Raw genomic sequence first — 144,179 nt, 5'->3', positions numbered from 1 at the left:
AGGCAAAGAAAATCTAGCCCAGATCTCACTGAAGGGCATTGTGTATGACTGACAGGTAGAGGCAGCTCTCTAATCTTAAACCAAATACCTCTTAAGTGAAAATGGTGGCAAATGGAATTGCAAGGCGCCAAAAGAAAAGTTGTTCCTGACTGAAATATCCACAGACAGATGTTCTGAACACAATATATAAACTTAATTCTAAAATGAAATACCATAATTGTTGAGTAATAGTTGTAAATTAAACATTACATTGTGTTTAATTTACATGGAATTTTATCTTTTAACTAAATACATTAATTGATCACTGTTAGTTTTCAATTCATTTTTATATCATCCATCCGTCATTCTGGTTTAAGCCAAAATTATTATCCAAATTGTCCATCACAGTTCACAGACTGAGCTTCTGGTCCTTCTGGTTCTTTGATCTACTACACTGTACCTACCATAGTTGTTTATGTGTGTACATTACCTGTAAAATGATAGCTCCTATCAGACATTTGAAACTGTTCTTTTCAGCCTGTATGATTGCCTGACTGCTCTTGATTCTTACACCATCAGACTTTGCTGTAGAAATGTCTCTACATTGTGGCCAAATTGTCACAGGGATAGTCAGTGGTTTCTATGACATGAATTTATAGATATAAAATGTTATCTGCAACTTTCTCTAATGGTCTTAGTAATATTTGTTCTGAATCAGTGTATCGTATGACATGGTTAGGCTATGTTTGAGTCACATAGTTGTGGGCTGCTTTAATTTAGTAAATTCAACAATACAATCAAGCTATTTTCAACAATATGCTGCTCTGGATTACTCATCTAAACTGTTATTGGCCTATTGCATTTACCAACGCACAGTGGACAGGCAACAGTTTACATTACTCTGTTAAACAGATCAGACCCAGGTTGCATCCAGTGGCATTTATAAACATGCCTACAGCCTCGAATGTTGGTTTTATGGAAAACAGAGCAAGATAACTTTCCTGCTTCAGCTTCCAAACCGTGGTCGGGAAGCACAAGGGAGACTTTGTTTACTTCACTTGGGTGTTGAGGAGCTGCAGCATTTATTCATGGACAAAGTGTACACTTACCTCTGAACACATCCACCATCTCTCTCTCTCCCTCGCTGGACCACACACTTGCGATGCTCACACTACACACCATGCTATGCTTATAATGTATTCATCAAACTGTGTCAGCACCCTACAAACATAGGATCATGCAGCACCAATAACTGCAAATGTATTGAGGAAGTGGATCAGATGATTGATGGGGGAGGCAAAGACGTCATCAGCAGAAACAGTGTCATGCCTATTCATTTGAAAGATCAAATGGGGAAACATGAACACTCTAAAGGTGCTTGCACATGACCAGCATTAAAAATCTCTTGATGCCTGCTGTGCCATTGTTTTCCAATGGAAGCTGGCATTAACGCTGACGTTGGGGTACTTTTCGACTTCAACTTCACCGGTGCTTTGACGCGACGCTGAAAGTTCAAATTTGTTGAACTTTGACCCCGTTTGACGCTGACCTTTCCATGTAGAGCCAATGATTTTACAGTAGAAAGCAGGCAGGGTGCGGGGGCGGAGACGGGGCGCGGAAAAATTTAAAGATCCGACTGCAAAATGGAGGAGAGATCAGCGTTGGGTCAAGCCGACGGCGAGCGCTGCGGCATCAGCAAATCGGCAATCATGCGCAAGCCCCTTAATGATATAAACTTGATGATATAACTTTATAACTCAGCAACTTCATCATTCAGCAATTTCATCACTCAGTCAGTAACAGACTTTTGTCTTTATAGGGCAGACCATGCCTTGCTGCAGTCCATCCAAAATATAGTTGTATTTTCATCCAACGTATCCTCATAGAATGGTTTGTATGAAATCCTTCGAAAATGCACACACAACAGTTTATATGATACCCTACGAATTAGTGCCCCTCAAATGACGTTACATCTTTAACATAAAGTTAGGTAATAAGGTCAAGTTACAGAGGTTAGGTTTAGGAAAAGAGACATGGTGAGGACGTACCTTAAAATGACATAAAAGTTCAACACCCATCTCCTACGGAAGGTCCCGGGGGAAAGTTCTGTGTTTTGTGACCAATCCAACATCCCAACCTGCCTTCTACTGCTTGGGACCACTTCCTTGTTTGCTGCCGTCAGCACATTCTTCACATGATGGCAATCTTCCAAAATACTTCTGTAAAATGCGTGCAAAATGTACGAAGTTGGGTGCGCTACTTTTCGTAAGAAAATGTAGAAACAGTTTGTGATAACCTATTGGTAATGACAACATTTTACTCACCAACTCACAGTAGAGTTTTAGAGGACGTGAAAACATCACTTAGAAGTCATGGGGGTAGTTTCAGCAATATGCCTACATGCAGATTGCAATATAATCTCCCACTGCATTAGTGACAGGTAAAAAATAGGTTTGTAAAACAAATTTGAATGTCTACAATTTCATTTTTTTCTCCCATGTGATTTTTTTGGGAGCACAGTTTCTTAAAGGAAAAACAGATATTAAATGTGTCTGTTACATCTGGCAGCACTTACAAACATAATGGACTGACTCTCATGTAAGACCTTAATGCTGCTTCTCAACCCACTGACTGTAAGATGTTACTGTCAGCAGTTACAGCAAAGCTAAATCTGCCCCTTTAATTAACCCCTTCAGAGAACATATATAAGACTATTGAACTCTAATACCGTTTATTAGAAACACAACATCCAATGCAAGAACACTGTGATCTCCATCTGGCTGTATATTAACCACAGGCGTACATGCCCACACATGGACATAGTATATACAGAGGTAAACACACATATGAACATACATACTCACAGACTCAAACGCGGACCCCAACCTGACAGAGAAGTACATTATGTATAATTACAGTCAGCCATATGGCCATGGGGACTGCTGGCCAGGCCGACAGGGTTCAGCTCTGAGGAGACACACACACACACACACACACACACACACACACACACGGTGGTGAATAAACATTCAATAATGTTGCTGTGGATTCATTCTCTCATTCATTGATACATATTCCTGCGTGCAGCCACAGGGCCTCCCAGTTAAATCCGGCGCACAGGCCAGTATGGCTGGATAATATGGCCTTTGTTAATGACGATCAGAAAATTGTGCCTCTTTACAGCAGGAGGTAAACAGGATTCTGATTAACATCTGCTGGGAATTACTCATTGATTTTGTCTCCTGTTTTTGTGGTGATTACAATGTTGCTGGAAACAATCAATCTGTCCTGCACTGACGTAAAGAGTCAGACAGATTTGTGTCCCACATGTGAAATCCAAAAAACTGCAGAGCACAGGATTTAGTGAAGATACATGATTCTTATAAGAGCACACATTGTTCTAAGGAAATTAACTTTTTCAAGTAGAAATTATTGTTTAGTCAGAGCTAATCTGTATGTAAAGGAACATGCAAGTGTTTTGCATGTTAACGCATGCTGCAGAATATCAGATTTTTTCTTATTTTTACGGCAGTTATTGGTTTCCATTTATTTGCTGTATATCATTCATTAAATGAACGCTTTAAACTGAGTTCTGTATTTCATCGTATCACGTCTGCATTATTTTTTACCCATATTGTTGCATATTACTGCAGTTTACTGTATTTCTATATCAATGTGACATTACTTCATTGTATCACCTCAAAAAAATTACTCAACTTTAACAAAAATCTGTAGAGACATGATGTTAATTGTTATTGAATCTGTCTTTTGATTTCATATTGCTCTGCTTATAGAAATAACAAGACTAACAAAAACGGTTTTGGGGAGCTTGATTTTGTTTTGGTCAAGAATTGAATGAAGTGTGTTTTATGATGAGTTAACAAGGCAATTAAGCTAACGTTAGTCCTAGTTCAGTGAAAGAGAGTTGGTTTTCTTGGTAGTTGGTATCTTATGTTGTAATGTAAATCCAGCAATCCTTCAATCCTCTCTAATAGCAAAGCGCAGGAGATAGTTCACAAAAGACACCTCTCTGTGCTCCTTACTACTACTGTTTGGTCGCTACTTTAGAACCTCACCTTGGTGACTTCAAGACTTGCCGCAACTTGGTTTAATTATATGAGAGTTTATACGAATGTAAGCCCACTACAACAGTTGTTATAGCAACAGTACACATAAAAATGGCCACCGCTCTGACCATCCTGCCATTTTGATTTAAGTGGAAATGTCCGTTCTTGTGAGACCTTCACGCTGCAGGTCGTTGACACCTCAGAAGTTGTGTTTGTTCTGTAATACTAGATAGAAATGTAAAAAAGAGAAGAAAAAAAACAAGAAAGACAAAACAAAAAGCTGTCGCTCTGTGTGGACACATGTAAACTCTCAGAAGTTCAGCAGCAGCAAACAAACAAAGTGGGAAACACATTAATGACTACAGAATGTGCAAAAACAGAAAAGCCAGGATGTGATTATTGGAAAGAATGAGATTCTTCAACTATGTAACATAATGAAAAGGAAATATTCATATTAGGCGAAAACAAACTATTGAAAAGCTGCTCATTAAACCTCATAAATAAATGCAAATCATCTTAATTAGTTCGAGGACCTTGGGTGCCTCTGAGCTTCTTCTGCTCCTCTCTCTTTTCTCTCGCTTGCTTGTTTTTTCCCTGTTGTTTGTTTTCTTGCCGTTATTGTTGTTGTTTTTGAAGTCCTTTTCCATTCCCCTCTCTATCTCCTCCTCCTCCTCTCCATCGCTGCCATTCGCCTCTCTCCTCTCCTCTCTCCTCCCCTCTGGTTTTGGTCGTTGCACTTGTGTCTCGTGGTTCTTTCATCGCAGCGTAGTCGACCTGGCCTAACCCTCTGTGGATGCCCAATGCAGAGGAGGGTGACTGGGAGGTTTGGGCGGAGCGGATGGGTGGGGGTGGGAGGTTTGGGGTTCTGGTGCCACTTTTTGGCATCTCAGTCAGATGTGAGCTAGAGCCAAGCTTTCTCAGTGAAGTCAGGAGTGCTCAAAAAATGAAAAAATAAAAATCACTCAGAGGATTTCTTGTGATGCATCTGAGTAATCATTTGAAAGTATAGCATCAAAAGACCCTCAACAAGAAACTTTATCAGTTTAGACAAAATGCACAGGAAAACATTGACTTGTTCATGTTTTTTAATGTTTGTAAAATGTTCTTTGATTGCTTATAAATGTGCAGAAACTTTATATTGTATCCGTCAGGCTGTCTGTAGAGATGTGGTTGTCCACAGTTTTGTTAAGTGCCGCAGAGCAGACTGGGCCTGGGGGCTTCGTTAGGCACAACTATACTGTGACACATGCTGCTGTGCGAGGGAGATGTAGATTGGATGCCTGTGTTGTCACTTGGTCTACCTGCTGTTATTAGTTTAGGGACACCTAATTGGTCTCTGGTCTATCTGTGGTATCTTTATGGACCTCTAATGGGGCCTTTTGCTTAGAGAGGAGGATGAGAGGAACAGATAATTGGTCCTGAGGTGCTACACAGGCTCAGGTCTGCTGCTAAGCTCAATTTGCAATTTACCAGGAGATCTCACACCTATTCACTTTAACAAGGTGTTGTAAATCATGGTGCTCTGTGCTCAGCGGGGAAAACACTGCTCATAGGAATAGATGCAAAGTACAGTAGATTTGTTGTTTTCATTCATTGTTAAATGACTATGTGTTGCCAGCTTGGTGTGCTGTTTATCTGGCTGGCATTGGAAACATATTAGTCTCTGGTGCTACTAACAATGGACTCCTCAAGTTGTGAGCACAGGGCTTTAGACCTGAGAATGAACAACTGCTCAACAGCACCTGAGTGCAAAAAGAAACAGCCCAGTATCCCGAGGTAAGAGTGTTTCGTACCACCTGATTTATGCCCAATACCAACGCTGCAGAAAGTAGAGATGGAAATTGTGAATGACTTTGTTGATTTGAATAGTATTGTTCAAAGATTTGTAGTACTTTGTGACTTTTTTTCCCCAAGCTGTTTGATTGCATCACCAACTGCACTTCAGTATAAAGAGGTGAAGTGTCCCCCCTTTTGGTGGACCACCATGGGACCATGTTTCAGAAAAATTATGTAGTTAATGGCGGGAGACTTCCGGATCTTGCTTGTTCTTTTTGCTTCACTGGATAAAACAAATCAGGTAAGATAGGTAAGCGATGAGAGATGTAGTTTACTGAGAGGTTTCACACAAAACTGAACGGTACAACAACAAACCTATGACAAACTGCAACTTTCTTATCTTGCACAATTATCTTTTAAATTGACAAATATCATATGTGTAATTCATGGCACAATTCAAACTGAATAAAAAAAATGTTTGTCTCTTGCCATTGACTACCGTACATATTTTTTTCCAAAATAAGGTCCCATGGGTGACACCAGAAGAGGAGGTACATCACCTCTCTATGTAATGTACAGCAGTAACTGAACACATCACTGTTCTTGACTCTGTAATTTTTTGTCTGACTCCAGGAGTAGTTTGCCCTTTACGTAGCAAGAAGGCGTGGGTAGTGTGTATAGGCGTGTCCGACCTTCATGCAGGAGATCATGTCTTGTTACAGACCTGCAATTAATGTTGTCTTTATATTCAGTGACAAAAGGCCTGTTTGCACAGGCTTAGTATTACCTGGGGACCTCTTGTAATTTGTAATAATAGCAGAGGTCGTCTGCAATCTTGATCCCTTGCCAGTCCGCCATGTCCGTCATTCAAGTAAAAATTCCTCTGCTAATTGCCTACCATGTTTCGGCAAACACAGAGGTCATGTAATAATACTGGTCCCGTGCGAATCTGCATCTCTGTGATTTGGGGTTGAATTATTATTGTTATGCAGAGACTTGACATCATATAACTGGGATAGTGTCAGTAAATTCAAGTAAAACAACAGGCTTTGCTTTTCCCCAACAGATGTGGGTGGATAACGTCCCATGCGAGTATAGCCTTAGCGGCCGTAGTAATTATAACGTGAGCAAGGGAGTTGTTCAGGTGATGTTATTATAAAGTGACAAAGGCTTTGGAGCTTCCCTTTTCCAAACGCCCATGAACAGTTTTTATTTTTCTAAAGTATGACCACAATCGTTCCATAGCCTTAACGAAAACATAATTTCAATCTAAACCATGGTGTTTCCCTAACCTTAATCTCTCCCTAACCCTGACTACGTTGTTTTTGACATCAAACCTAACCATAGCTTTGTCATATCAATGAATGGATGTATTTTCAACTGTGATTTGTAACTGTTGTAGAACGCACAAACAAATTATATCATGCTGCCAGTAGGGGTGTCAGATCACATGTGGTTTTGGAGGGCATCACAAACAACTATTTTACCCTTTGATTTTGAAGGTTTATGATAGGGAGGGAGAATTTTACGAGCGCTTGCATTAGATGCAAACAAATTCAAAAATGGAAAGTAATCCTGGATTTTGCAGGATCATCCGATATCAACATTCTTGTCTAGCGGCAGGGTCGCATTAATAATTTACATTTTAAAGGAATCCCAAACATAGTAGGTGGACTGATAGGGTGGAGAGAGGAGTGCTATGGGATCTGCGGAAGTCAGTGTGTTATGCAACATAATCATAGGGTGTGACCCCTGGTGTCACTTACACCGACCTACATACTGCATACAGGCCAGTGACACACATATACACGCACTGACACAGAGAAGGTACAGGTGTAAAACACACATGACCAGTGCTGCACATAGTGCCCTTCAGGTATGTAAAATCACAGCTAATATATCAACAAATAAAAAAGCTTCAAAACTGAATAGTTGATCATTATGATAAATTCAATCACCTAGTAAATTAGTGGCTGGTCACAGATCAGCTGCACCAACTTCCTTTGAGCCGTTATGATTATTTCAATGTTACAAAACACCCAGCGGAGGTCTAATTAGATTAAATGACCAATAAGTCACACTTATTAAGAGTGCTCCTCAACCACACTCCTCATAGACAGACTTCTTTCCCTCCATTGGCACCAAGTGCTTGTGATTTCTCATGTTGTTATTCCCGCTACTATAAATTATTCAATATTTGTTTGAATAAATGAACATGAAAAATAATCTCCAATGGCTACAGAAGGCAATAGTTAATTGGAATTAAAGAAAAAAGTTTGAGCCTTCTTTTTAGTTGTTGTTTTGCTTCTTTCTTTTGCACTCTTGCCTTTTATACTTTCTTGCATTGTACCATTGGACTTTTTTCTTCTTTCATGTCAGTTCATTACATTTAATTTATTAATGTCCAATATTTAATGTGCCAAAAATGTCAGATTCAAACAGATGAAAAATGGGGCATTTTCTCCTGGTACGAGGGATGCACAAGCTGTTTGCTGCTTCTTGTTGTGACTCTGGGGGCTGAACGAGGGATGGGAGGGGAAGAAACAGAGAGAGAGACAGAGGGAGGGGAAGAGAGCGAGAAAGAGTGAACTCTTCAGTCAGACCTGAAGTTTATCTTTAACCAAGCTTCGAGCTCCCAAACCACAATGCTGCTTGGTGCCAAAAGGCACAACTTTACAGAAACTAACCTCAAAACGGGGCTGGAGTCGGCGGGAGGAAGACAGCTTTACAGAAACAAACAAACAAACCTCGCAACCTTACTGTAACTCCAAAAAAGAGCAACTTTCTGTGGACTAAACTTAGTGCTGCTCTGAAGTACAAATCAACTCGACTTCAACTTTTGTATCGCAGTGAAATCTATATTTGATAGATAAAGTGATGTCTTATGCGGCTGTGGTTTAAATATGAAATGCTTTCTTCTATAGCAGGAAAGCAATACAAGATTCAAGCACACACACATACACAGAGTGCAGCCATGCCGCTATTGATCTACAAGCAGTTTGTCCTTGATGTCTGTCCCACTGTCACTGTGATCAATGTCTCATTGACTCACAGAGAGGAGAGTCAGCTGACGGACACACAAACACCAACACACACGCACACACACCTCTGTGATGAGTAAGATGTGTGAGTGCGACTGTCATCACCTTCTCTGCGCTGTTCTTACCTCAGAGAGGAAACAGACACAGATGCTTTTTCCTTCCTGTTTTGGATTTAATCTTGTTTTGAATGCTGTAGTTCAAACAGGATGCTGAAAATCTTATATGAGTTGATTTCTGCCACAAATTTGATGCTGATAAATGTCTCAGACGGGGATCACAACATAGAAAGTGAATTGTTTCGGCCGTGTTATATATTTATAGATGATAGAGTGACTGCAGGATGACACATAAAACTGAAATCCTCAGAATTCATCCGAAGAAAAGACGTCCATGCGTGTGTGGTCAAGGACTGATAATCATTTGTGACTTTTAATATGGACATCGGACACAACACACACACACAAATTTTGTGTTGCTATGGCAACCCAAGGCTAGCACACAATGTTCAAGAGGCGGTTTCTCGAACCATTTGCCAATTTGGTTAATTATGTCTTTGTGCCGGTGAATAGGCCTTGACTCCCCCTCTCTCTTCCCCACCGCCCCCCGCGCCTGTCCCAGCTCTGGCCTAAGCGCAGCCAGCTGATGCACACGCACAAACACACACACACACACACACATATTGTTTGGGGGGGCTGGGTCCAGGAAACTGGGAGTGAGCGGATGGAGGTAGGAACATAGAACAGCAGCTCTAATGAGCCACTGGCTGTCAGGAACGGTTAGGCTGCTGCGCATAGAGAGGCGGGTCCAGCGGAGGGGCGGGGGTCCCCACACACAAACACACACACATACAGAGTGATAAAGAGTGAGCTGGTCAAGCATGAGCCTCCAACTCTCATCATGGCTTGTCTGTTCAGTCGCTCTCACGGTTTTAAAGTTTTTCTCAGTTGTGTCTTCACACTTCCTGTTGCCTTCAGACATTTACTTGTTCATGTGTCAGTCTTTTCCTGGTGCTGTCTCTCGACCCTCACTGTCTGTTAGTTCCTGCGCTGGCTCAATGATTATTAATTTTGTGTTTAAAAAAAATGCTTTTCAACAAGATGCAAAACTCCTGTCAGACCAAATCCTTACATTCAGATGCATTTTCTATCACACAACATGAGTCACACAACCTGCGTCACACAACACTGACATGATGCTCATGAACCACAGAGCATGCATGTAATTGATGCAGTCAAAGTGTGTGTGGCATGTGTTGTGAACGTGTATCCTTTAGTTCCAGTCAGCGAGTCCTGCTGTCCACTACATATGTTTGCTATGTTTCTCTGCCTCCATTACATGAATGTGCAAACCAGCTCTCATACAATGACAACCATCTGTCAATACACACACGCACGCACTCCCTGAAATGCTGTGAGCTCCGCCTCCTAACAATATTCCAAGCTGTCTATAAATTCAGCAGAAAAATCAATGGAGTTCTGACAGAGACAAAAGGCCTGAAAGGAGGAGCAGCTGAACTTTTTTTTCTGTTTGTTTCCACACTTTCTTCTCCGGCAGATGTCACACTAAAAGTTGATGAGCTTCTCGTCCCACACGTCTGTCGAGATGAGATAGCTGGAGTGCCGGCTGAGGTTAAAGCGATGTGAAACCGCACCTGAGACTTGAGGACTCCACTGTCGATTTCATTCAGCGGCTCCTTCGTGTTGTCGTGCTGTGTGAGATTACGCTTTGATTTTGGAGTCTTGACAGTTCAAAAGCCCAGGCACACGACTGGGTAGTGACTTCCGCTGAGTCCTCATAGAAAACTCAGTTCACTGGTGTACTTCACTGTACTGTGGTTAATGTGTCTGATCGTAAATGAGTACTGCAGCTAGTGGAGGATGTTTGCCCACAGCAGGACAGACATCAGAGCAGACTTGCTCCTCACTGAAATAAAGGCACAGATGTTATCAATTATCAAGGGCCTTGAAGACATTTTATGCTCATCACCCCTTCCCTTTGTTTAATTACAATCCTGTCCAGTCTGCAGTCACTGTCTTGTAAAGAAATAACTCAACATTTTGGGAAATACTGAGAGTGCTGAGAGTTAGATGATTAGACTGATAGCACTCTTATATCCTTGCACTATGATGGTGTTGACAGCAGACAATTAGCTTAGCTTAGCATAAAGACTGGAAGTTGGGGTAAACAGTTAGCCTGGCTCTGACCAATGGTAACAAGCACCTCAAGAAGAGCTGAGTAATACAATATATCATGTCTGTTTAATCAATAAACCAAAGTAAAAATGATAACTATACAGGAGTTTATATGTGGGACTATTTCTTGAGTTGGTGCAGTAACCTCCTAGAGAAATGACCAAGATATAGTCTAGCATTCTACTTCTATTTTCTGCCTGTCTGGAGCTTTGATGGTGCCTATAGGTGGACTTTAGTACCTATAAAAAGAGCAAGACCAACAGTTTCGTGTGGTTTCCAGTTTTTTTATACAAAGATAAGATAACCAGCTGCTGAGGACATCTCTATATGTATTGTACATACATGAGAGATGAAACAATCTTCTCATCTAACTCTTGGCAAGAAAGTGACAACAGGGCCGTCCACAGATCGATGATAGTATGATAACAATGTGAGCATGCACACTGATGAAGGGCAATGTTCTGTAAACAGTGGTGCTAAGCATGTATTGCATGCTCCAGTTGTGTCGGCAACTTAGGAAAATGGATACTGTCAGTATTTCTATCATTTATTAAATCACTCTAAAAGTGATCCCAGCGATATTGTTCACCACTGTTGTTGTTATAGTTGTGGTGTGTTAGAATTATTTTTAAAGATATATATATATATATATTTATATATATTAGTATGGACTATCCTTGAGTGTATATTTGTAAAAGAGATGGAGCTATGTGAGATTGCTGTTCATTGACTACAATTCAGCGTATAACTCCCTCCAGGATTGTCACAAAGCTCAAGGAGCTGGGATTAAACACCTCACTGTGCAGGTGGATCCTAGACTTCCTGACAGGCAGACTCCAGGTGGTGAGAGTGGGCGGACACACCTCTTCCCTTCTCATCCTTTACACTGTAGCACCCCAGGGCTGCGTTTTGAGTCCCCTGCTGTACTCCCTGTATACCGACAACCAAACAGCCACCTTTGACTCCATCATCACGTTTGCTGACGACACACATGTGGTGGGCCTAATTACAGGTAACGATGAAAAAGCCCACCTGACAGAAGAAGAGGACTTGACTCACTGGTGTCAGGACAACAACCTAATGCTGAATGTCAGGAAGACTAAGAAGATGAAGCAGCAAAGGAACTTCATAACATCAACGGGTCCTTGTTTGGACACCTTCAAGTACCTTGGTGTCTACATCCCAGAGAGCCTTACCTGGGTGCTGCATACTGACTCAGTAATGAAAAAAGCAAGGCAGAGACTGCTTTACCTGAGACGACTGCGGGAATTCTGAAGTATCCCCTCAAATACTGAGAAATATCCACTCCAGCACCACCAACAGTGTGCTGATGGGGAACATCGCTGCCTGTTACGGTAACAGCAACGAACAGGATCGCAAGACCCTACAAAGAGTGGTTCATTCAGCTGAACATATAAAGGCACTGCTCTACCCTACCCAAAGGATGTTTACCCCAGACACTGCAAAATTAAGGGCCAGAAGAATCATTAAAGATCCCAGCCATCTGGATAATTACCTTTTCTCAATGTTAAGGTCAGACAGAAGGTACCAGTTACACCAAGCCAACACTGAGAAGCTCAGAAAGAGCTTCTACTCTCAGGTCACAAGGATCCTAATTGAAGACACTGCAGAAGCCTGACCAATCATACACATGTATTTATTATTACAGCCTTTTTTTTTAATGCACAAACTGAAGGAACTGACGGCTTTATATTTCATTCATTGGAATTGTATCTTATATGATTTCATGTGACAAATAAACTGACTTAAACAATTGGTATATTTGCCTGCCTGTATCTCTGTGCCTTTTACTGTCATTTTCTTGTACACGACCCTCAGCATCTTTGTCTGTTTCTCTTTTTCTGCCTGTCTGTGTTTGTTCCAGTGACATGATTCAATGATGAATGTGTCAAGATTTATTTTTTCTCTCTGTTTCCCTTCTTTTTCAATTTTTGTTTGGCAGCAGCGGAGGCTGTCAGTTTGGTAAATAGATCACCCTTTTGCTGGAGATTCAAGCCATTGCTTAAGTGCCTTTGAGCAATGCTGTACCATAGCACTGTAGCTGACCCTGACCTTTGACCTTACCTGTAAGAATAATTTCTCCATAGAAATCAAAGCTTGGGGTGGACTTGTTTTTCTGATGGTGTGTGTAGGAGGAAGAGGAACAGAAGGAGCATCACAGGCAACAATGTCCAGTGATATAACAGAAATGAGATGTGATAATAATAATAATGGACTGATGATGACGCGGGCTGATAATGACACCCCTGGGAGACGAAGAAACAGCCTCACATCAGCATAGTTTTCAAATCCTCTCTGTCACCGGGTTTGGTTTGTGAACGTGATGCACATCTAGACTGACACACTGAATAATAAAAAGAGAGAAGACGGAAAGGGAGAGGAGAGTGAGCAACAGTGGTACAGGAGGAGACGGGTAAACAGGGATTCAGACAAAGATGGAGGGATGGAGGAAGTTGATGGTAGAGGAGAGGGCTGTCACCAAGACTCTGTTAATGATGTACAGATGGCCTGTGAGTCTCCCCTCCCCACACCAGTAATCTAATGAGGAGACGTGGATTACCGTTAACTCAGATTAATTTTTAACATGGTGGAGGAGACGGTGATGACAGCCATGATTATTATCATTACCATAATCATTCCCACTTTGTCTGCCACTCTGTGTGTGAGTGTGTGTGTGTGTGTGTTCATGTATGTGTATGCGCGTGCGTGCATCACGTGGTGTTGAAAATACTGTACACACGCTTGCGAGAGGTTTTTATGAACCTTGTTCATTTGCATGGAGTCTAGACATGACATCACGTCATCATCCTTTTGTTTTTCATAAACAATATGTATTGACCCTCAGTCAGGCCAGGGCAACATCACTACATGTAAGACCACCAGAAAACACAACAAAACATAAAAGGCCTTTTGTCTTAGAATGAGCGAATGAGGAGGGGAAGCCGGGATCAGGGAAATGTATTCCCACCTCCTCGTCTCTCAAAAGGGTGTAAAGTGGAGTTTCATGAAGTTAAGAATGCATGGATAATGGGAGGAGAGGAAGGAGGGGAGGAAACGGAAGGAATGAGAAGAGCTGAATGTGGGGAAATAAATAAAAAAAGTGAGCTGAAGGTTTCAAGGGAGATATTTCAGGTTGGAATAGTACTGATGAAGATGTGTTCATATGATTTTTCTTTTAATTTACACTTCAGATTGTACATTCAGGTATGTTGTAAAAACAAAAAACAATGCAGAGGCAGTATTAAGTCTAATTCTTTATCTGATACCTGTTGGCAGGTCAGACAGCGTATTACAACAGCAAATTATGTGCGAGGGGAAAAAATGTAAGTGTGGGGGTTGGGAAAAGTTTGCGTGTGCTTTGTGAATCTGTGTGTGTGTGTGTGTGTGTGTGTGTGTGTGTGTGTGTGCAGTCGGGGGTTAGGCAGAGTCAGACAGTGTCTAATCCTCACATCCCTCTCTCTTACAACAACAATAACGTGGGATGAGACAAGATAAAACAATCTCAGTCATTGTTGCCTCAGACAATGAATTAAACTGTTGTTTGTTGTTTTAATACGAGCCTAGATCACACTGAGCATGCTCAGTAAGCATTAATACCACACTAAGACATACTACCATTTACTGGAAATAAGATTATACAATGCCATACTGACTTATTTACCGTAACATGCTTTAAAACCTTAGTAGAGGCTAACTGCTAGGTCATGTTGAACTACCATCTGTTTCCACAAGAATATCTGATGTTAACAAGAGATCATGGTCCCAAATAATATGTTTATGATTTTAATTTATTCATTTTTGAATGTCCAAATTTGTACAAAATGTCCAGAACCCAGCATTTCTTGTCAGGAGCACACCTTTTGCCCTGTCTCCATCTCCAGGCATAGGCACTTTATCATTGACACATTTAAGTATTGTTAAACATCGTTAGTGTTACAGAGATGTCACCATTCTACACACACTCATGGGCACACACATTCATGATCATACACTGCGTCCACTGCCTGCTGATTCGGGGTCTCTGACGCAGGGATGTGGATGAAGGCATTGGGTGGCGAGAGGCAGAGCTGTCACTTTGCCTGTCTGTCTGTCTTTGCTGAGGCGAGTGTGTGTGTGTGTGTGTGAGGGGTTTCTCTTAATAAGCAGGTCCCTAAAAGCGCGCCGATTACCCCAATTAAACAGTGTTCCCATCACCGTCTCTGGGTCCCGGGGCCCCGGGAGCCTGTTAGCCTGTCTGAAGGAGTTGACAATAGGCCGGCCTGACACACCCAATCAACTACACACTACACACACTAACATCCTCACACATACACATTACAGCAGTATATATATATACACCCTGGAGGAGATCTTCACCATTAAAATATTCCTTACAAACTTACAATTCATACTAAAATCTTCTTATAACACCAGGAGAGACATCTGCTCTCTTAATATTCTCACTTTCCACATTGGAAACATAAAAATTGGAAATTACAAATTGGTCTTAGCTCATTTGTTAATAGTGATACTTGAACTTATGGTGGGTTGCAGGACTGACAGTGATAGAAAAATTACAAAATGTCTTTCATACTCACAGACACATAAAAATGGTAAAATTTCGCCTTAAGCATGCAGCTGACGCTCTTGTTGTGAGAGATATAAATTTATTTAAACAAACATCTATAATCTTCTGTATTAAAGACTCAGCCTAGCAAACATTTTTAAAATGCACAGTAAATGGCAAAGTTTAATGTCTATAAGAATCTGCATAAAATTTTAAGAATGCAATACAGAATTAAAAAAAAATCATATTAAGATAACTCAGAAAACGATTTGCAGTAACTATGCATGTAGCTGCTGCAGACGACACTGACTCTCTGTGTGTGTTGTTAACAGAGCTTCTCTGTTCTTTGTTGTGGTAGACGAACTGGCTGAGTGTGCATGTTTGTGCATGTGAGTTTCACTGGCTGGCTAATCGCCGCTGCTCTGCACTACACCCATACAGCAGTTACTGGGGATAACCGCAAACAACACAGACGGCACCGTCACAAAAGTATAACACTCAACCCCAGTTCCACCGCAGGGTAACACCTTTAACTCTGTCAAGACTATTGCTGTTGTTAGAATTGTTTGTGCTGTTTTTACGGTTAGCTGCTAGCTGCTAGCTGCTAGCTTAGCCATCTCCATGTTGAAAGCCATGTGCAGACAATCCTGGCTCAGACTCTGAATAGTTGATATGCTCTGGATGTTGTGTAGAGCTCCTTTAATGCACTTTTTGAGTGCATTAAAGGAGCTCTTGGAGGTGCAGTTTCACTGAGTGGAAATGCAAAAAAAAAACCCTGCAAAAAAGTTGAAATAATGCAAAAAACGTCTGGCTGAGCAAAAGCTCATGCATTGATAAAAGCACAACGGGAACAGCCTTAGTGAATAAATCATAAGATTGATTAAGAAATTTATTTGCACACTCTTCCTCTGCAGTGGTTTTAATGGGATCCAACTGAAGCATTTGCACAAAAAACTGTTTTTCTGAATACTGTATGTCCAGCTCCTAATTGACATAGATTTCCATCGTCTTTTGCTAATTTTCTGGACATTCTGTTAAAATTTGTACTACATTTGTATGTAAACCTGACTCTTATGTCTGAGTTACATCACAGCTGTCACCTGAACATAGTCCGTCCACAACAAACTGCATCACAACTAATGCTGGCCGTCAGATGAAAATCTGAAACGAAAACTACGAAGTTTATCTGACACTTCTGTTGGCAAGACTTGCAGATATTTTGACTGCATGCCTTACTGTTTGACTTCCTCTCTCTCCTTCCTCCTCACACAGATGCACACACATACTGCTCTCTTTCACACACGCAGACAGCAGTGGTGTCATCTCCGAGTGCTGTGGTCCCATGCTGTCGTCTGGCTGTCACAACCCCAGTGTTGGGCCTGCTGTTTGGAAGAAAAGCCTGCATTGGGCAGATCCTATTTAGACAGATTAAAAAATCCATGTCCAGCTGTCTACATCAGTCAACGAACTGCCTCTGTGATGGTTCCACCAGATACACCACTGCTCTACTGTATCGCTGCCTCTCTCTTTCTCTCTATCCCACATCCATCTCTTTTTATCTGGATGCCTTATCTTCTCTGTCTCTCTGTCTCCACTCTGCTTATTCTCCCGCTCGTCTTTATTTTTGCTGCCATTTCCCTGTAAGACTATGATTTAGTGCTTGAAGCATGGGAGCTGCTGTCACAGGGGTTTTAGCAGTTGAATTAGATTAAGCAGAGCACAACAAATGCTGGTGGGGATGAGTTGGCTTTTCTCGGCAGCGTGGCGCTGTAAGCCTTTTTCCCCCTCAAAGACTGTGGAGATACACCAGTGGTGTGGCTTTCAAGGTACAGGGTGAGATAGAGGGGCTAAACTGTTTCCCTTTTGTCTCACAGATGACACATCAACACTTACATGGAATGGTAATACAAGATTAGTTTACCCGTGAAGCAACAGGAAAATAGGATGTGTAGGACCATGTTGTACATATCACTGAGGTGATTTCAATGCAACAAAACAATATTTACAGTACAGCTTTGCACCAAAATTAAGATGGAAACACTTTGAGGTACTGAGAGGAAGTATAGATTCAGCTTTTCATTATTTTAAACACTGCATGAAAACCTTATTGGATTGGACATGGCGGCTCAGCTGTGTTTGTGCGTAGTTGTGCACGTGTATTCACATGCGTGTGCTTGTAGAGCTCTAAGCACTGAAGCATGCATGAATTCATATCTGTAATGTAGTGTGTGTGCATTTTGAATGTGATTGTTGTGTGTGTGTGTGTGTGTGTGTATGAGAGAGCGATACGGGAAGGGAGAGAGAGAGAGAGAGGAAGGGAGAGGCACAGAGACCCCCATTAGTCGCTCTGGCCCGAGGCTGAATCCCTGATGATGTCAAACAGTGTAGTAATGGTACTGTGTTTCCCCCTCTGTCCTTTGGTCCTTTCATTCTCTCCTCCCTTCCTCCACAAATCTCCACCCTTCCTCTCCTCTTTGCTCCATCACCTCGTCGCTTCATGTTTTCTCCACATCAACACACCCATCATATATACATTCATTCTGGAAAGTGGCAGGTAGTTGGACATCATGATATATACAGTGAAACCACACAGGCTGTGATGTATTCTAAAAGGTTTTTTTTTTTTTTAAAGGAAATGGAATCATCTTCTTGTCCTTGTTTTAAAAAGTGCCTCAATGCTTTGGTTTCCTGTGCTTATTTAGAGAAGATTAGGTACTCTTTATGTGAACTGTGCAAGTTACTGTTTCTAAAGTTCACTCTGTGGACACCCACAAACCGTGTATGTGTCTTGTCAATTTAAGCCTGAATGGAATATTTAGTAGAGTCGGCGATTCTGAGGGAATGATTGTTGTTGCTTGAACTCACCACCCAAACAAATGCAAAGAAACTAGTTAGCTATGTTAGCATCTTTAGCGTGAAGGTCCAAACACATTGGGTTGATTCCAGTGCTCATAAATAGCACATAACTACCTTTTCGCAGTGGGCTGCGTTTCCACCGAAAACTTTCTGTATTGTACCTTTAGAACCAAAAGTAACTCCCATGGACTAATACCTAGATCTCTTTAGTGTTTTTCAAAACATTAAAGGAGTTTCCATAGGAAAATGCAATCATATGCCTGTTAGCATGTGAAGCCAGCTTAACATAAAGATCAAATAAATTGCTTTGGAATACATTTAAATTTTCGGAAAAAGTGCAATGCAATCTTTATGCAAAAAGCACTCTGGTATCAGTATCAGTATCAGTATCGACAGATATCCAAATTCGGACATTGGAGTTGGATTGGAACTGAAAAAAAAAAATGGATCGTATATCTCTAGTATGAACACCAGATATATTTTTTTTTCAGTGCGAAAACAGAAAATAAGGAGATATTTGCTGAATATGACAAAAAGTTTTAATTCAAACTAAATTCTACACTCAACTTTGTCTCTGTTTTTAGTATCAAATTTCACAGGTGTTTACAGGACACTTACTCGAAAACTATCAGGAAATTACCCTTGAAATAAAACAAAAGTTAATGCTCTTCTAAACACAATGTTGTAAACCACTAGAAATGGAAACTGATACCAACAGCTGGGTGTCTGTACACTGTAGCACGATACCACAAACATTTGTAAGTGATACCAGCATGACAAATTTGACATTTCCCATTTATTCAGAGCCTCGATTTCATACCACAGATATTCTGATATGGGATTAAGAGAAATTTGAGTCTTTCTTGTGTGACTGCACTCTAAGAAACAATACATTTTGTTCTCAGGCAAACTTTGCCAAAGAATGATTTCCCTGAGAGATACTGTAAATAATAGAGGCCTGGAATATGATAGGATTGAGTCTGCCAACAACAACAATTCCTCATGCGCAGTTTTTTTCACCTGTTATGAATATGGATGGATGGATGGATGGACGGACGGACGGACCGACGGATGGATGGACAGATGACCTATAAAAGCTCCTTCATCAGGAGGCATGGAGCCAGCCAGTTAGATAGACAGCCATATAGAGCTGGAACCCTTTAAACACCATCACAACGCGCTGTTAACTCCTCCGTCAACAACTAGTCCCGACGGGTTGTCCGCGTGTGAGGGCAGCGAGATGGAGGAATGGATCGGAAGGCGTCAGAAAATAGATGACAGAAAATGAAAGAGAAGAAGTGGGGTGTGTGCACAAGAATGAGGCTTCTCCTGTCTTGGCCCTAATGGTCCAAATGAGGCTGGGGGAGCGGACGTGTGTGTGTGTGTGTGTGGGGCTGAGACTGAAGGAGAGAGAGTGGGGATGCGGGAGGGTTGGGCTGAAGGGGTCTGAGCCTGGAGACTGAGGCAGACCAGAGTTAAGTGACTCAGGCTCAACACCATATGAGCTGGCAGCTTGTCACATCCCAGCCCGTCACTAAGGGACTGGATAGCAGAGCCTGTTTCCCCACAGAGCAGCTCCCATCACTTCAAATGCAAACACGTGGTTTAGATCATTTTATTGTTTTACAGAAACGTGAATAAAGGTGTGTTCACAGCTGCATTTAAAATATTTCTGTCAAGCTGGTGAAATTTGACATGTGAATTTCCGCCTTTTATAACTAACAAGTCATCTTGACTGCATTGACCTTGAGGGGACGGAGCTGGAGAGTCAAGAAAGGAATTTGCTACAGTAGCTTACCAGCTGTGTCTCACCATCAACTTTTTTTTACTGCTCCACAAAAAAAAGTGTTTTTAAGACAGTTATGAGAGGGGAGTCAATAGTATATCCTTTAAACAACTGATCAAACTAATGTCCTGTAGCCAACCAAGCTAACGACCTTGATAACTGACAATTAGCAAGCTAGCAAACTCAGAGAGCTTTTTTTTCTCTCTTCACAAAATCTTTATTAAAATAAGGGCAAAATGCTAGAGGAGGAGTTTTCTCTTCATCCAAACTATAAAAGAGTCAAGCTAACACTTTTTTTTCTAGGAGTTTTTCATCTTTTTAAGATTATTATTACAAGCATAACCCTACATGATACTGTAGTTGCAGTTTATTTTAATTCCCATTTCTCGAGACTTTTCGATTTAACCCAAGACAATGAATGAGGACAGACATTAAAGGCATACCTTGCCCATTTTCAACCAGCTTTGTATCATAACAATGTGGGTAATATGTGTAAATGATCTATGGTTAACTCCCCTCCTTGCCAGCAACCAGATTTCTCTGCTCATTTCTCAGCTCAAATCAGATTTTTGTTGGCTCTATGACTGTTGTTCAAACTACAGATTTTACTTTTTTATGGTAAGTGCGGTGCAGGGCGTTGTGGTAGTTGTAGGTTTTCTACCTCTTGAGCAAAAGCGAATGCCACAGCCCTTTTTCTCTATTTTCTCCAGTCATATGGCACCAATTTCAAAAATATTTGCATCTTTCTACTGCATAGAGAGTCCAGTTTTATGAAAATACATTTTTTCTAGCAGTGAAATACTTATTTAAGATGAAAACATTGACTAACAACATTATCTCCAACTGTCAAACCCAAAATTTGATTAAAAAAAACCCCTCTTTTCCACAAAGTAACCTGTCTTTTTTGACACCACCATTTGCCTACAACTGATTTCTCAGTTATCCGCCACTTGAAAGTTGCATACACTGCAGTATGAGATGTGATCACAGTTACTTTAACCAGCTTGATCTTCATGTGATACTGGATTTTCTTTTTATATGCAAATACAACTGGTATACAGTCATACAGCCAAATGACACACTCACACAAATGAAATATAGGAATTGAGAACCATAGTAATGATCTTAAATAAACCCTGCAAGGACGCGAACACCCGGAAAATGACCTCACATTTCTATTCTTAACACACACAGAGCTATTTACTTTGTGCCGTCCCAAAACTATGTCACGGTGATAAAAGCTCATAGATCATGTGTCTGTAAGCATGTGTACGTTTACTGTACTTTATGTGAAATCTGTTTATGCTGCCATCTTCTTTGTGTCTCATTGGAATATTCATGCCAATTAAAAGCCTGTACCTAAAAATAGACAACTATGATTATGTTGGCAGGGAGCAGGGATCCTGTATGAAAATTAGTCGTGTATTATTAATGAAATGAGTACAGAACATACAATTTATTCTTAAGTTATTCAGCGGGGTCGGGCTTGTAGTTATTGCTCAGAGGCTGTTAAGGTGAACTCGTGGCATCTCAGTGGAAACTAATTGAAAATTCTACTCAGGCTCTCATCAAAATGGAAAATGGCTGTTTCTAAATTAAGTGGAGGGGATTAGGTGCATGATTTTTTAAATTAACTGTATTCAAATACTGGTAATTCCCAAAAAGAAAATTCTCAAAAACACGATTATCACACACACCCTGAAATAACAGAGCAGGATAAATGGTCATGTGCTGGATTTATTTTGCAGATTCAGTGTGTGTGTGTGTGTGTGTGTGTGTGTGTGTGTGTGTGTGTGTGTGTGTGTGTGTGTGCCACAATTGTTTCAAATGTTGTGACACACAAGACAGACAAATACTGTTTCAGTTAATATTTGACAGTATATTTTTAGGAGCTTTTCTGACACAAAACACATCTAACTCGAGATAAAGCAAATGTGTAATGTTCCTCAGTTCCCTCTCCGCTCTCCTTCTATTTTTTAGATCCTTAAATCTCCACAAAGGCTGATTGAATACATCTCACTGCGTGTTCCCACAGTGGTGATCAGATCCACACACAGGTGTGTGTTGTAATCAGGTGAAGATATCTGCCTGCCCGCAATGGAAGAAAATACACAAGCACTTCTCTCTTCTTGGGCTAGAGTTACAGCACGGACGTTGTGTCTTGGCTAACAGCAAACTGAACCTTCACTGCTCCTCTGTCTGTCCTGCATTGACGCTGCGGGCTCCTCTACTTCCTCCATAGATCTGCTCTATTCCTCTTTGAGCCTTCACTGCTGTGAGGGGCACATGCAAAAGATCATGAGATACACAGATATGACCATTATTATTCTTTACGTTTACAGTTTATGTGACCCAGCAGCTACACTTGTGAAGTACACACTTTAATGAACACTGTTGTTTCCCCTTCTGGACTTGAACCATTTACTGAAAGCCATGTGTGCAAAACAAAATAAAAGAGTGACTGTTTTATTTTGTTTTGCACACATGGCTTTAATCACCCTTTAATCTGTCGAATGAAAGGACTGTTTAACAGTCCTTTCATTCGACAGATTAAAGGGTGAAATGGGTGCTGATCATTTGCCCTTTCATAGTACAACTTTTTAAGGTACATAATACTGAAATCTTTCCAGTGTTATCAGACAAGATTTGTCACTCATTCTCTGGATATTTCATTTCAATTACTCTCTCTCTCTCTCTCTGTCCTATTTTCTATTTTTGGTCTTTTGTCTTTCGCCTGTGTGTTTAAATGTGAATATGTTTACTGTGGATGGACCATTGTGAAATGTTTTAACTGCTGTCTGTATAAACCTCTAATGCAGTTTTATTTTCTTTGTACATTATATTTGAACAGTTTGAACAGAGGTGCTTCATGTGAATAACTTTAACTTCAAAGGAGCAGTGTGAAGGATCTAGTGGGACAAGTGGTAAGGACTGCAGATTGAAACCAGCTGAAACTTCTTTTCATTAGGATTCCTTCAGTGTTCATTGTTCAGGAGGAGCTAAATTAACCACAAAGGTCTTCTTTCTTTGCAAAACAAACAGTGATTTAAACTGGTAAAAACACAGAATGAAGCAGTGTCACGTTACAAATCTTTGTTTCTCCGACGCTGTTTTGCATGCTGGAGGAGAACTTCACCTTTTTTCTCAGATAACTTCAGATCCAGACGTTCCGAAGGGTTGTTACCAGGAGCCAATTATACACAGAGGTCTTTTCCTCTCCAAAACAAACAGACCCAGTGATTAAAACTGCTAAGAACACTGAAAAAAACAGTTTCACGTTACACATCAGTGTTTTCCTATGTTGTCGGCTCATTGCGGAGGTGCTACCACAGTGGTCAATGCAAAAAGAGAATGGCCCTCTAGAGCCAGGTTTTTTTTTGGTCCATTCTGGGCTACTGTAGAAACAACATAGCAGACTCCGTGGATGAGGACCTGCTCCCTGCGTAGACATAAATGACTCATTCTTAGGTAACAAAAACACGATTCTTTTCATTTTCAGGTGATTATGCACAATCAAAACCTTCGTATTATACTCTCTCTGATTATATTACATTCCCTCTCAGCCAGTATATCCCCCTAAATCCTACACACTGGACCTTTAAAGGTGAGTTCCAGAGTTTTGAATAACAGGTTTGCTGACTACCTTTAAAAATATTTATATCGAACCAGGTTTCCATGCAGATTTTTAGTGTTTTATCACTATCTTTTTATCTTATTATCATTATTATCTATATTGTCTTATTTTACAGATAAAGTCTGACTACATGTATGACATTTAAATACAATAAATTAAAGATATTTGAATATCTTTTGAAATTAGAGCTCTTAACAACATCAGACTGGAAGTAACATCCATCGAGGAGCCATATTATTGTCTATTACTCATGACGTTCCCAGTTAAGTCCACCACCTATTGATGAAGACTGTGAGATGCAGTTTAAAGCTTTGGAAAAAGCTAGTAAGTTGACCTTGAATTATGTTTGGGAAGGCAGGTTTATGATGTTGTAGTGTTTTTACCAGAGTACTTGAATTTTAAACAACAACTCAGAATTGAGCATTATGGAGCATAAAGTATAAAGCTGCTGGAGTTTAATATGTTGGCACTGAAGCATTTATATGAGTAATAATTGTTGTAGTTTTATCAGGTGAAAAAATAAACCACTGTCTGAAAACAGTGTAAACCTAATCCAGAATCTTGCATTAGAATAAATACATTTTGATATGAATTTATATTTAAATTGTGGGCAATCTTGACATACAAATTGTATAATCAAAATTAGCTCCCATATGGATTGTTTAAATTATTACTTTTTTAATCACACACAGAGTACCATTTGGATCCTGTTTACACCCACAGAGAAATGACAATGACATCTAAAATTTTTGTGTTTTTCTAGTTTTAAAAATCTGTCTTAGAGAATGGAACACACAAATACAAACTTCATGTGAGCGTACGATGAAGTTAGTTGAGAAAGCAGAGGAGGAAGACAATGGACAAAGCGGTGGGAAGAACGCAAGGAGAGAGGAGATAGAGAGAGAGGTGTCCATGTCCCTCATTCTGCAAATAAACAAAAAGTAAACACCAGTGGAGGAAACACTGTGACATTTGATGCTGCTGATCGCTCCTCCACCTGCCCACTCAAGTTTCCCAGAAGGCCATTCTGCCGGCCACGGGACAAAAGCAGCGCAAAAAGCCAACACCTCTCTCCCCCTTGGGCACTCTGAGACAAAAGAGGGGGGAAAAAAACGATACAACACCTTTGTTTGCTGAGATTAAAACATGTTGCATTCTCTGCCTCTCTCCCATCCTCTCTCTCCTCTCTTCCCTCCCTCTCTCCCCAGAGGTAACTCTACCAGGTGAGAGATGTAACTGTCAGTGAACTCTCCCTCTCTCTCCATCTTGGTAGCTCATAAAATCTGCCTTATTATTTCTGTGTATTCCATTGTTTGGGTGACATTGTGGCGCGTCTTGTGAACGATGTGATTAGCAGATCAGCCTTGGCACAGGGTGAATGAAAAGGCCTATCCTTTTGCTGTGTGATACGGGTATAAAGTTGGTGATGTGACCAGACTTGTGCCCCAGCCTGATTGTTAATGACTGAAACTGAATAGCTGTTGACATAAAAGAACACCAAGCCGTATCCTTCCATATAGGGAATCTGACTCTGATGATAGCACCTCAGGAATTCACACATGAACTAACATTAGCGCCATGTGCCCTGCTATTTCATAGGAAAGTATTCACTGAATAATTGCCTGATCCTTGCACTGTGATAACACTCTCAGGTGTAAGGTAGACTGTGTTTACAGCACATGCCTGGCAGACTGACCCGGCTTCTCTCACTCTCTTGGCAGCAAGTCTTATGCAATTCCCATATCTGTTATTATTCCACAAAGTTCACAGTCGACATGTGAGGCAACACGCACATCAAATCCACCAATCTATTGCTACAATGGTAGCCGTAGCAGGGAGGGTGGCCCAGAGACACGCATACTCTCCACGGGGGGTTTCTGCCAATCTGGCAACCGCAGTGGGAGGTCTCACTCTCATCAGCGCTGTAGGATCCAGACCACTTTTCTACCTTTCCTCACTCTGTCGTCTGCACACAGGCTTTAATACGGAGCTACCAAGTGATGTGCCCGCAGTTAACACATTCCTCCTTTTTTATTTTTTTGTGTTTGAAAAATGTTTGAGCTCCGTGGATGATCCAGAGTCATCAAGAGGCTGTTTATGCAGAGATGTGTTGCTGTTGAGGCTTTCAAATGTATTTTTTTCAGTATAATTAACCTCCATTGTATTGTATTGGGGTGACAGCAGAAGTTCCAGAGGTAGAGATCTCAAAACCACTGAAACAGCAATTTTTCAATGTTTTAAATTAATTTCCTACACACACGGGAAAAACTGAAACAATACGTTGAGAGTTAAAGTTATTTTTTGACATTTGAAACAGTAGTGTAAGTGTAAAGTAGTCTTAAGACCAAGCAGTGCATTTTACATCTCCAAACAGACAAAAAGTGACCAGAGTATTGAAAACTTTGCATCTTAGGTGTTTTAAAAACAATCAGGTTTAATTACCCAAAACTATGTTTGCATGAGGACAAGCAGCCACAGTGTAGAGGAAAATATCAGTTTTCAAAAATATCTGTGAAGACAGGGCTTTGAGCAGTGATACCTGCAGCCTACAGGCCAGATAGGGTGCCATGTGACCATTTTCTAATCCATAACTAAAATAAATTGATTCACACTGGGATACTTTTTTTGTAATTTGAATGTAAATAAGGTGCCAGAGTGCATTAAAAAGCCTCAAAACAGAGCTTCATAAAAAATAAATGGTACCAAGGGACGATCCCTTGGACCCCAAGACAGTGGTCTGGGTAGCCCCGAATGTCCTCAGATCCTACAAACACCCCTGCATACACCTGACCTTTGCAGGGCTGTGGCGACTGGATTTGCCTCTTGGAAAAGATGAGTGAGGACAACAAATGTCAAAAGGTCGAAAACCTATTATATATACTAATAAATATTATTGTTTATTATGGCCCCTGACTTCCTGTCATTTTGCAAGTGGTCTCCTGGAAAGCAAGTTGACAGATCCCCAATTTAGAGAATGTCATACTGCTGTAAAAAGTGCATGGTGGGGGTGCTGTAGTGTGAAGCTGAAGAGGTCAAGTCTTGTCAGTTCTAAAAAACAGGTTATGTCAGGACACTTTTCACAGATAGGAGGTTCAGACCATATTCTTTGGAAAGAACAGAAAGAAGCCCTCCTTCCCTGTATACAGCATACAGCTTGACAAGTTTGGATGACAGAATGAGCAGTGGGCCTTTGGTTTCATGTGACTTTTAAAAAGACACCAAACTAAACATGCCTATCGCTCTCACTCCTCGCTTCTGTCTGAGAATGGCAAGAGGATAAAACATAAGCTTCTCTCCTCAAACCCTCCCTCTCTATCCCCACAACGCCTATCCCACTACACAAACAGTACGCCCAGATAATGAGTCCGGGTGAGAAAGTGTAAAGTGGAGGTGTATTGAGGGGCCGTGTAAGCTGGCCTAATCCTCCTTCACAGCATTTGTTGTGTTATTAGAGCTGTAAGGGTTGTGGATCCTGTGACACGGGCCCTATTCACCACTGTAGCCCTCAGCCAGTGCACTGCAGAGAGCCAGTGTTGTGTTCAGAGCTGCTATAAGCCACAGCGGATTCTCAAAGGTGGGAATGTCCTTACAGACTACACAGGACCTCTCCCCCGGGGGACAGAAAATGTAGTAAAATCTGGTGATGGGAGGTAAACACCAGAGGCCACATAAAAAGACACCAGACTCACAAAGATTCACTCAGCAGCTTTATTTTTTGTGCAAATCTCATGACAGAGGACCTGGCTACATGGATGACCCAGTGATGATATGGTATGGCATCCCTTTATTGATTATGTGGGTGAAAGCAGGTATATTTTGGCTATGTTTGCTGAGATCACTGCCTTTACGTAAACCAATCCATCCTTGATTTATACGCCTGTCTCCCAGTAACATAACTATCAGTTTTAACACCTCCTCCTAACTTGACTGCAAACGAGCAAACATCAGATTGTTTCACTGTTACCCAATGAACATGTCCTAACCTGCTCCATGCATCAACTAACGGGCTAAACAACATGTCCCTTCTGTGAAAAACTTTTATTTCCCACTTGCTCCACCTCCAACCTGATGTCCTGATGGCCTTGATGTTTCTGTTTTCCCTCCAGTCAGCAGTGGATGAGATCATGGATGAAAAGCCGTTCCACACCAAGCACAGATTTTCGTCTGAAAAATTGGCATGGATAATCATAAAAATTTGATCTGATTTTGTGGGTTCTTATGAATTCTCCTGCACCCCTTCCGAACAATTGTGCAGGGAAAAAAATTCTTGGACAAACCTCAATTTTGGCATATTTTTGCATTCTGGAATATTTAATTGACAATGACAGGTTTTAGTTGTGTGGAGTGGACACTGGCACTATGTAGGAGAAATGGAACACAGCAACGTGAATAATCTGAACCGGACCCCGTGTGCATGGCTGTAATACTGAAAATTTGCATGTGGATTTTCCGTATCCCAGCACCACATTTCCGGATTGTGCTGGTGAGAAAAGGCTTGAAGAGACTCTTACAAGGTTAAGAAGCAGCACATCATATTTGATCCACAACAGGAAATGACATTAGTTATGAATAAATAACTCTGATGCTTACTCATTTGCAAAAGGAGAAATTAAGTCGCAAATATTAAATATTTCATCCCCTCCTCGTGCTGCAACATCACTCCCAGTATGTAGAAAATTTTTTCAGGCTCCATCTGCCAGAGTTCGCTCGCTCACTCACTGTATCTTAGGAAGAGGTCTAAGACTTAACTTCTATGAATACGTTCACCTATAGTCCAGAGCCTGGTGAAAAGAAAACATTCTGAACTGCTTTCATTCATATTTTAAGCCTGGAGAATTATTCTATATAGCATACAGTACCATGGAGAGTTATAGTATATTTTAAAGTACATATTGACATTTTCTAAACATGAAACATAAAAGTGAGTGCAGTTTGCCAGTGGTATTGGTCTTTTCAGTTTTATTAAGAGTTATTTTTAGAGTACGTCTGATTCTTTGACTGAGAAACTGAGACAAGATGGCACCATGCAGTGTGTAAGGCTGACGTCCCCTACAAGAAGTAAGCCGTCAGGGTCGACCTGTTCGGGATTTCACTCTAATAATCTGCAGTCAATTAAGCAGAATAAATGCTTCTCATTCAATAGCTGAACTGCATTTTTATTTCCTCTCTAAAATGAACCAGCTGCACTAACTGTAAACCTACTTTGGCTAACTGTTGTGGCTTAGATAACATCGTGTACGTGTTGTAACTATTCATTGTGAATGAGAGTATGCTCTACTTGGTGCAGCTACTGTACATTCGCCTCCTGTGTATCGTACCATACAGCGCTGATACGAGGTAGTAGAGATTCATTTAGAACTGTAAACCATACAACTCAGGAGAATGACTAACATATTTATATACAGTACAATATGATAGAACAAGCATCATAGAGTAGCGATATTGCTTTTGGCTACAGCTCTTATTGCTGGCTTGTCAAAACATTAGAATGGCTCAGATGATAAAAACAGCTTTATCTTTCAACTCTCAATACAGTAAGACTGTACATCTCTGCTAATGCATCACACTGATTGGGTGCACCAATCCCATCATTCCCCAAAACCTAATGTGCTCATCTTCACCTACATACTATCTGCAAGTTTCCTTGCACTACTGTAAATATTAAGACTTTTCCAGACATTTCAAATGCAAAATAAAATAAATATAAGGCCAGTTTTGCCAGTGAAATGACAATTGTGCAATTTGAGAAAAAAAAAAAAAAGTAAAACAAAAGCACACTCTGCAATAGAGTACTTAACCGCATGGCTGATTTCTCCTTAAAAATGGCAGAACAAGAACATCAACTCATTCAAGATCTTCTAGACTAAAATGATTTGCTTAAGTCATGAGTGTTATATTTATCGGGATTCAAGGACTTTTGAGGAGTCTGAATACTGGTCATCAATTTTAACACATTTTCAGCACCTGCAGATGCCCCGTATCAGGACCTTTCACCCCAATCCTGATCTCACTTGGGCTGTTCTTTGAGCTGGTGTTCTCTGAGAGCACCAGTTAAGGTAGCCGTCCACACATGCAGGGCCGTCCCGGCGGAGAGGGTGAGGAAGAAGAGGAAGGCAACTTGGAAACCAAACCAATCCACCACGCCTCCGGCCAGAGCGCTGAACGTCAGCTTCCCCAGCACCTCCAGAGTCGCCAGGAAACTGTAGTGGGTCGCCTGCAGGAGAGAGGAAGAGTGGGGAGGTAGGATGAGGGGGAGAAAGGGTGAAAGGAGTAAGAGGAGGAGGTAAAGGAGAGGGAATTGAGCAGAGAAAAAGGACAAGGGGTAAAGAGAGGGTTTGGAAAATAAAGGCACATTGTAAGTAAAAGGAGGGAGTAGTAGCTGGGAAAGTGGAGAGGTGACACTTCATCCTATCAAATTATCAGTCGATGTTTGCACCTGTGACGCCGATTTATTTGCAAAAACAGACAATATGTGATTTTCGAGAAAAAGCCAGCGCAAAAGGAAACGATAGCGGAGAAAAAAAATTTTAAAAAATTGAAAAGACTGGAAGTCTGAAAGAGAAAGCGTGAGATCATGGCCTGAGACGATGGATGGAGGCCAAACGAAGAAGAGTATCTGATCACGGCCTTGAGGCTTTCAAGATGGAGAGAGAGGGGAGAGGACAGAAATTACCTAATCTCTCCAGACCTCCCCCCTCTGCCTGAGAGCACAACATTCAGATGAGGCAGGTAACTCCAACGAAACAGGACTCTAGTGACACCCAGACCATTATGAACTAATGCATCCAATAGGCTTCTAATGTCTTTAATCCATCAAATAAAAACAGATTAATTTGTAAGTAACTGAATCATTGCACAAACAACTCCTCTCTCTGCTTTACAAAAGAGCATTAAAAATACAGCAAATGTGAAATTCCAAAGCCTTTTTTTTACTGTGAGTGTGGAACTGTTCACCTTCAGCTTCTTTTACAGGATTTAATATGTTTGTTTTCCTCTGCACCATTTCTTTTCATGAGCAGATTGACAGAGAACTCATTGTCAACCATTTCAATGATCAGTAAATCATTATTTATTACACAAAAATTACAATCATTTTCTGGTTCCAGCAACGGGTGCAAGCAAATATAGATACATTTGAGAACTGCGATATTATGTTTTGTGCTACTGTGCTGATTCTCAAGACCACTGTATCTATTGTCAAATCATAGATAGTTTAAATGCAAAGATTCATGACAGCGGTTCATTTTGTGTTGTGCTTAAACCTCCCACTGCCAGATAGCTGTAATCTATCTTCAGCCATCTGACTCTTCCACTCCATACACTCACATACTGCCAGTGTGTTATAGGGAGAGTGATAAATACAAAGGCAGATCTCACTGTTCTGAGTGCACTAAAAAATACTTTTTTAAAACTTTTTAAACATGATTTCATGTATATGGTGGTGTGTTCTTGCACTGACACTTGCATATCCCCTGGCTTACAGTGTCGTAATATATCACAATATATTGAATCTGAACGCATGTGTTGTGATATATAGCATATTGCTAGATCCTTGCCAATACACAGCCCTAGTTCCAGCTTCTACAATGTGAGGATTTGCTTTTCCTTGGTTTATATTCTCATTAACTGAGTATCCTTTGGTTTTGTATTGTGAGATGAAACAAGGCATCTGAAGACATCACTTTGGAGTCTAGAAATGTTTCACTGTTTTGTTACATTTTGTAGTCTAATCAATCATTCAGTTAAAAAAATAATCAAAGATTTATCGATAATGACTTGCAGCCCTAAATCCTTGTGTCATATAAATATGGACTGAACTTGTCATTTTAAATTTTATGGAGACTAGACAAGGCTGACGAGTGAATCTGAAATGTTTTCATCCATTCCAACAGTTGGAAGCTTTGACGCTTCATTCATAAGTTGACAATCAATTTCTACATCAACATTTAAATGCTGCACAGCTTTTTTTTTATGTTTATTGACTCTGTTTAAACCTGGTATTTCTACACAGTTGCAGATAAAGATTAGACTACACTAATATTATTAGTATTATATGGTTTGTAGAAAAAGATTTCAGTGGCGGCTGCATAGGATTGTTGCCCACTTCCCACCAGACCTTTTGAGGTCCAAAAGTTAAAATGTATTAAAAAAAATCCAGATTTAATCACTTCCCAAATTCACAATCTATTTTCATAACAAAATAGTCTGCTTTAATCCATATTTGTTGGCATTTAGGCTTTCAAAAAACTGATTGCTCTGCCACTTGCCGCACACAAAGGGAGGCATGCAGCAACCAACAGCACCATAGATTACATGTATTCATTAAAGAAAGCCGATTTAATAATAATAATTATAAAAACTAACTTATCTAATCGGGTTAATCACTTTATTTAAATCGAGAGTGCTGTTAGAGGATTTTATATATTTTTTTAGGGTGGTGATGTCATAAAATATGATAACAGACATTTCAGGCTTCATTCGAATAGAATAATAGAATAGAGGCTTTGAATGTAAAAAAAACAAACATTAGGAACAGCCCTACCTGAAACAACTGCTTTGCTTTGTAATATATAAATTATCGTTTAGGAACCTAATCACTGAAAAAGAAAGACTGAAAAACAGTTGCTATCAGTTCGGTGAGAGTTGAGGATCTAGTGGTGTGAGTTTGGACTATTTGAGCTCTAACTGTGGTCTGTGCACCGAGGTAGAGAGCTCTGAGAGCCTGTGTGACCACAGCTAAGTGGAGTGCCTTTATTCTGAGCAACTTGTTTAACAGATTGGGTTTCTTTCTCCTGGGGATCGTTAACAAGCACTCACACTATCAGCTTTCTGTCACTGGATAGCACTACCTTCAGTAACACACACACATGTACACACAACAAGCACACAAGAGCTAATGCTCCCCCCTCCTGTGTGCGCGTACACACACAGACTCACACACCGACGCACTAACAAGCAAACAGTATACTGTATGTGTCATGAGAGCCTCTCAAATTAACTGTGGTTCTCATCATCACATGTTGTGATTGGTTCTCCCCTGTTATTTATTTTATTAGTAACCAGATCCTGATATCTGTGTTACAGCCTGTGATTTGTCTCCCCTTTCTTCTCCACTTTAAGAGTGACAGCAATTTAAATGATAATTTGTCACCTTCAGAGATTGACTGAGTGATGTCTGAATGGCTGTGCGAATAGCGATCACCTCCAGGCAACGATGGCCCAGTTACGACGGGGACAAAAGGAGTTATGTCAAAGAGGAGAAAACGAGAGAGGAGAGGAAAAAGTCAGAGAGCGTTTAAAGGACTACAGAATGACAAAGAAATAGAGTGAGGTAGTAGATGGGACAATGCCAGCGAGGGGGGGGACAGAGAGAAAAGAAAGACGCAATGAATAGAAACTGGGTCTGAGATTTTCCAGGTGGAAACAGCTGATGAAAACTGACAGGTATAGGTGACGATAGGTGTGGCACTGTATGCTGAGGATTTCCATCTCCGGCTCGCCTTTGACAACCAAAGGAAATGACCTAAAATTACATAATGGCAAAACTGAACCAGAGGACAGAGGAGAGGAAATACAGGAAGGAAAGAGGGAGAAAAGAGTTGTCTCTTCAAACCACAGTAGATGACCTAACACCAATGAGACAATTAATACTAAAAAACATTTTGACAATGGAGGAAAACATTACATAACAGCAGCCTGGGTCTCAACAATGACAGTGTTGACAGGTAAATAAACCCTGCTTTACCTGAATGCTTTCCTCGGCCCTTTGAGTGCAATGCATCATGGTAGTGAAAGTGAGCGTGGTGATGAGACCACCCAGGAAGTGTTGAACACTCATGCTGAGGACGGCCATACCTGAGGGAGTGAACACACATGAGCAAAATCAAGCAAAGGCAGGCACAAAATGTGTCTGAGTGCAACTACAGTAAGTTTTGTTCTGAAAAAGGAAGGAAACTATCAGTTTTACACTGCCGTCTGTGCTGCTACTCTTCTCACTATACTATTCTATGTAGAAGTCAAAGTAGGGAGACAAAGCAGCGAGAAACGGTAAGCTGCTGAAGTGTCTCCTCTTCATTCTCCCACCATCGCTCCCCCCCACCTCGTCCCCAAAACACATGTAGTGTATCCTCTGAGGGGAAGTGGCAGAGCGGTGTTAGTGGGGAAACACAGAGGAACCACAGAGCCTATCTGTCTCTGCTCCCACTAACACTGAATTATTCACTCAAGCCGCCAGAGTTTTTCCCGAATAAGACTCTTCAGTCAGCGACACAAGACTGTTGGAGTCACACAGATACACCGACTGATCAGACTGGAAGAGTGGGAAGCGGAGGGTTATCATGTAATATTGAAAAATCTGAAACTGAATGTTTTTTTTTTGGTTGAGTTTTCCTGAAATCTTTGTTCTGGGTTTAAAGCAAAGGAGGGGGGGGCTCAACTTTCACTGTGAGAGGCTTGATAGGGGAACAGACAACTCAGACGGAGATAAATGGCGTGAATCTGAATCCCCAAAGCTTTGCGACTGGCTGTGTAACAGAATTAGATGTGTCATTCAGACATTAATAACTGAATGGCTCTCTGGAGAGAGAGAGAGAGAGAGAGAGAGAGAGAGAGAGAGAGAGAGAGAGAGAGAGAGAGAGAGCACCTGTCTATCAATGTCCTCTGCATCATCATATCTGTTGCTGTACTAATACTGAACATCTGGCTAAAACATCGGGTCAATAGTTCGCAACCTTTTTTTGGATTGCAAGGTTGTGTCCGACAACCTCTGTAACTTTCTGAAACAGCAATCCAACATTCACGTAGTGACTGGGTGTGAGAAGGTAAGAGCTTAAGCAAGGCTTGAACCTCTGTCTAGCACTTGTTTTTCTGTTCTTTACCCAAATATTTCTATCAATTTTTTGTGTGTACAAATGGGAAAAATAAATCATCATTTTATGTAGTAGAAATATGATCTTCCTTTCTTTTTCCTATCTCTTTACTATCCTTTGACCTCTTTGTAATTGTGTAAACCCCTGTCACAAGCTACAGTCTCCAGGTCACTCAACCAAAGACCAGACCAGGAAAGGCGTCAGTTATTGTACTGACAGATTAACAATTTTCACTGTGAATGTAAATATCTAACATAGGGGGTAAAAACCCATATCACTGTCTTAAGTCCCCTGATCACTGATTCCCTCCAAACTGGTCACGTTCCCCCAGTCTTAAAGAATGCCATAATCAGACCACTGCTCAAAAAACCTACTCTCGATCCGGAAGTCCTGTCCAACTACAGGCCCATCTCCAATCTCCCCTTCATATCCAAAGTACTTGAGAAAGCAGTTGCCTCCCACCTCCAGGACCACCTTAAACATAACAACCTCTTCAAAAAATTCCAGTCCGGTTTCCGCTCCGCCCACAGCACAGAAACTGCCCTCGTAAGAGTCACTAACGACCTCCTCATATCATCCGATGCTGGCTCCCCCTCCCTCCTCATCCTCCTGGACCTTTGTGCTGCATTCGATACAGTCGACCATGGCATTCTATTAAACCGGCTCCACCTCACCATTGGACTCAAAGACACTGCCCTCAGTTGGTTCCAGTCATACCTCACAAACCGGACAGAATACATCTCCCTGGGTAACTCCAAATCAAATCCACACACAGTCACTTGTGGTGTCCCCCAGGGGTCAGTCCTTGGCCCTATCCTCTTCATCCTCTATCTCATCCCCCTTGGTCAAGTCATCAGCCGCCACGGAATTTCATTCCACTGCTATGCCGATGACACACAGCTCTATGTAAATGCCACAGCTGCAACCCCACCCTCATCATCACAGTCATCCCCGTCAAAACTCACCACCTGTCTGGAGGAGATAAAGGTATGGATGGAGCAAAACTTCCTCCAACTCAACAGCTCCAAAACCGAAGCCATCCTGGTTGGCACCCCTCACCAGACCAAATCATCATCCATAACCAGCATCACCTTTTCTGGCTCCAACATCCCCCTCTCATCAACAGTCACAAATCTTGGTGTAAAAATGGACCCCCAGCTCGCCTTTGAATCCCATATCAACCACCTTTGCAAGACCTCCTTCTACCACCTCCGTAACATTGCCAAACTCCGCCCCATTCTCGCCCTCTCAGATGCCGAAAAGCTGGTTCATGCCTTTATCTCCTCCAGACTGGATTACTGTAACGCACTTCTCATCGGGATTCCTAGCAAGAGCCTGCAGAGGCTTCAGTACATCCAAAACTCTGCAGCTAGGATCCTGATGAGAGTGCGGAAACATGAGCACATCACCCCCATCCTCTACTCACTCCACTGGCTTCCCATCTCCACCAGGATTGAGTAGGGATGTCCCATCGGCCGCCAGTATTAGCAAAAAACCCAGCCCAGCGCTCCGCGATTCAAGCAGTCCATTCCAGTGATCCGCTCCAGCTCTTACTATCAATCCACCAGGCCAGCATGCAGACGGCAGATACACAGAGGGTAGGAAGAGTAACGGTCAATTTAGTTAACTGACTATTTGTTTTCAGCTCTGGTTTTTTTGAAAGTGATATTTTTATTTGGTTTACACTCTTACTGTTTAAGTAAAGAGCACTGATGGCATTGTTTTGGGCACAATTATTAAAATTGGAGCCATGGATGGACTACAAAAACACTACTAAAATAACTGAAAAGGAAAGGCTGCATTGTTTGTTAAATGCCAACAATGTCTTGTGGTGTTAATCTTTTTTTTACTTATTAGGGGGGCCAAAGCACAAGTGTGTGGAGTCTTGCTGCTATTTTAATTTCATTGTTAGACATTTTAAAGATTTCTTGTGTTGATTCATTTTCTATTTATTAAGGGGCCAAAGCAGCCAAAGCAAACCAGCTATATGTTTTATTTAATGTTAATGTTCAAGTTTAAAGTTTGTTTATTTAACCCTGTTAACAATAAACAGGTCAGTTTCTCATACCAACTGTTGTGGATCATTCTAACTAACCTGATTAAGTAGTTGTTTTTTGCTTGATCAAACCTTTTCTAACATGACTGACAACAAAATAAGTGAATATGTATAATACGTGCTTGGATCGGATCGGTATCGGCCAAAACTCAAGGCTGTAATATCGGTATCGGATTGGAAGTGAAAAAGCTGGATCGGGACGTCCCTAGGATTGAGTACAAGGTTTCCCTCCTCACACACCAATGTATCCATGGACATGCCCCCCCCTACCTAAAAGAACTTCTCAACCCACAAAACACAACACGCTCCCTCCGCTCCACTCACTCAAACCTCCTCCACATACCCAGAACCAGACTCAGGACCATGGGAGATAGGGCCTTCTGTGCTGCTGCCCCACATCTGTGGAATGCCCTCCCTGACACCTTGAGGGCACCACAATCCACTGACTGTTTTAAAAAAGGTCATAAGACATTTCTTTTTAGCAAAGCTTTTGGTCCCCCTTAGATGTTTTTGTTTTTAAACCTTTTTAAATAACTGCTCATCTTTTTTTCTTGTTTTTATTCCCTTCCATTCCTTTTATTTATTATTATTATTTGTTATCGTTCTTTGTTTTTAACCTGTAGCATTTTGAGATCTTTTGATGAAAAGGGCATTATAAATAAAATGTATTATTTATTATTATTATAAAACCATGCTGTACAGACATTACCTAACTTTAATATCCAGTTACATACCTGCCAGCCAAGCTGACAGAAATCAGCTGACATACTCCATTGGAAAAGTGGACAACACACACCTTATATCGCAAGTATCCAGGGGCTGAGCACTCTAACAGAAACACTACAGCACAATAGCAGAGTAGTGAATGACATAATGTAGTTTTTGTTGAGGCTGTCAGAGGTGTTGCTCAGTTCTGAGAATGCAGTTTATTGTATTTTTGGGAAAGCCTTTGTTGTGAAAGTGCAGTAGTGACCATTGTTCCTCTCTTCTAATGCAGTCTTGCTGTGTTTGGTGTATGCCATCATTTAGACTTTTTCTGTAGTGTTTATGAGTGTGGAGCAAATTCAAACAGTGACCTTAAGAACATGGCGAATGAGTTGAACAAACAGTTCTTATTCTCAACAAAAGCTAATATTACCTAATCTCATTATAAGCTCATAAGGTTCATTTAGTGTGAGTATTCTTGTTTGTTGTTATATGTAAACTCACATTGTACTTCTGTGACCTAAAGTCATACATGTGCCTGCATGATCATAAGTGTGTGTTCTGTGTTTACTGAAGGGAACTAGCTGGTCAAATGAGGACTGTGTGCGTATGGGATCAAGAGCTGGAAAGTTTAACTATGCAAATAAACGGAATTCAATAAACAATATGAGGTGTGCTTATACACTAGTAATGGAGAAAAATAAAAGACTAACAGGGTCATTTTAACTTCTTTGGGGGTGTTGTCATGTTAGGTATGATTGATTTGTACAATGTCTGAGTACGACTGCCTCCCTCTCCACTCCCCTGCTGCTAAGCTTTCACATAAATAATGTTGTTCTGTAACTGAGAACACTTGCATCATCATCTCTGTGACATTTTTGCTTGCTACAGTGTAGAAAAGGGCGCTGCAGGCCGATACTGAACTCAGATCTGGGCCTTGGTCCTTGATGTGAAGGCCCCCTTTGTGAGAGCTTTAACACTTGGGTAGGGCTTTTACATTTACTTCTCTTTTCTTCACCTGCTTGCATCATATTTACACTAAAGCATCGACATCAACGGACAAACTGGACTAACTGAGGTCCTGTTAAATTTGTGTCTTTGTCTGTTTTTTGATCTGTCTCTCACCTTTCATCAGTGGTGATGGCTCCAGCACAGTGAGTAGCGAGCTCTGGAAGACCATGCTGATGGTTCGCAGCACAAACACACGTCGCATCAGAGCCCCGATGCTGAGGAGAGACAGCAAACAAGCATCAGCGAGATGTACAGCAGCTTTAAGATATGAGTGTTATTGATGAGCAGTGTGACATGTGGTGACAGTGGCTCAAGGCTGGTATCATTACATTTGGAGATACTCTTCCACATACACACACACACACACACACATGCATGCGCACACACAGTAACATGTGTGCACGTGGTTAAGTAAACAAGTCCCCAGACACTAATTGATTCCCTGTTAGTGCAAGAAAATCATCCCCCTGTGGGTTTGGTTCGTGACGTAATCAATAACCTAAGGAGATCCCCAGCATGAGGAAGATAATTAATCATTGTTAACACACACACACACACAAACACGCGCTCACACGGTTGTGTGACATCAGGGATTAGTGATGCCAATCACTCAGAGGACGCCTGCCACTCAAAGGACTGTGTGTGTGTTTGTTTATGTTTTTTTGCATGTAATTATTTATGTGTAAAAAAGGCTGTGAGGGAGAAGGAGCCTGTCGCACAAAGCAGGATATCTGATTTAGCTGGGTAACAGCTTCAGTCCGTGATTAAGATTTAAAGTTCCATGTTTTTCTTAACAAAGTTTGCACGTTAATTTCATTACCCTGCTTCAAGGTACAAGCCTCTGGTCAGTTTTTGGCTAAGCACGGACCAAACACTGATCCAACACACTCATTTTGTGTTGTGTCGTCTGACCATATTTTTACTATTTGAGTACACTTCTTGGTTCCTTCAAACAGTGACTGTCTTGTGGCTTTTTATCATGTAATTAGATGACTGTGAATATTGACCTCTCAAAGTATAATGGTAGAAATGAGGATAGGTAGATGACGGCTGACATACAACAAAGGTCCGCAACCACATTCAAACCTGGAACATTCTGATTTTATCGTCTTGGGCTGCAACTTATGACTCTTTTTGTGATCCATTAATCTGTAGATAATTTTCTAGACTAACTGTCTGATCTATAAAACATCAGATAACAGTTGTGGATGCCAATCACAATTTCCTAGAGCCCAAGGTGATGTCTTTAAATGTCTTGTTTTGTCTGTCCAACACTCAAAACATATTGCGATAACTATAATGCTCAGAAAGGGAAAAGCAGCAAATTCTCACATTGAGAAGCTGAAGGCAACAAATATTTGGCATTTTTTTGCTTGAAAACTGATGAATAACCAGTTATAAAATAGTTGATGATTATTTTTCTGTTGATCAACTGATCAGCTAATTACTGCAGCTCTAGTACAGTCGGTGTCTTAGATCTCTGAGCCACAAAGCCACCCTCTTGGGTGATTTTTTTTAATAGTTGCTCCAAAGGTTTATTCGTTTTTGACTAACTCCAACAGAAAGTTCAGTTCCTCTTAGCTGACATGATAAAATAAACTCACCTGTGTGTGTTAGGAGGTTGCAGAGTATTACAAAAAACTATTTATATAAGGAATGCAAAAGACTACGGGTAGTGAACACTTTCTTTGACTCATTAATGAGTGATTCTGAAGATATAAAACCTTTTGCACACCCTGCCTTAAAGGGCCAGTGTGTAATATTTGGCATGGTTTATTGTCAATCTGAATCTGAATCTGAATATTCTACCCATATATGTTTATATAAGTGTATAATTGCTATAAAATAAAATTCATTTGATTTTCGTAGCCTTATAATTATGCTTTTACATATATATATATATAGCAAGGGCCTTGCTTTAGAGAGGTCGCCATCTTGCGACGCCATGTATGTACGGCAGACCGAGCGGACAATCCAGCCAGCCAGAGAACGCGTTTCGCGTGTATAAATGAACCAACGAAGACAGCGGAAGGAAGGAAGAAGGAGGAGGAAACAGCAGAGTGTTAGTAGTTCGTCGATAGAGAGTAGTGAAAAGTTTTTTTAGTTATAAAGTTTGCGAATGGACCACACTTACCACGCAACAGGAGAGAATGAACGCGAACTGTCATCTGCGAGGAAAAGAAGACGCAACTTCACTCCTTGTGATGCACTCTCTGCGGTGCTTTTCCTCCTGATGATATATCTCCCTACGATGGTAGCAGTAGCACCAAATCCCATTCTGTGCATTCAGCCTCTCTTCTCGCCCGCTCAGCATCAAACACATGGAGTTCCTCATCTGTATGCTCCGGCTCAAACAGGTATGGCTCTGGGTCTGTGTCCGCTACAAGAAACTCTTCAAAATCGCGTTCAAAGTCGTCCATTGCAGCTACTACAGTCCGGAGATATCGCTAGGCTAAATAAACAGCTGAGCTCTGTTTACCGGCTACGCTGTCAGTCAGTGTGCGGGCTGGAGGTTGGTGGAGCAGAGAGGGGAGGGGGTGCCCACTCGGTATGGTAAACGAGTATGTGTGTAAAGTTATGAAGTGTGTCTGTTATGCCAGAAGAGTCAGAGTTTGGGACGGAGTCTTTTACCCCCTGGAGTGTTACAAGAGTTTTTGGAGTGCTCAAATAAACTGGCCTCTTTCCCGAACGCTCCTCTGGTCTCCTGCTCGTGAGGGATTCATTACAATATCGTAACACGGTTTAGATTTCTAAATAAATATTCACCTCGTCGATAGATAGACCTACTCCTGAAAAACTTGTGCGCAATCCTTTTTGTCCCTACGAGGCCGCTGTCATTTACCCGACGCGAGGGGTGAGCGAGTGAGCCCTGCAATCTAGAATTTGACCACTGATGTCACTGTTTTCAACCCATTTTACACACTGGCCCTTTAAATTTATCCTTAAAGGTGACACATTGGGCTTTTCATTATTTTCTGTCATATAAATATATATGTATTACAATAATGGATGTTTATATTAAAAGTGGCCAAATAAAATAATCAAGGTCAAGGTCAAGGTCATGGTTACTACAATTTGTCTTGGATAAAGGGAAACTGCTGCGTCAAACCAGACATTACAGAACATAATATTAAATACAGAATAGAAACAACACAGTAAAGACAAAATACTTAAGTAAAGTATGTAAAATTAATCCCTGGGAGAAAAAAACCTCAGGCTTCAGAATTCTGCATACTGTGTATTTTTTTTTCTTTTTACTTTTTAGACCAGATGACATCCGCAATACCACCTCACAATGTAGCGGCATGCTAATTTAATGGAAACATGTAATCTTAGTTGCAGATGCTGTAAATGTCTCCCTGATTTGGGATCATATTCCTGCTGGAACAAGTTCTTTGTGTTGTATTTTTTACGGTAAAGAATGGCACTATCCATTATTACAGTCATTCCAAGGCTGAAATGACGTGCAGACACACTGTGATGCGTAATATCAGGAAACACTGACCAATCAGCGGACTGGGCTTTTTTCAGGAGGGGGGGGGCGGGGGGGGGGGGGGGGCTTAAAGAGACAGGTGCTGTAACAGAGCATGTCAGACAGAGAGTGATGTGATGCAGCACAGGCAGGCACTGGGGAAAATAAAGTGGTTTTCTTAGTTTGTTTTATTTGTTTTAGCATGTAAAGTTGTTCTAGTAGAAACCAAAAATGCAAGTATAAACCTGAGAATGAATGTGATTGGTTCCCTTTAAACCAACTGAATTCTATTTCACTGTGTTCATTTCTGTACAAGACATTGCTCCCCTCTCTGTCTCTCTTCCTCCACTCTTCTCAGTATCCTCTACCTCCTCATCCCTCCCCTCTCCGCCCAGCCTTTCCTTACCTCGCTGGAAAACCAATCCTGCATCATTCACATGCTAAAGACATTCTTCTCCTCTGCTGCTCCTTTACCTCCCTTCTCAATGACAGTCTTTCATATTGCGCACTCTCAGGAGATGCTGAGGGGTGTGTGTGTGTGTGTGTGTGTGTGTGAGAAAGAGAACCTGCCTGGCTGCCACCTCACACGGGCCGGGCCCAGATAAGAATAGCCATGTTCTCAGGTTGCCAGTGGCTGTTGTAAAGGGGGTCACTCACTGACCACTCAGCCGTTTCTGATGGTGGGGAGGATAAACCTTCCAACTGAGCTTTTAGAGGTGGGACCACAGCCTGGTGGACAGCACTTTCTCTGTGTGTATATGTGCGTGAGAGTGTTTGACAGGAAGAGGTGAGGAAAGAGAAGTGTTCATCTGACAATGGAGGGTGCATATACAACCAAAAACATTTGTATTGAGACATTAAATCTTTAACTTTGCACCAATTGTGCTAGTTGATTGCTGATTAATTCAATATAGCAAGGTACTGTACATTGAATTTTTTTTTTAAGAATTAAAAAAATGGGTGGTGTTTTTTTCATCTAAAACCCTGATTCCAAAAAGTTGGGATGCTGCGTAAAAAACATAAATAAAAATCTCTTTTGAACAGTATTTAATTGAATACAGCACAAAGGCAAGATATTTAATGTTTAAACTGATAAACTTCATTGTTTTTGTAAAGATACAATTATTCTGAATTTGATGCCTGCATTATGTTCCAAAAAAGTTGGGACAGAGGCAACAGAAGACTGGGAAAGTTGTGAATGCTCAAAAAACACCTGTTTGGAACATTCAGGTAAACAGGTTAACTGCTAACAGGTCATAGTATTGTGACTGTGTATGAAAGGGGCATCCTTGAAAGGCTCAGTTGTTGATAAGCAAGGATGGCGTGAGGTACACCACTTTGTAAAAATATGCAAGGTCCATCAGTCCATCAGTTCAAGAATGTTTGTCAGTGCTCAACTGCAAGGAATTTAGGATTTCACCATCTACAATCCATTACATCGTCAAAAGATTCAGAGAATCTGGAGAAATCTCTGCACGTAAAGGGCAAGGCTGAAAACCACCACAGAATGCACATAACCTTTGACCCCTCTGACAACACTGCACCAAAAACTGATGTGATTGTATAAACGGTATTACTACATGGGCTCAGGAACACTTTGGAAAACCACTGTCGGTGCATACAGTTCCTTGCTGCATCTACAAGTGCAAGTTTAGACTCTACTATGAAAAGTGAAAGACATATATCAACAACATTCTGAAACATCTTCTGACTTCTCTGAGCCAGAGCTCATGTGAGATGGACTGACACAAAGTGGAAAAGTGTGCTGTGGTCTGATCAGTCCACATTTTAAAATGTTTTTGAAAATCATTGACGTTGAGTCCTCTAGGCTTAAGAGGAACATGACCATACAGACTGTTACCAGCTCAAAGTTCTAAGCCAGAATCTGTGATGGTGTGGGGCCGTGTTAGTGCCCATGGCATCATGGGTAACTTGCTCATCTGTGAGGGCACCATGAATGCTGAAAGTAACATACAGGTTTTGGAGCATCATATGCTGCCATCCATACGTCTATTCAGGGAAGTCTCTCCTTATTCCAGCGAGACAATGCTGAGCCACATGCTGCACGTGTTACAACAGCGTGGCTTTGTAGTAAAAAGTACGGGCAACAGACTGGCCTGCCTTCAGTGCAGACCTGTCTCCAACTGAAAATGTGTGGCGCATTATGAAGCGCAAAATATGACAATGGAGACCCTGAACTGAAAGAATTTCATTTTGACAGAAATCATGTATTTTCAACAGAAAAAAAGTATTGTGCAACACTTTCCTTTACTGTTCCACACCTGGAGAATTTTGTTAATCTCGTGGGCAACATCATATTTTGTCGCACACTGTGACTGGTAGTGTTACTATCATCACCATTGAGATGTCGTATGATGATGAGCCTGAATGGTTTCTAGAGTGCATTTGACTCCCAGAGAATTTTCAGAAGAAGAAAAAGTAATTTACATTGAGTGTTTTCTGTCTTTGTCAGTGTGTGAACATTTTACTGCCTTTACAAGTCACCAAGGCCTTTACAAGTGAGATCGAGAGATAGAGTGAAAGATCAAAAGCCAAACTATGACAATGACATCTTTTGAAAGTGCTTTCCTCCTTAAACAAAAAATGTTGCCTTTGGAGGCTTACTCTGTGTTAGCTAGTATCACTTAACAAGAGGAGAAAACCTGGGAGCCAGCTGAAAACACAACACAAGGGCACAACACTGACAATGTTCAGACCCAAGGGCGACTGATACATGTCGAGGAATGGGCACAGATACCAACATATGAGCAGAAGGCGCTGGTTCAGCTACAGCATCCCTAATCATCCTGATCCTGATCCCTTAATGTAATAAGCTGGCTACATCCCAAAACATTTTCTGGATGTAAAAAGAATGAAGGAAAGACAGTTGGATGTTTTGTTAAGAGTACAGTATCGCCCTGTGTGAGAGCTAACACTCTATCCTCCATAAAGGCATTGTTGTTATTAATAGCTCCCATTACATCACACTGGCCATAGGCAGGACTGTGCTATGATGTGATCCTAGTGTACGCAGACGTAAAACCTTATGCAACGATGGTCAGGCACAAATGGCACAGTGTCGATGTGCTGAAGGGGAAAACATGTAAAGGTTAAATACAATCAGAATAAAACAACTTGCTATGGAAATTTCTCTGAATGCATTCCCATTAATATTGCAATTATGCATCAACTGGCTTTGTCACACTGTACACCTGTGCAAAAATACCACATTTACAGAGAATACCAGAGTTTCAACACGGTCATTACATCTAATCACCATAATAAGTCTAATCTAATATAACGTTATGCAGCCATTTTGTTTTATTAATCAGAAAATCTAACCTCTTAGTATCTGTCTGTAAATCTGAGAATTAAATTCAACTAGAGTTGCACATTGTCTCTGTGATCAAACCCTGAGGGGGGTGTGTGTGTGTGTGTGTGTGTGTGTGTGTGTGTGTGAGTGAATGTGTTTGAGTTTGTGTTTGAGTGTGTGCACAAGTGTGCGTGATGGATTTGCTGCTCACGCTGTTCTCACACCACACACCAGACACAGGGGGTCCCTGAGCTCTCAAACAAGGCTATGTTTACTTAAATTACTGTACACACACAGTCAGACAGGCAGAAACACACACACACACACACACACACACACACACACACACACACACACACACATGAAGAGTAATAAAAAAACTGGAAGAACGGGCCCAGAGTGATGAGGATGAGATAAAGGAGAAGGAATACAACTGCAGGAAAGAAGGAGTCGGTGTACACAAAAAGCTTGGAGGAAGAAGAAGAGGAGCAGGATGAGGAGGAAGATGATGATGATGGTGGTGGTACTGTATCTGATGGGATGAGAAGAGCGTGAGGCAGTATGTTCCTGTGGTGCAGTGGACTGGACCTTATCAATGTTCACTTCTTTTCCACTGGTGGAAACTCACAACTGGTCTGATTTATGGTATGGATTTATGGTATGATTTTCAGTATTGTCAAAAATACAGACGCTCCTCTTTTTTATTAAACTGATAGAGATGATGTTTGACTAAATTTGTACTGGCACCTGCTATAATGATAAATTCAGACGTAACTGGTATCTTTTTTGTCTCTACTGGAGGTTTTTTTGTGTTGTCCATGGTTGTATCTCATGTTGAAGCTGTATTGAATGGCTGCAGGCAGCCTTGGATAATTTTAAGGGAGAAATGTTTGTAAATGTGGACTGAGGTTCAATTCAATTAAATTTCATTTAGAAAGCCCAATATCACAAATCACAATTTGCTTTACAGCATACAACATCCCTCTGTCCTTTGGACCCTCACAGTGGATAAGGAAAAACTCCCCCTAAAAAACCCTTTAACAGGAGAAAAAAATTGGTAGAAACCTCAGGAAGAGCAACTGAGGAGGTCTGTTATACTCCCCCATGTTTTGTTTGATGAGATGTTGCCAATGCTTTCTATTACAAAAAGGGGGTGGTCCAGGGATCATGTCTCTTGGTTGTTATGTGTTGTAATTTCTGTTTTGTTCTGCTGACCTGTCAAAAACATCAATCAAAGAAAATACGGAGATGCTGTATATCGGCAATGTATTGCAGTGCACAGCACGCGCCACCAGAGGTCAGTCTGCACCTGTGGAACACGCAGCTGAGCTGAGAAAGACGGCGACTGTGAGTGGTAGGGATAACGTTACTGGACAGGTAAAAAGCCTACCAAAAACAGCAGAGAGAGACAGTGGGGGGAAAAAAGCATATCTTTATGTTTAGTTTATGTTTCTGTGAAGTAATGGTTTATCTCAACCAAACAGGAGTTGGTGATAGCTGGAGCCCTTCCAGGATGTTCTGATGCTGTGATCACAACAATTGTGCAGTGAAATCAGACATTCTTGACCGCAATAATCCCATAAAGTGCCCCCAAAATCCTGGTGGGACTGTACCACACCTTTGGTGAGTTTAATTAACAAGGCAGTTAACTTAGTCTTAGTGTGATTAAAGACACAAACTTGAATTTAGAAGGTGAACAGTAAAATTTGTCTGTTTTATAAGGAAATATAATAAGGAATAATAATATATAAGAACACACCTCCCTGCTGAAACTACTGGGGTCGGGGATTGTTTGTTTTTTGTGACTGTGGATTTTTTATTGGTATCGGCTGATATTGGCTTAAAATGAAGAATCAGCCAACACTTTTTCTTATTCGGCAGAATGAATGAATATTACATACACTGATTCTTACATTTTATGTCTCCATCTGCTGGTGGGCCATCACAATAAGAGTATGCATTCATAATATGATGTTAATTCCACTACAGATGAGACTTGATGATGGCTTAAAACTCGATGGGGAAAAAGCTAATATATCAATATTAGGGGTAGGAATCACCACAGGCTCCACAATACGATATTATCATGATATTTCAGTCACGGTATACAATTATTGCGATTTTAAATGTGTTACGATTTGCTCAGTGTTGCGATTAAATATATTGAGATACAGTACAGGCCAGAAGTTTGGACACACCTTCTCATTCAATGCGTTTTCTTTATTTTCATGTCTATTTACATTGTAGATTCTCACTGAAGGCATCAAAACTATGAATGAACACATGTGGCGTTATGTACTTAACAAAAAAAGGTGAAATAACTGAAAACATGTTTTATATTCTAGTTTCTTCAAAATAGCCACCCTTTGCTCTGATTACTGCTTTGCACATTCTTGGCATTCTCTCGATGAGCTTCAAGAGGTAGTCACCTGAAATGGTTTCCACTTCACAGGTGTGCCTTATCAGGGTTAATTAGTGGAATTTCTTGCTTTATCAATGGGGTTGGGACCATCAGTTGTGTTGTGCAGAAGTCAGGTTAATACACAGCCGACAGCCCTATTGGACAACTGTTAAAATTCATATTATGGCAAGAACCAATCAGCTAACTAAAGAAAAACGAGTGGCCATCATTACTTTAAGAAATGAAGGTCAGTCAGTCCGGAAAATTGCAAAAACTTTAAATGTGTCCCCCAAGTGGAGTCGCAAAAACCATCAAGCGCTACAACGAAACTGGCACACATGAGGACTGACCCAGGAAAGGAAGACCAAGAGTCACCTCTGCTTCTGAGGATAAGTTCATCCGAGTCACCAGGCTCAGAAATCGCAAGTTAACTGCAGCTCAGATCAGAGACCAGATGAATGCCACACAGAGTTCTAGCAGCAGACCCATCTCTAGAACAACTGTTAAGAGGAGACTGCGCGAATCAGGCCTTCATGGTCAAATAGCTGCTAGGAAACCACTGCTAAGGAGAGGCAACAAGCAGAAGAGATTTGTTTGGGCCAAGAAACACAAGGAATGGACATTAGACCAGTGGAAATCTGTGCTTTGGTCTGATGAGTCCAAATTTGAGATCTTTGGTTCCAACCGCCGTGTCTTTGTGAGACGCAGAAAAGGTGAACGGATGGATTCCACATGCCTGGTTCCCACTGTGAAGCATGGAGGAGGAGGTGTGATGGTGTGGGGGTGTTTTGCTGGTGACACTGTTGGGGATTTATTCAAAATTGAAGGCACACTGAACCAGCATGGCTACCACAGCATCCTGCAGCAACATGCCATCCCATCCGGTTTGCGTTTAGTTGGACGGTCATTTATTTTTCAACAGGACAATGACCCCAAACACACCTACAGGCTGTGTAAGGGCTATTTGACCAAGAAGGAGAGTGATGGAGTGCTGCGGCAGATGACCTGGCCTCCACAGTCACCGGACCTGAACCCAATCGAGATGGTTTGGGGTGAGCTGGACCGCAGAGTGAAGGCAAAGGGGCCAACAAGTGCTAAACACCTCTGGGAACTCCTTCAAGACTGTTGGAAAACCATTTCAGGCGACTACCTCTTGAAGCTCATCGAGAGAATGCCAAGAGTGTGCAAAGCAGTAATCAGAGCAAAGGGTGGCTATTTTGAAGAAATTAGAATATAAAACATGTTTTCAGTTATTTCACCTTTTTTTGTTAAGTACATAACTCCACATGTGTTCATTCATAGTTTTGATGCCTTCAGTGAGAATCTACAATGTAAATAGTCATGAAAATAAAGAAAACGCATTGAATGAGAAGGTGTGTCCAAACTTTTGGCCTGTACTGTATATTGCATTTTTTTTTACCTGTTTTCAATTACAAACAATGTCCCAAAAGGAAAACTTTGTCAACATCTGTATTATCTAATAAGATAAAGTTTTCAGGCTGTTCATCTCACTTCAGCCATTTTTTTCTGCAGCAAAATGTATCTAGTGGACTGAAATACCGGATATCAGCAAAAAATCCAATATGGTGCATCCATAAATGTGTACTTTCACAGTGTGTGGTCTTTGACTCAGGTCACATTTTCTTAATTTTTAAGGGAATTTCCTCCTAAGAACCAAAAAAAAAAAAAAAACCACTGAAAAAACTTCATAGTCCCTTCTGTCACACATAAACAATCATGATGAAGCCAGTGATATATTCTGGAAAGAATGATGGTGTTGATAAAGGCTACCTGAACTGAGCGAGCAGCAGGCCTCCCAGGGACGACCCGCAGATGGAGAAGCCCATGGCGATGACGCCATTCCAGAAACCGAGCTCCCTGGCGGTCATGTGATGATCCAACAAGAAAAGAGGAAACATGGTCACTGCACCCTGCTCACCTGCAGACGTAGGAACAGGAGAGAGAGGTGGACAATAGAAAAAAGATCAAGAGAGAAAAGAAGATGAGAGACAGAGGGAGAAGAAGAGGGGAGACAGGAAGGCAAGAGAGAGACTAGAGTAAGTTATTCGATTAAATATATTGATGGCAGAACATACAATCAATACAACATGTATTATGTACTGTATGTCTCTGACTAAGCATCACTGTTTTTCACCTACAGTAAATATGTGAGACAACTCCTGAATACACACGCCTATTCCAATCACAGTCAAACACAATGAGGATGTTGTAGCGAACTGTTTAGCCTGCAAGACTGAACAACATGGTTTTCCTAAGATGACAACTGCAGAATCAAATACAGCACACCGACACGCAGCGCACCTAGGCCTATTCCTGGAAAGTGTCAATAATAGATGCCTGACAAGAAAAAGAATACCCTCAGTCACTTTATCAAACGGGGGCCTAGCACTTTTCCTAAAGCACAAAAAGGAAAACACAACAAAAACACAGAAACTTCCACAGATGAAACAGACCTCACAAAGACCTTTCAGTCAAAATAAAAAGTTTCTGTCAGACAATAAGACTTTCTCTGTGTCGCGTTGAGTGTGGGGGTAATGTTCTGCTGAACATTACAGTAAAATATTCAGTGGCGCCGACTATACGCCATTATTATATTAATGGAGACTGACTTCAGAAAGACAGTGGGACCAAGGAGCTGCATGAGTGACAGCTTGGCTCCCAGACTGCTGTCAAAGACGACGCAACACAACCGACGACTCACTCACTCAGTCAGCCAGGAGACAAACAAAAATAGAGGAGGAAAAAAAAAGACAGATGAAACAGACTGAAATAAAAAAATATAATAAGAGAAAGCTGAGAAGCTCCCAGTGATAGAGAGTGCAGAAGCAGAATGAGTGTCACCGCTGCAACGGCGGTGTGACAACCCAGCAGAAACGTGGCGTAGAAAATGGATTCTCTGTGTAGGAAACACTTGTCTCTCACTTCTGTCACCCCTGTTTCACTGTTGGCACTTTACATGTTGGTAATAAACAGGGATGATTATGTTAAAGTTGATCATGAAAATAAAAGTGAACAAGTCAGGTAGGGGAGTGACAGATCCGTCTGTGTGATATTTTTCTTTCAGATATAAGTGGAGTATAAGTGAAAGAGAAATGAGAAGAGTAAGCCTATGGGGGTCTTTTACATCACAGCAGACATACTGACAGCACTGGACTTAGCATATTATTGTATTATTTCTAACAAGAGCAAATACTAGTGTGAAATAAACACAAATTAACAATGCAGCGAACAAACAATAATGATAATTAACAAACAATAAGAGAATACAATATGTGTTAATTCGGTCTTCCTCTTGTTTTTGTGCTGCATCCCAGATGGCTTTTGGCTTTTCATATTTTCTCGCTCTAATGCTCTACACATTCACTCCATTTCACCCTTTCACCTAATGTTCAATTTTGCATCTGTAGATTTTTACTCCCAAACCCACAATGTGGTCAAACCCCAGACAACAGACTTACAGGACATCTTTATAATATATCACATCACATTACTATCACTCCACACACCCAGTGGGAGCTGCGCCAATACACTTACACCCTCTTTGTGCATTACTCACATTTTCATCTTCTGTCATCCTCTGTGCTCAACTGTTTTGAGCTGCATCAACTGTGCAATAACCATATTAGTCATAATAAAGTAAACATTGGCAGCAGCGGTACCCATGATGCCTGGGTTGTTTACCCATGGTTCTGTGCTCCCGTTCCTGCCTGCCTGTTGTTTAGCTCAAAGCTCGGAGCTTTCACAGTCCTGCCTTCAACTAATTATTTCTTTAAAGAGGGGGGTTGGGGGAGGGCGTGCAGACAAACACAACCAGGCTGATTATTCCTTTCTATAAATATTCTCAAAGCAACAATTGTCCATTTCAGCAGGGATTTCATTAGACATACGCAAAGATTAAACAAGCAGAGTGAAGGGGAAGGAGAAAAGGGTGGAACAAGAGCGAATTGGGGGGGAGGGGGGGGGGAGTGGAGGATGAGAGAGAGGGAACAGAGTGGGGGGAAAGAGAAGGACTAAGATTAAGTCAGCGATAAGAAAAATGAAAAGGACAAATAAAGAAAAGGGCAGAGAGAGGAACGGCAGTAGGTGAAAAAGGGCAAGACAGCTTAAAAAAATACATGTAGAGCAGCAAATAACAATCATAATGCATTTATTTAAAAAAGAAAGATGAGAGTTAAACATGAGTGGAAAGACAGGAGAGCAACATGGGATGGAGACAGCTAAAGACAGAGGAAGAGGAGGGGGGAGGCAGATGAACAGACACATTGTTAGGAGGTTAGTGAAGAGGAAACAGAGGAGGGATGGCAGGCTCACAGAAAACTCTGTTTATGTTTACATTAGAGGCAGACAGCACAGTAAGACAAAACAATTTAACATTAAGAGAAGTGACAGGTCTGGTTTAATCATCCTGGTTATTTAAAGGTGCTTCAGGACGACATCAATCACTAACTAGACTGCAAGAAAGAAAAGTGGGGTCCATGCACCCTGACATAAAGACATAGAGAGAAACAAAACTCTTTTATTTTTGGTATTACTTTATTTGGATAGTCCAGCTACAGATAGTTTTATAGAGTATTTGTAAAATTTCAGCAGTTTTTAGTTGAGATTCAAATGTTTCACTTTGTTTGTAGCTTTTCAACAGATTATCTATAGAGTAGGTTTATACCAATTCATGAACATACCTACATATTCTCAGGATAATTTAGATGACCTTGAACTGTTCAACCTATGAGTAGTTCAAGTTCAACTGAATTATTATGAGTGAATGTCACATATAGGCCTATCTATAAATCTACAGAGTGAAACATTTGAATCTCAACTAATAAACTGTTTAAATGCTACAAATACTCTATAAAAAATTCTGCAAGTGGACTATCCAAATAAAGAGTTATTTTCTGCTAAAGGTTGAACAGTTTTTGTTATTTCACATTAGAGATTTCTATCTCTGTGTTTTTGTTCTTGCTTTTCATCTCATAGTAATTGCTTTTTGTTGCTGTCCAATGAAAAGCATGTTTCTTTGTAGTGATGTACAATTGTTCAAATAAACTGAAGGATTGAGTGTTACTTTATTTGGTTCAATTCCTGAGCTACATAACCCATTGTTTTGTCTGCAAAATGCATTGTCACAATGTTGTAAACAACATTATCTTTCTTAGCTCAAAAAAGAATGACATTTTGGCGATACAAGGTTGTCATGGGAAACAATATTATGTTACACCAAACCGTCAATCAAAACGGATCAAATCACACTGACACAGTCCAGTTGAGGCAGATTAGTTTTTCAGTGTTACTCTCTTAATTAATAACAGGGGTAACGGGTATTTCGGGTGTTTTTTGTTGTTGTTTTTATTTTAATGTATTGTTTCTTATTTAGTCTTGAATAAGCAACACTATATTTAATGTTATAGGTAAATACTGAAGATTAGAGACCAAGTTTTTAGATGCTTTGAGAAGGAAAGTGACAGAGAGAAGGAAGGAAGGCAGGTTGTTTTATTCATCCTAGTTATGCTTCATGGCAACATCAATCATATGTCAACATATTAGCATCGGTTTAGTAAGATGGATTTCATCAAAAATTGGCTGATAGCTTTACTTCAAAAAAGGAAACATGGCACATAACAGAAAGAGGTCACTGTATTAGCAGTGAAAACAGAGTTAAAGCTAGAGTTTTTCTTAACAGCTATGGCTCAGTGAGTACTGTGAAACACCGATGTGTGTCATTTTAGCAAAGCAAAAGACACAAGCAAATGCAGCAGCATCTTTATGAGAGAAGTGGTCTTCATTTTAAAAAAACACTACAATGTTCAGTACTAAAGTTTTTGTTAGCTGGCTACTCGGGTAGCTTCATCAACACAAAGTATCTCTCATCTTGGCTCGTTTAGTAGTTATTCCAAGTTAGTTTTGCAGTTACACACTGACTTGTAAAAATCTGACACATAACACCTTTTTCCATGGTGATTAGATGGGAGAGATGGTCTGTGAGTATGTGTGAATGTAAATGTGTGGCAGAGGGGGGATGTGTTGTGGTATAGAGAGGGATCAGAGTAGGATGAGAGTGAGATGAGGGTGAGAGGTCGACGAGGACAGTGGGGTCAAGTCCCGACGTCTATGCTGCAGCTTAGACAAAAGAGCCGGCAGAGCAGGAGAGATCACCGACGACACTGCACAGCGACATTATCACTCCCTGCTGAGAGCATGGTAAACAGAGACAGGCTCATACATACTATATGTTTGAGCAATGCACACGCACACACACACACACACACACACACACACAAATGTCTATATGCATACTAATGCACACACACCTTTCAGCTCCTTTGGCTCCCTGGGGATAAAACAGTAAACAGAGCCCTGTCTATACACACCTTCACAATATCCTAATACATATTAGTCTTTTCACACACGCGCGCACACACACAAAGAGCCCCTGCAGATCAATGTAGATGTCAAGGAGTTCTCTGTGGCCCTCCAGGGGTCAAGAACATAGGAAAACACACTCGTAGAAGCAAGACAACAACCATGTCTCCACCCAACCCAGTCCTGCTAGGTTACTGGGTTGATTTTTGTTTGTTTGCTGTGATTAGTTATGTAATATATCCATTCAGGGTCTTAGGAATAAACACACTCCTTGTCATTTTGAATGATTGGTGTAGGAATTTGGCTATGCTACAATTTAATTCTCTCATTTGAAGAGGTGCTTTGGGCTGCAGACGTTTTTTGTGTGATACAAACACGGACGCAATCTGTGATCCAAACATTACTAACACACTAGCATAACTGAAGGATTGGGACCTGCTTAAAAGGAACTCCAGACAATAATTGATCTAAGTTATTAGTGTTTTCTAAAGCTATTAAAGGTTTCTATACATCAGTTACACCAACAAAATAGGCCAATATCAAATATTCTCTGTTACAGAAGCACATACTATTTCGTCATTAGTCAGAAAATCAAGTCTGCATTTATATTTAGCTCATTATGTGAGATTTATGTGGTCAAAAAATTAGGATTAGACATTTAAACATCTAGAAAGGTCTTGCACCTACATGTCTCTGCATGGACCAGTGTGTTTATTTCTATTGCCATTTTGCTCCTTGTCTCTCTCAGGGCACCATGTGGTGCTTGTTCATTAATTCATCCCCTCCTTCAGCCTCCCTCCCTGCAGTCCTTCTTTTCCCCTCTGGAAAATACCCCCCACTCCCTCCCCAAGTTTCTCTCTTCTCTCATTCCCACTCCTCCACCTCCCTTCATATCTCAGAACTACATGACCTCCACCAATCCCTTGTGCTGACTTCTATGTCTCTGGGACTGCTCTGTGGACTAGACTGCAGGTTTCATGTCAATACTGGGATGTATTCTGTGAGTGTTTGAGTTGAGCAGTGCAACTTTTTTATGCATTTGTTTTAAATTTATTGATGACCCAATAGATGTATATGACTATATTGGCAGCCTCAGTGCAGCTCTACAAACCATCTGTCCAAATCCTCTGTTTTACCCTCCTGATCTGGAGAGGTGTCAAATCAACTTAATGGTCCTTTTTTTAACTATAGTTTGTGAAGCTGTTGAACTGTATTGCATTACAATGAGAGGTGTGTCTAATATTTTGTCAAACCCATTTATATCAATGACATGTACAAAATAAACTGGCAATGGAGTGTATTTTATCATTAGTGCTTATAGCTGTCTTTTTAGAGGAGAGGGTTCAAAGGGACAAAGCTTTTCTTTTTGTGTGTTCATCCATCCATTCCTCCGTCCACCTGGTCAGTTCCCAGAGAAAGCCACCATCAGGGTCCACCCCTTTTCAACATCACTTACCTCTCTTGTCAAACACACAGGGCTAGAGACTCCCTGCTTCTAAAAAGAACCAGTTTGGACATGTGCAACACTCCAGCATCACTCACACCAGGGATGTGTAATAAATTGCTGGTAATAATATGGAAATAAATGAGGACTCACAATAAAAGAATTTTGATTAAACGCATTTTAGGTGTTGATATAGATGACAAATGTGCAGTAAAATATTATTGTTCCTTGCACTGTCAAATTGTAATAACGGACACTTTAGTTTGCAATATCTTTTTGGTATTTAAAATTACTTAAACAGTGCATGTGCAATACAGTTCATGGCCACAACTGGAAACCTCTCATTTGCTGACCTGTTCTCCCTCCTCAAACTACTTCCCTCCTCCCCATATCCTCTGTCCGTCCCTCCGAGTCCACCCAGACAGTTCTCCCATCATGCCTGTGGCCTCAGATGGCACAGGGGTCACAGTTCAGACACAAGGCACCCTATGATTGGCCACAGTGTTGGACGCAGCGCAAACTCAGAGTTCATTAGGGATAGATGAGGAGAGGGGTCTCTGTTTGTATGTGTGTGTGTGTGTGTGTGTGAAGCAGGGGAGGGGGGCTCAGACAGGCAGATCACCGGTCTCACACAAACATACCCACACACCCCTTGAACAAAAACAATACTGTCTCACAGAGGCAATTACGCTGGCACATCCAGGCCTAATCTAAAATATTACACAACCTTTCTTTCGCGAAGGTGGACTGCTACAAAAGGAAATGCTAACAAGTGACAAGGCTGTTAATGAATCTACCAGGGAAAACACTTAGAGTAATTTGTGCTGTAATCATGAGCATCAGCCGATAGTGTGTGTGAGTGTGACAGAGAGAGTGTTCTGGGGTGGGGGGTTGCTCCCTAGACAGATTAGGGGGTCCAGCCAACCTTCATATTTTGTCTAGTAGTGTCGTCTGCTGGGGCTCATCCGATTACTGAGCCACCCTTAACACTCTCTCAAAAACACACACACCCGCACACACACACACACACACACACACAATCTAAAAACAAAGGCATATACATTCAAGCACATACACAAGTAAAGGCTATGCAAATGTGAGCAGACAATCATATTCCCGCCTCCCACATATACACACACATAAACACACATCAGTGTGATGCGCCGTCTTCCATTTCAGTTTCTGAACGCAACAGACACAAAGACACTCTAATCCTTACATAATCCCCTTCTGCTACCAAACACCAAACTCTGGTCATATCAACTCTCTCTCCCACACACACGCAGGCTTGATTGATCCAAAACTACTTTAAAACTGTTTGTCTTTTATTGGAACAAACTCTTTCACATACAAAACTGTCTGCGTGGAAGTTAAATACACTCAAACTAACATTGTATTCTCATTCAAGTGCCTTAGGTTAATACTTTCATAGCTGTGACATTAAAAAAACATCTGCTTTATCTCAGCAGGGCCTGTATTTTACAAGTATGTAGAGGACCTGCTCAGAAACAATATATTGTCTAACAATACTAACTTCCCAAACTTTTTCCCATACATTCATTCCTGAGTTGAGTCTTCATGGACACACCAACAGAGACATCTAGTGGTGAGCTCTGGGCCCTACACGAAGGTATGAACATGACTAAAGAAAAGGTCACAGTAGAACAAAAAGGACCTTTCAAGAAATATAACTTTGAATTGCTTTAGGGAGGTTTCTGTTTTCTTTTTTATGTCTAGCTTGTGAACAGAAAGCAAATAAAAGTTGATAAGCTGATAAACTGAGCTCCCATTTCTGGGTAGATAAACTGGAAGCGCTCCTCTTTTCTGTGCTCTTTCTCTTCTGCACCTTTCTTCCTGAACTCTTGTCATTAATGATCATTTGAACTTAGTATCAATTAATTGAGCAAAAGAAAATTAATCGCAAACTATCCTGATAACTGATTTATCGTTTCAGTCATTTATCTAAGTTAGATAAATGACTGAGAGTTAGATTCAAACTCCTGCCACTCTCTGGGTCCACCCTCTACAATGTGACAATTTGCTGCTTTTGTCTGTTTTACAGTCAGGTCCATAATTATTTGGACAATAATACAGTTGTTGTCATTTTGGCTCTGTACACCACCACAATGGGTTTTAAATGAAACAATGAATACCTGCTTAAAGTGCAGACTCTCAGCTTTCATTTAAGGCTTTTTTCAAAAATGTAGTATGAACCGTGTAGGAATGACAACCATTTCTTCACACAGTCCCCCAACTTTAAGGGCTCATAAGTATTTGGACAAACTAACATAATCATCAATTAAACAATCAGTTTTAATACTTGGTTGCAAATCCTTTACAGTCAATGACTGCCTGAAGTGTTGGACACATAGGCATCATCAGATGCTGGGTTTCTTCCCTGGTGATGCTCTGCCAGCCCTTTACTGCAGCCGTCTGCACTTCCTGCTTGTGTTTTGGGTGTTTTGCCCTCAGTTTTGGCTTCAGCAAGAGAAACGCATGCTCAGTTGGATTCAGGTCAGATGATATGACTTGGCCATTGCAGAACATTCCACTTCTTTGCCTTAAAAATGTCTTTGGTTGCTTTTGCAATATGCTTCAGGTCAATGTCCATCTGCACTGTGAAGCATCGTCCAATGAGTTTTGAAGCATTTAGTTGAATCTGAGCAGATAATGGTGCCCCAAACACTTCAGCTTTCATCCTGCTGCTCTTGTAAGCAAGACAAGACTTCACTAGAATAAATACAGAGGGTTTATCACAAGATGCAAACCATTGGTTAGCCTTAAAAATGGAAGGCCAAATCAGAGTTTGTCAAAAACCACCTAAAAAGCCTGTACAGTTGTGGAACAGCATACTATGGACAGATAAAACAAAGATCAACTACCAGAATAATGGGAAGACAAGAGAAGGAAGAAGGGAAGGAACTGCTCATGATCCAAAGCACACCACCTCATCAGTGAAGCATGGTGGAGGTACTGTTATGTCATGGCCATGTATGGCTGCCAGTGGAACTGGTTCTCTTGTATTTATTGATGATGTGAATGCTGACAAGAGCAGCAGGATGAAAGCTGAAGTGTTTGGGGCTACATTATCTGCTCAGATTCAACCAAATGCTTCAAAACTCATTGGACGATGCTTCACAGTGCAGTTGGACATTGACCTGAAGCATATTGCAAAAGCAACCAAAGACATTTTTAAGGCAAAGAAGTGGAATGTTCTGCAATGGCCAAGTCATATCATCTGACCTCAATCCAATTGAGCATGCGTTTCTCTTGCTGAAGCCAAAACTGAGGGCAAAACACCCAAAACACAAGCAGGAAGTGCAGACGGCTGCAGTAAAGGGCTGGCAGACCATCACCAGGGAAGAAACCCAGCATCTGATGATGCCTATGTGTCCAACACTTCAGGCAGTCATTGACTGTAAAGGATTTGCAACCAAGTATTAAAACTGACTGTTTAATTGATGATTATGTTAGTTTGTCCAAATACTTATGAGCCCTTAAAGTTGGGGGACTGTGTGAAGAAATGGTTGTCATTCCTACACGGTTCATACTACATTTTTGAAAAAAGCCTTAAATGAAAGCTGAGAGTCTGCACTTTAAGCAGGTATTCATTGTTTCATTTAAAACCCATTGTGGTGGTGTACAGAGCCAAAATGACGACAACTGTATCATTGTCCAAATAATTATGGACCTGACTGTATATGTTGTACACCTAATATCACTGGACATTAGAAGATGTATCCTTGAAAAATGTGGTGGGAATTTGTCATCTTTTTGCGACATGTTATAGATCTAACGATTCCTAAAGAAAATGACTGACAGATTAATCAATTAAGAAAATAACTGTTAGGAGCAGCCCTAAAACAAAGGACAATTTCAACAGGGGTGTTCAGCCATAATATCAGTATTAAAGGTCCAGTGTGTAGGATTTAGGGCCATCTATTGGTAGAAATGGAAGATAAAAGTCATAGCTATGTTTTCATTAGTTTGTAATCACCTCAAAATAAGAATTTTTGTGTTTTTATTACCTTACAATGAGCCATTCATACAGAACAGGTCCTCTTCCACAGAGTCCATCATGTTGTTTCGACAGTAGCCCAGAATGGACAAACCATACACTGGCTCTAGATAGGGGCATTTGCGTTTTTGCATATCCGCATCAGCCACCATAGTTCTCCTACATGCTTAGGACACACGAGAAGTTTCAGCAAGTTGAAATCTGCAAAATCACTGCTTGATAACAATAAATCATTTACACTGAACCTTTAGTAGCAGGCCTAGGTAGCAAAGATATAGAAGTATAAATTTACAAGATTTTGATCTCCAGTGACTTACTATATAATAACGAAAACTCTGTGTGTGTCTGTTCCACATTTTTCTCCTCACTGACTTGGTCAATCCATGTGAAATTTGGCACAGTGGAAGAGGGTCATGGGAGGATGCAAATGAAGCAATATTACATCAATTGGCCAAAGGGGGGCATTATAGCAACCAATTGAAATTGCAAACTTTGAATGGGCATATCTCATGCCCCGTATGTCATAGAGACATGAAACTTTGCACAAAGATGCCTCTCCCCATGAGGAACAAATTTGCCTCAAGAACCCATAACTTCCGGTTATATAGATTTTCTGCCATTTTGAATTTTTTGAAAAACACAAGGTAGGGTCTGGAGGATTTTCCAGTTGCTGTTTGTAAACACACATTCAAATTCGGCCCCTCCTATCAGGCTCAGCTCTCCCGGGTGTACGGTGCCCGGAGGTCCGGAGGAAGGCTTCACAGAAGAGGTTCAGACAAGGCTCGCGCTGGTGCACGCTCGGACACGCTCGGGCACAGCACCTGCGCTCTCTCATTGGCTGGGGAAATCTCCACCCAGAAGCGGTCCAAACTCACAAAAACATCAAAATACAGTTAAAGGGCAGGAGCTCTGCAAACAGATTCACCACCACACACGAGTAGAAGCCCATAGGTGATGATTAAGCAGGATTTCATTTGTATATGTCTATATTTTGTTTTGTTTGAAAATCCTCCAGATCCTACCTTTAAAATCGATCTCTTCCTAGGAAGTTTGACTGATCTGCATGAAACTCGGTGAACATAATCTAGGGACCAATATCTAAAGTTATCAAATATCAAAAGTTGGAAAACTTACTAAAACTGAGCTTCTATATGGCAATGACGTTATCTATCTGCCTTTCAACGTGCTACCTCAACTACTAATGTACAGTTTTAGCCCACTAACTATCCCACTATTGGCAATGGTACTACTGTACTTTCAATAAAGCAATTGTATTATCGAATTCACAAAAACTCTGTCTGAATACATTGCTCTTCTTAATGGGTTCAGTTGACTATTTAATCTGCCATTTCCTATGACCTGTATCCCAAACACACACCATGTAAAACTGTACGTGCACTTAATGGGTATGGAATAGTTAGAGCAATTTATTAGTCTATTAATTTTAATTTTCAATTTAAGTGTTTGTGTATTAATCAGACTTACCTAGTTTGTATGTGAGCACATATAGGACAGTCCAGGGGGTGCCGGGCACTGCCAGCATCTTCCTCCACACTCTCCATGGCCTCATAACTTCTCCTCCCTGCCCTGCTCTCTTGCTGCCATCTGCCTGTTGGCCCCTCAAAGTCTCATCGTCCAGCACTGGGGCCCCCCACACAAACAGAGCCACGCCTGCGTACACAAACGTCAGCAGCATAAACATCCAGCTCCATCCAGCCACGTCAATCACTGCAAGCAGCCCACCTCCGGCAAACACCGATCCAGCTTTATAGCCAACGACTTGGGCTGTGTTGCCCAACCCTAGCTCCCCGCGACCTTTCAACAACCCCACTGCAGCCCCATCTACAGCAATATCCTGGACAGAGGCCAGGGTGTTCATGGCCAACAGGGTTCCTGCTACTCCCCAGATATGTGCTTCTGGAGCCAGGGCAGCACTGGAGAGGCATGTCAGAGCCAGCCCAGACACCGTCCCAACCAGCCAGCGACGCTTGGTGCCAAGCCGGTCCACTAAAGGGGCCCAGAGCACCTTGAGGACCCATGGGAAGTAGAGGATCTTAGTGAAACCGATGCGGGTTAAGGAATGGCCAGCTCCACGCAGGTAGACAGGAAGCAGGGAGGACTGGAGACCATAGGGGATGCCCTGGACAAAGTACAGCAGGCCCAGGAAGACTAGTTTGTCATTCATGATCTACCTTCACAAGTGACCCTGTAATTGAGCAGATGCTGCAGAGATCCATTGGTCAGGTCATTGTCATTATTTTGATTAAAGGGGAGCTCTTCAAATGGACTGGCTGACCCAGATGGACAGATTTACCTGAAATGAAATGAAAAGACAGTATGATGTTTAGGGTTATTGATGATGAATATGTAATGTCGTTGCAGAACTTATGGGGTGTCTACAGACTGTCACAGATACCGTTAGCAGCCTTAAAAGGATGTGTCTGTACTGCTGCTTTACTGCCCAGTTCAGTTATCAGTCACGTTAACCCGGCTAACGTTAGCTCCTCAAAGTCAAATGACTTCTGTGCATAAACATGTTCAATATCACTGTGGCCACTTGTGTTTTCATCATTTAATTTATATCAGCACACAAACGTTACTTTGCTGCGTTGGCATTTTGCTGACAGTTAAGTTTGTTGCCAAACTGACTGACTAGCTACCGTTAGCTAACTAGCCTGCTGTCATGCCAACCTTAGTAAACGAACAGCTATAAAATATATTTGTACAGCATGTCAGTATCATTAGGGGTTGTGTTACAACCAGAAAAGTAGTTCCGTATCTGTTATGAGATAAATCGTAACACATACTGAGAAAGAAAGTTGGTTAGCCTAGCGTTAGCTAACCGGAGAAGGTGCTCCGCTTGTTTATAGTTGTGCTCTGTATGAGCTATGAGGTTGCCAGGTTCTGTGACATCGATCCCCCTCCTGCGGATGAAAAACCAAGAGGAGGTCGTGTTCATTTTACGTTTAGGACATAAAAGTGTGTGTCTGCTTTCTGTCTATTAACACTGAAATATTTTGCAATAATTTGTAGACTATTACAAACCAATAAAGAAATTTTATGAGTCTACCCATCTGGCAACCCTGGGATCCCCTAATGAGGCCAAAGTGTAAAAAAGCTGTAGCCTACTGTAACAACCTCCCTCTGTGATTATTCATTCATTCATTCATTCATTCATTGCTAGTGTTTCCACATTGAGACTTGTCTTAATTTTGGGACATTATCTAAATCATGGATTTGCAGTGGATTCTGAGCCAAAATATGCGTTTGCCTGCGTTTTAAAGGGGAACTACGCCTTTTCAAAAAAATTAATGGTGTCATAGCGTATAAAGTCTATAGTTGCTCCACAGATAATTAGGAAAGATACTGAGAGCACACAGGGTAATGTTCTGAGAATATGGGTAGATTTGCTGCTTCACAACTGAAGACACTACAATAGATCTAGAGAATGCAATTTCTGAGGAACTTGCGGGTGTGAATTCTGCATGCTGAATAGCTGACACTAAACTGCAATGCTGGCTTTAAACGTTGAATAATACCATGAATGCATGAATGATGTGGAATATTTTAAGGTTGTTTTTAATAGCTGACGCTACACTGCAGTGCTGGTGTAAATGTGTATGAATGTCACTGAACAGTTGAATGACACCAATATTGTGGGATGTCTCAAGGTTTTTGAAAGGCAGATGCTACACTGCAATGCTGGCTTAAATGTGTAAGGAGGTGAATTATTCAGAATAGATAGAAATGTGGGAATAGGCTCAATTATTATGAATTTTATTGAAAAATTGAGTGATATTAATACTGTGGAATATTTCAAGGTTTCTGAAAAGCTGACGTAACACTGCAATGCTGGCTTAAATGTGTAAGAAGGTGAAGTAGTAGAAATAGTTGGAAAAGTGTGAATAGGTTTAAATAGTTTGAATGTCATCAAAATTTTTAATGATACCAAGACTGGAATATTTCAAGGTTCTTGAAAAGCTGATGCTTAAATGTGTAACAATGAGGTGAAGTAATAGGAATAGTTGAAAGAGTGTAAATCCAATTAGTATGAATAGCATGAAAAGTTGAATAATGTCCATGGAATATAGATAGTTAACTTTATTGAGACTGAGCTGAGGCTCACCTTCCATGTTTAAGATTTCCAGTCAAAAACACAACTTGTGTTGCTTTTATATAATATTGTGAGAGAGGACACACTCATGAACACAGTGTGTAAAATGTGTTTGTGTTGTGTCAAAAACATAATCAGGAAAGCAGGTTGCTTATTTTGTTTGTAAAATGTCTTCAGTCCTGTGTGTGTGTGTGTGTGTGTGTGTGTGATTGATAGAACTTTTCTAGGCCATGGAAATAACATATTGGAATTCATAATTTAGGTGGTGTTCCCGTTTATTGTACAGTTATGGTATGTAGCTTGAATAAATATTTAGCAGCTTACCTTTTAGATGGCTGGTTAATGTCTGTCTGATATGTCCTGCATGTGCAAAGAACCACTCAAGTAGACCTTCATACTAAAAAGCTTTTATTTGCAAGCTGTCCAAGCTCCTTCAAGGGTAGGCCTACTGCTGCCACTGAATATGATTGGCACATGGGGATCTGTATACATCTGGTGGCAGCTAATACGTAATCACAGATTTCAACTTCAACTTTGAGCATCAGATATAAGAATCTAATGAGTGTAAAGCTAAGTCTGCCCCAAAGCACAGGTCAGGCACACTGCTCTGACATCTATGCTGAGATGACAACGTTGGAATGAAAACGAATAACTTGGTGAGGAAATATCTGCTGAAGCAGTGCTGATTCCATGTTAATCTTTGCACATTGCTGTTAATATCGTCTAAATGACATGACAGTCACAAAGAATGACACTTTTGTAAGTTCTCCACAAGAGCATAAGGCACAATATGTGTCAAGTGATTATAGGGGATTTTCCACAGCTGGGCTCGCTGCTGGATCTTCAGAGCCTTGATCTTGTTGATTGGTTTTTAGTTTTCACCCCCACAGAGAGCAAGCAAAATCTTCTCATAGTCTCCTTTGGTGTCATCCTGGTGGAAAGAAAGGACAGTGTGTAAATCAAATTTTAATACAAACTGTCATGTGTATGCCAAAAACCACTGCTGATATCTACATAGAATTGGTTTATTGTCAGAATCAGTGATCTGACGTTTGCTGACCAGAATATCCTGGTAGAGTGTTGTGCCGTAGTTTTTCTTGTACTCTCCCTTGATCAGTTTCATGTCGATTTCGGAGCGGCTCACCATGATGCGAGTCAGAGTATTTTTGCGGGTACCTTTGCCCTGATGGGCAGAAAATAGTCAGGGAAGGCAGAGGGCAGCAGGAACAGTATTTTTATTTATTCTTCATTTTGTAAGTAGTAGCCGATATACTACATTACCTTCATGGCCAAGTAGAGCTTCTCAGCAAAGAACGCAGGCCTGCTGCCAGCACACTTCACTGTAGGTAATTTTAAAAAATGGAAGAAGGTTATATTTAGTGCATAAATGATCAGATAATAAAGTTAGAGTCAAAGTTTGTGCCTTTACCTATTGCTGTGAGACAGTTTTCAATATCTCCCTTCATCTCCAGGTCGATAGCTTTGGCCACGTCCACTTTGCTGTACTTTGTGTACCTGTCAAATACTGAAGAAGAGGAAGTAGTGGACGAGTGTTAGATAGGGCAGGAACAAACTGTAAAAAGCTAATTACAGGATAGGAGGGGTAACTAGCTAACCTTGACGGAGATGAGGGGCACTCCTGCTGGTGAGGATCTCGATGAAAGGAGTGCAGTCTTTGCCCTTCCTCCCCTCCCCGGCCTCGTACAGAGCCCTGGCATCGCTGTCAATCAGCTGCTCACAAACTCCCTCAGTCCTGCCGGCCTGTGATGAAGACAAGTAGAGCAACACAGCCAAAACATTAAATGTGTAGGAGATGATTTTATCGGCGAATAGATGATAGAAGCTTGACTTGAAGATCGTCTCGCCCATGCTACATAGCAGAAATGCTGAACCCATATGAGCTAGTTTGCAGCGTTAGATCCTCAGGTGTGCCCCTGTGGCCATTCCACAGTTGAGATTTAAGTGTAAAGGTGACCATGCTTTTGCCATCAGGTCCCCTCGTCTTTGGAACGATCTGCCTGAGGAGGTAAGCCTCGCAGAATCACTGACTTCTTTCAAATCACTTCCTAAAACCCATCTTTATACAGTAGACTTTGTTTATGTGATGTCTTCTTTTTATTTGGATTTTATGGCTCTGTGATTGCTGTTATTCTTTTAATTTGTATGTACCTATATCGACATTTTGTGTCTTGCATTTTTGTCCTCTTGTTTCTACTGTATCCTAACTTTACCTCTGTTTTTTCTCACTTCTGTTTTGGTGGGGCTGCTAAGCTCTCTGTTCCTATATCATCTCCTGAGTATCCTGTTTCTGCTTTTTCTTTGTTTTTCAGAACACTACGTAAACTCTGTTTTTAAAGGTGCTATATAAATAAAGTTTCTATTATTTATATCATTATTATGTTTTTTGATATTAATCAATTATCATTTATTGACCACCTACAAAGACAGGAGGGAAAGGTTGGTACTTCAGTGTGCTGTGTGACACTGTAGTTTACTCTTCAAACTCAAATATTTCTAAGGATTTACTGCAAATGAATGGCTGTGCAAGCCTGATTTATTATGGAACTGTGTAGTATAAAATGTCATACACCACAAAATGCAGTATGTGCTGGGTGTTAAAATTATTGGCAGTTGGTTCAATTTTAACATTTCAGTGAAGTTTTCTACATTCTTTTGTGCATGAAAACTAAAAAGTGCTAAATGCAACAGAAATATGAGGTAAATGTTACGTAATAAATAATGGTTTATTTTAAACATAATGAAGACAATTTACAAGCTTCTAAAAGCAGAATAAGCACAAAGAAAAAGGTTGAACATGAGATTAATTTGCCCACCGCACTGTTGCAACTTATTTTCATAAGTTTTTACTTTTCCTCATTTTACCAAAATGCAGCATTTGACTTAAAAATATGATGTTCAGCATAATGAGTCTGTGCTGTTCATTTGCCCTTTGCTAGACACCCAAATATAAAGCCACAAAAGGTCTAATTGTTTACTCATGTTGTGTTAGCATGTGCATTTGTATTGAGGGAGTGGGTTTGTTTGTTTTTTTAAAGGCCACTGTCACCATAGCAGTGACAGCGGGGAGTGTTATGTCACCTAAGAGCTTAATGCATCCTGGTGCTGTGAATGAATAGGTGTCTGTACTACACCTGTCTCAAAATCCTGTAACAAGTCCAGTCCACCACAAGACAGAAAGCAAGTGAGGACACACACGTACCTTGCAGAGTTCAATCAGGGCAGCCTTGAAATCCCCACTGGTGTCGTCCTTGATGTCAGACTCCAGGTCCTTCTTGTATTCTTGGTGAAGAAATCACAACATTAGCATCGTTATAAATATGATTCTATTCAAAATTTGAAGTATTTTTTAAATGTTGAAACCTCCTATATTTCAAAGATTTTATTTTTTTACTGCCACATGTTCTATTGTGTCTATGTCCAAACACTAGCTTGGTAAAAGATTGTTGTTTAAAATTTGTCAGTGCACACCCTCCTTGTAGACTTTCTTAATATCCAGGATCTCTCTGTTGGTTCTGGAAGCCAAAATCTCTATGAGGACCTCCTCGTCTGTGCCCAGACCCTGACAAAAGGAATGCAAGCGTAGATAGATTAATATAGAGAAAGACCTCTTTACTCTTCACTGGCCTAATTCAACCAGAACACATTTAACCCTCCTGTTAAGAAAACAATAAATGAATGTGCGGAAGTGGGTGGATCTCAATAACCACCAAAAATAACAGATGATGGTGAGGTCACAACACTCACCTAAAATAAGCTTGGTTTCTGAGTGTTAGAGTCGTTTAAACATTTATATCACTGCTCCTTTTAAGTGAGATTATTTGTATTTGTGGGTGTATACCTTCATTGCCATCTTCAGCTGTTGGGCATCGTACTGGGCTGGTGTTTTCAGCAGAGCCAACACCACATCCTCCAGGTCTCCCTTCAGAGCGTTCCTCAGTGCTGATTCCAGAGGCTATGAAGGGGACGGCCGATAAGTAAATATGGTAGTTTGGGAGCATGTGATCATGTATGTGTAACTGTGTGTGTGCTTTGGAACAAAACATACTTTTCTAGTTTGTCTTTTTGTTTCTTTTTAATTACCTTGCCACTGGCCTGCTGATAAGCCTCTTTGATCTGCTGCCTCTGCTCGTTGCTCCTTTTCACCAGAATTTCAATGATGGTGTTCTCATCCACACCTGCACAGAGAACATATTTATGGAAGTTAATAAGAGATAGTTATTCATTTATTTATTAATTATCTATAATCACTTATCCTATTAAGGGTCGTGGGAAATAGGAAACAAGTATTTTAATTTGAAAAGCCACTCAATACTTAACACTGAAGTTTAAGCACCACTGAATTTGTAGCATTTAAATATTTTGCTTTAAAAAACACATATTTTAATTTATTTGATCTAGATTTGCCTCTTTGAAATGATTATTTTTGATTTGCAATTTCAAAGGCTGAATTTGTTTTTTTTTTATGTCTACAAATTCAGATCCATAACTTAAAAGTTTCAGAGATTTTATAGAAATTTTGTATATGTGTATATATGTAATATAGTTTAATTTGTCAAATTCAGATCCAACAAATTTCAAATAGCAACATCCAGGCTGCCCAGGACCATTTTTATCACCATTTTTACTTCTGGAACTGTGTGAGAGGGCAAAATATATAAATCAGTGGAGACTTAAATTCACACTGAAGTTAAAAAACACTTTTCACCACTGAAAATTACACAGTTAGTCGTAATGGTGCATGATGGCCAGCAGAGGGTGTAGGAAAAGCCAGTTTGTTCCACTACAAACAGAGACACATTGCAAAGCCAAGACGTGTCCACACATGCTCCAAAGCTTCCCTTTGTGCATTTTAAGTTTACCTTTCACCTTGATGGCCTTATCCAAGACTGCTGCGTCTCCCTGGGCACTGAAATTGGGTGCTGCAGTCACTGTCCCCTCCTTGGCAAGGACCTGAGAGGCACAACACAGATTATTGTGTGTTTGGTAAATACTTGACTTCTACCAAGAAGTGTGCTTGTGGTGAGTTGCAAACGTGCATTTTTCAAATTCCAAAGGTGCAAAAGCGCTCTTTAAAAAGTCACAGCTGCTTCTCCTCTAACACATTATCAGTAGCTTATCTATCCTCAATCTTACATAGGCCTATAAAAGGTTTGAAAGAAGATAATTGTGACAGATTTTTTTGCCCCTGTGGGCGTATTTCCTTGGAAGTGTCTGCCCCCACACCTCCTAAGACAATGACATTGCTCTTTAAAACGCCTGTACACACCCCTGTTAGACTGAGGTGAACACTAACAGGAGAGCTTGTTACACAGACAGAAATCATGCAGGATAACCTTGTGCAACTTTCCCTTAGTTCACTTTAAGAAACCAGGGAAAGCAGAAGTAGCATTTTGTTCTATTTGCAGAGTTTAGGGCGGGGCTCAGATTCCTGTTACTATGAGTCACACTCTCACAAGACTTATGGTCATTTTTCTCATTGCATATAATCTATATAGTCCAGGCTCCCTTTAATAACAGTCCTCATCTTATCTGTCTGCCCTGCTCCACTCATTTTTCCTTCCCTACTTCCACCCTAACACCCCACTCATTCATTCTTTTCCCTCACTTTGCTGTACACTTCTCTCTTTCCTTCGCCCTCCACTCTGCCTGATAAAAATTTTCCACCCTGACATAGCTCAGGAAGAGAAAAAAAAGGAAAAACAGGGTTGTTGGCCTGAGCAACTGGAACAGAACCACAGAGTTACATACTGAGTCATCAGGCATGCCCAAATAGACCGTCTGCTGCATGAGGGTTCTCATCAAAGCCATGATGAAGTCTGTCTGTAAGGAGAGAGGAGAAAATGTGATCAGGTCAACTTAACTTATCAGATAGTATTCAAAGAAATAATCATCACTCTTTTGTTTATACTACTAGTTCTTATCTATTAAACTCGTTAACAGAACGCAAGACTGGGGATGTGTTTGCTTTTCCTTCATCCCCTCTTAGAGAGAACAAGCCTCTGCATATTTATTGTAGGTTTATGTTATGTGGTTTTCCATAATGACGAGCATGTGGAGATGACCACACCCACAATCCACTCTGATAGGAACTTTACAGTATATTGCAGGCTAGGAGAGATCCGGTCTCCCTCAGTGCGCTTTAATCTTGACACTTTTTCGTACATAAAACAACAAAGAGTGCGTCAAATCCAGAAACTGTCGCTGCAAATTCCCAACCACACCCTGAGAGGTTGCATCAGTACCTTGACGCAGAGGCGATTTAAAACCATCACACTTCGCACTTTACCTCAGCCAACCTCGAAACTAACAACTAGATAACAGCTCAGAGCTTTTTAATCAGAAGAAAAAGTCTTACCGTGTGGCTTTAGAGGTATGTAGTTTGTCTCACTGAGGTCCAACCAGGGGCGTTATAACGACAGAGAGCGTTTATTTATACTCATGATAAACCCCACCTAGTAACGGGTCCAGCCCATTCTCTCCCTCCACAGCCGCCATTGGATTGAACCGCTGTCTGCCTGAGCAGAGCGCAGCGCCGTGCGTAAAACACCCACAACAGCCTTCTCCAGCAGATTTTAAACTGTCACGCTGCTCACTTGAAAACATATGATCAAGTTTCTGCTCGTAATCTTTCATTAAAACGGGGATCTCGTGAAAAATCACTTATACCTGGAATACAGCTGGGACTTAGGCAGTAGTGTAATGCTCACTTTACTTTTATACTTTTATAGTGGGGTTTCAACGCAATATTTTTATTACATTTCTACGCTGGAATTTCTGTTTATTATAATGTTTAATTTGACATTTTTATTATGATATTTTCTATTATTTCTACATTTACATCAGATATTATACACGGACTATGTGTTTTATGTTGTTCCTTCTATTTTTAGAAATTTGAATTTTACCTTTAGATTGTAATGATACAGACTGTCTGCAAGTGAAATTTATAATATTGACACTTTTAGCACCATTATGATACAATGGGCCCCACCACCTCTCCTACACAGGAGTAAGACACACAAACTTTGTAATGGTTTTGCATCTCTTTGCAGTCATTATGCATATTTTTTTGTTGGTTCCTGTCTGTCTGTAGTTGTTTGGGACTCAATGACTTCAACGTAATTTGATCGTTTTGCCAAGATATTTTGTGTCTATTTGCAGTTTCCTTTCATATTTTTGTGGACTTTTTGTCTCCTCGTGGTCGGTGCATGTTAGTTTCAATGACATTTGCAGCCCCCTGATACTTTGGGCTCCTAGGCCTGTGCCCGTTAGGCCCATTCAGTAATCGATCAATGTTATCTGTGGTCCATTTGAGTCTATTGATGTGTTTGGTGGAAGCGCAGGCTAAGTAAGCATTATAAAACAGCAATTTATTTTTGCATTGTTCAGGGCTGTGTTTGGAAACTTATGTAGGAATGGGCCCCTGGGTGAGACATGCAAAAGACCCCAACACCTCTCCTACATAGCAGCAAGACACACAGACTAAGTGGTGATTTTGCCTCTTTTTGTCATTTTGCATCTCTTTGTAGTTGTTTTATGTGTCTTTGAGGTGTTATTATTTTCTTTGTGGTCATTTTGAGTCTCATCCTACGTGTAAATCTAAGTGACATTTTGCAAGTGAAGGCCAGGGGGGCCCCCTGACACTTAGGGCCCCTGGGCCTGTGCCCGGTAGGCCTGTTCAGTTATCCATCCATGTATGCAGGTTTTTGCATCTATTCCCTTGACTTCACAGGTAATGTCTTTACTGCTGGAATCCAGAGTGTCCCTGTTTAATAAAAGGTTCGATATTATTGCTGTGTTATTTACCAGATGACATAATGGAGTAGTAATCTCTTTTGACCCTCCTGCTGTTATCAGTGTTATCAGGGGGTTACCTTATACAAAACCTCCTCAAAATACCTAAGCCCTGCTGTGAATTGATCTGTAAAACCCTGATTTCTGTCTCTGCACACCTGAACATGACGATACTTGTTTAACTGACTGAGCAAAGACCACCTTGACATTCCTCAAAAAGAGTCTGCCTTTGGAGCAATGACGCAATGGGTTTCTTTTAGGTGTGGCATGTTGTCATGGAAGCACAGCCAGGGCCTGACGCTACCTGCTACCTACAGTACGTGCATCAACAGAGGGCAATGCTTTCACGCTGCCGAGATTACCAGCCAGGATAATGACACATATGACTGATGATTTCATCATTGGAGCCCAGTCAGACTTTATCATCACACTGTTGGGGAGAGTCTACAATCAAGACTTCACAGGCCCTTGATGACGTCTATAGAAACTTTGTAAACTTTGTATTGAAAGACTTATTTTTTTCCCGTTGTGACACTTGATTGCCCCACACTGGAAAAAAGGCCAGAGCAGGGTTTGGATTGTGAAAACCAAAGGATGGGGTAAAGCTGTATTTTCATTAAAGTGGCATCATGGGTGGATTTGTCTCTAAGTAAGGTGTGTTAAACAGATGCTCAAGCTGTGGTCCAAATGTTTCAAATGAGTGTCGTGGTCTAAAAAACACAGGAAATCCTCATAGAGGGCCTTGTCCACGACCAACAGGACAAGAGAGCACAATACCTTCAATCAGCAGTAAAGTGGCCATAAAATTGATTTTATTCCATAATGACTTCCTTCAGAGGTATACAGATGCAGCACTGTGGAAAACAGTGGTGGAAGATGATCCTTCCCTTAAGTAAATACTGATATAACATTACAGAAATGTTCCACTACAAGTAAAAGTGCTGCATTCAAAATGCCACTTCAGTAAAACTTCAGCTAAATTTACTTGAATTATTAAAGATAAATGCACTTGTTCTGAAGTAAATTGTCCTGTGACTGATATATGATTTCATCTGACAATACCGTTAAATCAGTCTTAGCAGCACTGAACTGCTGCAGCTGCTCAAGGTGGAGCTACTTTTAATTGCCAGCTAGTTTAGTCCAGTGGTTCTCAGACCAGGCGTCACCAGATAAATCTGAAGGGTCATGAGATGATTAATGGGAGACTAAAGAAGAAAAAACAAGGTTCCAGTACATAATTCTGTTTTTAGATTGTTCTTAGATTATTTTATTCACAAGTTTTTTTGTGATATATTGGATCATTTTACCTCTTTCTACCTTAAGCACTCAAACGATATAAATAAAACCATCTGAGAAGTTTAGATTGGAAATTACTCTTATAGTAGGCACTTCGTATTTTTGTATCAATTAGCATCTGTTTTAGTTGACACAGATACATCAGCTACTCTTCCTGGGATCAAAGTGCTAACAAGACATCTGAAATATAACAGCAGGACCCAAGACACTTTTTCTTTACTTTTTCTCTACTTTACTTACTTCTTTTTTTACTTTACTTTTCTTACTTCTTTACTTTTCGTACAGTGTCACAAACTTTGAATGCTTTGTATTTTAAAAAGTCTATCAAACAGTATGTTTTTTTATGTAAAATCTCAATCTCAAATAAATTAAGTGGAGTAAAAAGTAGTATTATTTCCATCTGAGTCATAGTGGAGTAGAAGTATAAAAATGACATGAGAAGAAAAAGTCAAGTAAAGTAAAAGTACAATACAATACTGAAATGAATGTAATCATTTACATTTCACCACTGGTAGTAAATATATCTATAAACAAGAGAGACTTAGTAAACACTTTGTTCTGTAATGAGAATTTGCCTTTTACTTTTAGGCTGGTTATGAAAGGCACTGTATACGATGACTTTACTTACTTACTTACTTTTGTTCTGTTCCTCACAACAAACCTGTATGAAGATATTTCCCTGATGATCCTCTGTGCCGTTCGCCTGTATGTAGGTGAACTATTTCAGCCTTTTTCCCTTAACCCTAATAGCTGAAGAAAGTGTGGGGTCTCCAGGTAAACAAACAAATACAAGTGAGACTAAATGAACTGAATGTGTGCACGAATTGTATGTGTGTGTGTGTCTGTGAGTGTGACACAGCATCCAGTTACAATCTGTATCTTACACACGGGAAACCTGAGGACTGTTTGAGGCATCTTTTTACCAGCAGGCTCTGTAGGGTTTAAGCCGGTGAAACTCCATCTCTGCAGGTTTAATATTTAAAGACTGTTGAGAGTTCGGTTCCCTTTAGAGATCAGGACCAACGCGTCCTTACGCACCTGATCAGCATAGCAGCACTCAAACTGCACTGATCGCACTGAAGGGATCTGAGCTGTCTCACACCAGGTAGTCCTTTTATCATCCTTTTATCAGTCTTTGTTTAGTTTTGTCATGTTTTCTGCCCTCTTAAAAGTGAATTTGTTTTCTGATTAATTCAAATGTATACTTCAGGTAAGGATCAGTTTCATGGCAGTAAAGCTCATTTTGCAATTCATAAATTTCAGTTTTCAAATCACTTTATTTAATAAAAGAACTGGAATTATGCCAACTCCTACCATGTGAGACGGAAGATTTGTTCTGATACGGCACTGTGAAATTGGAAAGAAAATAGACACAAATTCAAACTCTGGGATTTTTAGTTTTTCCTGTGGAGAAGCTTGTAGCTTATAGTCGTTTGGAGAGACTGACAAAAGGATTACACTCCCTGAGTGAATCTGCTGTGTGAGCTTTATGACATCTGCAACTTGTTTAAGGGTTGAACAAGAGTTCATAATGTAGATTAAAATATTTTGGGATTTTTCAAGGGTATATGAATTCAAATATTTCATCTTTCCAGGATCTTTGTGGCTTTAAACTGATTTTAACTCTTTTCTTTGCAGATTTTGGACTGATCCAGGTGCATACTCTCACCTGCAAACACCGAACATAAGAGCAGTGGCGCCGACTCACAGTTGTATACACAATGTACGTGAACTCTTCTGGAGGTGAGAGTGGATCTTACTCACTGACCTTCCTGGGAAAAAAAGTAGGGAGACATCACTCTGTGGCCCCTGCAGGCAAGCAACGTGAGTGTAAAACAACTAATTGCCTTTACAGTTGCAGTGCCAGTGCAGATATCAGATTATATGTTGTAGTAGAAGGTGTTCTGACTCATAGATGTGTTGCAAGCAGACAGGTGAAGGTAGACGAGGTTTAAATATTTCAGCTGCTTGGCTGCCTCCGTTGTGTAGCAGCGGAGCAGTCAGCGTATCAGAACAAACATAACACACTGTTCCTGGCAGGGTCTGCTTCAAGATCTGGACATGAAAGCCAGCCGGTTCCACTAGTCTTGACAGCACACACATGCTAACCAGCGTACGCACACTTAACTTTACTGTCATGTCAGCAGCAAAACAGCTGGTGTCAGTCTCACTGTTGCAGAAATGGATACCAATTTTTTTTGAGTGCAGAGATCTGTAGGTTCTTTTATGACATATGAAGACTGGCCTCATGCCTGCATTATAAGCATCACCCTTTGTCCAGATGTTTTCATTTTATCAGTTCTCCTCCTGCTTTTTAGCATTTCATTTCAACTGGTCGTCTACATCCTGAGGGCTGCAGAGAATGGTGATATTTTTAAGAGCAGACTCAAGACCTACCTATTTAATCAGGCTTTTAACTAATATTTTTCTTAGTTTACTGATGTTTTATTGTCATTAACACAATAAAAAAAACTGTTATTTACATCTTTTTAACCTTGTAAAGCACTTTGTGCTACATTTATGTATGAAAAGTGCTTTATAAATAAAGATTGATTGATTGATTGATTGATTGATTGATCCACCCATACTCTAATCTTAATGTACTCCATGCATCGACAGTTTGTCTTCATATTTGGAATCCAGGCGTAAAGACTACATTCTGTCCTTATTTCTACGTCTGTCTGCATGTTTTGAATTTCTACCTTACCTTCTGTGCACCATCTGTTTGTTTATTCTTTCCTCAGGTGCCTGGGAGACAACTAACAGGCCTAACTGCCCTGAGGACCTTGTGGTGTCCTCACGACCTGGACAGGTCACTGTCACAGCGCAGGTGCTGGAGGATTTACCGGGCAGTGTACCAGAGCTTAAGGATGAGAGGCCATGTCCAGTAATTCACAACACACAGTTTGACCAGTATGATGACAGCACAACAGGTCAGAACAGTAACCTCCCACACACACACACACACACACACACACACACATATGCAATCAGGGAGGTGTTAACTGTAATTTTCTCCAGTAACCTTTAACCTCTGATGTAAACCAAACAGAAAACACAAGTGTTTTTTATCTCACCAACTTTCCACTGTAATTCCTGACATAATTTCTGTTTCTCCACTAAAAGGTGTTTCTGGCAGGAAAGTAGCAGCATGACGACACGCCCACATTCCTGTATGAGGAAACAAAGAAGGGAGAGGGTGGGATGGGAATGCAAGAGACAAAGTGATGAAATATTCAAAGGAGGGCCATTTAATGGAATGTGTTATCATTTTAGATAAGTCCAACTTGAAAGTGAAAATAAACAGGGACTAACTAACTAGAAAATTAACACAGTTACTGAGATGACCTAAATTTTAAGTGTAATTTTTAGACATGTAAATAGACAATAAACCGCATGCTAATCACTCATCGTCATCATGAAGATGTTAAACATGTTTTAAATATCATAAATAAAATGTAAATGGATTCACTGAGATATATGTGTTTTATTTCCACCAAAACTGCAACCATGTAAATGCAATGAATGATAGATGCATTATAAACAACATAAATCAGTTTTTCATGAGAAAAAGTTTTTCATGAGAAAAAGTTTTTCATGAGAAAAACTGGTGAGGAAGTTGAATGGCTTTGTTTTGACTCTGTCCAGTCGTTGTACGATTGGTTTATTTGGTTTATTCACTTTTGAGAGCAGTTGATTGGGATCAGAACCTAGACAGGGTTTGAGTACAGTTACACACACACAGCTGGAAGAGGTGATTTATGTGCTCCAGCATTTGGCATACATCTGTACACTATTATGATTATGTAATTGAATATTTGAAGTTCTCTTTGGTTAAATGTCTAAAGGATTAACTCTCTCACACCTTGTTGGACAGAGAAAACATCTCAAATCACATAACTAGTTACCAATAAGATGTTGCTGAATTGCATTCATATTAATGTGTTTTTAATTACAGTGATTTAAGTTGCAGCTGCTCATTAATTTTGGGGGTGCGGTGCAATTTCAAAATGCAATATTACACAGCACATTCACTCCATTGCAAAATAAGCTGGCAATAGAAGAATATGTGTTACAAGACTTGGTGTTACTCTCCTTTTCTGTCCCTTGCCTATTACTCCACTGTCCGAGCTGTTTCCAGCTGTTCCCCAACATTTGCTTCATTGTTCAAGCTGTCGTTCATCACAAAAGTCTGTGGATGAGGAGGTGGGCTGCGTTCAGACGCTGGATCGGCGCCGACCACAGAAAACACCCTAGACAAGAGGTCAACCGAGGTGCTGTAAAATAATGAATAAACAGAAGAGGGGGAGTGACTGTGTGTGTGTGTGTGTGTGTGTGTGTGTGTGTGTGTACAAATCATATACTTACGTTATGCCTAACTAACATATGACTCCTGTTGATTTAATGCATGAATAAATGCAGGATTTATCATAAATTGCTGCTGCTCACCATACACAAACATCCAAGTCACTTTGACTTTATGTGATTAGTTCACATTTAATAGATCATCATGTGAAGAATGTTAATTCACTGTTACTTCATACATTAATTGATACACGATGAAATCAGCAGGATTCCAGTTAAATCAAAGTTTATTTTAGACCTATGCAGCCTTTGAAAGCAGAACTGAACCTATTTTTAAAGACATATGAACCTTTTTTTTTTCTTTCCTTTTTTTTTATCAAACTGGTCATCAGATTCAAACCAGTGGTGCAAACAAGTTGCTGCATGACCCTCCATTCCCATTTACGACACATTTACAACCTAGGGGGTGTAACATTTGTTTGTTGTTGATGAAAGAAGTGTAGTTTAGCACAATAGATAATAATGCACTAAGACCAAAATCATCTAGCCCGGGGGTGTCAAACACTCAGCCTGCATGCCTGCGCCTGTGGCCTACATAAGTGACCTTTGCCATTGTGAGCGTTTATACTTGTGTGGTGGTTTTTATGTGTTGCTCTGCAATCAAACTTTCAAAACATTGGCATTGGGGTTTCTATGCTATGTTGAGACACACCTAAAACATGGCCGAATAACAACAATATCAAACACGAATGAAATTCATCTTCATTATAACCCACAAGGTTCACAGAGAAAACAACTGTGTTTAGCTGGACACATTTTTTCCCACAAATACAACATGCTATCATTTTTAGAATATGCCTACATCTTTTTGCATTGCATAAATTAGCCTAGTGGCTACTAGCATACTTTAATCTACTCGTGAACCCAGAATGAATCATACACAGGACATAAAATGCTATTTTGTGGGGGGTTTATTGTCTTTACAATTAATTGGGGTTTTTTTTGTCTGTGAAACAAAAGTTTAGAAAAGGTTTGCTTCAACTGAGGGAAATACTTTTCACCTTACAAAAATTAACAGGAGGTCTGTGTCGCCACAAAGTGTTACATTTCTGGGGAGGTGTGCATAGGCAATAGTGTGGGGAAGGCTTACACTTCTATGCAGAGTCAGCGCCATAGGTACAGTGTTGATTCGACACATTAGTATAAATCCCGCTTAAGAGGTGCCAGGATTCAGAAGCAAGTTAAAGAGTGAGTGGCTACTTCATGTACAATGTTGCTTCAGAGGCTTTTTCAACCTGACCAGAACACAGTTCTCTGAAAAAACAATTAATACTTCCTAGCCAACATTTGTATGTGGGGCCCATGTGGCTAGTAAATGGGCTGAAAAATGGCTCCATAATGGCCCAATGCCAATCGTCCACATGAATAGGTTTACCTATGTGGGTCCCACCAGGGCTACCTGGTGGTACCAGATGGGTATGGGCCCAAAATAGGCATCTTATTTGGGGCCCAAAGGTAAACTCACCCATGTGAGCATGTGGCATGGGGCCATTATGGAACCAATGGTCAGTCCCATTTAAGGCCCATTTTCCAGCACGTTTACTACACACATGGGCCCCACATACAAGTGTTGGCTGGGTTATTGTGTTCATATTTAAAGATTTTGAACATTGTGCAAAACATTGTCAATCAGCAGCTTCAGTACAAAAGAATCTGTATTGGACTTTTGTCTTAAAAACATTTTTAGTGGACCCTTATTGCTGAGGCACTGCCAAAGCTTTGAATTTGTAAACACTTTGTAAAAGGGATAACTTAACCTGCCCCCTCAACAGCTTCCACTATAGCTTGGTGTGGTAACATCAGCATTACTACACTGGAATGAAAATGTATGGGAAAATGCTCTATCATGTAATGACAGTGAGTAGAAGACTGACTGAATGTGAAAGAAATGAGACATAATGATGAAATTGCACTTGTGTCTTTTAAGACATTTCAGGCTGTTCAATATTTGTTTTGTAAATGGATAGTGTATGTGATAGTGAATGTTTTCAGAATGTACTGCTTTACATTAAAAGAAAGGGAAAACTCTGGAGGTGTCGTGATTTATAGATTAATATGTAATGGTTTTACTGGTCCAGCTCACTTGAGATCAAACTGGGCTGGGTGTGGAACTAAAATTAGCTTGACACCCCTGATCTAGCAGGTGCCAAGTGAGAAATTAGAGGAAAATGGACTAGAAAAAAAATCATTTAACTATAAGAATAGGTACTGTTCGGCTTTCAGAGAGGCTGAGCTGATGCATGGATCTGGGGCAGCTGTGTCTCAGAGATAAAGCCACCAATTGGTCGTCCATCAATCGGAAGAGGGGTTCGACCCAGGGCTCCACCAGTCTGCATGTCAAAGTATCATTGGGCAAGATACTGAACCTCAAATTGCCGTCGATGGCTGTTCCATCGGTGTGTGAGAGCATGTGAATGGTTACTGAGTAGTAGGTGGCACCTTGTATGGTGGCCTCAGCCAGATGCCAGTGTGTGAATGGGTAAATGTGACTCAGTAGTGTAAAAGCACTTTGCGTGGTCAAGAAAGACTACAAAGGCGCTATACAAGTGCAGTCTATTTACCATTTATCTGAGGGAAACTTTCTTAGAACTGGAATCCAGCTATTTCAGTAGCACAATTAATCAATCATCAATTCATGTATGAAGTAACAGTGAATTCAAATTCTTTGTCTGATGATCTATTGAAGTGTGAACTAATCACATAAAGTCATAGTAACTTGATTAGTTGTTTATGGTGAGCAGCAGGAATTGATGATAAATCCTGCATTCATCCATGCATTAAATATCATGAATCAAGCATTAGTTGAGCATTTCTTAAATACATGATTTGTACCCTCATTATGATGGTACAAAGTGATTGCAGTAACTATAATTTTGCATGCATGTTCTGGACTGAATGGTGATTTACGGTGATGTTCTGTCTGCAGGCGCATCAGAATCTCAGCTGTCAGACAGCAGTGAGGCGACTGAAGCTGAGAGGTCAAGAGATGTTAAGATCTACATTCCCTATGAGTCAGCCGAACTCTGCGTCACTCAGGTAAAATAATGACGACCGTTGAGGGAAAGTAGCACAGAACAAGCACTGTGTCTCCCACAGCGGTGTATTTACATTCAGAAGAGAATCCATTTAATACCACTAGACATAAATATTGGACAAGTATGACTCCAAACTCACTCCTTATGAAACAGTGATTTATTTTAAACATGTGACTTAGACTCTGTTCTGTGTCCAGTTCTTCAGTGAGATAGCATGCTGGCACAATGAAGTCACTGTCTGACACTGTGTTGTGTTCTCCCTCACACTCACATGGCTGCCCTGATGCTACTGCTATGACCCTGGAAGGCATTTGATCAGTACATGCAACCAGGATGCTATTTCATGTATTGTTTGTGTGTGTACCATACACTTCAAAACAGATAGCTGAGGACATGGAAGCCATGAAGAGAAGACACCTTGAAATGATGCAGGAGCTGGAGGAGAACTTCCAGGTCACAGCACGAGAGAACCAGGTGAGGTGTGTGTGTGTGTGTGTGTGTGTGTGTGTGTTTGTGTGAGTGTGAGAGAGAGATACCCTCAACATATAACAGTGATCTTAATGATGATCATCTTAATGTCTGTTTAGGAGTGGACCGTGCAGAGGATCAGATCTCATCATCAGAACAAATTGAATACTCTGAGGAGAATCTTGGACCTGTACCAGGAGAAGGTGAAGAAGAAGAACGCTGACTGGGAGAGGAGAGTCACGGTCAGTCCATCTCTCTCTCATTACCTCTTACCTAAGTGTACCCAACCAACTCCCTTTCCTATTTCCTCTTTTAGTATCTGGCTCACTCTACTGCAACTCCTGCAGCTCTCATGTGGCACAATTTGTCCTCACTGGTGGTGAAGTTCAACAATACAGTCAAACTCTCCAAACACTATTTCAAACTTCATCAGTCATGTCGGTGCACATGTTATAAACCATTTAGCTGAAAATGTAAACAGCTTTGTGTATTTTTTAATGTATTTCTCTCGTTGCCTGTCCTGTTTCCTGCAGGCCTTGACTGCACAGAACGAGCAGCTGCTGGAGGAGCAGAGAGCAGAGAGGAGGAGGAGTAAAGAGGAGGCCCTCCAGTGGCAAAGAGAGAAGGTGGCATAGGAATCTGGCAGGCTTCAGAAACTTCTATGTGTTCCTCTGTACTGGAGCACCCCTTTGTGGTCATATTTGAATATAACAGGCAACTTTTTTTTATGGCATTACGTAATTGTTGGACCAACTTTGCTCTTGTCTTTCTTTTAGAGCAAAATGCTGGAACTGTTCTCCAACAGGCTGGATGTTCTGCACAGCCACCAGGCCTCCAGTGAGTGTGCATACAGCCATTTAGACTGTATGTATGCTTGCAAAACAACTGACCTTTGCATGTAACACCTTTATTAACGCCCTGTGACATTTACCAGCTCTACAGGAGCTGCAACTTGCCAGACAGGAAGTAGGGAAAGTCCAAGAAATGTTGACCGTATCATCACTGGGGCAACAGGAAGCTGCTGAGGAAGATGAAAGCTCAGAGAACAAAGGACTTTCAGCTCAACAGCAGACCGGGGTGGGTTGGAATAAGTTACCATGGCAATCTGCTGATCATATCTGAGGTGCATGAGCCAAGATTGTAAACACGTTCAACAAAGCAACCAAAAAAAATCTTATCAGACACTTTCTGGGGGACGATATGTAGAATAGGTCCTATTACACAGATGGGAAACTCTATGATATCACCACAAAAAAGATCTTTGAATAAAAATTTGGGTATTTTTATGGTAGCAGAGGTTTCAGTGGTGGATATCTCAAACATCTGCATGACAAAATATGTTTTTGTGATTTGGGCAGATTGACCTTTAAAGATGGTTCTGTCTGCAGGCCTGCAATGAGTTGAATCAGCCACTAGAGGGGGCTAAAGCCCGCCTGAAGGAGCTGAAAGAGAGCCTGTATCAGAGGGAGAGGGAGATCACTGAGCTGCTGGAGGCAGAGGGGGGTCCTGTCCCTCCTGTCCCTCAGCCGCCCTGCAGCGTTCTGCTCCTCACTGTCATACACAAGGTGCTGTTCAATTATGAAAGTAAACCAACTTCTAACTTTTTAGCCTTTTTTTCCTTTTTTTTGCTGGTGGAAGGACATATTTTATTGTTTTTTCTTAGATATCACCCTGGCAGTATGACTTTGTATTATTGATACCATAAGACTGCTTTGTTTTGTTTTCTAGGCTCATGCTATCTGCACTGCAGTGGCTGAGACCAGAGCTCTTTTGGACTGCATGATTGAGGAGAATCGGATCGCCCTGATTGAAGCCAGAGACAAACTGGATTGTCTACAGATGGCCAAAGAAGACAGTTATGACAGAGACAATAAGACCACTGATCAAGACGGGTTAGAGATCATTGATATATACTATAAATGACTGCTTGGTGGTTGGATTATCCACTGACAATTTCTATATAAAAGTGGCAGGGTAGTTTAAGCTAATTTTCACATTGTCTTCCTTATTTTTTTATGGTCCTAAATATAATCATAATTCAAATTATTTTCTTCTACTTTTCAGGTTAGACGAATATGAGTCTTTGTCTTTGCTACAAGAAACAGTGAAGGAGCACGAGGTCTCTCAGTTGGCTTTGGACTGCATCAAAACTGGAGAAAGTCCTGTAATAAATGGTAAATAAGTACCTTAAATAAATGTGTTGACTGCAGGCCAACTTTAAAATAATATATTCACATCTCATACATTCAGCAGTCCTTTTACCCAGTTTTGAAGCCTAACAGGCAAAACCGATACCAAGCTATGACCAAGACAAGAGTTTATTGAGACCGAGACAAGACCAAGACCAGACCAGTGCAAGTCCCACACTGCATGACACACTTAGGATAAAATGTGAAACATATACACTAGAGGCACTCCTCAAACTGATCTGAAAGATCCACATTCCCTTAAGAATGTGGGCAGAAAACAAATGAAGATTCCTCTTCAGTCACCTCTTTCACTGCTGTATATTGTATATATGTGTGTATGTATAAGTGCATCATGAGAAATGTCTTGATGAAATAATCAAAAAGCATTGCAGAGGTGAATATTATGTGTAGGAATTTGCCTTTGTTTTCCATGAACAAGCACTAAGGAGCTGACATCAATGGAACCATCTTTATTCAACATCCCTTTTTTGAACAGGGATTGGTCTTGACCAGTCTTGAAATAAAATTCAGAGTGCTCTTTGTCCAAGACTGACACAAGACAGAATAAACATGCGGTCAAGCCAAAGAGGAGACCAAGACTTTTGAAAATTGGCTTCGAAAACCAAGACCGATTTTGAGTGCTACAACACTGCTTTCACCATTAATACCATTAATACTTGTATCTTCAAAAGCTGTTCACTTACATGCACATCAGCCTTGCTTTACAACATCTTTATGCTTCTGTATCTGCACTACATTTGACTTATAGCTGCATGGCTTTTAATTTCTGTTTTGCTCAGAAAGCGACACCGTCTCAGAGCTTGAGGACATTCTGGGACGAGGGACAATCCGAACTACAGAGGGAGTGAAGAGTGTTGGTCAGCAACTTCTCTTGCTGCAGGATCAGGTTGGTCTTTTTTCACACAGGTCAAAATCTCAGGTCAGGCCTCAGAGATAGTAAGTTGCTGTCTTTATTAAGCAAGAAACAAAAGAAGTGGGCCTTCCCTGTCTATTTACATAAGTGCAGCTATGTAACATCAGTGGTGAACTTGCTGAACTTCAGCTAAACCATCATGAGGGCAGACTGTGACGTAAATCACATGGGTTATTAAAGTATCATAAGTATTAAGCCTGCAGCTGCTGTATAATGGTTTGGATTGAGTTAGCTGTTATACATTGGATTCATTATTGTCTGTGAATAAAAAACTTAAATACATTGTAGCAATACAGTGACTTAAATATATGGGCGTTTAGGTTCCCAGATGCATTAAGTGAAATGTTTTGGATTATTGAGGAATTTTACTTAACTGTCTAGTCCAAGTAGCTACACATACATGCTTTCCGTCTATTCTTCAGTGTCATAGCTGTGTATTTTGTGCTCTTCTCTCAAGCTAAAGCAAGTGAAAGACGAGAAAAAGAAAATAATTGAGAACTACAATTCAGAAAGGACTATGAGGAAGAAGTACTACAATATGGTGGAAGACATGAAAGGTACACATTGGCGAAAATTAAAGGTTTATAGACATCAAACAGTGAGGCCTTCTCAGTTTAACCCTTAACCCTCACTTTTCATAAGGCTGTTATGGTTATGTGTCCTATGCTTTTTCTCAGGTAAAATCAGAGTGTTCTGTCGGATTCGTCCGGTGAACCGAGCCGAGGTTGCACAGGGTGGATCCATCGTTGTGGAAAAAATAGATGAATACTCTGTTACTGTGGAAACCCCTCGTGGGCAGAGGGAGTTTCAGTTTGACAAGGTGTTCAGTGCAGAAGACTCTCAGGAAGACCTGTTTCATGACACCAACAGGTGAGGGGATTTATACAGAGTATTCATAAATGTACCATAACATGCATATAACTGGCCCAAAATATACCCATAGTACATCTTTGGTTACTTAGGTAACAAACTGAGGAGGCATCCACGAGGCCTGTAATCACAGGACAGTATTGAAATACTGTCAGCATGGCAGTTTAGGATATGTTTTCTCTACAGGTTGATCCAGTCGGCTATGGATGGCTATAATGTCTGTATCTTTACGTATGGTCAGACGGGCTCAGGGAAGACCTTCACCATGGTGGGGGACAAGGAACAGAAGAACCCAGGAATCATGCCGAGATCTTTTAATGCCATATTTGATATCATACGGGAGAGCAGCTCTAAATTCGATGTCAAGGTAACAGACAGTATTTCACCAATGAATTTAGATCTTATTTGGGAGATAGGAAAGATCTTACATTTACTGAATAATGGTGAACTCACATCATCTCTCTTCTCTCGTCTCCCTCACCTTCCTTTTTCTCTGTCTGCTTCTTCGTCATTTTACCTCAGGTTTCGGCCTATATGCTGGAGCTGTACAACGACATGCTGCAGGACCTCTTTGTGAGCCTGGCTGGTGAGGCCCATGCACAGCCCCAGTCCCATGGCCAGGCGAGGCGGGTGGAGATCAAGAGAAACAGAAAGGGGGTTGTGTTCGCCCAAGGAGCAGAGACAAAAGAGGCTTCCAGTGCCCAGGAGCTCTACGCTCTGTTCCAGCAGGCCTGTGCCAACCGACACATCTCTGCCACCAGTGAGTCCTCTATACCGTGCCATGCTGCCCAGTTCAAACAGGGCCCTGCTAAATGGTTTGGATTAATCGTGTTAGTTACAGTCAGTATGACGGGGCGGCAGCTAGGTACATCATTACTGGACTAGGCGATGAGTGGCAGAGCAGCCAAACTGTGAATCAGCATACTGTAGGAAAAGAAGCAACATTGTTTTATGGATGCACACAGGTCAGCAGAGTCATCACAGGATGCACCTAATGTTTTAGTAACAGAGAACTGGAGACACTAAAAACTACAAAACTCTTTATACCAAATGTCTATAAAAAGCTCACACACAAGATTCTACTAAGTTAAGTGGAGAGACGGCTGGTACAAAATAATAAAGAAGAATGGTGTTATATTTTTCATAAGTTTTTATTTGGCAGTTATACAGTTTTTTACATCTTTAATCATAAACAACTTGACTAGATCTGAAACAATTAAATGACTGAATAATCTGCAACAATTTTGGCATTTGTTTAATCATTTAAAAAGCCAAATGTTCTTTTTTTTGTTTTATATAATTATAAATTGAATGAGTTTGGATTTTTGACTTGATCAGACAAAACAAAAAAACAATTTGAAGCATCACCTTGACCTCTGGGGAATTTTTGTTTATCATTTTGCACATTTTTTGACATTTTATAAACAAAAAAGTCAGTTAATCTAAATGATGATCTAAAAATTCCAAATCAATAATACAAATAATATTGTTCATAACAGCTACAGTGTATCACAATCCAGAAGCTATAAAAGTCCATTCAGCGCCTTTTATGTTGCGTACATTTCCCAAGAGATGAATGTGGAGAGTTCCCGTTCCCATCTGATTGTTTGCATCATGGTGGAGAGCAGAAATCTGACCAATGGGAGCGTGAGCACCGGGAAACTGAGCCTCGTGGACCTGGCGGGGAGTGAGAGAGCAGCCAAGACAGGTGCCAAGGACCATCAGCTAAAGGTTTACTCATATGTTATGTTTTGATTGGCCCATGAAGTGACTGTAAGTATGTTTTAAACGGTATTCCTTGTGACCTCTTTCAGTTCTTCTCTCCTCTCTTTTGCAGGAGGCTAACTCCATTAACAAGTCACTGAGTGCCCTGGGTGATGTGATTTCAGCCCTGTCTGCTGAACTACCCCATGTACCATACAGGAATAGCAAGCTAACACAGGTATTGATGAAAAAAACAGCATATTTTCAATTGTGAGTAAAAAGAAATTCTGAAAAATAGTGTGGTCATGGGCAATAATGTGGACATCCATCTCATCAATCTCAGGTGATGCAGGACTCCCTGGGTGGAAATGCCAAAACCCTAATGATTGTCAACATCTCTCCTTCAGAATGTAACCTCGATGAGACGCTCACATCTCTCGTGTAAGATACAAATAGAGAACCATCTGTTCATAATAATCCAAATGCTAACAAACTCCTGAATAACACCTGAACTTCCTGAATTTTCCAGTTACGCAACAAGAGTGAAGGCCATAACCAACAATGCTCAGAGACATGTCGACAGCAAAGAGATTGCCCAGCTGAAAGAGGTGTGTGCTGCTGAAATGTGTCACAAAACATGAATATATATATATATATATATATACATTTCCCAAGAGATGAAAATATATATATATATATATATATATATATATATATACAAAAAAGAATTTGGAGGCAACATTGAACAGTCACACTTACTTTAGCTCTGTTTTCTTTTTTGATTTCTGTCTCTGATAGGTGATCATTAAGCTGAGGTCAGGACAGACCGTGGAAGACGAGGACGTTTGAACTCTATTGTGTACAATCAGCCCAGCTGCCAGAAGAAACTTTTGGCATTGTTCATTTCTGCTATATGTTAAATTTGTGTGTTTTATATGATATCAAAGTTTCTAAAGTCATGTATATGGGTTGACTTTGTCATCGGAGCTGAAGGAGATGATGGATGGGGTGACACCGAGATGAAAGGTGTGACCCAAGACAGCTGCTAGGCAGCAGACCTCTGTTCAAGACCAATAAACAATAAAAGCAGATGTTTTAAGGGAGACATTGGCAACATTTCTAGCCATAATTGTACCACCAGAAATGGGTAGTTACAACAAAACATGATCTTTTCCTAACCATAACTTAGTGGTTTCAGTGCCTAAACGTGACAATACATTAGTCACAGCATTGTTGAAACTTAAAGAAACATTAAGCTGCAACATTTCCACTACATAATGCACAAATGTAACATATTTGTGGTTTGCAGAAATGTACTATGCCAACATTTATTCTGGCAATTGGGCAATTGGGTTGGTACAAAATTCAAAAGTCAGGGGTGGAGGAAGTACTCATATATTTTACTTAGGTAAAGGAACAATACCACAGTGTAGAAATATTCTCTCATACATAAAAGTGCATTTAGTTCAAAAGTGTTAAATATTTAAAGAACCAAAGTGAAAGTACTCATCATGCAGATTGGGCCATTTCAGAATAATACTATGTTTTATCATTGTATTATAATTATTGATGAAGTGATGAGTGCATCACTACAATGTTGCAGCTGGTAAAGATGGAGCTAATTTTAATAACTTTACAGTATATACTGCTGGGTAGCTTGTGAATCCCTGCATCAATAAAGTCTTATCTCAGTCGATAGTAATAAATCATAATGTATTAGTCCATTATATTCTTTATTAATATCTAGTAACTAAAAGCGTTGGCTAACTGTAGTGGAGTAGAAATTGCATATACAGTAAGAGAACGTAAGTAAAGTACAAATACCTCAAACTTACATTACATTACATTTACCCAAGTACTATACTTAAGTAAATGTATTTAGTTACACTCCACCACTGAGTAAAGTGTTGAACTGGGATTGTTTGGACCAGTAAAAGTAGCATATTAGTCATCTGAATGTTTAATTAAGTCACATGGAGGGATGGGTGACATAACTGTAGCAGCACTGACAGCTGCATTCAGGGGATTGCGTGCAGTTTGTTAATCGGCGCTGCCTGCCTTGGTCTATAGAATGAGGCCCCCACAATACAGGGCCCCACGTGTAACTGAAGAGGCAAATAGTCAGTTGGTCAATCAGTTTGCACTCCTATTGTATGTGGGAAAAGGCAACGAGTTTGTAGCCCATTCAGGTTAAGTCTCCAGTGCCCATGACCTGTTCCTACACCATAACGGGGTCATACCCCATGGCTGGGAATGGACACTCTCAAACACGCAAAGGCCCTGTCCGGTTGTTATTGTTGTTGTTGTTTTCTTTTTTCAGGCGGGTAGCGGGTTTACTAAAATTAGAGCTTCATGAATTAAACTAAAGACTAATGTATTAAAACTTGCTGCAGAGTTTGTAGGGAAAATAGCAGCTTTTTGGAATTTATAGGAACCAAGCCACCAAGATTTTATTTCCCTTTTTTGTTTATGTGGTACTTATTTGTATAGGTGGCTATGTGAAGAAGAAATAATTTAGCAGAGAGAGATTGATTCTGGTGTTTATTATTTTTTGTCTCACTGATTTGCTCAGACTATAACAGTCACAGTCGAGGCTTCAAACATAAATTGTTTGATCCAGGGTGACATGTCAGGGGCTGATGAGGCATAACAGTTTCTATAAGAAGACCGTCTTTTGTCTGCAATTGGGCCCAATTTTAATTGTTCAGCATTTTTAATCTATACCGCGGGCCCCTCAAGTGCTTCTCTTTGTTACGCCACATTAGAGCCATGATTCCTAGCTTTGTGTGCCGTGTTTTATTGGCTGCTTTAGATCAGCTGCCACTCAGCACATGTTCAGTGTGATTTGTTATTCTTTAATGACGGCCATTGTTTAAATCATACTGTGGGCTCTGTGGACTAGAACAAAGTGAGAGACAAAGACACAGAGAGCACATGGAGAGGGAACATGGTTGATGAGGGGGCCGAGGTCTCATCCTCTTGGTGTGTTTTGTTAATTAATCAACACAAACCAATCCAGCACGGTAAATGCTTTGTATGCCTGACCACACACAGGCAAACTGGGAATGATGTCTTTAGTACAGTAAATGGCTGAGTGCCGTCTGTCATGAGACAGCAGTGGCTTTTTATTGAGGTTATTGTGAGTTATAGTACCTCTACAATAAGAACTTTTAAAATATATATTTAGCTTAGTAATTATATTTAATGTTTATTGTAAATGGACAAGTATGTAGCATAAAACGATGGCACACAACAGCATTTATAGCCTTAGCTAAACTGCAATGCCCGTCCCTAGATGGGCCTTAAAACACTTAACTTAACGTTAAAATACTAACTCAACAATAAACACATACATTTAAGGTACACTGTGCAGGGTTGTCTGTGACTGTTTGCGAACATGCTCGCTAGCCAAAGTCAAAGCCAATCACAGGTTCATTCTCATTTAGCGTTTCACCTCATTCTGTTTGCATTTTTACTGCACTGCGCCTCTTTGACGGCCACTGCTTACCTTAAGCCCCAACCTCACCTGAGCGCTGTGGAAGTACATGCCCATAAACATCCAGAAAATAGAGGAAAATAAGAAAACCCAGGCAGATGGCAGAGTCTCTGCAGAAAAATATACTGCCACATACTTCTAGTGGGTCATAAGCGAGGATTGAGAGGGAATACTTCTATATGAGTCTATGCATTGTTTTTTTAGGAAAATCCTGCAGGTATACTTTTAAGGACACAAAACTCAGTACCCAACAAGAAAACACAGACAGAACAGTAAAAGACACAAACTCTGATACAATAAAGCACCATAAAACAAGGAGCACTACATCCTTCATTCATGACTACGTGACCAATTTAAAATGATGCGAATCTGGATCCAGCTTGAGTTCAGCAGGTAAAGAATTCCACATGTTGCTGTTTGTACAAATGAGGATTTATGTGAGAGCTTCTTGCAATTCTCAATGACGTAATCCCATCGGCTTCCTGTCCAAAATTGTTCAACTGTATATCATCATGGTTGTTGCAGATGTTGCTTATGCTTAAGAGGTTACACAATAACTTGGGTGTGAAAAGATCACAGAGTGCTTGAAACTATTTGCAGCATGAAATGGTAGGTAGTCTTAAATAAGTCTAAATGGGGACTGCCCAATTTTATATTCACAAATAGTCTTTGTTTAATGCACAAATTAAGGGAATTGACAGGATTACATTTCACTGAAATTGTATTTTATATAATCTATATGTGACAAATAAATTGATGGATGAATTGAATTGATGTATGTCAGTTTGCTTTTGCAACCTTTCTCACCATTTTGATGTGCCTCTAAAATCTTAGGCGGGAATCTAATATAAGGCCAAGATATTTTACCTCCGAAATCTGTTCAGTACTTTGCTCATTAATTTTTGGATTTAACTCAGTGACCACTGTTGAGGACTGAGCCTTGAAGAAAAGCAAACCAGTACACTTTTCTTAACACTGAGGGTAAGGCGTTTTTCTGCTATGTATATGACTGTATCATCTGCATACATCTGAAAACCTGCTCCAGAACCTGGGGTCTATTGCAGAAAACAGGTTTAACAACTCTGAGTCTAACCCTGAACTCTGAGTTGATGGACCCTGAGATGGAAAACTGATCAGTTGATCAGAGTCCGCTCAATCATCTCTGATTATGTTCACTCTGAGTGAAGCTCATGCACAGTAAATGAAAAACGCCATCATCAATGGAGGTCCGATTATTACAGTTCACCATGGCAACAAGTAAATAAAAGGCAGAGCCACCATTTTTAATCCAGTGGGCGCAGAGATATAAATAATTATGATCATGAGCTCCGCCGCCAATCGACAGGATTATGATTATGATTGTCATGTATATATCAGCTTATATGTGTACTATGCACATTTATCTTTAACAAAAAAGAGCATCAGTCAGAGCAGTGAAAGTGTCAATAAATTAACACAATAACGTTTTCTTCAGTGTTCAAATTCAAATCAAATTAAAAATTGGTATCACTTTTGCTAACTTCCACTTATTAATGAAACTCCCTCTTATAATGGAGATGATTAGATGAAGATGATGACAAATAAAAATATTAACAGTGCAACACAGAAGTCAAGCATTTATTTTTATTTTTCACCATACCAAGAAATAGTTAACAGCTGACATTCAAAATACAGTTTTACTTGACAGTACTTAAATATTTTAGTACTTTTTTTCTTAACAAGAAACTATTGGTGCCACTTTTTATAATTATTTCCTATTATTTCCCTCATTTAAAAAAAATTCAACAAAGTCTGATGACATTATTGATTATACTGATGATAGTGCAGATACTTTAAGCACTTTGAATAAAACTTTCATGAGGTAATATAACGTGTTTACAGTCATTAACATTTTTTAAAACGGGAAGAAAATATATCTCAAACAGTTGTTGAGACATTTCACTCAAAACTACAAAGAGTCTGGACAAAAGAGGTGGGCCAACCCTAAATCAATATCAATAACTTTCTTTGACATTGGGTTAACCAATGTAGGGCCCACTGAATCAGTATTCTCTGCAGTGGAATAATAACAGCTATTCATTGTCAAAGTTAGACACCAAACATTTTTAAAAGTAGGGTCTGGAGGATTTTCCAGTTGCTGTTTGTAAACACACATTCAAATTCAGCCCCTCCTATCAGGCTCAGCTCTCCCGGGTGTACGGAGCCCGGAGGTATGGAAGAAGGCTTCACAGAAGAGGTTCAGGCAAGGCTCGCGCTCGGACACGCTTGGGCACGGCACCTGTGCTCTCTCATTGGCTGGGGAAATCTCCGCCCAGAAGCGGTCCGAGCTCACAAAAACATCAAAATACAGTTAAAGGGCAGGAGCTCTGCAAACAGAGTCACCACCACACATGAGTAGAAGCCCATAGGTGATGATTAAGCAGGATTTCATTTGTATATGTCTATATTTTGTTTTGTTTGAAAATCCTCCAGATCCTACCTTTAAGATCCCCTTCAGACATGTTTTCAAATTGCTTCCATTCCTCCTCCCTCACTGAAAAATCCAGAATCTAGATATTTTCTTTATGTCAAAAATTGAATTGCTGGACACTGGGTGTCTCCTATGTCAATAAATGAGACTTGGATTATACTGCATGAGTTGTGTGATATTATATTATTATATAGAGTTTTTATATAGTTTTACTGCTGTTAAATGTGAACCCATCAGGAATATTCTGTATTTTTGGATTTTTCATTTATGGTGCAGGCGTTTATCATGAATTCAATGTAACACAGAGTGAGTATTTAATACACAAATTATCATTTGGGGGTTGAAGTAATTCTTCAGCATCCTATTATTCAAGTTTAACAACTCGCTGGCCGACACTGGAGGCCTGTGTCTCTGAGGGCCCAGACACACCAACCCGACGATCGGCCGTCAGTCAATGTCGGACGGTCGCTTGACCATCTGTGGCCTTAGTTTTGGCAGTGTGTCCTGCACCGTCGGCACTAGTCAGCCCTTGACGTCTTTCTTACAGATGATTCAGGTCCTTAAATCAGCAACAGAGACTGTGGAGCCTGTCAGTGAATGAAATCAATCCAATTAGCAGTTTAACTTAACGCACAAGGAGAGAAACTTAAGTGAGGAAAGGAAACATAGAGGGCGTGAGATCGAAACAAAAATGTTTTATTAGGTAAGATTATTTTGTTTTAGCCATTGAGCACGTAAGCAGAAATGGTTCGCCCTTGTTTGTGCTATTTTTCACTGGTGCACGATTAATATGCTTTGTTCTTTAAACATTGTAGTTCTGTTGTTAATGTGCTAACTGGCTACCATTCATCTTGAATCAGTCCTGTTGATCTTCCAGTTTCTACTTTTAAATGACGATTACAGACTACCGCCATCTGCTGGTATGGAGAGTGACTTCCTCATGCAGGTGCAGAACATATGTGCTAGCCGGCAGTTGGCTCTAGTCTTTATGGTGTGTTCAACTGCAACTTTTCGGCTGAGACACAGGTGACATGAGGCAATGCAACTTTCAAACTTTCCATTTAAGGATGAAGTTCCCATAAGTGATTCTGCCCGACTTCTCTTTTGTCCACACGCATATTGCCATGCTTCTTTACATTCAGCTTATAAAATTAGAAATGCCTGATTTCACACTCTGCTGTCCTCTTTACCGCCCTCAAAGATGTCTGGGACTGTGTCTAATCTGAGTGTGTGGGAGGTCACAGTACTGATGGGCGAGGGGGAGGATGTTCAAAAAGACTTGTATATCTTAATATATAGTTTTGCGCCATTCCTCAGAGAGCCACTGGGGGAGACTTTGGAGATGGGAGCAGATGAGTTAGCTCAACATTGTTTGCCTTGAAGCTACGATAAAAGAGGAGGAGGAGGACCTAGGGATAAGGACTGGAAGTAGATGAGGACATGAGGGGGATGAGGAGATGAAAGGAATCGAACTGATGAGAAGGAGATAGGAGAGTTAGAGGAGAGAAGTTGAAGCAAGGAGGAGGAGAAGAGGGCCGACGAGAGTGAGGATGAACCCTGTGTGAACACAGTTTGAGGCCTGAAGCGCTGATCATCAATCTGAAACACCCTCTCTCTCCCTCCCTCAGTGTTAACTGTGACTAATAACTTAAGATAAAGGGTTTTAATGAGGGGCTGTTTTCAGGCTAGTTTCATTTTTAATATGGTGGGACAGGAAGGCGGAGGGACTCTACCCTTTTTAAGTACGGGCGTAAAAGCACTTTGAATGACCCTCCATTGTCAAAAAATATTGTGTTCAATACTAACATGATGTTAGTTCATATTTAATGCTATGTCTAGCTAATTTTCAATATTTTAGAAACACATATGTACATACATTTCCCTTTTGCACATTTGCCAAAACAGAAACTCCAGTCGGTGAACAATAGTATAAGAAGTACTGTGTCTCTGTGGCGTTATTAAAGGGGCAGTACACCCCAGAATCAAAAATACATATTTTTCCTCTAACCTGTAGTGCTATTTATCAATCTAGATTGTTTTGGTGTGAATGGCCTAATACTGGAGATAACAGCCATGCCTGCTTTCTCTCCAGTATAATGAAACTAGATGGCATGTGGCTTGCGACAAAATACATTTGAAAAACTTAACAGAAATGTCTTTTACCTGAAATCATGACGCGGTTACTCAAGATAATCCACAGACCTTGTTGTGAGCAGCTTCATGTAGGAACTATTTTCCTTCTACCAAACTACATCCACCAACTGTATCACCTTGCAGAAAGAAGTGTGCATCTACTGCTAGCTCACCTAGCACCACTGAGCTAGCTAATGTTACAGTTTAACCGAGGAGGACACCACATGTTTATATCTTGTACTGTTCCATTGTATTGGAGAAGGTAGACATCTCAATGGCTGATATCGCCAACAATCAGCAACTCCCATCAAAAACAATCTAGGTTGATAAATAACACTACAGGTAAAACAAAAAATATGTATTGTTGATTTTGGGGTGAGCTGTCCCTTTATAGTTAGCCAAATATGGTGGCTAATAACAATAATAATAATAATAATAATAATAATGATAATTAGAATTTGTGATGTAATACTCCAAGACATCCACATCATTGGATCTAAAACCTTGAGGCGATGGTAATCCTGTACGGTCGCGGTTTCATAGTCAGGCCAAAATCGGTGCTGAGATCCAACTCCTGCCCTGGAACATTTGCAATCTGCAGCCCATGGAGCAGCGTGGTGAGAAAGATAAACATCTCCAAACGTGCAAATCCATCACCAAGACAGCGTCTCTTGCCCATGCCAAAGATGAGGACCTTCTCCGTCAGCTCCTTGTTGAGGAGTCCTGAGGGACTCAGAAAGCGATCAGGACGAAATGTGTCCGGGTCACCCCAAAGATCACTGGGACAGAGCAAAACAACATGAAGATCAGTGAAGCAATCAAACAGAAAACACATTATTGTCTTAAAGAGGACGTGGAAACACTTCACTCTTACTGATACAATAGTCTTTTAAAAGTCAAACTCAAAGTCATAATGTAGTAATGAATTCTTGCGGCTACTCACATATCATGATTGACTTGATACTGGTTAATGAAGACACATGTGTCTTTAGGAATGTAATATCCGTTCAGGGTGATGTTTCTCGTAGTACTGAAGGGGACAAAACCAGAGTTTTAACAACAATACATACAGCTGTACACATGAATGTACTGCAAAGAAAACTACAGACTTACCAGTGAGGAATTGTGAAAGGGACGTATGAAGCATGGCGAAACACCTCATATATGAACGCTTCTGTGAAAGGCATCTTGGGCTTATCTGAAAACCTGGGCAGTCTGGCTGTGCCAATGTGGTTGTCTTCAAAAGAAAAGAAAAAACACAGAAACCCATTAGAAATTTATGGAGAACTTGGCAGTTTTGAAGTCACTTTTCTGTGCTCTGTGCAACTCTTAACTTTACGTGCTCTTTTACACTCCTGAAACTTAATCTGTATCCCAGTTTTCGGTCTGGAGAATGCAGCCCGGGACAGGTATGTCCCTCTAAGGACCTGAAGGCTCTTCAACTACTTTCCCAAATGTGATGGTCTGTCCTCACAAAGACCAAAACAGAATGTGCACTCATGTGCAATTTGGAAGGTCAAACATTTCTAAGGTTTTCACCGTAGCTTTTCAGTATAGACTGTATAAAACAAAATGACGTGACCCATTGATTTGTGGACTCATGTTTGATGAGCCAGAAACATCCATATTTGGATGAGAGGGTGGAGCTGTGGATGAGCAAGGGGTGGATCTGACTGAGAAACTGTGAACACTATCGGCAGACAGCCTGTCACTCAAAGCAGCACGCCCTCAATTATGCATAACTAGCCTAAGCCTTAAACAAATGTAAATGGGTAAATTATATACAATTCACCCCTGTGCAGTTGTCATGAATGCTGAAATTAGCTATAGAGACCAAAACTGTCTCTTGTTCCAGGCTGTAAACATGTCTATTTCTGCTGTAAAGCTCGGTATTTTAACATGGTTGCCTATGGAGACTGACTTGTTTCTGGAGCCAGCCTCAAGTGGCCATTAGAGGAACTGCAGTTTTTCATTAATTTCCTTTTTTCAGCCCTGGAGGTTGCAGCTTCCTTTTCAACAGAAGACGAATTGGCTGACATAAGGGGTAAACTAGGGCTCAGTATTCCATGATAGCTGATTACTTTTGGGAAGCTATCAGGATCTGATTAACATGTCTCAGGTTAAAAAAACAAACGCTGATACATTTACAGCCTTTATGGGCAGAGTAAGATAATGGAGTCTACTAGGATATAGCCTCTGAACTAGGATGCAGGTTAAGTCAGTGATTGGCCAGTAGAGCCTTTGAAGTTGGGATCTACAATGACATCAAATCACTCTTTAGCTCTATGGTAGGTTTCTGATATAATTGCACTGTCATTAGTTTTCATTCTAGATTTCAAAACAAGTCAAAAGTTCACTGTCTGTTAAATTGAGTTGCACTTTTCAGTTCACCAGGGTTTAAAAGGCCTGAGATGGGTTGAATGTTTTGAGTTTTTAACATGCGACTTCACAAATTATTACAATTACTGAACAAATTATGCTCATCTTTCAGATTAATTAAAAATCAATCACTCATTCACTAATAAGGATTCCAGCAAAATGGTGAGCTTTACTGTAAACAGGAGAATAAAAACTTCACAGTCAATTTATTGTGTTAATTTACAATTAATTGAGGTGATGAGTAAGTGAAGTATTTCAAACTATGTGCGATCACATAGTGTCCCTTGCGTGTTACCTCCTTTGTGTCAGTCTGGAACAACTCTCTAACCTTTCTTTCTTTTTTCTTTCTTTCTTTTTTGTGGCTGTTTGTGCCTCCCTCTCTGATTCATGCTGTCTCCTCTTACTGTCTCCCTCCCTCTCTCTCTCTCTCTCTCTCTCTCTCTCTCTGTCTCTCTCCCTGTGAAAATGCAACGTGCCTCAGAACAGACAGCACCAGTTCTGTCAACCCACTTCAAAAGTAGCTCTGGCGTCAGCAAATTGGTCTGATCTTTTGTGAGTTTCTCTGGTGGCTGTCGGGCTGTGTCTGTTCGGCAAGGGCACTCTGGTTGGCCACTGTTGGGTTTTTATTACACAGAATCTGCCTGAAGTTTTGATACCCAGCAGATGTCATCATATGCCGGGCTACTCAAGTGATCATAATGATGATGAATCTGTTATAAAGAGATGCATTTCCACCTAATTGTATCCCTAAAAGAATACTTCATCCACAAAATGATCATTTGTATATCAGTTTTCACTCTGTGTCATGTTGGATTTGAAGAGGAAAGAAATCTGCGCTTTTCTCACATGCCTCCATGGTAAATGAACGGAGAAAAGTCTTGATGAATTAGAGTAAAAGGGGGTTGCATTTAACAGCAGCAAAACTATATCGAAACATCAGTTTGCAAACTGTCACACAGCTTGTGCAGTATAAAGTAAATACTTAGCATATGACTGGATTATTGAGACTTATATTACACTGCATAAGTAGTGTATGCGTTTGTTAAGAGATGTTTTGATTAGAGATTATTGTTAAAACGCAGCGCCTTTAACTTAAATTCATCAAGATTTTTTTTTCCATTTTTGGGTTCTTCGTTCACTGTGGAGGCATGCCAGAAAAACAAAGTTCTCTTCAACATAACATATGGTGAGTAATTGATATACAGATGAACATTGTGTGGGTAAAGACATTACTTCTATAGACTTTTGGAAGATATTTAAACAGATAATAGCAACAGTTTTTATTGATCTCTGTATCTAGTTCCTATCTCAAATATTAAGAGCCTCTGTATGTGAAGCAACACCTCCTCTAAATTTAGTAGTTTTGGCACATCAATAATGAACTACCAGCCACAACTGTTGGCTTATTAGTGATGCGTTAATCATTAATGAGTGACCTTCTATTCCTGGACAATGAGAATGAGTCATTCATGAGACGGACACTGGACGGGCCCTTGCTACCCAGCGTAGCACAAATTCTTTCTCATTAGATAAGATGAATGCAGTAATGCTCTGAAATATGCCAATTAGTAAAGAATCACATTGGTATACAATAAAAAGGAGAGATTGGTCATACGTTAACATAAGATGGTACCTATCTCTTGGTGTATTCTGTCCTGGATGTCAGGATACTTGATCAGGTACAACAGGCTCCACTGTAAACCAGCAATGATGGTGTCAAATCCTTTAGAAAACCACAAACAACACAGTCACAGTGAAACAACAGTAATCATCTTTATGAATATGATCAACTGAATGTCACTATTTGATAATATAAGTGAAACTTCCAGTGTGGCTCACCTGCTCCAAAGATATCTATGACAGTGTGGATGATCTGAGAGTTGGAGAGCTCAGATGAATCCTTATTTTCTTCTCTGTCCTCACAAAGTGCAATCAGAGCGTCTGTTATGTCCCGTATACAGTTCTGCAATCACACACACACGTTTACAACATAGGAGGAAATTTAACATTGATTGTGTTGCTGTCATTCTTAAATCACTGTCACTGAAACATCAAGGTATCTGAATTAACTATCGGGCAGTTAATGATTATGCAAATATAGAGGTTCAAAGTTTATTAGGGAAGAGACAGTAATCAGTTATGGTACGACGCGTGCCTTCCAGTGGGATGCTAATTCCTAATTAGAGTTCGTGCGAACGTTTTAGCCACTCTGCACAAGAACAAAGGTCCCTCCCAGGGAACTTGTTTGTTATTTTTTTGGCTACAGTTGCACTCACAGCTACTACTGTATGAGTGCAATGTCAGATTAAATAGTGAACAGCAAATTAGTGAGACAGATATAAGAAAAACAACAGACACACCCTCCACCACGTTAGGCTGTCCTGAAAATATTCTGTTTGTAAGTTGTGGTCACTGTGCACTAGACTGGCTGAGGTTAAGATAATATTCATGAAACCAGTGATCAGTTTGTCATGATAATGCAGTATTGTGTTATTCAACAAATCGTTGTGATGGCTTGGTCTGGGTAGGCATGTGAAACTATTGTCCCTTTTGCACTGTATTTACCTAAAAACCCTTAAAATGTGAAGACTTTGACTTTACCTTCCTTAGCAGCTACCAATCACCAGTGCAAGTGTGAAATTAAAACACAACCTCATCTTGCAAGACAGCAATGGTTGATTATACTGTAATGTGTCAGTGTGATTTTGCATTTCCTTTTGGGGTCTCCTTCCCTTTCTCTCCACTAAATTCTGGTCTACAAGTGCATCTTGCTGGCCTCCATACCTTATCAAAAGTGTTGATATGTTCCTCAATGCTACGCTCCATGAATCCATTCATCCTATGAATGTGTTGGACCATCTTCCTTAGAGATGGACTTGGAAAGTAGCGGAACACAGGGAAAAAATCAGCCAGGTTCCCAGCTGCAAAGATCCTCAGGACCTCGTTGTTGATGTGAACAATAGTGAGGAATTCCTTGTCGTTGTAGTCGTACCTTTTCCCAAAACAGAGGGCACAGACAACATTTGCCACCGAGGTTACCAGGGGCATCACTGGATCTATATCCGTCATATCATGGCCCATTTCCCCTTTAGCAGCAGCCTGTTCCCGAATCACCTCCACCATCTCTGCTGCTTCAGCACAGACGTGCTCCTCTAGCAGGCAGGTGGCACCAGAACCTCTGGGCTCAGCCTGGGAGAAAGACCTGAGGGCGTTCTTGCACAGCTTCTTATGGAGCATCCAAGCTGGTCCATACTTCTCACTGAAGGTCATACTGGTCCCGTTGGCTACGGCAGAGAAGGTGAATAGGTCAGGACGCCCAGCAAAAGCTTCTCCTTGCCGAACCAGTGCCTGTCTGATGGTGGTGTATCCACTCAGGACGACAACAGTCAAAGAGCCAAGACGCATCTAGAGTCAAAGAATGAACACATGATTGAATGAATAAATACTTTCTCCTCTGTCCAGCTGAAACTTTCCGACACATTTTACTGTCTATACCTTGAAAACATCGCCATACTGGAGCCTCAAGCGGGTTAGAGAAAGATGAATCTGGTCCCCCATCTGGAGCAGATTGCCGACAAGGGGCCACGGCGTGGGGCCAGGAGGAGGGGGATATTTTGTGTGGTCCAATCGGGAGTGGTGGTGGTGGCTCTTTCGGCCCCTGAGGGCCATCAGGAGGAGGGTGAGAAGACACAGAGCAACAGTGACACTGGACAGAGAAGTATCAGGGTTCTCCTTGATGGGCAGCGTCCCAAACGACAGTCTCATCCTGCCAGGTAAACTCTAAATACTGTGAGAGAGAGAGGGGGGAAAGACTGTTAAAAGACAAGGTGAAAGTCAGAACTTGGTCCCACTGGATTACTCTAAATGAAGACGTTGTGACTGGTGCTCAAAATATTTAAAAAACTAAAATAGAAACAGAAAGAAAGAAAACAATATGGCAAACAATTTCGATAGAAAACTCACTTCGCTGTATCCTCTGTAACTTTGAGTGTAAAAAAGTAGAGAGCCGGACAACAGAGAGCAGAGCAGAGACCAAAATACTCAGCTGGAAGAAGTTTGAGGTCTGATCCTCGGGAACTTGTTGATGAGAGTAGCACACTGTACGGGACGTCCCTTTCAGCAGCGGCCGGGCCCCCTGCAGAGGGAGCTGCTGCCCGCTCACAATAGAGAGGCGCACATGGCGAGAAACTTGGCTCAGGGTGAAGGATGAGTCCTGCCCGGCCAGCCAGTGACCGCATCGGCCCATTTGACCGCAGACCGGAACCATTCACAACAAGGGCCCCTCCTCTCCTGTTCCCTCTGTCCCTCACAAAGTTGCAGGCTGGTTGTTGCGGTGCATAGGCATTTGAAAAGGATCTTCAGGGACTTATACTTTATGAAATGTGTTTTTAAAATATACATGAATGGAAAGAAGGCCAACAAAACATTGTTTGTAAAAACCCTGAAACTGTACTATCCACAGATTAATATACTTTCAGAACATTTCAACTTGAATTCAGAACTTTTACCTCTACCGAATAAAATATTGTGATATTAGCATTTCTGTTCAATTAAAGGATCAGAGTACTTCCTTCCTCACAGACCCCAAAATTGTTTTATGAACAATGTAATTTCTGTAATGTGTCACAAGGGGGCGCTCTCCATCTGCTTAGACTGACTCCATGTCCTCTACAGTTTGGACTGAGGTCAGTGCTCTAAGGCTTTAGGCATCAGCCAACTCATAACCACAACACTTCAGGAAGTGTGGACAAAACAATAGGAACACCTCACAATGTATTCCAATCAAGTGCAAAATCATATACTGGTTTAAATAAAAGCTAAATCTACACCTCTTTGTCACACCCACACAATAAAAGATTAATATAAACATTGCAAGCTACTGCTGGTAATATATAGTATGTGAAAAAACTGATTGTCAGTTTAACAGATTTATTTTTCCTTTCACTTCAGCAGCTTTAATTTCTTTTATTTTGCTATATGTATCTTGTGGCCTTTAATCTGATTATCAAAGCTATCAAAGTTTCTTTCTTTTCTAAGTTCTCTCTTTCCCTTTCCTTTTTCCACCTCCTCTCTCCTGCCGCCATCCCTCTTTTTATGCCTGTATTATGTCCTCCTCCCCAGTTTACTCTCTGTCTCTCTCCCTCCATCTTTCATTCCTTTCATTCTCCTTTCTTTCTCACTCTCCATCGAACCGTCACTTTAGCTCAAGCTCAACTGTGGGACACCCCGTGCTGTCAGGCCGAGCGACAGCTCCTTTGACCCAGTGGTCCACGTCCCCTCCAGGCCGAGGCGGTCCGGTCTTGTCATTAGCTCTGGCAGACAGAGCCGAGACACACACACTGACTCTGTGGAGCCAGACTACATGGTGAAATGTCTAGAAGGAGAATGTGTTGCTTATATTCAAGCATGAAACAAAGACTAGTGTTACAGCCCTAACATGCATACAAGCATCATGACAGAAACTTGAAATGAGCATGTGCACATGCTCAAAATGTGGTAAAACTAGACAGACCCCTACATCCTCTGACATAATGATGCTGCATGTTTTGGTCAAAACTCAAGTTGTAAGTCCTCACTTTTGCACAAACTGTTGACACAGACATGCGTAGACAGGCAGAATTCAGTTGGATAATTTCTTAATGCTCCAATATTCACAACATGCAACTGACCCAGACCCCATTACCTTCATAGCAGAAGCTCCAGGTCAGCTGAATGACAAAATGGAGCAATGCACATTAGTATGGGAAGCTGGTTTCCACTGTGTTTTGCAACACTCCCCAACTACAGTTCTGCTGATATTTTTATTGTTTAACAAGAGTTAATTACAGAGACTGTATTGTCCCAGGGGATAATTCTCAAAGGGATGTGTGTATTTCCAGACAGCCAAGATTAAAATAGGCGAACCAGACAAAGTTATGTGACCATATTGTTCCTGGGAGACAGTGAAGCAGCAGGAGGCCCCTTATCAAAGTAAACATCTTCCCAATTATGTTTTCTGCCTTGTAGATGGGCCTATCCTCTGCGTGTGCTGCATGCGGACACGGAACAGTTGAGTTGGGGCGATGCAATGAAGCAGCAATGGGAGCAATGCAACAAGTGAGAGTGAGAAGTCTAAATGTCTGGCCTTGATCAGAGATTCTTTTCGTATGCTCCAACTTAGTATGGATTGTTTTTGTTTTGGTCAGACTTGGTCATTGGAGCAATTTACATCTGTTATCTATTTCTGTGAAGAAAACATTGAGAAACAAAATAAATATTAATCAATTAAAGAAGATACAGATTAAATTATCCTATGAATCAGTATCAAAAACCTTAATATATCAATCAAAACATGCAAAAGAGCCTACTGTGCTTCATAAAGTTGGAATACCTTAAAACCAATACACCAGTTCAGTGGGAGATTTAATGGGAACAGTAAAGAAGGGCAAAAGCAATGGTATGCATGATTTAACACTGACACTAATAGTTTAATTTTTTTCCTATGTGTGAAAAGTATAGCCTATTATCACCAAAAAGAATGAGCTCAAATGTACATTGTGACTGATATTAATTTATTAATAAAGAGACAATATAATGAACAATGCACACAATGAACAATACTTACCATAAACTATAATGTCATGCTCTTCATGATCAAAGAAACTGCGCGCGCTTGCCTCGCGGGCCACGTGGGGGTAAAACTTGGATTGGTTCCGCCTGAACGGTTATTAGCGCGTGCGGCGGGACCCTCAGAGGAGCGACCGAGGAGGACTCTCGGTGCGACGGTACGTGGTGCTGCTGTTTCTTTGCTTCCTCGCGCTGAGTGGCAGGTATATAAAGCTGCTCGGCGGGTCTCCGGTCCACTGACGGTGAGAGGAGGTAGACAGCTGCAACATGCCTGTGACCGGAGCAGGAGTCCATCAGACTGGAGGCACCTCATCAGCATCTCCAACAGGTGAGCAAACTTCAGAAGACTTCTGAGTTATGGAGCTGTTACAGCCTTCAATAAACCATATTATGCTATGAAATGGAAATAAAAGAGTAGTTATTTCTCTAAAGAAATTTACAAACAAAACATGGAGAAGCAGCATTTAGTTTAGTGTGCACCACAGAGCTGGAACAAACTTCCGGAGGATATCAGACAACTTTGACCACCTTTACATCCAGGTGATAAACATTTATGTTCTGTATTTGACTGAACCTAAAAACTTACAGTGAACCATATTATGTCTCAATGTAACAACATTTTTATTAAGATATATTATATATTTTTTAGGCTAGTATATATATATATATATATATATATATATATATATATATATATATATATATATACTAATATACGAAAATTACAAAAAAAGAAGAAAAAATATGTATACATATTTTTTCTTCTTTTTTTGTAATTTTCTTATATTCTGAATCCTGCTTTTATTGTTAATTTAATTTTCTCTCAATTTTCCAAAGCAAATTCCTTGTCTGTGAGAACCACCTTGGCAATAAATCAGATTCTGATATTTAACTATTTAATTTCATAATTTAATAACCTTTCAGTTCTTTTAATTTGCATTTTAATGTTTTTATGCTGTTGGTCTTTTTTTTCTCTATTTTTATGCAGTTAATTCTGGCTAACTCATAAGCTATAGGGCAAAATTCATGAATTACTGAAATAACAGTTGTAGCAATAATTTACTAGAAGTGCCAAGCCGAATAAAAAGCAAGCAAACTGACAGCTAAATCCTAAATGTAAAGCTAGATTATTTAAACGGAGCTGGGACGTTATAAACCTCCTAACCTGTGAATAAAATCATTTGAATGCTGGTTTGTCCAGGTTACAGAAAACGAACAAATTAGTTAGCACATATTGTCATGTGTTAATGTTTTCTGTAGTTGTCTGTTCCACCCTATAACAGACTCTACATGTGAGGTGTAATACTCTCAGTCACCTCTTCTTCATCATGCAGTCCTTAACTGTTTCTTATAAAGTTCAGAGTTGTCTCACAAATATGATGAAGTACACCTCTGGTGGTACTTTGCCCTGGCCTGCATCCTGCTGTTCTCCTATCCTCTCTGTCCAAATGAGGTCAGTCAAGTCCACAGCTCAGAGCCAGCCCGACTTTACGGTGCCAGTCGTGACCCCTGACCCTGTGGTGTTACCCTGCTGACAGTGCCAGTGCCTCATTTGGCACAGCTTCTCTCCTGCTGGTTGTAATGGCAACTTCCGCACAGTGTTATGATGAAAAACGAAAGGAGCTATTCTCACTCAGTGATCCAGATATTAACTTTCACGATCAAGTGTTCACACACACATGCAGGACAGTGTATGAGTAAACACACACGCATGAACGCAAACAGTTGGACACTGGCGTCTGTGTGTCTTTTTCAGAGGGAAAGCACGGCAACATGAACTCCCAGCCCGACAACGGCCACCAGCAGCAATCTGATAACGGGTGCAACCATCAGAGCCGCAAACCACAGCATGTAGACGGACCTGAGACGGTGGCCATGCCCATGCCAATCCCAGACCTCACCATTCAGTACACTAAGGTAGGCTGCACCCAACAGTCAAGAGTCAAAGCTATTAGGATGGAAACAGACGTGAGGTACAATACACAGCTAAGCGATCCAGTTTGGTTCAGATTCTTCCGCTCCCAGGGGACCATACAACTCATTACAAAACAGAATTACAACAATTTAACAGTGAGACTCTCAGGATTTAGGGATTTAGGGATTTTTTTTTTAGGGAGAATGTGGAATTCAGTCACTGGTGACATATGTAGGGTTGGCTGACTTGATGTCAGGTTTTGATTGCAAATCTAATTTAAATCTTGAGTCACAAAAAATTAAGAAAAATTGCAGTTTTTGATATTTTCCTTTCATCCTCATCCCAACATGTATCATGTGTCCTGGGAGGCAGATTGTGTGTTTAATCATCTGGTCTGCATTTAGGTGAATCATCCTGTCTGTAATGGCTTCAGTTGCCCTTTAATATGGCATTGAGCACCAGTCAAGTAGCAATTTAGTATTTATGGTTTGTGTCAAAAATGAAAATTAAAAATATGGTGTGTTGTAATTTGAGGAGAATGAGGATGTGGTTTTAACGAGATGAAATAGATGAGTTAATACTCAACAAGCTTTACAGCATGCAGATGCATCGAATAAAAAATATCAGAGAGCAAGCAGGACTCCCGCTAACAGGGAGCCTGTTTTTAATTCTGTCAGGCTGAGAAGAGCTGATACTCTAGCGCCATGTGTTTAGGACTGTCTTTGATCTGCTTTGAGACAATGTATAAGAAACTCTGTCTGTGTGTTTTATTCTTTTCGAAATCTGCTCCAATATCTCAGCTGTTCATCAATAACGAGTGGCATGAGTCCTGCAGCGGGAGAAAGATTTCTGTGTATGATCCCGCCACGGGGAGGCTGCTGTGTGAAGTGGAGGAGGCTGAACCTGTGAGTATATTATGTATTGTTTAGAAATCAGAGGTGCTTTTTTAATCTCTGCACTAGCAGGGATTTGAAAATGAAGGGGTGGGGTGGGTTCATGACACCATGTTATGTTGTTAGTATGACCACCTCTTCAACTTGAACCTTATGTAGGAAGATGTGGACAAAGCAGTCAGGAGTGCCAGAGCTGCCTTTCAGATGGGGTCACCATGGCGAACAATGGACGCCTCAGACCGAGGTCAACTACTTAACAGACTTGCTGACTTAGTGGAGAGAGACAGACTACTGCTGGCTGTGAGAAACACACACACACACACACACACACACACATAAACTGGTAAACACACAACTGGTTTATTACAGTGAAGTCATGACTCTTAATGATTATAGGTGTTTTTTATTATTATTTCTAGACACTAGAGGCTCTGGACTCTGGCAAAGTGTTTCTCATGGCATATTATGTAGACCTGATGGCCACAATCAAAACCCTGAGATACTATGGTGGCTGGGCAGACAAAATTCACGGCAAAACCATCCCTATAGGTGAATTTACATATTGATCACCAACATTCAGATTCCTCACAACTTTAGTGATAGATTTTGTTTAGATTTAGACGTAAAGAGTAAAACCACCATGAATTAACTAACTAACTTTTTTTTTTTTTTTTTAGATGGAGAGTATTTTACTTACACTCGACATGAGCCCATTGGTGTATGTGGCCAGATCATTCCTGTGAGTAGAAAAACGAGAGACTGCACACACCACTTAAAAGATTTTTTTGTGTTTTACCATAATCATTCATTTATACAGTGACTATAGAAACTGTAACAAGCAAGGTTGCAATTACTGTAAGCTTATAATTATAACATTTGGCCAATTAATCTGTGCCGGTAGGATGTTTTACAAACTCATTATCGGTGGAACTTGCCTCCAATAGTGGCCGATGGCTGCACAGTCTCCACCAGTCACGAGGGGACATACATCCAAAAGCAGAGCTGATGAGGGGAGGGTTGTGTTAAATGATCAGTGGGTACAGCTCCAGAGAAAGCAGGTCCCTTCTGCTGCCCTCGTAGTGTTTCATACACACTCAGGAGGTGGATGGGGGGATTTGGCTGCTTAATTGGCTGTTGGCTTGTTCCTGTTCCAAACTATAGTTATTATATTGGCCTTTAAAAGTCAATCAGTTGTCCTTTAGTATGTACCTGCTGCAAATGAGACAATGTACATATTATATATGTATTTCTAGGCCTCACTGATTACCAAATAAACTCACAGAAAACATAATACTTTCATATGCCGTTGCAACTCAAATGTGTTTCTGCACTTTCGCATACAGTGGAACTTCCCAGTGATGATGTTTGCATGGAAGATTGCTCCTGCTCTGTGCTGTGGGAACACTGTAGTCATCAAACCTGCTGAACAGACCCCATTATCAGCCCTGCACATGGCTGCGCTCATCAAAGAGGTAATCTGATTATCACTGTTTGCCCCAAACAGTGATAGAAGAACAAAGAACATGTGGGCAAAAGCCATAAACTCGCATGCAGAAACTGTTGATATCTGTGTAGCTATAAAAGTAGAAAGACTGCTCTAAGATTGTGTCTCAGTTAAAATGAGTCTCTCCATCCGTCTCTCTGTGCTCAGGCTGGGTTTCCTCCAGGAGTGGTGAACGTGGTGCCAGGTTACGGTCAGACAGCAGGCTGCGCCATTTCCCGCCACATGGACATCGACAAAGTAGCCTTCACTGGATCTACTGCTGTTAGTATCTATTTACATGAATTACAAAATGAGCAGGTGTCTCTTCTCTTTTAGTGCCCTTTGCTCCTGTTTGTATTCACTCTTTCACTGTAATGTTACTGTGTTTCTCACATTGTTGTCATTGGATTCCAGGTTGGGAAACTAATCCAGAAGGCTGCAGGTGAAAGCAACCTGAAAAGAGTTACGCTAGAACTCGGTGGAAAAAACCCAAACATTGTCTTTGCTGACTGTGACTGTGAGTAGTAACAGTTACTGGATTATTCATAGTTATTTTTTGAATGGGGTTTGTCTTTTATTACCTCCGCTGTGTGTTACATTTTAAGTCATCATAATTCTGTGCACTGTTGATGAGGGCAAGATTTCAATTCCTCGTACTAGAAGGCAAACCTTTGGGAGCAGGGCCTTCAGTATGGCAGCACCCACCCTCTGGAACTCGCTTCCGCTGGAGATTCGCCAGGCACCAACTCTGGACTCTTTTAAATCTCAGCTAAAGACGCACCTTTTCCTGCTGGCTTTCCAGCTAGTTGTGTTTTCTGTTTGTTCATGTCATGTGATTTTGTGGTTGTCTGTGTGATTTTGTGGTTGTTTGCAATTGTGAAGCGACCTTGGGTTTCTTGAAAGGCGCTATATAAAATTGATTTATTATTATTATTTTATTAAGATGCTTTAAAATTACTTAAAAAGGCAAAGGAAAATGTGAAAAATAAACACATAAAATACACAGAATTACTTCACATAAAGCAAAGCTTAACCAATGAGAAATTGTGTTAAACAAAGACAGCAGTCTAGACCAGTGGTTCCCAACTGGTGAGTCGCAGTCCAAAAGTAGGTAGCGGGTCCATTCTGAATGGACTGTAAGTGACATGCGAACGTGTGAAGTTTATAGAAAAAGAAAAAAGCTTTATTTAAAGTACAGTGAATTTCCAGCACAGAGCTTTTATTTTGAAGTGCTGTTTCTTGCTGTAAATACAGTGACTAATGGACAGCTACTTGACAGAGACAGCCAACCAGCTCGATGGAATGGCCAAATGCAAGTATGATGCTGAATATATGACTAAGGAGAGATCTGGACCCCGAGGCTAGACCAGCTGGGAAAAACAGGTCTAGACTACCCTGGGAGGCAAATGGGAAAAAAAATTCCAAGTCTGATCCAATTGTTTTGTCTTCTTTATTTATGACTTAAGCAAAGGTGGGGAAAAAACAAAAAGGTTTTGCTAAAATAATTTTCCATCTGTAAAAACATGAAGTTTTGGCAGGTAAAAAAAATAATGCCGTTGTCATTTCTTAAGTGTTTGTTGTTGTAATACTCATTTCAGCCAAGAGGTTTAAGTGCACTACTGTTGCATGTTCTAAACAGGACTAAAAGCACACTGTGTAATATGATTAATTGATAAACACATATAATAGTACATATATTGCCTGTTGTTTTTATTAGACTGCATGTAGAAGTAGTGGTACTTTATTAGCATGTTGCAGTCACAACACTGAATTACTCACTAATTTACAGACTGTTACAGAAATCACCAAAAGCGGTGTAGAGGTGTTTTTTCTCTTCTTTGTTTTGTGCATGGAGAAATTCAAACTCACCGGGAAGAAAATGTGAATGCTTGTAGTCCTGTGTAGAACACGCGGTAATAGTGCAGCCTCTTGTGGTGGAAGGACTATGACTACAATAATACTAAGAAAAATGTCCAACTTTTTTTTCTCCACCTGTTTCACAGATTGACTTCTTTTTTTTTTCAGGAACTTACAAGGACGATCCTGTCAAAACCTATTTTTCCCCACTTGTTCCTAAGTCACAAACACAATAGAGGAAACAATTTAGATCAGACTTAGAAAATGGATCACCAGAATTTTTTTTCGCATTTGTCTCTCAGGGCTCCTGCAGACAGATCTTGTTGGTAAAATATTTCCATATGTTTATTCCAGGTGGATCCAAACCACACCCTAATGCTGGCTTACCTTTTTAACGGTCATAAATGGCACTGGCAGCATATATATATGTATCCTTTTATATATATGTATCCAGCACCCACTCCAAATGGACCTTGGGATGTGTGTGTTTTTTGACTATTTTAGCATATGAAGCTCAGACAGAGATTGCACTGTATCACCCTATTTACTTCCTGTCAACAGTCTAGCTGCAGCTTTATATCTGTGCACGTGTCTTGCAGTAGAGTACGCAGTGGAGCAGGCCCACAGTGGTCTGTTCTTTAACCAGGGCCAATGCTGTCTGGCTGGATCCAGGGTGTTTGTGGAGGAACCAATCTACGAGGAGTTTGTCCATCGCAGTGTAGAAAAGGCCAAATCCAAAGTCCTGGGAAACCCATTGCTGCCGGGGGTTGACCAAGGACCACAGGTACAAGATACTGTTGGGTTACAGTATCTGCTCAAATATCTCCACTCCCACTGATCCAATAATTTGAGCTGCTGTTTTCTGCAGATTGATCAGAAGCAGTTTGATAAGATAATGGAGCTGATAGAGAGCGGGAAGAGGGACGGAGCCACGCTAGAGTGTGGGGGGTCTGCATGGGGTCAGCAAGGACTTTTCATCCAACCTACTGTCTTCTCAAATGTCACAGATGACATGCGCATCGCCAAAGAAGAGGTACTGTGCTCTAAAACACACCTGCATTGACACAACTGCACTCTATTGCACACATTGATCATTGCTCCTTATGTAGACTTTTGATCTTTGCTGCTGCATTTCTCTCCTGTACCTCTCAGATTTTTGGTCCAGTGCAGCAGATCATGTGTTTCCGTAGCATCCATGAAGTCATCGAAAGAGCCAACGCCACACACTTTGGCCTGGCAGCAGGAGTGTTTACTAATGACATCGACAAAGCCCTGACAGTCTCTTCTGCTCTGCAGGCTGGCATGGTCTGGTAGGAATCAAATCCTCTAAAATTAATCTGCAGCAGTCAAGAGCTGGTGGCTCAGACAATAAATCTGACGTATCTCCTGTGCAGATCCTCACACAAAACTCTCTTAAAGAAATATTAGATTTGTACAATATATTTCCACTTTGCTGCACAGTAACAGCTTGTGCAAAATGACTGGCAATTTCATGTAATGCAGTGAAACTTTTTTTTTTAGGGTGAACTGCTACAATGCCATGAGTGCTCAGTGTCCCTTTGGTGGATTCAAGATGTCTGGGAATGGGAGGGAACTGTGAGTAATACCATTGTATATTATATAGGTTTAGCATGGCTGGTGCACAAGGGTGTAGGTTTGGTTTTAGAGGTGGTTATATTCAACAAGAAAAAAACAAGTATATACATGTAATATAAAGGTTATTTTCATCATTTATAAATAATAATAGTACATTTCAAAATTAAATTGGCTATTATCAGTATACAAAAAACCTACAAACCACTAACTTGATAGACACCTGATATTTGTTGGGATTATCAACAATGATTTTGTAAACCTAATAATGTTTCATCTTTGTCTTTATTAATCAATCAATCAATCAATTTTATTTATAAAGCCCAATATCACAAATCACAGTTTGCCTCACAGGGCTTTACAGCATACAACATCCCTCTGTCCTTTGGACCCTCACAGCGGATAAGGAAAAACTCCCCCAAAAAAACCCTTTAAAAGGGATAAAAAAACAGTAGAAACCTCAGGAAGAGCAACTGAGGAGGGATCCCTCTTCCAGGACGGACAGACGTGCAATAGATGTCGTATTACAAACGGCTTTGCTAGACATGGTAAAAGTCTATACTTCTTTATACTTGTTTTATGTCCACCACACAGCTATGCTGGTACTGTGGTAGTCTGACTCACTGGATATAGACTGTGGGTATAAGCATGCCATTGATCTGCTATTTCAGCCAGCATTCACGTCCCTTTCCGCTATCTTCATTCTGCCATTTTGCAAGGGCACTGTCACTGCATCCTGGGCTTAGCACCTCCCAAGGTGATTGTGATTGGTTTAGAGAAATACAAACAACCAAGAGCGTCTTTCTCCCCCCCTACACCAGAATGATGCTTCCACACCTTTCTCTAGGACTGATACTATCAATCACTCAGTGCTGTAGAGAAAGGCCTGGCTACATGAGACTAGTATTTTAATGGTAACATTACAGCTTAATGTAGCTAATGTTATTTTTCTTGCATAATCAGTGGTGGGGTTTTTTGTTTGTATGTTTGTTTGTTTGTTTTTTTCAGGGGGGAATACGCTCTTCAGGAGTACACCGAGGTCAAGGCAGTCACCATCAAAATCTCACAGAAGAACTCATAATACCATCATGCCACTGGACTGACTTTCTTATCTTTTTAATTCTCTGCTGCCCCACGGCTTCAGATCTTCCTCACACATTTTGCAATATTCAGATGGCACCCAGATATTTTGAAGGCATCGGCAATTACTTGTCACTCCATGGACATTCATTCCCGTCATCTCTCATAAGATATACCTTGTGTACTATCTCCGATGTATTTAACAGTTCAGTGATCAGCATGTTGTGTCTGTTATGTGGATGTTAGCTTAAAAGAATCTGTCTGTTCAGAAGTAACTACTTGAATAGCACTTTGCCAGAAAAGAATTATTTTAATAGGTGTCATACAAAAAATAGAAAGACATTTTACAGACTATTTACAGGGATTTCCAAATGAAATCAATAAAACTGTCGACCCATGTTAGAACCAGTAAACCTTACACTGATTGTAATGCAGTAAATGTGATCATGTTTTTGTATGTTTTGTTATAGTTCTACCAGTAATACAGATAAAACGGTCATGTCAGTGTCCATTTACTTTGCATACAAACTGAGAACATTACAAGATTTGTGGAGGCTATGGTGTGCCATTGCATGGAATACAGACTTTTCAGTAGTAAGTTATACTCAATTAAAGTCCTCCTCTAGACATATTTTAAATACTAGTACTAATACTGCTTGTTTGTTTAACATGTTTTTTTATATAATAATAGGCTAAGGGTTAAAAAAAAAAATCTGAAAAGGGGCCAAAAGCAGATTTCTACTCCTCCCTCACTGAGAAATGATGGATCTGTTATAGCTCTGCTGAAAGACTCAGATTGCGAGTCTGTTGTGCACCAAAATCATCAATTAGCAAACGAATGAGAATGCTAATTGTAGTTAGCATCTGTCATTTGTTTGTGCTTTTTGTTAGCATGTAGGCTAACTGGCAGTGGCTGACATTGCATTAGTTTTGTTAAACATACAATAATATCTTCTATGGTGGGGATTTTGGCATATAGTAAAAGGAAGCTCCAGGGTCTGGTTTACATCCAAAAACTGCACAGTCAAACATGTTTGCTGTCAAAACCTTTACTACGTAGCGCTGAGTGAAAAGGGACAAACTGATCTTTTTGAACGCCCCTTTTTAGTGTCCAGTTTGTATCAGATAAACCTGTCAGACGGCCAAGTGCCACTGAATCCCCGACTTTTCGCACACACTGTTATCTTAGGATACTGCTCACACTGCCTGCTATGGTAAGTAAACGAGAGGGGATTAAATCGAACTGGAGTCAAGAGCCCAGCCAGTCAAGGCCACTGTTGCATTCAGGTGCTCTTCAGATGGTCATTCATCCGACTTCTGACTTGTTCATGAGCAGAGTTGGGTATAACGCGTTACAAAGTAACAACACAAAGTAACGCCTTAGAGTACTTTGATTACTTTTTGCAGTAATGAGTAACCTAACGCGTTAGTTTGCTGTTTGAGTAATCAAATACTTAAGTACATTTTCAAACAAGACATCAGTTACTTCCGTTACTTTTAGAACGCTGGTCCTTCAGCTCTGAAACAGCAACGGCTGTCGTTTGGTTCTTATAACGGAGATAACGTTAAACCTATCAGTCTGAAAGAAGCCACAGAGCTTGTGGCTCACTACGTGGTCAGAGAAATGCTGCCGTTGTCTATGGTGGAGTCTAAATAGGTGGAGTAGGACTCGCTGACAGACATATTTCAGACTCAGGACTTGCATTATGCCTGGTACACGCTACACGCTAGTACTCACCAATTATCCCTGGTCATTTTTCACGGCGTGTGTGATGTCATCGGGTTATTCTTGTCCTATTTTTATTACTTTTATTTACTTTATTTGAGTCACTGCCAGAACTGTGTCTGTTCATGTACCAGCCGACATGTTGTTGTAGTCACCTAAAAGCATCAGCAGATGGCAGGAACTACATTTGAAACGCCATACGTAAACTATCAAGCTACTGTATCTTCCACAGGAAGTTCTGACAAATGTTTCAGAATAAAAGCCTATTTAGAAAATGGAGGGATTCTCTCAGCTGAGGTTATAAGGGGCTTTTAATTTGAAACAAGTGTTGAGTTTGAAATGACAGTGCGATATTTTAACTTTATAAAGACAACGGAGCGGATAAAAAGTAAATATATAAACACACAGAGGGATTAATAAATAACGGACCGTCTATAATGTAGTTTGTTTCAAATGAAGCTGGGAGCCTCTGCAGCTGTGGTGAGTAAAAGCCCCGCTGCTATTTGTTAATGTTATTACTTTATGCCCGACCGTGAGGATGTACCATTGTTTGCTAGCTTGATGCTAATGACAGTATTGTTAACTCAGCGGGTGATGCTGAATCAATGCATTAAAATCAATATTTTGTCTTCATCAATGTAAAATTATTGACTGATGTGTGGCAATACACTGAAAAGAAGTTCTGAGGGGCAGGCAGCACTAGCTGATGAACGTGCATCTACTGTAACAGTGTCACAGAGAAACTGACACCTTATTTTGCCAAAAGTATCAAAACTTGAAAGGTTTGCTACATTTACATGCATCAACTCAAAAGAACCAGTACTTTGAAAACTATTGGTCCGCCCATCACTATCAAGCTATCCAAACTACTCTCTGTACTGACAAGTTCGCTCTGCACTGGAGGTTTTAGGTTTCCTTGCTGGTCTTGTGCCGAAGTCTGTTCTCCCATTAATATGTGTTTTCCATTATTAGACAGCGTTGGGCTTTCGTATTGGTGACTAAAAGGTGATCTAACTTGCCTGGGGTATGTTTGGATCTCAGATTTTAGGGAAGTGCACAGGCATCATCCCCTTCAGTAGAGGAATATGAAAACGCCTCTCCAGTAACAAACCTCACAGTTACACGTCAGTATAGTGAAGCTCAGACATTTTAAGGGACATACATGTAAGAAAGACACAGTGTTGAATTAAGGGGGCTTTAAGTATTTGGCTAGTTTGAAATACTAGTTATACTGCTTTTCACTGAGGTAAAAAATATCTTTTAATGAATTAATATATATCTATCATTTCTCAAAAAGGGAGCAGGTCTGCAGGCATCAGTCAGTTACATCTAAAGAATTAAAAAATATGATTATTTTAGTGGCACCCTCCATGACGCCTACAGTGTGACTCTGACATACTAACAGTTGTCAATTATAGGTATTTTAGTCCATGAATCATGGCTATTGTCGCCTTGGCACACCCCGACCTCTCCCCCTCCCAGGCCCAGGTTGAGGTCCTCTGGTGTTTCCAGGAGGCCCTGTTCTTGGCCCGGGGGCACGGTTCACTGGAGCTCTGGGATTTGGTGCAGCCAGTGATACATCCTTTTGCAGATTAACCCCTTTTCCTGCTGCACCTGGCTTTATTTTGGGAGACTTGCTGCCTTTCTCAACTACAACATCTGAGAAGACAGTCGGAGAGCAAAATGAGTTGACAGTCGAGTGCAAATTGGCTGATAGCATGTACAATGAAGGAGTGTGTGTGTGTGTGTGTGTGTGTGTATGTGTGTGTGTGTACCAGGTGGGGGCAGCTCTTCCTCAGTGGGAGGCGGTATTAGAGACTTGTTTGGCAGCAGGTCCTCCAAGTCTTTCATCACTTGATTTGTGCTGTCCTTGTTGTTCCTGCGGTTCTTCTCCTCATCTCGAGCCTAAAGTGTCCACCAATAAACCAGAGAGTCATTTGTTTGATTGGATCTTGAACAAAGGGGAGGAAAAGACAACAAGGACACTCATACTTACCATTTGCATCTTCCTTTTGAGGTCTATGTTTGCTTGTTGGTATCCCTTTGACACTGCATTCAGGTAGTAGATGGCCAACCTGTTGTACAGTGTTATAAGTCTTTAAGGTGAAAGCAATCATTAACTGCATAACAGTGTAGACCACAATCGGTTAAAAAAAATTCACAAGTGAAAACATCTAAATAACCAGAAAACCATACAGATCTTATGAAATGACATTTTAAGGGACATTTTAAAAGCTGAAATTATTTAGGTTTCCCTTCCTCTACAGCCTACATGAGATGGCATTTAACCTCAATTTGCCTTTTTTGTAGATTAAACATTATTTTTCAGCTGATGAGCAAATGATACTTACACCATGAGAAGGACAGCAGGCATTATGAGTCCAGGGTTGGTGGCATATGTAAAAATGTTCCCTATGAAGGCTGGTAGATCCTGTTCTATAGTCTCCATGACCACGTCATACATCTTCTCCTGGCCACTGGGGGAGAAACACAAATGACATACAGTATCACACATGTGAGACAGTTTTATTATGTTAAAGCATAAATGTGTAATTGCCACCACACTCTCAGTCTCAAACAGAAAAGGTCTGGAATGAACAACAAGACTAATATTATCACAAGCCCTGAGTTTGGCGAAATAAGGAAGGTAATATGCAGTGGAGTCATCGAGTACCCCCTCAATTATTAAAAATTCCTAAAGGTCCACAGGTCATACTCTGCGAATATGGCTTTTGTTATATTAATTCAGATTTCAGTATCATGTAATGTACCATTTTACTCCTACTGTCTCCGTCTCTTACTGACCTGAATGGCCCACAGTCAAATGACGGGGACAAGGTCATGATAGTGTAGACAACAGGCAGCAGGCTGAGGAACAGCACCAGCAGCAATAGGCCCATGTAGAAGTTGTTGGACCGTGAGGCCTTGAAAACTCGCTCATGAGGAACGTTGCAGCACATCACGGCCCAGCACTGGTAGTACATTGAGCACAGGAGACGCAATACGTTCAGACCCACCAGACCTGGAGCATAAAATGCTCCCATCCTGAAAAACAGCAGCAACATTAGTTTCAAAAATACTAATCTATCAGCTAAATTTGAAGTAATCATTTAAACACATTTACTGGATATTGTAAATGGTGATTTGGTGGGAAGCTCATTAGTCTACCATTAGTCCCATTAGAGAATATAGGAAGAGACAGAACATAAAATCAACCATGCAGATGTGGAGTAATTCACCATATCATCCCTTGATTGAAGATGAGCCCAAGCACATTTCCACTGATGTCAAACTCTCCATATGAAGGCTGAAATCAACACAACAACATAATTAGCATGCTCAAATGAATTAATAAGATACACTTTGCATTTGCTCCTGTCTAGGTTTCTCTCTCTCTGTAATTAAGTTCTCATTGCAGTGTCCTGTGTCACTGAATGTTAGGGATCAGCTGTCTTGCCAGATGTCATTGTATGGTATCAGGTTGACTTGCATTCAATATGAACTGTGCTGTACTCACACAGTGTTCAGTAATAGCTGAATGACATAGTAGCTATACAATGATGGCATAAACTGATACACCAACTTGAACTTCACGTTCAGATGCATGACTGCGGACGTGGTGTAGCGTGACGTTTACAGCACAGGACACGGAAACTGTGTAATGTTTTGTTGGATAGGTAAAAAGAAAATATAATGAATAAATGAATTCCTTACTAAATCTAACCAAACAAACAAAACGCATGTAATGACCCAACATGCCACACTATGACTACTCACAAATCCGGCCTCCAGGTCCCAGCACCAGCAGTAGTTGAGGAAGCGGACAAGGACAGCTCGCACAAAGTCACCAATCAGGATGGTCAAATAGTTCACCTGCATGTCCGACACGATTAGCTTCACAAATTCCTACACAGCATGAGAAGCCAACAAGAAATAAGGACAAATACAAACCAATCAATGAAATCAGGTCTCCTCTGTTTGATTAAGTGTCAGGTGAAAAGAGGAATGATGCTGCAAACGGAGTAAAAATATTCTAACTGTAACTGCTGTAGCTACTGATGTATTCATCTTCATCTGCATCCAAATTTTCTCATTCACCAGTATACAGTACAATGCCACTACTGACTATTCCCACTCCAGTCTCCCAGCAGGGTCCTCTGATGACGTCGGCGGGGGGCACATCCGGAGGAGGCACATCTGTTGTGTTGAAGAAGGAGCTGTAGTTGGCATAGTACTGATCCAAAGCCCATATTGTGGCATTCTTAATGGCCTTCTCGCTCTCCAACTAAAGAATAGAAAATGCAAAGCATACTCAAGTCAGGGCAACTAAAACTTGCATTATGTAGTACAATTCACACACAGGGAAACATGCAGTTTGTAGCCTGGATACAAGGAATAAATGCTTGTTTCGAGAAACACTATTCACTTTCTGATTGATAGTTGGGTGCAAAGATCGATACCACTCTCATATCTGTCCTTTAGATGTGAAGCCACAGCCAACAGCTGGTTAGCCTAGCACAATGACTGGACTGGAGAAACAGCAAAACTGACTGTTAAATGGCAAAAAAAAATCCCCAGCAAGAAAAGGTCCAGCACACAACTCTTTTTTAAGTTTTTTTGTACAGATGACACAAACAAGATTTATTTTAATTACTTAGCTTTAATGGTGGTGATAGGCAGATTTTGTTACCATTTTACAGAGCCAGACTAGCTGTTTCCAGTCTTTGTGCTAAGCTAGGCTAACTAGCAGCTGGACGTAGTCTTGAAACAGGACAGAGTGTTACTGATCTTCTCATGTCTCTACCAGCAAGCAAATTTCCCAATGTGTCAAACTTTTGCTTTAAAGGCATGAGTTGTCACAAAACAGCTTTACTGTGAATTACAGTAATTTGAAAGTGAGTCAGTGATGTAGCAATTCTGTCATACCTTGGCAGTAACTTCATCAAACAGGGCAAAGAGGAAGGTGTAAAGGTTTCCCAGGAAGAGGGCAAAGATTCGTCCCAGCTGCCACTTGAGGGCAACACGAGGGTGATAATCTTCCAGTTCTGCGATGGTTTCAAATAGAGGAGGACACACCAGCCCCAGCAGAGACATCACAAACTCCACCTGATACATTGGACAAGAGAGAGGGGTTGATAATCTCATTAATCACTGTCACTTTCAAGCCTCAACTCCCCTAAATTTAGTTCCCTGTATCTGAAAAATCATCACTTTACCAAAGGTAAAGAAATACCAGATGTTTAATGTCAACCTGCCTCGTTCTTCTCAAACCATGACAGATCGTCTTGCTTCCTATTAGCAAACTCTTGAGAACGTTTCACCACGAAGTAGATGAGGTATCCACTGCCTCCAAGGCTGCACAAGATCAGAAAGTTTGCCAGAACCCTGAGGAACCGTCGGAGGTGGATGTTCTCATCTTTCTGGTTCTCCTGTTCATCCACGATGGATTCCTAGAGGTGGGGCAAAACAAATCAGTTTGAAGGAGCTGCATGCAACATTCGGAGCATATCTATGATTCAGAGCCACAGCCAGGATTGTCTGCACTAGGCTCTCAACATGGACGTGAATGAGCCAGCAGCTAACAGTTAACAGTGCTAACAGCTTGAACATGGCTAACAGCGAGAACATTGCTAACAATGGCAACAGTGCTGACAAAGCCAGCTCTTGTGGCGCTGAACTGCTTGGTGGGCGCTACACATTGTTCCACTATCATTGGCCAGGCGTTATTACTGGTGGCCGCATTATAAGCGCACTGCAGAGTGGTGGCGATTAGCTAGCCAGTGGGATACACACACAGGGACTCACAGAGACTCACATGAACTACCATGCACGCGTGAGAAGCTCAGATTAAGCTCTGTTCATGAAACCATTACCCTGCTAAATCTGTAAAGACCATTCTCATTCCAAGAGCACAAATAGGCTTTCAGTTAACTCCAATGTTAACCCATCCACATCAATACTGAAACATAGAATGACTGTCGTAGTATAAAGAGCTAGATAGTCCACTGGGCAGGAGGGGAGGTGGATAGCTTAAACAAAAACAGACTTTAATCTGGGAGACCACAGTTCTTGAGCAGTGAACCAAAAGTCAATGTTGTTTTAATGTAACAATACGCAATTTACGTACTGTGGTCATACACTGACTCACATGAAGTACGTCAAAGTGTTTACATTACATAAAAACATACTTGCTTTAGTTGGTTGGTATTTAATGACCTGGGATAGCACAGTAAATAGTTGTTCGCTATTAATGCTCTGAATGTGAAATACAGCTCAAAGACTTACTTTGAACTTTATTTCCAGTTGTAAATTGTGGCAGTTGTCACATATCTAAATTTAGAATTACTGTCACTGCAGACTCTTTAAACTATAGTATATCTTGTAGCAACTGGGCATCCTGTTGTGCATCAAGGGAAATCCTGCTCATGTTGCAATGTTCATTCCCCCAACACAAATACACTAACACAAACACAGACAGACACACAGAGACACACACACACACACACACCTGCTAACCTTGAAACTGGTGGTAATAGACGCATACTTATTGTCTGCAGTCTCAGGGTTTCCTATCAGGTAGTCCCAGCTGGTAAACATCTTCCAGCTGAATGTGAACTCTCCCTCCTCTGCCCCATCACCTCCTTCGTTTGAGTTACGAGCCATCCTAAGAAGAAAAAAGACCACATGAAAAACAAACAAACATCTCTGTCTGCAATGACTGCACCTTTGATAGTTTTGCCTTACGTTCTTATGACAACCATCAGGCTGTATCCAAAGATTCCAACGCCCACCAGCAGGTATGACAGAGGGAGTCTGAACTGCAGCAACCCGATCGTTCGCTCGTTGTTGTAGTACCCGTAGAACAAAATGGAGTACTTACAGTATCCCTGTTGATGAGGTATTCAAATATTCATACTTACAGACACATACACTGTCATGAATGACAAAATGATAAATAAAACTTCATACTCCAAAGTCATTGAGCACAGAGAAGTCCATGGCTGTGTCCTGCTCCTCTCGAGGCACAGTTTTCCTGGGAATGGAGCCGTAGGGCAGACCCATGAGAACCTGCAAGCAGAAGGGAGGAAGACGAAAATGCACATTGTCTGCTACATCAAGAACCACCAACTAACATGTATTATGAGAAAGGCCGTACCTCAGGTAGCACCACCAGGCCAAACATGAACCCAAACAGCACCAGGTTCAGACCGTACATCCACCTCAGAAAAATAAAGTAGGATGCCACGGATGATCCAAAGTGACCTATGATTAGGAAAAGAGAGCACTTGTCTTAGAAGAAACAGTAAGGTCATAGCTCAGTGATTACTTTTCCCATGATGTCATTGAGATACCAACTTTCAACTTCCTTTATCTTCCTCTCCCAGGGTATGCAGGCTGTTTTGAAATTCTCAAAGTCACGTTTAAACTTGATCAGTTTCTGAAATTTAAAAAAAAAAAGAAGTTTAAAATGGTTATCTCTACAATTTCGTCCTCATTATAAAGTTTGTATTGTAGTGTTGCAAAATGGGCTGATTACCTTGGTCATCATGACTTTGTATGCATACAGCTTTTTGCCTTTTCCTTTCCCAAGAGCTCCTTCAAATTTTTCAACAAACTCCTGGGACTCCCTGTTTGATAAATTAGAGACAACATCCAACTGAAAAACACGATAAACCTGACCAGTTAATTAATTAGTCAGTGGCAACAAGAGCAATAGGAAAAACGACGTGTTTGGGATGATTTACTGATTGATGGTGCATTGCATATGGTTAGAGCACAAGAAGGAAGACTTGGCAAGCAGCAGGTCAGTTAGCCACAACAGCATGCATTAAACAGTGTCAAGCTCATGAAAAAGTCAGGGCAATTCACCTCTCAAGTTGCCTTTGCAGAAACTTGCTTACACTGATCTGTACATAGAGACATACACACCGAGTACACACTTACCTACACTGACCCTGGTTGTGTTTACAGTCTTCTCACACTGACAGGAAGATGTAGTACAGGCTGAACTAAAGCCAAGCTTGTGTGTGCCACTGCATATTCACCTGAGATTTATAAGTAACTGTTCTCATGTGTCTCCTGCATCTTACAGAGGGGAGAACTTACACAACTGAATAGTAATTGTGAATGTGGATGAACCAATAGCTACTCATTTTCAGAGGTTTCCAAAGGCTGTGCAGAATTAAGTTATCTGGGAGAACATAATTAATCGGGCAAACCCTGCCATGTTCCACCAAGACCAATCTTATTTGTGTGAGCAGTATATCAGAGCTCAGTTCTGTAAATGCACAAAATGGAGGTTATGATATTGTAACCCTAGTTCTGGACTCTATGGGTAATACTCTCATCCAAGCGCACATTCGCCCACTGAATATTGCATAAACTTAGACTAATATTACATAAACAACCCAAATACTTGCAGAGCCCACAGTATATATAGGACACCTATGACAGTCCCAGTATCCTACATTCTCTTCAACGAGCAGCGTAAGAGCAATTGGGCCCCTTGGTAGAGGGCTCCGTCTGTGCTAATAAAACTAGGGTTACAATATCGTAACCTTAGCTTGATGTCACGCAGCCTGATGAATGAAAGCCCTGTCGTGACGTAACATCGACCCGGCCACACTGATCCTGAATTGTTTAAGTTTAGTCGCCGCAGCCCACGTACTTCTTTGTAGGCTAGGCTGCCGCAGCGGAGGAGAAGAAGGGGGCCTCAGCCAACCCAGATAGCATGCAGCTGAACTGGGTGGAGCCATCGCCTAACCTTGTAGGGGTCGAAAGTCAGTGGGCAATTGCCATCGCTGTAGAGGGTGAAAGCTAGCGGATGCCGTCATACCGGCTCCTGATTGGGCAGCAACATTTGTGCAAATTTCAGTGGGCAAATGCCTGCTTATGATTCGAGAAGAATATTACCCATAATAGTGGTCACTGGAAACCTGCTCTGATGTCACGGTAAAACCTCTGTTGTAGCAGCTTCGATTTTCCATACTGTGCATGTTTCTATACCATCACAGCACTGATGAAGAGACACACCAAACAGCTAAGGTAGCGTTAAACAAGTTTTAATAAAGTATAATTAACATCACATGTACACGACATGAGTGATGGTAGGCATTTAGGAAAATGCTTGTATAAGAAATAGTTAATGAAACACAAATGCATAACAAGCAAAAAAAGAAGGAGGAGCAAGAACAAAATGCAGCGGCAGCATCAACCAGAAATTACAGTTATCACAAGCAAAGGGCAGAAGATGTAAGCTTTTTGATTTTGTTTTTACTTGAGTAGCACGAGTCTCCTCTTCATGCGCCAGGGTTTGTTCCTTAATGTAGCGATCAGTTTCTTCTTCTCCTCAACCTGTTCCTTTAGGGCTGCGATCTCACCCTCCGACAGCGACTCTTCATCAGAATCAGAGGAGGAGGAAGAGCTGATGAAGGGAAAGAGCTGTCACATGCCATGGCTTTGACAAGACGCTCAGACACCAACATCAGAAACCTCAAAGCCACAGTTTGTTTTATTGTGTTGGTCTTCTTGCTATTTAAAATCAGTTTTGGAGCTCCAGTATTTCAGACTACACTTTAAAATTGATATTCAGTTTTCATTCATTGTCATGTGTGATATCACGTTTGTAACAGCATATTGATCTATGTGAAATAAGGCAAGTATGTACGTTACCCGAAATTATTCTAGATTCGTTAATAGTTTTAATAAATTCAATTTAAAAACTTCGATTTCCCTCTGACTTTTAATCTTGCACCATTATCAGGTCATTTTTAATTTTTCCAGACTTTGGTTGGTATGATATGGGATGACCAAATACCTGTAAAACTAAAGACACTGTTGTGTTAATTAGCAAATGATAGCATGATAACACATTACACACATGTGATGACCTTGTCATTTAGTTCAAAGTTATAACAAGCAGGCTACAATACAGTCTCAAAGAGGCCCCTAGCATGGCTATAGGGCTGGGCTTTGCTTGAAAACAACTACAGCATGTTGTCTGACAGTCACTCCTGGAAGACATTTCGTTTCACTTTATGAAGTGAGTGTGAACGTGAAAATGAAAGAAATGGTCAGACAGTACTCATTATTTTCCTTCAAATGGTTGCACACTTTGATGTCTAAGACAGTTTCGCTGCCACAAGGGGGCAAAAATCAAATCAACCTCATGGCAACTTTAAAATCAGCTCTAAAACTAAAACTTATAGACTGCCAAACTTTTGTCCTTCTGAACTGAAATACAGTGTCAGATTTAAATTTCACTACCAGTAAATTTGGAGAATTTTTTTTTTTTTGGAGAATGAAAATGACAGGACAGACACACAGCTCACACAAATACAAATATTCATCTCTCCCTCTGTAGACTGCTGGCTAATGATCGTTAGCTTGAACAAGCTTACTTAGCAGTAATGAAATGAGCGCTACAGACCCTGGAGTTTCCAAACACGGTTCAGTTCTTTCTTTTGACCGCTGCAATACACACTTTGCAGTGGCACGTCTTTGGGAAGGCAGTAGACTTTTATTTCTGACATCAAGTTTGTGCCATTGAGCAGCAGAGTCCGTAAAACTCATTTTGCCATTTCCCACGTGTGTGTATTTCAGTTCAGGAAGACTACACTTCAGCATTTCATATCCTTTTTCATGCAGTAGTGGCTGGACCGGAAGTCTATGTGGAAAAAAATGTTGTTTCATAGTAACTGAAAGACATCTTCAAATGGTCCATAGGCAGCCAGTCAAGGTTAAAAGCCTTGCAGCACTGTTTTAATAAGCTAAGGCTTAAGTTTCTTTTACTTTCTATGAAGCATATTGTCAAAACATTTCTGCAAAATTCTCCACAAATTAAATTATTACGTTACTTATTTTTATGAACAGGTTTAAGACTCAGGGTATGGATATGAATTCTTCCTCTACCAAAGGTTAAAACTTTCTTTATTGACATTGGATAGTCAGAGCCGGTAGCTAGCTACATTTTAAAATGCATCCAGCTAGTGTCTCAGGATGTTTTGTTCCGTTGCCTTTATTTTAAAAAGGCAGCACGCAGTAAATAATGGATGAACAAATGAGATTACACCATCCTTTACAACAGCCAAAAATCTCTATCACGCGAACTCGTTCATCATTAACTGAATTATTATTTGAATGCTAAACATTTCGTTGTTGATGAATAGACAAGCCAGAGACATTTTGCAACTTTTCTCAGTACATGAACTGCATCTCACTGCTGATATGTTACATTAAAAATCAACCAGATAAACTCTAAATGCCATATATTCAGGGAAACAAGTGTGTATTCTGTGTTGTAATAATAGTGAAGTAATTTACACTGTTAATATTTCATGTCCCTGAATATATGCCACACAGTTTCAGGGGTCTGCATGAAACTGAAAGCCCATACAGGTGTGTGGAGCGTGCAGGTAGGTGAGAGACAGCTCTCAGAGAATACCGCACCTGCTCAACTTCCCATTCTTCTTTTTCTTGTCCTTCTCTCCACCTTTATCCTTCCCTTGTTTCCCTTTAGTGTTTCCCTTCTTCTCTTTGTTCTGCTCCTCTTTTTCCTTTTTGGAAGCAGCTGACCCTCGCTTTTTCTTTTTATCTCTCTCTTCCTCGCTCTCCTCATCACTCTCCTCCTTAGCTTTCTTCCTAGAGGCTTTTGAGCTTTTTCTTTTCACACTCCGGTTGTCCTCCTCATCGTCTTCATCACTGTCCCGAGGCTTGGGCTTTTTCTTTCGTCCTCTATTCCTTGGTGCCTCATCCTCTTCATCCTCCTCATCATCACTAACCCGTTTGGCTGCACGTTTTGGTTTGGCTCTTCTGTTTTTAGATCTCTTCCTGGCCTCATCTGAGATGAGACAAACATATTTAGACAAGTTCATCAAGCTTTTGCAACAGTGACATTACTCTCATTACATTTTCTAGCTTATCAAAAGTACAAAGTATGATAATAAAGTATACAAGAATAATTCTTGTCAGCCTCTGTGATAGAGGAAAGTTGGTCAAAAGTTGTAAATAATTGAAGAAAAGGGATGACAGAGGAATAAACAAGCAGGAATTTATACTACTTTGTCCATCACTTTGTCATATTGCTACAAATCTTCAAGGTATACCCATACCCTGCTCAATTTAACTAATTTTCTGATGAAAAGCAAATAAACTCACCTTCACTTCCACTGTCTGACACAGCATCAACGTCCATCCCAACTGTAAACACACAAAAATGACACCAACACACAAATTAAGGCAATACATCTCTACATAAATAATTATTTACCACTTAACTTTGACTTTTACTCAGTCATTATCAATACAATGAAATAAGCTGAAAATCGAATGTTAGAAACAGTTAAAGACAGTTTTTTCCACTATAATAACATTTAAAAAATCTCACCATCTTCGACCTTAATTACAGCGTCGTTTTTCCTTTTTGGAGGCATTTTGCTGTTTCTCTTTTAGTTATTTCCTCCGGTTAGACCTCCTCTGCTCACTTCAGGCTCTGCCTCCTCTCCATCCATGAGTCACTCAGCATAAGGGGCTGCTACACCTCACTGTGAAGTTACTGTGTCAAAAAGCCAGGATACATAACCTCACTCACACACATACACACACACACACGCACACGCACACACTCATGCAGGAACAGGTGTTAAGGCTGTACAAAGCCCGGGCTCCTTGACGACCGTCAAAGACAACACAGTCCATTAGATGATAATCAGGAGCCTGGGAGAACAGGATCAGACAATGGACTTGTCAATCAAAATGCTAATTGATATTTTACCGGAGCTTGGATCCAATCCACCTGCTTTAATCCTCAAGTTAATTCAAATTGGATAATAGCTAACAACCTGTATTACTGTAATATCATTGTCAGTGTGTGTGATTATACAAGGAAACAGCGTTGAGACCAAAAACTGGTGGGTGGACATCATTAAGTTGTGACCCAGAAAGGAGACACCAGAGCAAATGTGGACATTAAGGTCAGACCCCATTAAAGTTTGATGAAAGCTTGAGTAATCCTGAGAGAAAAGTGAAACAAGTCAGTGAATGTAAATACTGTACAAGTGTAGGTGTAGGAATACAATGTAAACTGAATACACAAGGGTTGTAAATCTATATCTCCACTACCAATTAAATTTAGTGCAGTTTTACAAGTTGTTCATCAAAGGATAGGTTCACATTTTCAAGTCTAAATAATACTCACAAGCTCAATGTGTGTATTGAGAGAGTAATTGTTTGGAAAAAAGCAGTCTGAGTTTTCACTTTCCACTGGAGCTCAACAAGGAAACACAACTGTGACTTAATACCCATTTGATTTAATTAACTCTTAATGCTGCAGCTGCATGTTAGTCATATAAGGAATCCATTTTCACTTCCTTCAAGCAGGTCATGTTTCTGGTTCAGTTTGTTGGTCCATCTGTTCATTCATCAGCAAGATTATTCAAAAACTACTGGCCTACTCGTCAAAAAACACTGCTTTATCACTAAAGCTTTCAGAGACCGACGCACAGAGGTACTATTCTCACTAGTATGATACACACAGGGCAGTGTCAGTTTGTAACGCTGCCGGCAACTTCTGTAATGAATAAAGCGTAAAAGTGCCTATAGAGCAGATGGGTCAAACAAACTCAGGACTTTCACCTGGGAGCCTGCTGTTGAGTTCCTGAGTGAATTTTAAGTAAAACCATGATGTTTTTTTCTGAATCTAACAACGTGCTATTGTTACCTAAACCTAAGAAAATCAACCTAAAAGCAAAGTGGTTTACTTATGTTGTAAGTTTAATTTGATAAACATTGTAGGCATGTAACAAGCAGAAATTATACATTTCCTATGACAATGGAAGTGTACTTTGAAAAGACACAATGCACGTAACCAGCGTAAATTGACATGCTGTCCATAAACATCCAAAACAGACACAGCAGTATACCTAGTGTGTCATATTTAGATGTGTAGCACATAGCATATGCACAAATTATTTTTCACTTTCATTAATATCGCAATACACATCTAGGCCAGGATTGTTTGGCAGATATGGTGGCTAACAGTACAGTGCTAAGATTGGCAACAGTTCTGACAGAGCTAACAGTGTTAATTGGGGTTAGCTCACATTCACAGGGGTGACCTGGGGGGAATCAGAGGGTGGGCATATGCTTCTTCTGTGATGACACCGTTCTGCCACTCTGGATCGGGACAGCATTACCAGTGCTAACCATTGTATTAGCACCACCATATGAGGTCTGCACTGTCCGAGTGACCTTCTAATTGCAATTGTTTATGACGGACTTTAAAAAAATGTGTAGTTATTCTTTCATTAAGAGCTTGTGATGGCACAGGGATAATAAAAAAAGAAACAGAGGTGAGTGCTGAGGGATGAACAGTACTGACAAATAATCCAGTCCACATTACATGTTTCAACCTCTAAGATGCAGCTACTACCTGTGTAGTTATGGTCAAATGTCAGATCTGACCTTTTAAATAATACAGGAGGAAACAGGAGACGCCAGAATGCTGCTAACACAGAGAGCAACACACTTCCGGGGGTTGTATGAAAGCTGGCCTGAGGGCTTGAAAGACAAGCTAAGCCCTTGGAGCTTTTCATGTCCTCCTCATCCAGCTCCTCCTCTCACTCCTCCCCCTGATTGGCCTCTCCACTTCCTGCATCCATTCAATACTCCTTTCCATCCTTCATTCTCACTATAAGTACTTAGGCTTTCAGGGGCCCTAGATGCATTTATTCTGAACATCCATTAACTAAAAAGCATCTAACTTTCCACAAGTTCACACTCAGTGGCAACCTTTACTCTCCAAAGCAAAACTGGATACCACCTGAGCAGTCAAATCAGTGTGTCTTGCTCCTCCCTTCCCCGTTAGTGAATAAGAGATACCCATCATGGTACAGCAGACATTGAGATATCCGGTAATGTGCAACCCATCATGGCTCAGTTTTCTTCCACACTGTACCGGCATGGAGGGAGACTGGGATGGAGCCAAAACGCAGTAGGGAGGGTGAGACAGTGAGCATCAGGAGGTTGGTATTACCTGGATGAATTAGAGTGAGGCAGATTATGACTGTCTCCAGTGTACAGGAAAGAGGAAGGCTTTACTCAGCCTTCCTTAGTCTTCATTAAATAATGTGATTGACAATTCTTGGCCCATGATGAATGAATAAAGCACAGGGGCTTACTCCATCCTCTAGTTCTCAAATAACTGCAGAATTAATACTTAATGCTCACTTGCCATGAATTGATCATGAGCATCATTGGAAGTGGATTTGATTGGCACCGTAATTCAACGTCAGTGGCACTATGAGCCTGTTGACTTGTTTTCTTAAATGATTTAGAGACAACACTTACCCCTCAATGACAACCTTTGCATTGCTCTGATCTTAAATTTCAACTGAACAACACTTTGAACAACTGTCAATATCTAGAATTTCAGGTTAACAAAGTTTAACTAATGAAACAACACCATTACTTTTACATCTGAGTGAAAGGTCAGCTTAATGACAGGTTGACTGACAGAAGTGCTCAGTATCCAATAAGTGGAGAGCAGAATCAGATATTGGGACACTGGATATAGCCAAGCTGTTATCAGATGATACAAGTCATCTATGCCACACGATGAAGGTCAAGAGATCATGATGAATGGAGTTACACTGACAGCTCCAATCTGAATGTTTGGTACATGTTCCATTTTTCTCATTGCTGTCCAAAAAATATAATCTGACATACAAGACATGTTTTCAAGCTCACCCAGTGTATCATATCTATATTTTAAAGCTGAAAAACAGATTTAAGTTGAGTGTGTAAGTCCAGCCAGAGATGAGTAAGGGATCTATTTAAGCCTTGGTAGCTAGGTTAAATGGCCTCCATGTCTAATGAATTGTTTAATGCTTTGGCCCAGTCACAGGTCCAGGGACAACTGCATTCAATGTCTCAATGTGAGAGGCCAAGACAATAATATATGTCAGTAGGTTTTTAAATGATAATTTGGAATATAACTAATTTGTTAGGAAACTGAAAGGTTAACAACACGTTAAAGCTCGGGAATTGCATGTCATGTCATCTTATATGTCTTAAAAGACAACAAAGTGACGAATGATCAAAAATAAATCAATATAATTAAAAAAACAACAGCACCTCCATGTTTAGCTCACTCATGTCTAAAACATGTCGTAACTAGAATTACCGCCTTGCAGGCTGTATGTCTTCGCCAACTAGTCAAGTTGCAGTTACAGTTTCAGACTCATATGTAGCCATGACAATAGACAATGCTTCAGATATGGATGTTGCTGCAAATAAACTATAAATTCTAAAACATACTGTAGATCCTTTGCACACATTGTCAACCCAGCAGCACAGAAGATCTGTACATTCAGCACAGTTTTAAGTTGGGCACCAAGATTGGTGTCACCGATTCCAACAAATGTCATCACTTCTGTGCCAGAGATATGATGTTGAATAATGACCAAAAAAAGGTTTTTGCAAAACATTATAATGTCACAGAGATTACAGTGAAGCTGACCTTTAAAAGTTTGGATACAAAATGTCATCACTTCATAATTTTATTCTATTAGACATTTATGTGAAGATTTGTGATAATAAGCATATAAAGTCTTGAGGTATGGCCAAAAACATGTTTTGTGAGGTCACAGTTACCCTGACCTTTGACCTTTGACCACCAAATTCTAATCACTTCATCCTTGAATCCCAGTAGATGTTTGTCCCAAATTTGAAGAAATTCGCTCAAAACATTCTTGAGATATTGCATGCACGAGAATGGGACATACAGACGAACAACCCAAAAACATAATGCCTTCAGCCATGGCTGTCGCCAGCACAAAGGTATAAAAATAATTAGCTAGGAGTGATGAGTTGCTGTGATATGAAAAATTGGGCACCTCTGTATGTATCATAAAGACAGAAAGCAATCTGCACTCCTGTCTATAGCCTATGTAGCATAAAGACACACCAATAGTCTCCCTATTTTGTATGAGAGTTTTCAGCTGACTCAACTTTCAAATGAATTTACAATTTATTGGAGATTTAATTTACTAGTACACTGATTGATTCTGAATTCTGAATTGCAACATTTAAAGAAAATGAGATGCTGCTCTTGTTAATGTTTATTTGGTAAACAAAGGAACAACTACTAATTTGAAATCCTTACAGCTTCTTTAAACCACAAATACACAGTTTATTTAGGAGTGTGCACTAACAGACTAACTTTCAATGACTTGAATTTTACAGTAAAGTGCTTGGTTTTGAGTTATATTTGCTGACATGTTGTTTTCCACTACTTCAGTGTCTCTGCAGACTCGGCACCCTGTGCATCCTGGGTTCACTTTGCCGAGGGAATCCGGGGAGGTACCCAGGAGACCCGTAGTTGCCGTGGTGATAGGTCCTGGGGACAGGGGCTCTGGTGGTTGGAAGTTTGTGCTCTTGGTCTCTAAGTGGAGGATGAGGGTTACGTCCATTCTTACCATGATGCAGTGTCTGACTATTACTGTGGTCCTCTTCTTCATCTGCTGAAGGAGACGATAGGACAGGAGAAATATGTCATTTATTAACTGTATACTGTACACTGCTATAGCATCAGTGTGTTCACTCTTGTAGTAGTTGCTAAAGCATTTTTGTGAACAAGCTAACACTAACAAAGTTAGTTAGCCTGTGCTAAGGAGCAGGTGGGCTACTGGGAAAATATGAAATAGTGAGATAAACAACTGAATGTGTGTCAAAAGAAAAGCAAAATAAAATGACCAGTGAAAGCTAAATAGATGAATAAAATCAAGTTTGAATTGATTTTTATCAACCGATTTCTGATAAACAATACAACATTTTTGCTTTTCTTTACAAGTGATTGGAGGTTAAACGAAAAGTATAAAGCTTAGTATTTATTTTCACAATTCATTTCAATTATTCCATTTATTCAGATATATTTTAGTCTTGTCTTTTAACCTGTTACCACGTTTTGTCAGATTCAGTGTTTGAGACCAAAGGCAACTTTTGTAATTAAAGTTTAACAGATTTTTTTTTTGTTTGTTTATTTGTTTGCATTGGATGTTTCTTTTTAATCCCATGATAAAAATCGTCTCTTTCATTTTTACTTAGATGTGAAAAGTCTGACCCTCTTGGTCTTGTAGTGAAGCGTTGTTGTTCTGTTGATGCTCTGCAGCCTGTGATGCAGCATTTCTGGCCTCCTCTAGATCCATCTGTGCCTTCAGCGCTGCTCGTTTGTTCTTCTTCTTGTTCTCCTCATTTTGCTATAAGGGGCCATACAAGCAATTATTATGAGAACATATTCAGTTCACTGGGATCATGAGAACTCTAGAAATCTCTTAACCGTTTAGAAGTGTAGAATAAGGCATACAGACATGCACATCTTATTTAAGCTACTTTTATTCAGCTGCTGCTCTTGACAAGCTGTTTAGACAAATGTGTGCTGTGACTCTGCTGCACTCTGCTGGAGTGATGATACTAACACAACTACTGTGGCCACAGGCAGACACCACAGTGGCCTCGGGTGGTCTGTTTGTGCAACTACAGACCGCTGGGTAGTTTCAAAGCTGCAAAAATGCATTGGAAAAGCAAATCTGGACGGCAAATGAATAACATAAATTTTAACTTTACTTGACAAAAATTCCACTTTCCCTTCTTTTTTAGAGTGTTAGAGGTTAACAATGTGACATGTTGCATGTCACTTGCCCAATATCAGACAGAACTATCAATTCGTTACACTCCACACTGAGTATGTCACACTATTCTTGAACAAAATTTCCATCGTCATCACTTGACTGTGAGTGGAATTTATGAGAAGTTTTCAAGTGTGAATTTTATTTATTTATGCGTATTCAAAAGCACACAAGAGTAACAGTACCAGTGCTAGATGAGAGGGAAATCAGAGTCTGATTTTGGTTACCGTTTGTAGTTTTTTCTTCAGTTCCACATTAGCTTCTTTGTAGCTTTTTGATGTGGATTGCAGGTAGTAAATGGCCAGTCTGAAAGATAATATAAAAGATTATTATTATCAAAGAACCTAAATCTTTACTACTAAAAGGAAATGCCGACAACATGACCATGCAAAACCTCTTAAGATGTGCAAAAATATATATTCATGTGGTCTGCTGCTGACTCACACCATAAGTAATATGAATGGTAGAACCAGCCCAGGGTTAGAGGCATAGCTGAACACTCTACTAAACCAGGCAGGGAAGTCCGACTCCAGAGTCTCCTGGATCACATCAAACATACGTTTTTTCCCACTAAAGAGAAGAGAATGATTGTGACATAAAGTCAAGGCATCAAATTGTAAACACCAGATCCCCCGAAGAAGCATCATTACCTGAAGGGCCCACAGTCAAAGGAAGGGGGGATGGTGACGATAGTGTAGATGGCAGGCAGAGTGGACAGGAAGAGGATGACCAGCAACATGGCCATGTAGAAGTTGTTGGAGCCAGAGGCCTTGAAAACTCTTTCCTGCGGCACATTACAGCACATCACAGCCCAGCACTGCAGGTACATGGACACATGGAGTCTGAGGACGTTCAGGGCCGGCAGGCAGGGGGCATAGAAAGCACCCATCCTAGAGGAAAACATTAGGCCAAACACTAAGACACACTGATGTAGTTTTCTATCATACTATTGCTGCAGGTTGTAATTTAACCACAAAAATGAAAATTGTAGTGCTTAATATGTGTTTTTGAACCTGCTGATTGAAATAAAATTAATGTTGTTTTCTCACCATATCATTCCCTGATTGAAGATCAGGCCCAGTACATTCCCACTGACATCAAACTCAGAGTAGGACGGCTTTCACAAAAGACACAAAAAAGACAAAAATAACTCTGTTGCTGTGACTCATGTTTCAGAACCAACATTTAAATTCACTTCTACACAAAGGTGCACATTTTGAATGTGAAATCTAAAATAAATTATACGCTCTGTTGAATTTCAGAGGCACAGTCACTGTGATAAGTCGGAACAGATGACTCACAAATCCGGCCTCAAGATCCCAACACCAGCAGTAGTTGAGGAAACGAACAAGCACGGCTCTCAGGAAGTCGCCGATCAGCAGCGTGATGTAGGTTGTCATAGTGTCAGATATGATCAGCCGGACAAACTCCTGCAAAGGATGAAGCATCATATCGTATATGCAGTCTGTATATATTTAATCTAATGTTATTAATAGTTTAAAAGATATTGATGATAGTGGAGGTCACCAAACAGAGGTTTACCACTTTATAATGGTATACATGTCTCAGTATTTAACATGCATATACAGGTTAGTTTATGTAACTCAAATTTAACTGTATGTTCCACCCAATATAAAATACACTGTATTTAATTTTAATGCACATCTTAAATCACACAAACTTTCTTTTTCCTTGACTTTCTATCAGTGTGATCAGAACACATTTCCATTTTGTTGTCAAAATTGTCAGTATCAAAAAGTAAATTGTGAAATAAACAAAAAAGATATTGAAAATCTCCAGTAAAAGATGGCTCTATTAAAGTGTCTGTTTACGTAATACCAAATCAACAGCCAATCACAAAATCGCCCCTGCCACGTTTGTGAAGTGAATAGGTGTAAATATTGATATAAAAGGTCATCTTCTGTACTGAGTTTAAAAAAGTATTCTATTAAAAAGTCACAATCAGTTGTTATATTACCCATTTTGTTTATATTTATTCAAATGATTATTTCATATTGTCTTATATTCTTATTTAACATTGGTCACTTTCCATAACTTTATGCCGTCAAAACAATTACATCATACAGTTACATAATGGTTTATACACAAACACACACATGCACACTGACCTGGCCCACCATGGTCTCCCAGCAGGGCCCTCTGGGAACATCAGCAGGCTGAATAGTGACGGGTGGAGCTGTGCTGTTTTCTGATACCGTACCGTTGAAAAGACTTGCTTCCCACGTGGTTATATTAAACTTGACTATCTTTTCCTCTTCCCTCTGTAATACATATGCACACCAAAGGTCATGTATGTTATAAAATTGTAAAAATGATCATGTCTGCAAGCTCTAGCTCTCACTTTGAGGTTGATCTCATCCATGAGTGCGATGATGAAGGTGTAGAGATTTCCCAAGAAGAGGGCAAAGATGCGACCCAGCTGCCACTGCAGGGCGACACGAGGGTGGTAGTTCTCCAGGGCGCTGATGACGTCAAACAGCATGGGGCAAAACATCCCCAGTAATGACATGACCATGTTCACCTGAGAAACATAAATGAATAATCATTAATGTGTACAACTACACGTGTGCTTTTCCTGCTATGAAAGGACTACAAGCCAAATTCTTACAGGTCTGGTGCCTGGATCCTCAGGGTTACTGCAGGAGGGCCACCAAATTACTCTCTGATAATTTAAGTTTTAGTTTAAAATTGTTTGTGTTTTTTGATTCTAAAATTAAAACGTGTCAGAAAATATACATTAACATGAATGTAATATCATTAGTGAAGATGAGCCGATTCATAAAAAAAAGAACAACTTGTAATTTATAATACATAGCATTAATGATAACCAACTGTTACCCTTGAATCCTTGAGCAATCATGTGAGGTAGCTAAAGCTAAATCACTGTGCAGCACTTTTTTTTGTACAGCACCAATCCATAACAATGAGGTGAAACAGTTCACTAACATTTACATACTACTGAAACATATTTGTCAATTGTATTATCATTCCAAGAGTACTGTCATTCTTCTGTTTTGTAATTTTCTGAGGAAGAAACTCGACACACCCTTCTCCACAGAAACCACTCGCGAAAGTGCAGAGGGTGAAGCTAATACACCTGGCCATGCTAAAACTGCTGCTTACTTAGCAGCTACAGGCAAGCATTACCGAGAGAACACCCAAAAATATTCAGAGAATTATATCAAGTGCAACTTAATTTTATAAAATATATGTAGTGAGGGGTCCCTGCTCCATCTCTCTTTGAGCTAAGGGGTCTTTGGCATGAAAACAAGACCCCTGGTCTAGTGTGTAGAATTCAGTGGCATTTATCAGTTGCAGATTGCAACCAACTCAAACTTCTCCCTTGTGCCAAGAGAACTGAGAGAACTGTAGTGACACGAAAATGCAAATGGCCTTATCTAGAGTCAGTGTTTGGTTTTGTCTGTTCTGGGCTACTGCAGAAACATGGCAGTACAACATGGTGGACCCTTAAGATTAGGACCTGCTCTGTATGTAGATATAAACAGCTCATTTTAAGGTAACAAACAAAATAATTCTTTGTTTCAGGTGATTATACACTAAAGAAAACATACTTACTATATTCAATTTTATGCTAATAAATCACACCATTTTATCAAATTAACTTGCTCAGAAAGTCTTGCCTGCTGCTAAAAGGATTCATACACTTTGTCTGTTTGTCACTCATTTCTCATTGCTACCTCATTCCTTTCCCACCAGGTGTGGTTCTCCAGTCCATCAAGGGCAAACTTCTGAGAGCGTCGCACTACAAAGTAGATGAGGTATCCACTTCCTGCCAAGCAGCACAAGACCAGGAAGTTGGCCAGCACACGCAGAAAACGAGTCAGATGGATGTTATCATCCTTTCGGCTCTCCTGCTCCTCTAAGATTGCCTCCTGGAGAGGAAACCAGAGGGATATGCAGGATATAGATGAATGTGATATCAGTGGCATCAGTCGCTGTACTGGATCAGCTGCACTGACCTTGAAACTGGTGGTGATGGAGGCAAACTTATTGTCCGCTGTTTCAGGGTTTCCTATCAGATAGTCCCAGCTGGTGAACATTTTCCAGCTGAAGTTAAAGCTGTTATCATCTCCGACCCCCGTCTCATTTGCATTACGGGCCATTCTGTAATCAGAAACAAGTACAGATTCAGTATAACATTTATTGTGCCTAAAATAATCGATTGTATGTAGTCATGATACACGTACGTTCTTATGACCACCATATAGCTATAGGCCACTGTTCCCACACCAACCAGGAAGTATGACAGAGGCATCCGGAACTTAAGCCAGCCAATGGCACGCTGGTTGTTGTAGTAACCATAGAAGAGGACTGAATACTGAGCGTAACCCTGTGGATTTTAGTTGAGGTGATGCACAACAAAGAATGCATCATTATTTTTCACGATGTAAAGTGACTCACAGGCTTATGTAACAAAAACACATAATGCTGTTTCAAGAGCTTGTGAGTATGATGTTGCACATGTATATTGAACTGACTCCAAAGTCCCATAAGACAGCAAAGTCCATGGCGCTGCCCTCCTCTGCCCTGGGGACAGTCTTTCTTGGGATGCTGCCATAGGGCCGCCCCATTAATGCCTGTTAGAAACAAGAAGGGGAGCAAGGAGGGTTATTGGAAAAAGTCATGAGAACAAACAGGAAAATATACATGGGAGCAAAACTACAGACACAGAAATCATGATGAAAGCAAAAGCCATGTGCATTACCTCTGGCACCATAACCAACCCAAAGGTCAGACAAAACAAGATCATGTTGATGCCATACATCCACCTCAGGAAGATGAAGTAAGAGGCAACTGAGGAGCCAAAATGACCTGAGAGACAGACAGAATAAATACGAGATATGAGGATGGCAGGGACGCTGGAAAACTCATAATTCCTGTAAAATTCATCTAAATTCACCTAAAATTGCAATCTAAGGCATACCCAAAGTAAACTGAAAGCTATTCTTGTTCCATTACATGTACATGCATGGTCTCATTTAAAAGGTAGCACGGAATATTTTTCCCCTAACAGTCAGAATCACTGTAAATGCAAGTTTCAACACACTGAAATAAACATTTTTTTTAATCTTCACCTAAATATTTTCTTGAAAAAAAGATGCTGTGGATGACTAGAACTGGGACTTCTTAGCTAGAAAACACAAAAGGACCATATCATGAAGCCTCACCTGGTCCAAATTCAAAGTAGATAATTTTACTACAGAAAAATAATAAACACATGTTTTTCTAGGGGTTTGTTTCAGGCACTTACATAAAAAAGAGGGTAAAACAATGTACTGAATTTATGAATATGAGTGAAAAAGAAGTCATCAAAGACAGAAATGTCTATTTAGGAACTTACTTTATATAAAAACACTTAACCTTTTCCCATTAGGAAAGGAGCCATTTGTTTATCATTTCTGTACATTTATAACAGTATACGATGCCAGTAGCCCGTTCAAAAGTGCTGGAGTGTCATTGACCGCAAGACCCATAAACCATTAGGCCAGCTGTTTGCTTGAGATTGGCTCTGTAACATGAGAGATGAGGCAGGCCCGTCTGGCTATTGTAGGCAAGTAGGTATAACTGCAGCTGGAGCAGCTATGTGACCCCATCTGTAGCGACATGACCATGACTCACCCACCTCCATGGCTTGGAAGTAGAAGTCCCGACGGAATTTCTAAGTTAGCAATTAGCTAGCTATGAAGTATGACGTTAAAAGAGAGGTGGTTAAGGTGAGGGTAGGGATAATGGGAAGGCTACATCTCATTACTCATGCCAATGCCAATGCAAGTTAGTGATTAGCTAACATTAGCTATGAAGTATTACATTAAAAGGGAGGTGGTAAAGGTTAGGGTGAGGATAATGGGTAGGGTTACATCTCGTTACTTATAAAGTAAATCATGTATTATGAAGTATAAAGTGCATTACCGATACAGTCAGTGTCATTTATTTACTACACTGAAGCATTGTAGCAGGGTTCAGACAGGCATCCACCTGGTGGGTTTGTCTTGTACTTGTGGTGGGCACAATTTGTAGTGACGTGCTGTGTATGCTACAAATGGAGTGTGTCTGCAGCTCTCACTGTAGGGTATGGAGGTGACATGGAAGTTCCTGTCAATCAAAAGCTCAGAGTTCAGCCACCATTTTGACAGAGAGCTATCAACAAGATTTATGTGACAATATTGGAGTTAACTAGAGGGAGTTATTAGGAATATACGTCAAGAAATATGAACATTTAAAATGATGCAATAATGTCTTCTAAATATTTCCCTGGATTTAGATGGCCGGGATCTTTAGGAGTATAAGAGTTTTTGTTGGAATATTATCGATCTCTGGATTATAATGGTTTGTTTGTTCGTTGTTTGTCTGACGGAAGGTTTATTGACTCTGCTGTGGTGGTTGTATCTTGAAATGGTCCGCATCAGTCCAACCGCAAGCAGTGTAGCTTTCAAATGATAGGTTGTGTGAGAAAACAACATAAACACAGCAGTTGTTTACATATCATAACATATCATCATCATCGCATAAACCATATGACGGCCCACGGGCAGGCTGTCAGATTGTTGAGAGGCCTGCAAGACATACAGTATGAGCTGTATGATTCATCTGGTGTAGTCTCCTTAGACTATTTAAAGTCTTGAATATGACATGAAGTTGGAGAATATGAGAAATATTAATATATATATATTAATATATATATATATATATATATATATATATATATATATATATATATTCAACATAAACCAAACTTACTTTCAATCTCCTTGATTTTCATCTCCCATGGAATACAGGCAGTTTTGAAGTTTTCAAAGTCCCTTTGAAACTTCATCCATTTCTACAAATGCAATATAATTACATTAAAATGCACGACACATTCAGTATGATTATTGTGATAAGTATGTCAATAGATGGTCATATTAAATTAGTCTGCGACTGCTCACCTTGGTCATCATGACCTTGTATGCATAGAGCTTCCTGCCTTTCCCTTTCCCCAAAGCTCCCTCATATTTCTCCACAAACTCCTGAGACTCCCTGCAAAGCAGAAGACAATTCAATTAAAGTGAGTCACAGGTCCAATGTTGTTGTACAGCTGAAAACTCATTCCGATTGTTTCAGGATCCTAATTCAAAGTGCACTTTGATGATAACATGTTGAGTTAATTTACCGCAAAATCACAAGTTTCTTTTTCATTGGCCAGGGTTTTCCCCTCAGACCTTGGATCAGTTTCTTCCTCTCCTCCACAGCTTCCTTCAGCTTCTCCAGCTCCTCCGGTGACAGAGACTCTGGCCTCACCTCTTTCTCCTCATTGTCCTCTTCTTCAGTGTCATCTTGCTCACTTGTCTCCTGCTCTGAACTGAGGCACAGAGGAGTAGTTATATGTCTTTGCACCTTTCTTGTGTGCATGTCACTCTGCAGAATGAAAAGATCACAATAGTTTTCATCAGCAGGAAACTACAGATGAGGTGAAGTTGTAAGATAATACTCACCTTGTTTCAACTACTCTCTTGTGCTTCTTCTTCTTCTTAACTTCCTGTTCTTTCACCTTCACTGTATGTTTACCTTCATCATCCTCTCTCTGCTCCTTTTTGGCACTTCCATGTTTCTTTTTACCCTTGGCATTTCTTTCTCCATCTTCTCCCTTGTCGTCCTCCTTCTCCTCCTCCATTTTTCTTGTTTTTTCATTCTTAATATTCTTCCTTGTTTTTGTCACCTTATTGCTTTTTATTTTGGGCTGCTCCTCCTCGTCCCTCTCTCTTCCTTTTGCTTCTTGATCACTCCTTGATCTCTTTCTCCTGCCCTTCTCCCTTTTCTCAGGCCTGGTCTGTAATTCTTCTTCCCCTTCTGCTGCTCTGGATGATCTTTTTCTCCTCCCATTTCTCCTCTTTTTTTTCTCTCTGTCACCATCTCTTCTTTTGCCTCTGTGTCTTTCCCTCTCATGCTCCTCTTCAAAAGTGAAAACTTCATCCTCATCACCTGAAGTAAAAAAAAATGTAGATGCTGTGTATATTCAGTGTTGCAACACATATCATTTACACTCACTGATACTTCAGTGATATTACTTTCTTTCTCTCTGCGGTGCTATAAACCCATATTCACCCCATTATTTTACACTATTGTGAAGTTTCTGTGTGATAACCGGGGACATTGGTCATAATAAAGAGGCAAAGGGAGGTGTATATATTATACAGGAATGGGTATGGGGGAAGAAAGAACTGCAGCAGATGAACTGGTTAAGCTGTGAGGCTGATGGGTTGCAGCAGAGACAGAAGTGAAGGAACAACTTGTCAAACAGCTCCAACATAATCCAAAACCCAGGCACAGAACAAAAATGAGAAAAAATATACTAAGAGCCAGTAGGACGTCCAGACTCCTCTGCTTCTCTAATAAGTTAGTTTATTTTGAAAAAATCATGATCACCTTACCAGTGCAAATGGACTGAATCATAGGGACACTTTTTGATTTCTTTTATAACATAAAGACCCACTCACCTTCAAATTCCAGTCCAATGTCAACTGTGGGAGAGAGATAAAGTTACAAATGAAAAAGTCGAGAAAACTCAACATATTTGAGTTTCTCCAACTTAGAATTTTCACCTCTGGTAACTTATGTCAGGTTGAAGTAGGCTGCATTTTTATGTTGTTACAACTTCTAATTACTATTACAGTTAATGACCACCAAGTTATAATAATTTACACCTGTTGTGTCAGTATCAGTTTGCTCTTATGCTTGACTTTAAATTTGATCAATTATAGTATAATCCAGTGATGTCTCCTGAGCTACAGCATAAACATTTTTTAGCAATAAGACATTTTGTAGACATGTATGCAGATACAGTTAAATTGGATAGCCACAGTTGCAGCATTTGTTGTAGAAGGACGGAAAGGGAGAAACTGATAAGGATACCTGTATCTTTATCACAGTTTGCATAGTTTTAATTTTCATGACAGAGATAACGTCCATGTGTCTCAGCTGAGAGACATAACAAGACACACACCAGGCTACACCATGTAACATTCTTCAAATTAGAAAAATAGAAGGCTTTTGGAGAATTTTATCCAAATTTAATACATGCTGGCAAGAACATGCCAATGAGCTAATCATGTTCTAAAGCAACTAAATTTGATGAGTCACATGAATGATACGTTGGACATAAGTTACAAGATTGGACACATTATCAAAACTTCTGAAAGTGATCACTACACAGTGGACTCAAAGCTGCTGCATCATACAACATGCACACAGAGACACACACATATAGACATCATACATGTGAAAACTTGCACTGACGTACCTAAGTTCCATAAATAATAAAAGCAATAATTTCCCCTAACAAAACCAGATAAAATCAGACACTTTCAAAAAAAAAAAAAAAAAAAAAAAGACATTACACAACCACACATGATTTGCTAGTTTCACACCGTAAAACCAAGTATAACCAAGCCAGATAATAGATAGTCAGGTTGCAGTATTCTGGTCACTGAGTCAAAGTAACCTATTGCTGTGGAGTATTTTGATGGAGGACGGGATGAATGAATTTTTGTTGGTTTAATGTACAGTTTGGCATTTTGACCTCCCGAAGCACAGACTCCTCATATAGAAGATGAATGATGTTCCATTTTCCTTTTGATTTTCATGGCTGTTTGTGAAAGGCATGCAAGTTCAGTCTTTAACTGCACCGACAGGCTGCCATACCACACCTGAATGCCATATGGAATCACACTCTCTAAAGCTGTTTGGTAAATTGCTTGGTAAAATAAAAACATGAGTTCACTATTGACAGTTTAAGTTGGCCTGACTCAAAACTGGCAAACTTGTCTACACTGAGGTAATCATAGTTTTACTATACACATAATCATGAAGTTGCAGTACAGAGAAGTCTACTGTAAACATTTTTTTTTAATGCTGAAAATTTCTATTTAGAAGTCCGACCAATTTGTAATACTTACTGAGCCATAGAATATAATTTAGCATTTTTATATGTTGTTGTAGCTAAGTAGGGGCTATTTTTCTCTTTCTGAAAACAAGTCATGATAGTAAATATTTCTGTAATGATTTTTTTCTCCTTTTAATAATTCATATTTTATTGTCATGCTTTTCTGTTGTCTCATGTTCATCTGTTGTTGTTGTTTTTGTATTGATTTCAATATATCTATGACATAATCAACCCTCTTTATCCTCAGATGACCTCAGCTTTATAAATCCAGCCTACTTCTTAATTTCGTCAACAGAACACTGACCCCTTTCACTGGTTGAGCTAAGCTTACCTTACTGTATACCTGGTGGCACTATTATCCTGCAGTAAAGGGGGGGTAAAGAGGAAAACAAAGAGGACCACTGACAAATTGAACTGATATTTATGTAGTCGGCCCTTTGATGTGTGCCCTTAGTGTAACCGGAGTGGCCAGCACACGGGTCATTACGGCCGTGTGCAGCGGAGGGGCACAAAAGAGACAAACAATGGCCTAATGAAGGGAGACGGGGTGGCTAAGCCCACAAGGCTGGGGAGACAGCCGAGGGCCAGAGGCCAGCTCCCAAATATGCAGCTGAGTGAGTGGGATGCAAGAAAGCAGCGGATAAAGGTGGTGGATGGTCGGCCTTTTATTGATGATTAAAACTAGAAATCCAGTGTAAACAGAGGCATTGTATTAATTATCTGTTCTAGCATATTAATGAACTTAAGGCTCTATTAAACTCAATAAATGTGGATGCTTTTGTCCAAAAATAGGTTCAGATCAGTTATCACAACAATATCATCAACACACTACAAACACAGAAACCAAAGGGCTTTGCTTTTGTTAACTAATCAGTAATGAGCATGCTGACATAAACCTTGAATTGAGGATAATTTACAGCACATTATGGCCAGTACATTTATCACACTTCATCTCCACATGTAACAATAATGAAGGTCCTCTATTAACAAATATATATATATTAACAAATATAGTTATATTATGTGAAAACCAGCACAGCAATTTGGTCATGGAAATATAATGATGGTCTTACTGTCATTCTCAGAGGTGATCAGACTGTCTCGAGGCATCGTCCTCTCATGGTCCTTTAACCTCTACAACAGTCGCCCGAGCATCCAGCGGACTCTGCGTGTATGTGAGGTGGAAGTGAAGCTGCAGGGTTTCAGTGGTCTCTCTCCTTCTGTATCCTTACAGTGAAGGATGCTGCATATCCAAGCCCACTCACTGCCATAGGAATGAAGAGTGTGTGTGTTTGTGTGTGTGTCTGTGAATATGTGTGTGTGTGATGAAGGGCTGGTACATGATGAGTAACTCGCATGAGAAGTTTACTTTTTCCTCGCCACCCATCGACCCGAAACAGGGACAATGACAGCATGGAAACCCTAGAGCCACGCAATTTCACTAGTGATCAATTATTCAAAACAGTTATGACTGCCTTTATGCTGCCGTGTGTGTGTGTGTGTGTGTGTGTGTGTGTGTGTGTGTACTAAAGAAGACTAAAACATGAGGG

At 40.5% G+C, this 144,179-nt stretch overlaps 7 protein-coding genes across 9 annotated transcripts; 2 read left to right on the top strand and 5 right to left on the bottom strand.

Annotated features, from left to right (window-relative positions):
* Nucleotides 1-27,592: 27,592 nt before the first annotated feature.
* slc33a2 (solute carrier family 33 member 2) lies at nt 27,593-62,461 on the bottom strand. 2 transcript variants are annotated; one of them, XM_033620355.2, is made up of 6 exons: nt 62,372-62,461; nt 61,050-61,878; nt 49,516-49,663; nt 38,653-38,753; nt 33,644-33,753; nt 27,593-30,112 (listed from the first exon to the last, which is right to left on the bottom strand). In XM_033620355.2, the coding sequence occupies exons 2-6, from the start codon at nt 61,747-61,749 to the stop codon at nt 29,906-29,908; spliced, it is 1,266 nt and encodes a 421-aa protein (XP_033476246.1). In that variant the 5' UTR covers nt 61,750-61,878; nt 62,372-62,461; the 3' UTR covers nt 27,593-29,905. The 2 variants fall into 2 exon arrangements, with proteins under 2 accessions (XP_033476246.1, XP_078026966.1); XM_078170840.1 differs by lacking the exon at nt 27,593-30,112 and adding an exon at nt 30,121-33,201.
* Nucleotides 62,462-64,073: 1,612 nt separating this feature from the next.
* On the bottom strand, nt 64,074-70,212 carry anxa1a (annexin A1a). The gene is made up of 12 exons (XM_033618567.2): nt 70,055-70,212; nt 69,448-69,519; nt 68,559-68,649; nt 67,780-67,874; nt 67,538-67,651; nt 67,168-67,258; nt 66,899-66,978; nt 65,295-65,439; nt 65,108-65,203; nt 64,960-65,018; nt 64,739-64,861; nt 64,074-64,609 (listed from the first exon to the last, which is right to left on the bottom strand). Exons 2-12 carry the CDS (start codon nt 69,505-69,507, stop codon nt 64,550-64,552), a joined length of 1,014 nt encoding a protein of 337 aa, XP_033474458.1. The 5' UTR covers nt 69,508-69,519; nt 70,055-70,212; the 3' UTR covers nt 64,074-64,549.
* A 3,601-nt stretch (nt 70,213-73,813) lies between these two features.
* Nucleotides 73,814-87,457, top strand: kifl (kinesin family-like). Its single transcript, XM_078171096.1, is given in 23 exon segments — nt 73,814-73,894; nt 74,428-74,613; nt 75,534-75,722; nt 76,962-77,063; nt 80,081-80,239; nt 80,554-80,663; nt 80,777-80,899; nt 81,191-81,283; nt 81,434-81,494; nt 81,592-81,734; nt 82,046-82,222; nt 82,386-82,549; nt 82,722-82,831; nt 83,647-83,753; nt 84,238-84,337; nt 84,458-84,650; nt 84,837-85,017; nt 85,173-85,410; nt 86,221-86,381; nt 86,488-86,592; nt 86,698-86,795; nt 86,884-86,962; nt 87,153-87,457. Coding segments are annotated over 22 exon segments (2,847 nt in total). The 5' UTR covers nt 73,814-73,894; nt 74,428-74,510; the 3' UTR covers nt 87,204-87,457.
* Nucleotides 87,458-92,998: 5,541 nt separating this feature from the next.
* Nucleotides 92,999-100,880, bottom strand: cyp1d1 (cytochrome P450, family 1, subfamily D, polypeptide 1). Its single transcript, XM_033620048.2, has 8 exons — nt 100,796-100,880; nt 100,328-100,619; nt 99,617-100,237; nt 98,672-98,795; nt 98,466-98,555; nt 95,567-95,690; nt 95,397-95,483; nt 92,999-95,232 (listed from the first exon to the last, which is right to left on the bottom strand). Exons 2-8 carry the CDS (start codon nt 100,595-100,597, stop codon nt 94,950-94,952), a joined length of 1,599 nt encoding a protein of 532 aa, XP_033475939.1. The 5' UTR covers nt 100,598-100,619; nt 100,796-100,880; the 3' UTR covers nt 92,999-94,949.
* Nucleotides 100,881-103,578: 2,698 nt separating this feature from the next.
* LOC117252033 (aldehyde dehydrogenase 1A1-like) lies at nt 103,579-112,758 on the top strand. Its single transcript, XM_033618671.2, has 14 exons — nt 103,579-103,766; nt 105,195-105,355; nt 106,154-106,258; nt 106,406-106,546; nt 106,666-106,795; nt 106,924-106,985; nt 107,590-107,718; nt 107,898-108,011; nt 108,144-108,246; nt 110,186-110,370; nt 110,455-110,619; nt 110,739-110,896; nt 111,108-111,182; nt 112,188-112,758. Exons 1-14 carry the CDS (start codon nt 103,706-103,708, stop codon nt 112,258-112,260), a joined length of 1,662 nt encoding a protein of 553 aa, XP_033474562.1. The 5' UTR covers nt 103,579-103,705; the 3' UTR covers nt 112,261-112,758.
* Nucleotides 112,759-115,426: 2,668 nt separating this feature from the next.
* tmc2b (transmembrane channel-like 2b) lies at nt 115,427-126,489 on the bottom strand. Of its 2 annotated transcripts, XM_078171095.1 has the most exons (21): nt 126,371-126,489; nt 126,142-126,183; nt 125,443-125,824; nt 123,709-123,720; nt 123,263-123,409; nt 121,523-121,613; nt 121,342-121,423; nt 121,142-121,248; nt 120,955-121,053; nt 120,730-120,872; nt 120,502-120,649; nt 119,241-119,435; nt 118,912-119,091; nt 118,112-118,270; nt 117,763-117,891; nt 117,225-117,292; nt 116,791-117,030; nt 116,337-116,462; nt 115,982-116,060; nt 115,761-115,890; nt 115,427-115,635 (listed from the first exon to the last, which is right to left on the bottom strand). In XM_078171095.1, the coding sequence occupies exons 1-21, from the start codon at nt 126,414-126,416 to the stop codon at nt 115,427-115,429; spliced, it is 2,814 nt and encodes a 937-aa protein (XP_078027221.1). In that variant the 5' UTR covers nt 126,417-126,489. The 2 variants fall into 2 exon arrangements, with proteins under 2 accessions (XP_078027221.1, XP_033476337.1); XM_033620446.2 differs by lacking the exon at nt 123,709-123,720 and having other exon boundaries at nt 125,434-125,824.
* A 4,750-nt stretch (nt 126,490-131,239) lies between these two features.
* Nucleotides 131,240-143,739, bottom strand: tmc1 (transmembrane channel-like 1). Its single transcript, XM_033619680.2, has 20 exons — nt 143,703-143,739; nt 141,185-141,208; nt 140,183-140,669; nt 139,861-140,049; nt 139,637-139,727; nt 139,449-139,530; nt 137,416-137,522; nt 137,189-137,287; nt 136,898-137,040; nt 136,670-136,814; nt 136,388-136,582; nt 135,031-135,210; nt 134,798-134,950; nt 133,970-134,098; nt 133,718-133,785; nt 133,319-133,558; nt 133,113-133,238; nt 132,896-132,974; nt 132,104-132,239; nt 131,240-131,501 (listed from the first exon to the last, which is right to left on the bottom strand). The coding sequence occupies exons 1-20, from the start codon at nt 143,737-143,739 to the stop codon at nt 131,278-131,280; spliced, it is 2,934 nt and encodes a 977-aa protein (XP_033475571.2). The 3' UTR covers nt 131,240-131,277.
* Nucleotides 143,740-144,179: the final 440 nt, after the last annotated feature.

Source organism: Epinephelus lanceolatus, chromosome 9 (assembly GCF_041903045.1).
Source record: "Epinephelus lanceolatus isolate andai-2023 chromosome 9, ASM4190304v1, whole genome shotgun sequence".
In the NCBI taxonomy this organism is placed as follows: domain Eukaryota; kingdom Metazoa; phylum Chordata; class Actinopteri; order Perciformes; family Serranidae; genus Epinephelus; species Epinephelus lanceolatus.
This window is presented reverse-complemented; position numbering and strand designations above follow the sequence as displayed.

Excerpts from the sequence above, each read along its gene's own strand:
- anxa1a (XM_033618567.2), bottom strand. The coding sequence starts at position 69,507 with ATGGCTTTGATGAGAACCCTCATGCAGCAGACGGTCTATTTGGGCATG. Across the intron at positions 68,650-69,447 it reads TGGGCATGCCTGATGACTCA|GTCCTTGCCAAGGAGGGGAC; the intron begins GTATGTAACTCT and ends TGTGCCTCTCAG. Across the intron at positions 64,862-64,959 it reads AGCTCTACTTGGCCATGAAG|GGCAAAGGTACCCGCAAAAA; the intron begins GTAATGTAGTAT and ends TCTGCCCATCAG.
- tmc1 (XM_033619680.2), bottom strand. The coding sequence starts at position 143,739 with ATGCCTCGAGACAGTCTGATCACCTCTGAGAATGACA. Across the intron at positions 140,670-141,184 it reads CATTGGACTGGAATTTGAAG|GTGATGAGGATGAAGTTTTC; the intron begins GTGAGTGGGTCT and ends TTTTTACTTCAG. Across the intron at positions 137,523-139,448 it reads GAAAATCAAGGAGATTGAAA|GTCATTTTGGCTCCTCAGTT; the intron begins GTAAGTTTGGTT and ends TCTGTCTCTCAG.
- cyp1d1 (XM_033620048.2), bottom strand. The coding sequence starts at position 100,597 with ATGAGACTGTCGTTTGGGACGCTGCCCATCAAGGAGAACCCTGATACT. Across the intron at positions 95,484-95,566 it reads CCTTTCACAATTCCTCACTG|TACTACGAGAAACATCACCC; the intron begins GTAAGTCTGTAG and ends TGTCCCCTTCAG. Across the intron at positions 95,233-95,396 it reads TATCAAGTCAATCATGATAT|TGATCTTTGGGGTGACCCGG; the intron begins GTGAGTAGCCGC and ends GCTCTGTCCCAG.
- tmc2b (XM_078171095.1), bottom strand. The coding sequence starts at position 126,416 with ATGCCTCCAAAAAGGAAAAACGACGCTGTAATTAAGGTCGAAGATG. Across the intron at positions 120,650-120,729 it reads CTGATGGTTGTCATAAGAAC|GATGGCTCGTAACTCAAACG; the intron begins GTAAGGCAAAAC and ends TTTTCTTCTTAG. Across the intron at positions 118,271-118,911 it reads TTGATGAAGTTACTGCCAAG|TTGGAGAGCGAGAAGGCCAT; the intron begins GTATGACAGAAT and ends TCTATTCTTTAG.
- LOC117252033 (XM_033618671.2), top strand. The coding sequence starts at position 103,706 with ATGCCTGTGACCGGAGCAGGAGTCCATCAGACTGGAGGCACCTCATCA. Across the intron at positions 103,767-105,194 it reads CTCATCAGCATCTCCAACAG|AGGGAAAGCACGGCAACATG; the intron begins GTGAGCAAACTT and ends TGTCTTTTTCAG. Across the intron at positions 108,247-110,185 it reads TGTCTTTGCTGACTGTGACT|TAGAGTACGCAGTGGAGCAG; the intron begins GTGAGTAGTAAC and ends CGTGTCTTGCAG.
- slc33a2 (XM_033620355.2), bottom strand. The coding sequence starts at position 61,749 with ATGAATGACAAACTAGTCTTCCTGGGCCTGCTGTACTTTGTCCAGGGC. Across the intron at positions 49,664-61,049 it reads TGTGCTCACATACAAACTAG|GTGAGCAGGGTGCAGTGACC; the intron begins GTAAGTCTGATT and ends CTACGTCTGCAG. Across the intron at positions 38,754-49,515 it reads CTGCTGCTCGCTCAGTTCAG|CATCGGGGCTCTGATGCGAC; the intron begins GTAGCCTTTATC and ends GTCTCTCCTCAG.